General features: G+C 45.2%; 1 protein-coding gene across 2 annotated transcripts; it reads left to right on the plus strand.

Annotated features, from left to right (window-relative positions):
* Positions 1 to 17326: 17326 nt before the first annotated feature.
* TMEM72 (transmembrane protein 72) lies at positions 17327 to 121282 on the plus strand. 2 transcript variants are annotated; one of them, XM_068258015.1, is made up of 5 exons: positions 17327 to 17361; positions 80196 to 80262; positions 84123 to 84194; positions 89314 to 89453; positions 119721 to 121282. In XM_068258015.1, the coding sequence occupies exons 1-5, from the start codon at positions 17331 to 17333 to the stop codon at positions 120191 to 120193; spliced, it is 783 nt and encodes a 260-aa protein (XP_068114116.1). In that variant the 5' UTR covers positions 17327 to 17330; the 3' UTR covers positions 120194 to 121282. The 2 variants fall into 2 exon arrangements, with proteins under 2 accessions (XP_068114116.1, XP_068114115.1); XM_068258014.1 differs by lacking the exon at positions 17327 to 17361 and adding an exon at positions 17400 to 17692.
* The last annotated feature ends 614 nt before the right edge of the window (positions 121283 to 121896 follow it).

Genomic DNA, 121896 nt, shown 5'->3' on the forward strand with positions numbered 1-121896 from the left:
CTTTATTCCTGATTCCCTATCCTGATGATGTTACCAATAAAGAAAGTTATTTTTGTACCAGCGGTATGTTCTTAAAGTCTTTCAAGGATCCGAGGACAGTTACAGTAGAACTATTACCCTCTGAGGAGGCGAGAAGACGCACCTCATCAGAGCTAGAGCAGAAGCCATACCAAGTGTGCCTCAGAGTGTAATTGCAAAGCCCTTAAAGCGACAGCGCACAAAAGGTCAAAAAGCACTTTAAAGCTAACCTGCCTTCCCTGTGGCCACAGAGTTCACAAAACACCACAGTAGAAGCAGAAATAGAGCCAAGTATTGCACCCAAGTAGATGTATGCCTTTCCTGCGGCCTTCAGAGTCACAACATTGCCACAGTGAGAGTGCACATATCGACAGGCGCGCCACCACACAGAGTGAAACAACCACATGCTGCAATTTACCTCGAGCAACCGCACACAATCAGAGCAACAATCCTCACTGCTGCATCTCTGCAAGTAAAGACACAGACACAGCTGCATCTCTGCAAGTGAAGACACAGACACTCACAGCTGCATCTCTGCTAGTAAAGACACAGACAGACTGCATCCTGTAAGCAACTACAAGCAAGTCAAAGTCCCTCACCTTGCATCTACATCTGCAAAGACTGATCCTGAGTGATTCCTAACTTCTGTTTCAAAAGACACTAATATTAAATCAGCAGTCAAATCACTGTATCCTGCTCTTCATAATAAGGTCAGAGTTTCCTGTTTATTCCTTATTGATGATTATGTGCTGAATTTGGCACATCAAGAGACATTTGCATTATAAGGACTTTATGTGTATTTGAACAAAGTTATTATTCCTTTGTGTTTAACTGCTATTTAACTATTTCAGGTCAAAATGTCTGTTTATAGTATTTCAATGCCATTGTTAGAGGGTGAAGAGTTAAATAGTGAGAGATATTCCTTACAGCAGAAGGTATTAGAGTTGAGGGAAACCTTAGAGGCAGAGACAGATCCTGAAGAGATAGAAAGGATAAATTGTGACCTAAAAGAGTACCTGTCTATGATAGAGAATTTAGAAGTTGAGCTTAGGGAGTCTCAGGCAGTCTCAGAACAGATAGGCCAGTTGAGACAGTCATCTCGTGAGATAAGACCCACCCCCAAAATGCTAGAATATATGCAACAAGAGGCTGCACAAAGAGAAAGGAAATTCAACCAAATGTACATAAAATGGAAGACGCACACCAATGAGGTTCGCATGAAGCTAAAACAAGAGTGTGCAGAGGATGAATTATCCAACATGATGGATGCTGTACAGAAGCAGGAGTTAGATATGAAGACAATATATGATGAGCTAAGGTCACACACAGCACCCTCCCAGGACATTAAGAGGAAGATCGACACCTGCATTGCAATAACAGCAGATTTATTAGAGCTTATGAGAATACGATCAATTGAAACCGACTTTGATGCAGAGACAGAGAGGACAAGGCTACTACAGCTTTATAAAAGGGATTATGCCAAGTCTGTATATGGATCAACAGTTTCAAGAGTAACCTCTTCTAGCAAGCATTCTAGCCACTTATCTAAGTGCACAAGTACCTCAGCCAAAAGGGTAGAAGCATCTGCACAACTTGCCGCTAAAAGAGCTGAGATTGAGATGGAAGCTGCAATTGATGCACAACGTCTACAATTAAAAAAGTTGAAAAACCAAAGAGACATCGAGGTCATGGAAGCTAAACTTAGAGTATATGCTGAAGAGGAAATAAAAGAAAATGGTGATGGATCCAGAGCAGCACTACATGAGAGAACAGATCCCTGTCCTTCTGTCCTCACTGAGGAAAATAGAAAGAAATCTAAATCTGTGTGCAGTGAGAGAACAGATTCCTGTCATTCTATCCCCACTAGTCATCATAGTGACCAAGAAAATGTTGCAGCTATTGCCCAAGCAATACATGAGACAATGGTTCTTACAAGACTTCCAACTCCTGAACCTACTGTATTCTCAGGAGACCCACTGAAGTTCATAGAATGGAGTACAAGCTTTGAAGCACTTATTGCACGTCGCTGCCCCAATTCAGCAGACAAGTTGTTCTACCTACAGAAGTATGTTAGTGGAGAAGCAAAGCTTGCTCTGGAAGGATGCTTCTACAGGAAAGATGAAGAAGCCTACAAACAAGCATGGGAAAAACTGAATGCAAGGTATGGTCATCACTTTGTAGTACAGCGAGCCTTCAGAGAAAGACTTAACAGTTGGCCAAAGATAGGCGCTAAAGAGTATGTTAAGCTTAGAGAGTATGGTGACTTCCTGCAAGCATGTAGCAACGCCATTCCACACGTAAAGGGTTTGCAAGTACTGAATGACTGTGAAGAAAATCAGAAAATGTTACTTAAGCTACCTGACTGGGTGACCTCAAGATGGAATCGTCATGTAACTAAACGGTTAGACCAAGGCAAGGAGTATCCCAGCTTTGAAGAGTTCTCTTCGTTTGTCAATACAGAAGCACGCATAGCATGCAATCCAGTGTCATCCCTCCACATTCTGAAACCTTTGGAAGGAAAGCCAACAAGAGAGGTAAAGCGTGCAAAGGCAACTTCATTTGCAGTCAATGCAGTGGATAAAGGCAATGATACCAAGGAGAGTAAGCCTAAGGTCACTGATGTGAAGAACAGAGAGAAAGTACAGACGGATAGTCGCACATCTCTTCAATGCATGTTCTGTGGAGAGAACCACTCCATCTACAAATGTCAACAAATGAAGGAAAGGTCTGTAGAGGAGAAGAAAAGATTCATACTGGATAACCAGCTCTGTTTTGGGTGCCTACGAAAGGGACACAGTGCCAAGGACTGTAAGAGAAGAGCCACCTGTGGCATTTGTAAAGGACGTCACCCAACCCCATTACATGAGGAGCGCCCAAAGAAGGATAAAGCTTCAACACCCAGTACTCTCATTGAGGGAGAAAGCGTATCCACACTATCCTGCTGTATGGTTGAAAGTGAGAGCAAGAATACTTCAATGATCATCCCAGTGTGTATCTCATCTCCGGGTACAGAAAGTAAGGAAGTACTTGCTTATGCACTACTAGACACACAAAGCAGTAACACTTTTATTGACCAAGAGGTCTGTCAGAAATTGCAAGTAGCCATGGAGCCAGTGAAGCTTAAGCTCTCAACAATTATGGGAAAAGACTCATTGGAAGATAGTCAAAGAGTCACAGGACTAAAAGTCAAGGGACTTTGCTCAGATGTCAGAATAGATCTACCTTCGGTCTATACAAGAGACTTCATACCCCTTGATCGTGAACACATACCTACCTGTGAAACAGCTAAAAAGTGGAAGCACCTATCAGTCATCTCTCATAAAATACCCCCTCTGAAGGAGTATGGTGTTGGGCTCCTGATAGGTTATGACTGTTCTAAAGCACTGATGCCACGACAAATAATCGCAGGAGGGGATGATGAACCATATGCCATCAAAACGGATTTAGGATGGAGCATTGTTGGAGGGTCACAACAGGCTGCAAGCTCAACACAAATAACCGGATTATGTCATCGCATCTCTGTCAAGATGTCACTAACTCCAAGTCCTGCTACAGTAATCAAGATTTTTGAGTCTGACTTTGCAGACACCAGCTCAAAGGAAAGGAGCATATCTCAAGAAGATATAAAATTCCTACACATCTTGGAAGGAGGCATTGAGCAAAACCAACAAGGACATTTAGAGATGCCCTTACCTTTCAGAAAACGCCCTTACCTTCCAGAAAATAGGAATCTCGCCTTATTGAGACTAAGACGTTTGGAGAGGAAGCTGGGAAGAGAGCCAAAATTCAAATGTGACTATTTGAAGTTTATGGAAGGCATCATCCAAGACGGAGATGCAGAAAGAGCTGACAATCAACCAGACCTGGGAAAAGTTTGGTACATTCCACATCAAGGTGTCTATCACTCGAAGAAACCAGACAAGATCAGAGTGGTATTTGACTGCTCAGCAAGGTATGATGGTGTTGCATTGAACGATTATCTGCTAACGGGACCAGACCTCACGAATATGCTGTCTGGAGTTCTCTGTAGATTTCGGAAATACCCTATTGCTGTCATGTGTGACATTGAAAAGATGTTCCATAGGTTTCACGTGAAAGAAGAAGATAGAGATTTCCTGAGGTTCCTATGGTGGGAGAATGGAAATACTAATACAGAGCCTGTAGAATATCGCATGAAAGTTCATCTGTTTGGAGCAGCATCATCCCCAGGTTGTGCCAATTATGGTATGAAACACCTTGCCAGTCAAAACAAAAGAAGTTATCCATCTGCAGCAAACTTCATTAAGAAAAACTTTTATGTCGACGATGGACTTATAAGCCTGGAATCTGCTGACTCAGCGATCAAATTAGTGAAAGAAACCCAAGAGTTGTGTGCAAAGGGAAATCTGCACCTTCACAAATTCATCTCAAACAAAAGAGAAGTGTTGGAATCCATTTGCGAATCTGAACATGCATCAGCAATGGAAAATGTAGACCTCAACTATGATGATCTTCCAGTCCAGAATGCACTTGGCCTGAGGTGGGATGTTGAAAAGGATGAGTTCTTCTTTAAGGTCTCTATTAAAGAGAAACCAGCAACAAGACGTAATATTCTCTCCATGGTAGCTTCTGTGTATGATCCATTGGGATTCTTAGCCCCAGTGATCCTCAGAGGAAAAGGAATACTCCAAGAGCTGTGCAGGCAGAAGCTAGGTTGGGATGACTCTATAACAGAAGAACTGAGGCCAAGGTGGGAGAGTTGGATTAAGGATTTGCCAGATCTTGAAGGGGTCAGAATACCAAGGTGCTTCGCACCCTACAACTTTGGAAAGTATGACAGAATTGAACTGCATCACTTCTCAGATGCTAGTACTTACGGTTATGGCCAATGTTCCTACATCAGGGTGATAAGAGATGAAAAGGTACATTGCTCCCTTGTTATGGCCAAGACCAGAGTTGCACCTACCAATGTTCTCACAATACCAAGACTGGAACTAGCAGCTGCTGTAGTTTCTGCTTCAATGAGCAAGTTCCTGAGAGATGAATTAGAGTTCAAGATAGATGAAGAGTACTTTTGGACAGACTCACAGGTGGTTCTAGGCTACATAAATAATGAAGCTCGAAGATTTCATGTCTTTGTGGCGAACAGAGTTCAAAGAATTAGAGAAATTACTAATCCAGACCAGTGGTACTACATTGAGTCAGAAAAGAACCCAGCTGATCATGCTTCAAGAGGTCTTAAAGTATCAGAAATGAAGGACTCAAACTGGTTCACAGGCCCAAAGTTCCTATGGGAAAGGAAAATAGTACCCAAGAAAGGTTTCCTAGAGCTATCAATGTGTGATCCCGAAGTGAAGGCCATTCAAGCCTTAAACACAACAGCCAAGGACCAACAATGGCATACTCCTAGGAGAAATGTTCAAATAAACGACATAGTGATGGTCAAAGAAGAGGACATACCCAGAAATCGATGGAGAATTGCTAAAGTTCTTGAAGTCCAGAAAGACAAAGATGGAATGGTGAGAAGAGTGAAATTACAGATGGGAGATTCAAAATTAAGTAAGAGAGGAGAACGTCTCACCACTCCACTCATACTAGAACGTCCTATCCAAAAATTGGTTGTCCTTATCGAGAATAATAAAGGCCATTCCAAAATGCCTAGCAAGAAGGAAGAAGTAAAATTCCCTTAATTTATGCAACCCAACTCAACAATTAAAGCATAAATTAGAGGTAATTTGGTGGGAGTGTAGCTGCCCGCCCAAGCCAATCAAACATCTGAACAGCATAATTCATAGTCACTGCTAATAAGAGAGGTTTATAGCAATTTAGTGCTAGTTTTCTGTATAGAAGAATACATATATACCTATATAGGTCTGTTGTATGATAAGCAGAAAAGTTAGCCTGCTGTTAAAGTTTATTTGTGTGTAGAGTAACAGCCTGCAGCATCAGCTATAATATAGCTAGCTAAGCACAGGACATTACAGGGTTAATCTGAGTACTCCAGTCACCTGACACTCTAGTCCAATCAGAACCTAGCCTCACTCTGAGATCTTCTAGAATCTTCTATCCAGACATGCCAGCAGCCATCTTACAGACAGAATGTTCAGAGCTTATGAGAGAGACAGAGCAGAGAAACTGCCCTTAAGATCCTATGAGGCCAAAATAGGTGAGCTATCTTGTTTTATGTATACTGATTCATGCTGCTAATGACAATGTTAGTGGTTATATGTTAGAGTCTATACTGAATACTGTTTTTGTATGTTTGCCCCTAGTTCTACCGCTTTCTACGCACTTCCGCTTTCTGTGCTTGAAATCACTTTCTACCACTTGAAACTGCTAAGATCACATTCTACCATGTTCAGCCACCAATAATACTAAAACTGTGATCATCTTTATTCCTGATTCCCTATCCTGATGATGTTACCAATAAAGAAAGTTATTTTTGTACCAGCGGTATGTTCTTAAAGTCTTTCAAGGATCCGAGGACAGTTACAGGTAACTTAAGGAATGAAGAGAGAAGATACAGTGGTTTGCAAAAGTATTCGGCCCCCTTGAAGTTTTCCACATTTTGTCATATTAATGCCACAAACATGAATCAATTTTATTAGAATTCCATGTGAAAGACCAATACAAAGTGGTGTACACGTGAGAAGTGGAATGAAAATCATACACGATTCCAAACATTTTTTACAAATAAATAATTGCAAAATAGGGTGTGCGTAATGATTCAGCCCCCTTTGGTCTGAGTGCAGTCAGTTGCCCATAGACATTGCCTGAAGAGTGCTAATGACTAAATAGAGTGCACCTGTGTGTAATCTAATGTCAGTACCAATACAGCTGCACTGTGACGGTCTCAGAGGTTGTCTAAGAGAATATTGGGAGCAACAACACCATGAAGTCCAAAGAACACTCCAGACAGGTCAGGGATAAAGTTATTGAGACATTTAAAGCAGGCTTAGGCTACAAAAAGATTTCCAAAGCCTTGAACATCCTATGGAGCACTGTTCAAGCGATCATTCAGAAATAAAAGGAGTATGGCACAATTGTAAACCTACCAAGACAAGGCCGTCCACCTAAACTCACAGGCCGAACAAGGAGAGCTCTGATCAGAAATGCAGTCAAGAGGCCCATGATAAACCTGGATGAGCTGGAGAGATCTACAGCTCAGGTGGGGGAATCTGTCCATAGGACAACTATTAGTCGTGCACTGCACAAAGTTGGCCTTTATGGAAGAGTGGCAAGAAGAAAGCCATTGTTAACAGAAAAGCATAAGAAGTCCCGTTTGCAGTTTGCCACAAGCCATGTGGGGACACAGCAAACATGTGGAAGAAGGTGCTCTAGTCAGATGAGACCAAAATGAAACTTTTGGGCCAAAATGCAAAATGCTATGTGTGGCGGAAAACTAGCACTGCAAATCACTCTGAACACACCATGCCAACTGTCAAATATGGTGGTGGCAGCAACATGCTCTGGGGGTGTGTCTCTTCAGCAGGGACAGGGAAGCTAGTCAGAGTTGATGGGAAGATGGATGGAGCCAAATACAGGGCAATCTTGGAAGAAAACCTCTTGGAGTCTGCAAAAAAAGAGACTGGGGGCGGAGGACAACAGGCCCTAAACATAAAGCCAGTGCAACAATGGAATGGTTTAAAACAAAACATATCCATGTGTTAGAATGGCCCAGTCAAAGTCCAGATCTAAATCCAATCAAGAATCTGTGGCAAGATCTGAAAACTGCTGTTCACAAACGCTTTCCTAATCTGACTGCGCTGGAGCTGTTTTACAAAGAAGAATGGGCAAGGATTTCAGTCTCTAGATGTGCAAAGCTGGTAGAGACATTCCCTAAAAGACTGGCAGCTGTAATTGCAGCAAGGTGGTTCTACAAAGTATTGACTCAGGGGGGCTGAATAATTACGCACAACCCACTTTGCAGTTATTTATTTGTAAAAAATGTTTGGAATCATGTATGATTTTCATTCCACTTCTTACGTATACACCACTTTGTATTGGTTTTTCACATGGAATTCCAATAAAATTAATTCATGTTTGTGGCAGTAATATGACAAAATGTGGAAAACTTCAAGGGGGCCGAACACTTTTGCAAACCACTGTAACTCTCTTACTGCGTGGTGGCAAGTTTTCTCTTGCCTTATTATCTCCAGCATGATCTTAGTGAATTGAGGCCTATCTCCTGTACTCTGCTTCTATCCTACCCCACTACTCACTTGACTTTACTAACACTTCGATGGTCATATCTATTTGGATTTTAGCACAGTTTTAGGTCTTTTGGATATTGGATACCACTATCTATGTATTTATATATACTGTATATCCTTTTGTTCACGTTCTTGCATTGTTTACACTTTTGTATATTGAGGTTGTATTTATAGCACCAGCACTTTATATAATTCAATAGCTGCAGATTGCAGGAGTTTGACAATACCAATGTATGCACTTATTTGTGTGTTTCTCTCTTGAATTGTTTGTGGTACAGTGCCAGTTTATCAAAGGCATTAATAACATATATCTGACACTGTAGTACTTTTAGACCACAATCTCTCTCGAGAGAAATACATAATTCTATCAATATATATCTTGTGTACCATTATTTTATGCAGGGCTCAGGCATTTCATTGATGATATTAGGGGGCCTTTGGCCTAGTTACGACGTGTCTTGGTTTTAATTGTTTTTAATTTTTGTAGTTGGCTTGAATAAATACATTTGCATTTACTCTTGGTTTTCTGACCAGTCATTTGCTCCTAGATGGTACTTTATACAAGGGGGTTGTCTTGTTCTTTTTTGCTTTAGTTCAGACCTTTCAGCAAGAAGAAATGTAGAATCTCCCTTATTCTAAATGTGCTAGTTAGCCCAAAACCACTAATATAGTGATCACAATTGTGATTAAAAAAACAGAGCTTTGGTTTATGTAAAAAAAAAAGTCTAGAGCTGGCGTGGATTCAAAGGAGGAGAGGGAGGTCATGCAAGGATTTGGTTAGGCATTGGTGACCAGATCAGCACTACTAACTTATTAATCAGAATTATAACAGATACGTTTTAGTGAGAGGAATTGCAAAGGCTGCAATGAAGTTAGCAGTAGAACCCCCTACCAAATGGAATACAAAAGGAAAGTATACACTCCCATGTTTTGACATTTTACCCCATGGATATGATCTTCTTTTCAGTTGTGTACACACCTGTGATCGATGTTGCCCATCGGGCATCAGGACCCAATCCCCTTGAGTGACATCGCTGGCCCGGAGTGCAGAGATGCATGTCAGCTGTGTGGCTGATGACGTGCTGTGTTGCTATGCGGGGGAAAGGTGGAGGGACAACGGAGTGGTGTATGCGCGATGTCACGTGGTGGGTGGGGTTGCGGCATGCTCAATAGGATAGCTCGTTGCTGGGAGTGAGTAGGTCCACCGGGCGGATTTTTATATTGTACCAGATATTGGGCTGGGTTTGTAAGCCTCAGTACACACGCCTGATTCAGGTGTGTGTATGTATGAGGCTTAGGCTCATGGGCAGACCAAATTCTTATCAGGGACTGGGAATCTTGTTGAAGTTGAGGGACGCATGGATTCCACTCAGTATCAGCAGATTCTGGAGACCAATGTCCAGGAATCAGTAAGAGCAGTGAAGCTGCGCTGGGGCTGGATCTTTCAACAAGACAATGACCCTAAACACTGCTCAACATCCACTAAAACATTCATGCAGAGGAACAAGTACAGCATTCTGGAATGGCCATCTCGGTCCCCAGACCTGAATATAATTGAAAATTGTGGTGTGAGAGAGCTGTCCATGCTCAGAAGCCATCAAACCTGAATGAACTAGAGATGTTTTGTAAAGAGGAATGGTCCAAAATACCTTTAACCAGAATCCAGACACTCATTGGAACCTAAAGGAAGAGTTTAGAGCAGGGCTTTTCAACCGTTTCAGAAATGTTACCACTTTTATCGCATGAAAAAAGTACCACCAGTAATTTCACAAGATGTCAACAGCTCAATAAGTGAAAAAAATGAAACGTGTTCACACGTATTATTTATTACGCACCAACATATTACGCAGTGCTGCCCCCATTATAGGTACAAAATTGCCCCCAGTATAGGTAGTATGCTGCCCCAGTATAGGTAGTATGCTGCCCAAGTATAGGCAGTATACTGTCCCCAGTATAGGTAATATGCTGCCTCAGTATAGGTAGTATGCTGCCCCCAGTATTGGTAGTATGATACCCCCAGTATAGATAATATGCTGCCCCAGTATAGGTAGTATGGTGCCCCCAATATAGGTAATATGCTGCCCCAGTATATTTAGTATGCTGCCCCCAGTATACATAATATGCTGCCCCAGTATAGGTAGTATGCTGCCCCCAGTATAGATAATATGCTGCTACAGTATAGGTAGTATGCTGCCCCCAGTATAGTTAGTATGCTGCCCCCAGTATAGGTAATATGCTGCCCCAGTATAGGTAGTATGCTGCCCCAAGTATAGGTAATATGCTGCCCCAGTATAGGATGTATCACCTGGCTCTTCAGACCTACAGATCAGCGCGGCGACAATCAGACCTGCAGATCAGCACGGGACCCAAGTGGCACCCAGCAGCCACGCAAATCGCTTCAAATACAGGAAGTGATGCCACGTCCGCATCTGCCCTGGGTCCTGTGCTGATTTCTAGGTCTGACGGAGAAGGGTGGCGGACAGGCTGTGGAGAGTGGCGCCGGTGCTATGGCAATGGGCGCCGGTGCCGCGTTTAATTAGAGAAGGGAGATGATCCGGCGTGTACCACCTGGCAAGCTTTGACGCACCACCGGTGGTACGCATACCACGAGTTGAAAAGCCCTGGTTTAGAGGCTGTAATTTCTGCAAAAGGAGGATCTACTAAATATTGATTTCAAGAACAGAGGCGCCAACAGGATAAAATCAATTCTTAAAACTTTTAAAATTGCTTAGGAGGCAGTGGTGGACTTACCCCCTGCAAGCCGACACAAAAACTGTATTCAAGACAATCAAATTTATTGGTACACTCTAGGGTTTTTTTACAACGCGTTTCGCAGGTATATTCCCGCTTCCTCAGGCAATAAAAAATAGGAGTACACACAGTACAGTCTCAAGGTCAGAGGCGCTTATCGTGACCTTGAGACTGTACAGTGTGTACTCCTATTTTTATTGCCTGAGGAAGCGGGAATATACCTGCGAAACGGGTTGCAAAAACCCCCTGGAGTATACCAATAAATTTGATTGTTTTGAATACACAGTTTTTGTGTTGGCTTGTGGGGGGTAAGTCCACCACTGCCTCCTAAGCAATTTAAAAAGTTTTAAGAATTGATTTTATCCTGTTGGCACCTCTGTTCTTCATTACGTTATAATTGATATTCACCCCTGGTGGAGGGGGATACCCCTTTCTTTCTCCTGTCTACAGAGAACGACTTCTTAATCCTGAGTGAGGAAAGGCTAATCTCCTCACCTGCCTGTACAGTGGTTACTTGGAGGTAATCCTGGTTTGTGAGTATATATAATATACTCGTTTCATTTACCCAATTGTCAATACTTACTACACTATATTATGCTCTCGGTTCTCTTTTTACAAATATTGATTTCAGTTCTTTTTTTGTGGTGCCCAAATGTATGCACCTGCCTTATTTTTTTTAAAACAATTATTGCACACTTTCTGTTAATCCAATAAACTTCATTTCACTTCTCAAATATCACTGTATGTCTCCTATTTGGTATATTTAACTGACAGTTTTTATCGTAACAACTAACAAATTATACAGGAAAATCATGACAATTAACAAGGTTGCCCAAACTTTCACATCCCACTGTAGTACATGATATGGGAGGCTCTTTAAGACGTCCATATCATATCATCTGGTGCCCCAAAACATGTGGGAGTGGATAGGTCCCGGGGGCTTATCTAGTAGCCCCCTTTCATAAAGGGACCCCCAGATGTGTGTCCCCTTGCAGGTGGATATGTATAGAGGGTCACTTTTGACCCTATACCTATTTAGTAAAAAAAAAAAAAAGTACTCTTAAATTTTACTAAAATCTTTTTTTATTTCTTTCTTCCATCTTCTCCCTTAAAATTTTATTGAAGAATCTTGTTTGGAATTTTGGAGCTCTGACAAAGCATCTTAATGACTACCAGTGGCGCTTCCCATTGGTCCACTAGGTAGACCAATGAGAATCCTCCTAGGTAGAATCCTCCTGTTGTGAATCCTCCTAGGGACGTCAGCAACAAAGGATAAGGGCCTGTTTCCACTACACGCAGATTGGATGCAGAATGGTTGCAGAAAAACTGACTCCAATTAATGTCTATGGGCCTGTTTACATTAAACGCAATTTTTCTGATGCCGATTTTCCCATAGGCATTCATTGAAGTCAGTTTTTCTGCAACCATTCTGCATCCAATCTGCGTGTAGTGGAAACAGGCCCTTATCCTTTGTTGCTGATGTCCCTAGGAGGATTCACAACAGGAAGATTCTACCTAGGAGGATTCTCATTGGTCTACCTAGTGGACCAATGGGAAGCCCCACCGGTAGTCATGAAGATGCTTTGTCAGAGCTCCAGAATTCTCTATTACCAGTCAGAAGTGAAGAGGAGCAGAAACAGTAAAGGTGGCCATACACTGGCCCGATTTGCGGCAGTTTCGACAGCAGATTCGATCACTGGGATCGAATCTGCTGCCAATCGTTCGCGCAACACGCACCCGCCGATCCGATTTCCTCCCGAAATCGGATCGGTCCGTCGATCGCGCCGTGCGGGAAATTACCCTCGATCGCCCGCGGGTAGGGAGCGCGTCGCTAGCGGCGGCCGATCCGATCAGGTATACATTACCTGAGGCTGGCTCCCGGGCATCCCGTCCGTCACTGCTCCCGTCATGGCGCCTCCGGCATCCTCGTATAACTTCCGCTGTCATGCCAGTGACAGCGGAAGTACAACTAGAGGGCGCTCTATTTGAACTTCCGCTGTCACTGGTGTGATAGCGTAAGTTCTATGCGGATGCCGGAGCCGGAGGTGCCACATGACGGGGACATCACGCCCGGGAGCCAGCCTCAGGTAATGTATACCGGCGGGGGGAGCGGCGGCAGCACCACCACAACAGATTGTGATCGGTTTCAGGCTGAAATCGATTCACAATCTGTTTGCAGGAAAGGCAGCCATACGATCCCTCTCTGATCAGATTCGATCAGATAGGGATCTGTCAGCTGGTCGATCTGATGGCACATCGACCAGTGTATGGCTGCCTTTATGCTCTTTACGCTCAGACATTGCTCAGGTGAAGCTGGCAATTGAATTTGCAGGTAAATCGTAAGCAATGTCAGGTGATAAGAAGCTTGCATGCCGCAAGCTTTCAGTCACCTTGAATTGCATATGTCCCTGTATCTCTAACATACCAAAGTAAAAAATGAGTAAAGCAAGATAAATCTTTGTATTTATGTACTAGAGGGAGTTTTTTTTACTTTTGTTTAAATGGTCTAAGTGCTCACTCAGGCTGTGCTGTTCTATTGCAGGTTTTTTATATGCGTGTAGACATTAACTGTATTCTAACAGCTCTTAGGTAAGAGCCATTTAAACATCTAAGGAACTATGAAGTTACGTGATGCAAACCATGCTACTTTGATAAAAAAAGAAACCCAGCCACTCTCTTTCCCATTTTTCCTGTGACAGAGGCAATGTATTTGTGAAATGCAGGAGTTGGTTTACGTAAATGGTGGTGACCCTTGAGTAAGGAATATACTATACTGTCCGTATGTTTACTTTAAAACTAGAACAAAGGCAGAAAGGAAAGATGGAAAACAGAATTTAGGGACCACTTACTTTGCAGGCAGCTTTCCTGTTAAAATAACTAAGGAGAGCTATAGGGAAACATTCAGCAATTACTTATTTAACTGTTGAATGTATGACAATGTGGAACAAAGTCACTACATTTCTTTTTTTGGACAGAGATAACAATCTCACCAATATTAACATAATAACATGTTATGCTGCACTGATCTGTCAATTCCCACTGTAGTTTTCCATCAATTGTCAATGTTTGTGCAGCATTTCTAACGTGAAGCTTATTTAAATGCACTAATTTGAATGAAGCAAAACGACACATCCTGGCCTCAAAAATACTTTTCACGATCATGTTTTAACACTTGAACTTACCGAAACATTGGGTTCACAGGTATAGTTCATAGATTTTGCCCCTTCATGCAGAGTTTCAGAATCATCTTTATTTGCCAAGTACTGTATGTCCCAGAGATGCACCCAGTTTTGCTTTTGGTATACACAGGCATTGGAATTTAGTGCAAAAATTAGCAAACGTAGTGAACATAAACAAACAAGGTGATCACCAAACACATTTTTTCAGTTGGAGACACATAGGGGAAGGAAGAAGGAGTTCCTGTGCCTGGTGGTTCTGGTGGGAATGGTTCTGTAGCGGCGAACTGCTGGGGTGGGATGGGAGGGTCAGAGAAAAATGGCGCACAGTGGCGATGTTTAAAAATGGCGCCGCATTGAAAACATAGCCTTAACGTTATTTAGCAATATTAATGTTTAATTATGGCGCACAGACGAAAAACAAATTGAAAGGTTCAATTGTTAAGTGGCATATCGCTAATTATCATTTTATTGTCTTTAACGTTAATTAGCACACCGTGAGGAGGGTTGCTCTGGCTGCTGGCTCATTCACTGACACAATTTCTTCATATGTGGCAGCTTATCAAGTTTCAACACAAGCAGCAGGAGGGAAGAGAGAGGAGTGGACGGGTGGACACGTTAACCCTGCCACCTCTGCTGTCTAAGAAAAGCAGATCCCGGGTGGAGGATGGTTGGCACATTGTGGGGATGATGCTGGCAGGAGAAGAGTGCAGCAGTAGGAGCCGGAATGCCATGCAGACAGCAGTGAGCTGGGTCACTCACACGGGATCAGCTGCTTGACCACTTCCAGCACAATTAGACTGCGGGCACTGCCTGCCAGCCACCAGCCACCTGCCAGGAGCATCATGCACAGGGTAAGAAAGTACTTTCGCAGCCGTGGCAGAGCCCTGGCATTTATATTTGTAGCCTCTGTCATCGGGCTGATATTTGACATGGCAGCATTGAGGTTCTCTTTTAATGAGATCAACAGCAGGCAACACAGAGAAGAGCTTACAACGTTTTATAGCTAAACGTTAAATAATGTTTAATAACGTTTATAGCTTACTGTTAAACAACGATATGTGGCACAGTATAGGTTAGATAGGTAGGTGCCCCGAGTATAGGTTAGATAGGTAGGTGCCCCAGGTATAGGTTAGATATGTAGGTGCCCCAAGTATAGGTTAGATAGGTAGGTGCCTCCAGTGTAGGTTAGATAGATAGGTGCCCCCAATATAGGTTAGATAGGTAGGTGCCCACAGTATAGGTTAGATAGGTAGATGCCTCCAGTATAGTTTAGATAGGTAGGTGCCCCGAGTATAGGTTATATAGGTAGGTGCCCACAGTATAGGTTAGATAGGTAGGTGCCCACAATATAGGTTAGATAGGTAGGTGCTTCCAGTATAGGTTAGATAGGTAGGTTCCCCCAGTATAGTTTAGACAGGTAGGTGCCCCGAGTATAGGCACAGCGGCGGGGGGGAGCAGGCATAGCATAGTTACAAACTTACCTTCCACATTCCCCGCATGCAGCCTCCAGCTCCTTCCTACTTCCTCCCCGGGCATCTGTTGCATTGGTAACAGTGCCTCCTGTGATGGCATGTGGTCACGTCATCACAGGGGTCGCTATTACCAATGCAATGGACGCCGGAGGAGAGAGTAGGAAGAATCTGGAGGCTGCATGTGGGGATTGTAGAAGGTGAGTTTATATTTACCCTATACCCCCCCCCCCCCGCCGCTCAATCTGGCGCCCCTGGCGATTGCACTATTCACCCGGGGCTAGAAATGGCCCTGGAGGCGGGTCGCCTACTGACCACAGGCCCACAGTCCATGCCTGAGTGCCTGAATGATCAGTGCGCCTATAATGGGTACTGTATGTAAGAAGTGTACAATCAAGCTAATACCCTTCTAAAGGCTTTATTCCTGTATAGCGACAATATGTTAAAACACACAGCTTACAGTATATACATTTGAACTTCAGAGAGATGTACATGCATTTGAACATCAAAGTAATCAGAGTAATGTACAGATTTTTTTTTTTTTGCAAATATTTGTGTGTGTGTGTGTGTGCGTGCGTGCGTGCGTGCGTGTGTCTGTGTGGTGATTGTGTGCATATTTTGGAGCGAAAAAGGAACAGTTGCTCGGTGATCAATCAGCGTGCCTGATCTGGGTTTCAGCTCCAGTTTTGCGCTAATTTTGATGTGAAAGGTGGGAGTTAGCAAATGTGGCACATAGAAAAGGCCCATGCACAGCTTCCAACTCTATGCAAATTAGAGTTGAGCCAATAAAAAATGAAAGACTTGCCCAGTTTCAAGCTTCATACAATTAGCATGAAGTTTCCATACAAGCTGGATTTTTTTACATCTCATAGACCATCTCTGTTGGCAAATTGAAAGTGGTGGGAACACTCTCTGAAGCTAAGTACACACGTGATAGCGGTCACCCATCGGGGGTAGAGGGACAACAATCAGTGAACAAAGGAGCAGATTCCTGCAGGTGAGGGAACCAAAAATAACATTGCAATCAGTCCTGCTTGGGTGTCGGGGGTTGTTAAGGATCCAACACGACGGATGCTTAATGATTCCTGGTGCTCAAGCAGGATTAATCGGTGCACGCTGTACACAGAGAATGATTTCGTCTGCAACAGTCATTAGCCAACAGTTATTGCATTTGTGTACGAAGCTTAACACCTGCAATACAAGGTTGGATGCCCTTGACCTGGCCTTGTTCATGATACAACAAGTTGAGCTTTTACAGACCATCAATTTTTGATGTATGTTATTATTTACTGTGCTCTGTGAACTGTTCACGGGCAGCTTTTTAGCTTGATTGAATGAACCAACATTTTTCTTTTTAGCAGCCGTATTCCCAGACTTTGAGTAAAGAAAGTAAATAGTTTATCAGCAGTGCACATTAGCATTTAGATTGGTGCTAAGAAGATGACCATGTAAATTAAAAATTCTTATGAGAACAAGTATGTGTTTGTGTTTAGGTAGGATAGAGATCTTCCCTAAATAAAAATACACAGTACACAATGGGGCCACTTGTCATTGTTGTATGTCAAGTGTTTAACAAGACCCCTACAGTCTATTCCACTCATTTGACTTGTAGCTAAAAGGTTAAACAGAAAGTAAAAATCATAAAGGAGTTAAATACACAGAGATTAGTCTTCCAGCAGAAAGGGTTTAGATGCCTTAATCAGATTTCTAGCCTGCATTCAATGAGGGCACCCTCCCTGCAGTCCAACGCAGGTAATTATTAAACAGAACAATGCCACCAGCCAGTACATACAGGGGGGCTGGAGTCATGGAATGTACTGAGGAGGTGAGAATAGCAGCAGTGACTGGATGTTTGTGGACAGAGCCTGTTGCTTCATGGTTGCATACCCTCTGGGAGTATTGTTTTCAAAACATCCAGAGAAGCCCAACTTTCACAGCCTGAAAGTGTGGTGCTTGTGATGTCTATAGATGCTGAAGTCAGTGACAGCACTGTGACCTTTGTCAGTGGATACAATGCAGAGCAACGCAGGTTGGGTGCTATTAGAAGGCGTCTGTCGGTTTCTCGGACTGTCTACAGCTGCAGGTGAGTGTTGCCTTTTTGTCACAATTACAATCCCCCCCCCCCCCCCCCAAAAAAAAGATGCGTTTACTAATTACTAGTTAAGGAGTTAATCTACAACACAGACCCCAAGGATCATACAATGTCCAAATCATATTAATTCACTTAGCAGGATAGTTTGGTGGTCACTTGCAATGTGTTGTTTATTGATTGCAAACCATAGGAAATGTATACATTCGCAGGGAGAAGTACTAATAATAGCTATAGCTCCCAGATGTCCCTGTTTTACAGTGAGAGTCCCTACTTTGGATCAAAACTCTCCTATCCATTCTTTGCTGTCCCTTTTTTAGGTCTGATATACAAATCTGTTTTTTTTTTCTATTTTATTTACTTTAAAATAGTTGGATTGTGCAAAACTTTGAAAGTAAGGACCAATGTGATCTAAAAATGATTTTATTTGTGGCAGGTGTGAGTGGAGGTGGGGTGTGACTTTCACTGTCTTCATTGTCACTTAACGTCCACGTTTTGTGGTAGCGCACTGCCTGCAGTGTTTCGGGATGACACATTAGACACGTTGTAAACATCACATAGGATGTGCATTGCAGTGTGATGTTCCGTGTTACAGTGCATGCATTACCAGCCCAATTTTAAATGGGACCTAAAGCTTCAGGATAAAAACAATTCTTTCTCGTACAGATAGGTGACTTAATTTCGGCATGCAAAAATTAAACCTTCCTTTAGAAGAACGCAGTATGAAGCCACCACTCCACTCTGCCCAGCAGATTTTTCATTTGTTAAAGGCTCGTATACATGCTTGACTTAAGTTGGCTGAGACGGCCAATAACGACAGGCCGAATATGAAGTGTGTGTACGGCGGCCCCGACCACCGACCCCCAAGCAATCTGCCCGTCAGATCTACTTGCCTGATCGGCGGTCAACTTGTTTAAAGGGAAGGTTCAGGGACTATGAAAAAAAAAATCCTTATCCACTTACCTGGGGCTTCCTCCAGCCCGTGGCAGGCAGGAGGTGCCCTCGGTGCTGCTCCGCAGGCTCCCGGTGTTCTCCGGTGGCTGACCCGACCTGGCCAGGCCGGCGGCCAGGTTGGGCTCTTCTGCGCTCCATTCTGCGTTTCACGCCGGCGCGCTGACGTCATCGAACGTCTTCCGGGCTGTACTGCGCAGGCTCAGTAGTTCTGAGCCGGCGCAGTACAGCCCGGAGGACGTCCGATGACGTCAGCGCGCCGGCGTGAAACGCAGAATGGAGCGCAGAAGAAGCCCGACCTGGCCGCCGGCCTGGCCAGGTCAGGTCGGCCATCGGAGACCACCGGAAGCCTGCGGAGCGGCGCCTAGGGCACCTCCTGCCTGCCACGGGCTGGAGGAAGCCCCAGGTAAGTGGATAAAGATTTTTTTTCATAATCCCTGAGCCTTCCCTTTAAAGAAGCTGCTCCACAGCCCACTGGGTGACGTCACATGTGTGCGGCTCCGTCGTTCCTCCGCCCCCTTGCATAGCTACAGTATGTGTCATTGGCTATACAGCTAACAAGCATCTTTCTCTACTGGCCAGCCCAGCAATGTCGCTCAAGGGGACTGATGCCCAATGAGCGACATCATTCACAGGTATTTGCGCACATTTAGGCATTAACACACATACTAAAATTGCAGTGCACCAGCAAGTAGCATAATTTGCATTCCTGTAGCAATATTCAAATTACCTATGTACTGTGGGTCGCAGTAATTGCTCAGTACGCAATACTGCTGACAGAAGTATAGGTAATATTGCTGCATGCTGTCTGTGTGTGGCTATTTGACCAGAGCTACGTGATTCAAGCCCTATGTATGTTCTGTGACTGTAGGCTCTATTATTATTATTATTATTTAGTATTTATATAGCGCCAACATCTTATACTGGGGATACACGGTACGTTTCTGTACCGTGTATCGACCAGCTGATCCGGCCAGCTGATAATATTCAGCTGGCCCGATCATGCCGCTCGACCCGCGCCCGCTCGATTCCCGTCGGCGGACAATGGCAGGGAATCGAGCGGTGATAAGGAAGCGCCAGCGGGGACGAGCGGCAATCGATCCGCGCGGACGAGCGGGGATGCGCCGGCATCGAGCCGTGTATGCACGGCATTACACAGCACTGTACAGAGTATATATTGTCTTGTCACTTAAATGCCCCTCAGAGGAGCTCACAATCTAATCCCTACCAGAGTCTTATGTCTATGTATGTATCGTGTAGTGTATGTATTGTAGTCTAGGGCCAATTTAGGGGAAGCCAATTAATTTATCTGTATGTTTTTTGGGGATGTGGGAGGAAACCAGAGTGCCCAGAGGAAACCCACGCAGATAGGACAAGAACATACAAACTCCTTGCAGATGTTGACCTGGCTGGGATTCAAAATAGAGACCCAGCATTGCAAGGCGAGAGCGCTAACCACTACGCCACCATGCTCTATAAAATAAATATGATATTTGCCTTGATTTTTGTAGTAATGCAGTACAGTTTACGTAATGTTCAGAGCCAAGACTGGAAGAGTTGAGAGAACAAAATAAAAAAATTTACATGGACCTCAACTTTTTCACTGGACAGACGGAAAGCATGTAGAAATGCACCGTGTATGTACTTAGAGAGTTTAGCCTGTCTAATTCGGAATCAGTTGAAAAGGGCTCCTCCATAGACTTCAATGTTATTCCTGTGATGAAAAGGGTTTTTGACTACAAGGCTTTTGATTCTGCTACAAAAGGGCCCTTTCATAGCCAAGATTTTTGATTTGGTGGTAAGGGGGGGAGGATTAGGAATCACAAGCAGGGGGGGGGGTCTTAGGGTTAGGCATCACGGGGGGGATCTTAGGGTAAGGCACCACCGGGGAGGGTTCCGCGTGAGAGAAGGGAGAAGTAGGGTCATAGTAATTACCAGGGGGGGGGGGTCTCAGGGCTAGGCACCACTGGGGGGGGGGGGGGGTTAGGGTTAGGCACCACCAGGGGAGGGTTCTGTGTGAGAGTAGGGAGAAGTTAGGTCATAGTAATCACCAGGGGGGTCATAGGGTCAGGCACCACCAGGGGGGTCTTTGGGTTAGGCACCACCAGGGAGGGATTAAGCACCACCAAGGGGGGTTAGCATTAGGCCACCAGGGGGGGTCTTAGATTTAGGCACCACCAGGGAAGTTTTAGGGCTAGGAACATCCAGGGGGGTGTTAGTGTTAGGCACCACCAGTGGGGGTTAGAGGAGGATTCTGTGTGAGAGTAGGGAGAAGTTAGGTCATAGTAATCACCAGGGTCTGTCTTAGGGTTCGGCACCACCAGGTAGGGGTTAGGGTTAGGCACCACCAGGGGTGGTTATGGTTAGGTACCACCAGGGGGGGTCTTAAAGGGGAACTGAAGATAGAGGTATATGGAGGCTGTCATGTTTATTTCCTTTTAATCAATACCAGTTGCCTGGCAGCCCTGCTGGTCTATTTCTCTGCAGTAGTATCTGATTAAAACCAGAAACAAGCATGCAGCTAGTCTTGTCAGATCAGACTTATAAGTCTGAACCACTGAAACACCTGATCTGCTGCATGCTTGTTCAGGGGCTATGGCTAATAGTATTAGAGGCAGAGGATCAGCAGGGCTGCCAGGCAACTGGTATTGTCTAAAAGGAAATAAACATGACAGCCTCCATATACCTCTCTCTTCAGTTCCCCTTTAAGGTTAGGCACCACCTTGGAGTGGTTAGGGTTAGGCACCACCAGGGGGAGGGTTCTGTCTGAGAGTAGGGAGAAGTTAGGTCAGAGTAATCGATTTTCTTGATTATATCCAGAGCCTTTTTATAGCCCAACAAATTTTGCCTATAACAGCATCCTTTTTATAAACTAAAACTAGCTTTGTAGCCGAATTTGGCATATGGGCTACATCAGGCACCCTTTGTAGCCGAATTTGGCATATGGGCTACACCAGGCACCCTTTGTAGCCGAATTTGGCATAAAGGCTACACCAGGCGCCCTTTGTAGATGAATCTGGCTTTTTTCGTCTATATCAGGAGCCCTTTTTTCCAGGAGCCCTTTTCAAATGTACACGTCTAATTCCCCCTCATCTGTGACTTAGCACAAGTTGTAATTTGATCCCTTAGCTGTGTCAGCTGACTGCCACAGCAGAGAACTCATTTGTAAGCACAGGATGTAAACAATGTGTCTACTTCCATGATAACAGGAAGTAGACAAACTGCAGATTTATTGCAGGTTTGTATCAACTGTAACAAAGAAATGTTTTTCTTTAGCTGTTGCTTATTTTTTTACAGCTAAGATGAAGTACTGAGTTCAGGTCTGCTTTAACTTTCTAAAGCAAACATGATAGCAAACAGATTTTTGCATGGCACTGTGCTGAGAAGTGAGATATGCATGCAGTGGCAATAGGGGATGCAGAGGTTGCGGTCCCACAGAGCCCCTGCACCAAAGGGACCAGCTATGGGCCCTCCTTCATCCATCTTATTAGCTTTTCATTGGTGCTGTGCTGTCAATGATCACCTCTATATGAGCATTGAATAGTAGTATTGCTTAAAGGGAAGGTCCAAGCAAAAAAAAAAAATGAGATTCACTTACCTGGGGCTTCTACCAGCCCCATGCAGCCATCCTGTGCCCTCGTAGTCACTCACTGCTGCTCCAGTCCCCCGCTGGGAGCTTTCTGACCTCGGAGGTCAGGGCCACATTGCATACATTTTTACGCATTCCAGCTAGTGCAGGAACATTAACACATACATTTTTACGCGTTAGTGGTGAAACGCGTAAATTTTTGTTCCTGCACTAGCTGGAATGCGTAAAAATGTATGCAATGTGGCCCTGACCTCTGAGGTCAGAAAGCTGCCAGCGGGGGACTGGAGCAGCAGTAAGTGACTACGAGGGCACAGGATGGCTACATGGGGCTGGTAGAAGCCCCAGGTAAGTGAATCTCATTTTTTTTTTTTGCTTGAACCTTCCCTTTAACAAACTGTTTCCTTACTCCGATTACACCTCTCTGACACTGCAGCTTTCCTTGGTCGGGTTTGGGACTCCATATCAAAAGTGCTTGGGGCCCCAAGTAAAACTCTCAGTGGGGCCCCAAGCTCCTTAGTTACTCCAATGTATCCATGTAAGAATGTGTGGCAAGTAGGTGGATTCCGCTACACCTCGGACACCAAGATGGTGCTGGAACCAGGCGACTTGACCCAAATATGTAGAAAAAACGGAGGAAGTTCCGCACAAATTCTTGTGTTCAATCGAGTCCCAACTTTATTAATACAGGTAAAAAGCCATACAGTCATGGAGCTGACATGTTTCGGACTCACAGGTCCTTAATCATAGCACTGCTATCATTAAGGACCTGTAAGTCCGAAACATGTCAGCTCCATGACTGTATGGCTTTTTACCTGTATTAATAAAGTTGGGACTCGATTGAAAACAAGATTCTGTGCGGAACTTCCTCTGTTTTTTCTAAGAATGTGTGGAATATACTGTAGTATGCTAGCATTTTTCACTTCATGCATTGACAAATAAGAACTGACCCTTTTAAAACAATGTGTATTCTACACTACGTGCTGAGGGTTGTATTACAATGCAAAGCATAGCACAACACCAGATAATGGGCTTGATTAACAAACCTGTGATAACTCAAATCACTGTCGCGCTAGCGTTTTGCACATGCTAGAGCGTGCGTAATGTTTTCTGAGCGCAATCGTGAACTTGTGGGCACAATCGCGCATTTTCAAGAGAAAATTTGCAATTGCGTGTGAAAATCGTTACGTGCGTTATAGCGCGCGCGTGTGTGTGTGTGTGTGTGTGTGTGTGTGTATTTATGTGTATATGTGGAATACCAAGGGAAAATATATGAAGTGGAGGGGGAACAATAGAGTGGCAGGGAATGTGATAAGTAAGAGGGGGCTATTACTATAAAAATAATGTTTAGCCACCTCCTATAACCCCACCCACTTTTAAGAATACACCCCTAGCATAATTACGTAAATAAAGGCTCATACACACGTCAAACTTAATGCACAACCAACTGCACAACAATACCACCCACAAAACCAGTTGTTTACCTGACAAGTACATTCACACACTCCAACCAACTAAACAACCAACTCACTTAAATATTATGCGTGCAAGCTAAATGACAAACTGCACAACATGTCTTCATTCAAAAACAACAAAGTTGTTAAAAAGACACATGTTCCAATCTGCATGATAGTTGGGCAGGTTGAGGGCGCATTAAAAAAAAATGATTCACGTGTACTTGTATAAGCATTTTTATGCGAATTTGCATTTTTTCCCTTTCTTTACTTGATTATCAAGAAGGAAGCTGTAATATGTTAATTGAGCTAAATTTTACAGAAATTAACATACTGTGACTTCCTTCCTGTCTCTCTTTGTGAGTTTTGAGAAGGCGATTGAGTAAGAGTTTTGTTTAGTGTGTCTGCAGTGAAAAAGTTCTTTCCCCTGAGTTTAAGGAGATGCTGTTGCTGTCTATTCTGGGCAACTGATGCACAGGCGAGGATGAGGAGAAGGACTTGTGCCTGAATAATAAACAGGAAACAGGCACAGGAAACAGGCACAGGAATTTAAAGGGAAAAAAAACCTTTATTGTCAGCGAAAACGCTTGGGGAATCACATCACAAAATGCACAATCAAGCCGCAAGCGAAATTTCCTATTAAATACATTGTGTGTGATTCGCACTTCCCGAATGCAAAAATTGTGACACAGTCATCCGATCTTTTGGGGATGTGATTTTCACATCCAATGGAAACAGCCACCTTAAAATACATTGCTATGCGAATTTGCGTGCTGCTAATGCTTGTGAATTCACCATGATGGAAACGGGCCCTAATCCAGTGGTTGGATCTGACAAACAACCTGTTTTCAGTTGGTCAAGTTTGAAAGATAGGTGGGCATCTTGTTGGGACATGGGTATGAGCCTTAATTCTGCTTTCTATAAACCTTTAAGTGCTTTATTTCAACATCAAATATCATCACCAAACCTTGTAGCACTACAACAATTTAAGTTTTATTATAAATGGAGAGAAGGGTGTGATTACATGAACACTGAAGCTTTTCCACCTGGATCCAGGTCTCTATGACTGGGCACAGCACAAACTTTAGCTTTGTATCAGACTTTGAAGTACTGTTGAAATTTCAGAGATGAGGTATTTGGGTTTCTCACGTGTTTTAGAAAAATACATGCCCCTGTACATGTGGGCATGAAATGGCTGTACATTGTTTTTATAAAAAAAGAGAGACACGCATATACACACACCACACACCTCCTATCTAATGTGTATACCCATCTTATCCAGAGGGGATTTACCAGCTCAGGTGTCTGGTAATCATTTCTTTACAGTGAGAAGACCAGCACACATAAAGAGCAAATATTTTACAGTTTATTTTAGAGAAGGGAAAACCTCAAATAATCATACATTGTTCATTTATCTGTGAGATTAGGCCAGTGTATGATCGCATGTCTCCAACATATCAATGGAATGGTTGATTACAAAAGTTAAACATCTTAGGTTCCATGGTTTTTATCCCTTAAAGAAAACCAGAGAGAATTAATATTAAAAGATTTATACATACCTCGGGCTTCCTCCAGCCCCATCTGCACAGATCGCTCTTACGCTGCCGTCCTCCTCAGTCTTCTCCGTCTTCTGTTCCGGGTCGCATAACTTCGGCCAGTCTGCACAAATGCAGTGCGCTCTCTCTGTCTCTCTCCGGCAGAGAATAGTACTGCACCTGCGCAGACTGGAGAGAGCACACTGTGCTTGCGCAGACTGGCTGTGACTGGCTGAAGTTATGGCACCAGGTACAGAAGGATGGGGCTGGAGGAAGCCCAAGGTATGTATAAATCTTTTAATATTAATTCTCTCTGGTACACTTTAAGGTTCATGTCCTGACAATTTTGGCACTTCAGCTGTGTCACTATTGATACAACAATAACTTTTATAATACTTTATATATACTAGCTGATGGCCCGGCATTTCCCGGGTATGTATTTGGCTGGTGTTGGCTCTGCCCACTTTTTCTAACCCTAACACACAATTACTCAATTATTAAATGACCAAGTTTGTGAGTTTTGCAGTCTTTGGCATCAATAATTTGCATTGAAATGAAACAAATCTGAACTGTACCAGGTTTGAGGCTTGTGCCATTAAAGTGGATCCGAGATAAACTTTTACTTATTGCATAATTGTGTCCCTTTCCTATAGTTTATAGGGCATTCCTTAAGCCAAATACTTTTTTGTTTTTGTTTTAATATTTTAATTCCCTATAAATTAAACAAGCCTTGCCCACAGTTTTCAGAGTGCCAAGGCAATTTCAGACAATAGCAAGGGCTTACAGGAGCTCAGTCTGGGCAGGAGGAGGGGGAGGTGTTACTAGCCATTGATTTCAAAAGCAGTGGGGAGGAGGGAGAAGGAGAGGGGACTTAAGAAAGCTGATAGTATCTCCAACCCTTAAGGTGCCCATACACTCGTCAGATTGGCAGCAGATAGATAAGAAATGCATCTGATGATCTATCTGATGCGTTTTTAGAACATTTTTTACCAGGATAGAATTCCAATAGATTTCAGTTTGAAATCTATTGAAATTCGATCTGATGGCATTTTTTTGCCATCAGATTTCCATTAAGGCCAATGCAAACTGATAAGCAATCTCATCAGATCGACCTAAATTTTCCACCCTGCAAGTTCGATGGAAATCCATCGAAATCGATCGAAATCGGCCGTCGATCGGTCGATTGGCCAACCGATTTGCAATCGATCGATCGATGGATCGATCGGGATCGATCGGTCGGCCAGAAAATCGGCTGAGTGTATGGGCTGCTTTAGCCTGTGACAATATGACAAAAAGAACATGGCTGCCCTTATTGTATCACAGGTATACACTTTTTAAAGTTTTGCAGCTAGATATGCTGTGTAAACTATCTAAACTTTAGATAAGATATATGGACAAGTTACTTGTTATAGTTAGTTTTTCATCTTGGATCCGCTTTAACTGTGCAAGAATGGCAGCAATTAAATATTCCCCTGATAATCAATAGGTGAATTTTGATTGGCTTTTCTAGATATTAATCTCAGTCACCCAGTGGCCAACTGTGCAAAGTATGAGAACCCTACCATTAACAGTGTAAGAATGGTTGCAATTTACATTTTCCCAGTGAAATTTGTATTTGTCTCTGCCCACTTTTTGGTTATGGGGATAAAAACTATCCTATATGTTATTCCAGGTAATGTACTGTGTGTGTGCCAAATTTCCTTCAAATCCGTTCAGCCAATGTTGCGTGATTGAGTAACAAACATCCAAACTTTTGCAATTATAATATTAATGATATTCCAGATTCCAAGAATTATTTAATCTAACAATAATTCTAAGGGAAAATACACATTTTTCTTTTTTCACCTTTCCTATTTTTCACATGACAAGTGCCACAGTTATAAAACACCTCAAAATATATTCTTTGGCTTGTCCTGGATAAATGATACCATACATATTTCAATACCAGTTGCGCATGTAGCGGACCTTTATCTTTAGCGAGTGGATGCGATCACTAGCACACACAGTTTGGAGACCCCAGTGCTGTACAGATGCATCACTAGACAACAACACAGTGATGTATCTGTACAGCATTGGGTCCCCGAACTATAACTCTAGGGATCGCATCGCTATAGGCGGCAGCCATTACAGGCGCCGACAGATCTTAAGACCACATACAAGTGACACATGGGTTAATTTGCTTGGGTTAAAACTTCAATACAAATTTTTTTTTTATGTGTCCTTGCATGTTCTTGACTGTGCGGAAATGGCAATTAGTGCAGTACGTGATTCTCACTGCAAGTATTTTCAGATAACTGTAGTTCTACAATAATAGCTAATTCGCTATCCTGTCAACAACATAACTATATTTTGACCCAGGCAAGGGTTGCAAATGTTACAGTACCACCAAATAGCAAAATATTTTTAAAAACTTGGTCCAGTTGTACTGTTCTTCAGTGTTCGCACTGTTCCGCACCCTTAGTAGATCAATCTCATTTTTTTTTCATTTCTGTATTGTACCTTAGCATGTGAGCTTACATACAGTATGCTATTTTTGAGCTATGCATGTTTAATTTCTTTCCCATATCTTATAAACCAGAAGATAAATGGTTAATTCTACAATTCTCTTTCATCTCCAACCTGTGGACAGAGCAGTGTTTCTAATGTGATTGAGGCTAGCTGAAGTAATCTTTCTAATTGGTAAAGACTAGCTGTAGAAAGCAATGCACAAGCTGGATTATACAATGCCCAGATATCATGTGAGCATGGATTTACTTTGTTTTGTGACTATTTTGTTGATTCTTCTGCATCTATCTAGTCTTTAAATTGTAATGAGAACATCTGGCTGGCATGAACACTGCTAGTTTGAGGATGACGATTTAATTCATTTTTAATCATGCTTCCACTACCAGATGATGTTTTATTGTCATTACTAAACAGTATATGTAGCTGACTCCCTCCAAGCAGTTCATAGAGCCCTTTCTAGTGTGACTGAAAAGGTAAAGTTTAGCTATATTGGCACTGATTCACAAAATCAGTAAAACTGACAGCGTACAAGGCGTGGTTGCATCTGTAATGTGAATTGCGCTACTTGCACAACACGTTACATTATGTAAATGCAAACAAGACAAATGCGTACTGTTTGCACCTAAAATTGACATATGCTTCATGAATGATGTCTGTATGTCTGAGGTTCCTTTGACACTTTGGCATTACGTCATGGTACTTTTCCCTCCCGCTTTACTGTTGCAATAGCAATTAATCTCAGTGAGATAGGCCCCAGTACCCACAGTACAATGCGATGCAACGGAAGTGCGTCTAGTGATGGGTGCAGGGTTACAATGCTGATTCCCAAGAGATTTTATGCTGAACTTGACTGGGAATTGGCCTGCTGTGTATGGGCAGGCAACAGATCTCTCTTTGTTAAGAACTGATGAGAGAGAGAGATCTGTCTCATTGTCTGATGTATAAAACTGCATGGGACAGTGGGGTGCACATTCAAGACTAGGGGGACAGCTCCGAGGGTTCAGTTGCATTCATTGCTCATCCCAATATCGCACACCATTACTGCGGCGCACTCGATCGAGCATGTCAGCCCTACATCTAGCACCACATTCGATCGATACATGTGACCAATTTCGGCCTGATTTTAACTCGATCCGATTATAATAATCGAATCAAAATGGTTATTTTCACGGCAGAGAGCAGTACACAGGCTTACTTATCTCTGGCTAATCGGCTAATCGGCAAATGTAAGGATTCCAGGCAAGTATTATTATTAGTATTGACTTAGAGCTAGTTCACACTAGGTCCGGAAACGTATCTGTGGCTTCGTTTTAAAACCTAATTAAAACTGTAGCCACGGATAGCAATGTAAAAAATAGCAGCTGTCTTCACCCAACCAAAAAACGGAGCCATCTGCATTTGCCCCGAGGGTCCGAATCTGCTGCATTTTCACGCAATGGATCTGGAACCTGATACACACAGGGGTAGTGGCAGGCAATGGGAAAATGGATCCCCCTCTATACAGGCAAATTTGAATACAGAAACGGATCTGTTTCTGTGTAACAGCCTGGGGGGAAGAGGGGGCCGCCATGCTGGAGGGTGATAGCAGCCAGGACGGGGGTGACAGAGGTCAGCGGGGAGGGAGGACACCCCCCTCCCTCACCTGGGCCCCCTTTCCCAGCTACCACTCCAGCTACTTTGTAAAGTAATTAAAATGTTGCTATGTGGCGAGCAGGGAGCTTACCTTCTTTACTTCCTCCGCTCACCGCGCCACTTCCTGCAATGCCACCCTCCAAAGTATAGAGGGCGGCATTGCAAGAGGTGACGCGAGGAGCGGAGGAAGTGGAGGTAAGCTCCCGCTTGTCGCATAGTAACTTTTCATTACTTTGTGCAAACTAGCTGGAGGGGTAGCAAGGACGGGGGACCCAGGTCCCCGCCGACCGCTGTCACCCCCGCCCTGACTGCTATCACCCTCCAGCATGGCGGCCTCCTCCTGGGCATATGTTTCCACAAAAAGAAAAAAACTATGGGGGGAAAAACAAACAAAAAAAAAAACCTAGTCACAGACCTAGTGTGAGCCTAGCCTTATAAAGCGCCAACACATTCCGTGACATTGTACAAAGTAAGAAAAAAAATGGGGTACAGTGACATAGCAATAGTGGATGCAGAGGCTGTGACCACACCGGGGCCCCTGGACTAGAGGGGCCCACTAGGGGCCCTCCATCCTACTTGTTCACTTTTCATTGGTCCTATTCTTGAAATGAACAGCTGTATAGTGGTAATCCTTAACAAACTGTTTTCTTACTCTAAATACACTTCTCTCACACAATACAGCTGTCCTTGGTAGGTTTGGGGGCTCCATAGAGTGCTCTGGGCTTTATGAGGGCTCCAAAACACGCAAACCCAAGCTCCTTAATTATGCTACTGATGGGGTACATAATAATACAGACAATGATGTACACCAAATATAGACACTGGGGTAACTACATGTGTCTCTCTGCCTGTGTCTTTACTCTGCCCCCCCATCTTTTCTGCTGAAGTAACTCAGCTGTTGTTACTCAATTTCAGCCAAGTGGTTTGCGCTTTTACAGCATGTTACCCTATGGGATTGCTCAAACTATGGCAATTGTGGTGTGATTGTGTTTTCCACTGACAGTAAATGTGCTGCATGCAGCTTTTTCCAGGCGATTACATTGTGATTCTCATTCACTGGAATGGGAATTATAAAATACAATTGCAGCAAAATCACAGAAAATCTCAATGCAAAATAGTGATTCTGACTAGGACACAGGCAGAGAGTGTCTCCTGACTGGCTATCACAGGAGCCCTAGTGGTCGGAACGCAATTTGCCTTCCAATCGGTTTCAGCACACAAACCATGCAAACTGTGGTCGCAATCGGTGCACGGAAATCGACGGAATTTGGGCAGCAGCCCGACTAGAAGGGAGCCTGTGAGGTACGGTAATTACAACTTACACACTATTTCAGGGTATGTCTGCCACCACCACTGGTATAGGCCAGTGGTCCCTACCGACTGACTGACTGATCCTGCAAATAAAACGGTTAAAACACGCTGTATTCTGTCTAGATATCAACAATAGTAGTGACTCCTCAGAGACCTGAGTTCAGTTTCTGTGTATGGCTGTATAGCAGGTGTAGCGGAACAGTAAACGACTTTGACAAAGTCTTTATTTACGTGCAATATAAATAATTAATATATACAGAAAATTATTAAAATTAACAATTATTGAAACATTAATAGCCAGTATGAAATAAAAAGGGAGAAAATACTTAGGATTTGTGGAAAGATGTCCTGTTGTGGGAAAAACTTGTAGAGTTCCTTTTGTTTCAGTTCAAAGTTCAGAGTTCAGACAAGGTGGATGCCAGCATATCCTCAAGCTGGCACAGATGTGATCAAGATGGTGTTTCAAGGTGGAGGACACTGAGTTTGGCTCCTCTGCCATTCTTATGCCCCTGATCCAGTAGGAGGGAGTGAGGGCAGGAGCCACACACCCCCTTAGAAAATGAGATAAGTCCTCCCCTTGTCCTGGGGACCAGAAATCATATCTAACCAGATCTGGACTCTATCTCACAGAACCGTACAGGTCAGGGCAGATTTACTAACATTTTCAGGTCTGTCTCGATTTACCCAGCAGCCTGATACCGAACATTAGGGGTGGGACCCCTGTGGTATCATCAGGGCAATTTTAAAACTGCCTAACTGGCAGTCTTTACCTCAGAATGTTCTGAAACTTTTCAGAACCAGCGCCAGACAGGGCCCATCATGCTCTGTTAGTTTGGAGGGTCTACCAGCCTGGCAATACAGAAAATATGACACATATAGCAGTTTATGGAATATGATATACATTTGGGATTTACAGCAGGTCATTCCTAAGTGAAGGCTCTTTTGAAGCTTGGGGCAGCAAGCTACGTGTCAGCTCCCCTGCTGGGATTGTAGCCAGAGTGTCTGACTTTTCCCAACTAAATTGGATCTCTCATGCTGCTTATCAGCTCTATCTGATGGATGGGCCATCAACACAGCTTGATGCCGGGGACAGCTGCAGCAGGCTCCTGCCTTTTGGGGGGATGGAGGGAAAGAACTGTCTTATTAAAAAAAAGAAAAACCAGGAATGTCGGTTTCTGAGTACTGCAATGGCAGCACAAATTTAGCCAGAGAGCGATTAGAAATTGGACTGCGCGGATCCTTCCAATTCGCCCGCGTTTCTCACGGCTGTTTCGTGACACTGGCAATAATTACATTTACTGATTAGCCAGAGATAAGTCACAGCTAACACCAGGGGAGTACAAAAAATATTTCAGTGCTGTGCCTAAGGCGGTGTGCTGAGAGGAACACTTTTTAATGCAAACCTATATGGGCAAAAAACACACCCACACATTATTTAATGCCTTCAGCTCACCCCCAGTTACCCCTTGTCACTCCTATGGTCACACGTCCTATGCAAGTAGTACTTGGATATGTCTCAGATTGCTAGATTTCAAACTTCCCTAAAGTTGGCTATAATCTTATACAACACAAAGTGTCTGTTAAGGTGGCCATATATCAGGCGACTTGGCGGTCGATCGACCATCAAATTTGATTATAATCATCAAATCGGATGAAAATCGGTGCTGCCAAGTGCGTGCTCGATCAGCAAAGTGACCAATTTTGGGAAAAAAATTGGTCACATTGTCGATCGCGCATGCTGCAAGATGTTGGGCTGAAGTTGGTTGGTCGGGTGTGTGGCGGTACAGCAGCCAATTTCGGAACGAGCGACGAAACGCCGTCCCTACCACCGCAATGTATAAATGTGCCCCCTCCCATGTGTGCTTTTATACATTACCTGTCCTGTAGCAGCCTCCACGCGGTGTCGGTCCATCTCACCGCCGCCGGTTCTAACAGCCACATACACTTATACATGCTAGTGTGTATTTCATAATAAAATGATGGCAATCGGCCTCTAGTATATGGGCAACTTCGACAAAGAGACAAATTATTTACTGTATCTCTAATCAGATCCGATTAGAGTTAAATATGTCTCTTTGTCGATCTTCCCAAAGTCGTCCTCCAAGTTCCTGTGCTGCATTGTGAGTTCATCTTCTCTTCAGTACTGTTCTCCATGGCAGCAGCCAGGGTCTCTCATCATGTGTGCAACCATGGAGACCGGACTCTCAGCGACACTGTGGAGAGGAAGCTAAATATGCGGCACAGGAACCTGGAGAGATGAGACACTGGCTCTGTGAACGTGGCTCTGGTTATCAATACTAGGGTGGGAGTCTAGTTAACTATGATGGGGGACATCTGGTTACCTATAGTGGGTGGAGGGGGTGTTATTTGGCTACCCACAATGAGGAGGTAACCTGGCTTCCAATCCTGGGGTGGGGTCATCTGTCCACCTATACTGGAGGGACATCTGGCTACCTATACTGGGAGACATCAGGTTACCTATACTGAAGGGGGGGCAACTGGCTACCTATCCTGTGGGGGGGGGGGTCTGGCTGCCCTGTACTGGAGGTTGGACCCATCAGGTTGGATTTGGACATCATGTTACCTATGCTGAAGGGGGATGGGTCGTCAACTGGCTACCTATTATTTTTTTGGAGGGGGGGGGGGGAGTCATCTGGCTACCATGTACTGGGAGGACATCTGGTTAACTATACCTGTGGAGGGGTCATCTGGCTACTTATACTGGGGGGAGTCACCTGGCCACCTATACGGGGGGGCATCTGGTTACCTATACTGAGGGGGTCATCTGGCCACCTTTACTAAGGGGACATCTTGTTACCTATAGTGGGGGGACATCAGGCTACTTACACAAGGGGGGGGGGGGGTCATCTCGCTACCTATCCTGGGGGATGTCATCTGGCTACCCTATACTGGGAGGACATCTGGTTGACTATACTTGGGAAGGAGGTATCACCTGGCTATCTATACTGGGGGGGGGGGGGGGGTCATCTGGTTACCTATTCAACGGGGACATCTGGTTACCTATACTGGGGGGCCATCTGGCTTCCTATACTGAGGGGGTCATCTGGCTACCTATACTGGGGGGATATCTGGCTACCTATAGCGGGGAGACATCCTTTCAACAGCGTGACTGGGTGAGGGAAAGGGGCTAAATGTATTGCTGTTCTTGGGGCCCTGTATGATATTACATAGAAGATCATTGAGTGAAGATCTATGGCTGCATGGCTTTGTACTGCGTCCACTTCCGGTGGCCGAAAAGAAGAATTGCACAGAAGTGAATTGACAAAATATGCTTCCACGCATGCGCAACGCGGAAAACTTGCAGCAGTTGTTTTAAAACATGCGCTTCGCCATAGACTTACATGACTTTGCCGCAGGAGTCATATAAAACGTAGGTATGTGCTCGCATTAGATTAGAAATCACGTACCATATTGCAGTTATTTCACAAGGAGAATTTGCATATGTGGTGGAAATTATTGGTGTGGCACCGATTTACTAATTTTCATTTTCATTCCCTTAATGGATAGCGTTAAAATGGTTAAAATGGTACTAGTTACACATGTAAGTAGAATGCAGCACACTGATCCCATAATCCTGTAGTTTGAGCTGTGCAGACTCTTCCCCCAAATCAGGACAAAAGCTAGAAACATAGCTTATTCATGGCTTATTCACTTCACCCTGGTGTGTGTTGCTTTAGCAGGAGGCAGTTCCCGGCTGCATTCGGAAATGCACAGTCGGCATAACTGAGAATTTGATGGATAGGATAGTGTCACTTATTTGAAAGTTTCTGTGCAGTTTTTATGGTCCACTGAGTAGCGCTCACATTTACTCGTAGATACAAAAGCCTAGGATAGATTTTTTTTAAAAACTGTTTCTACATTCTAAAGTTTTGTTTGTTTTTTTTATAAATATAAATGGCATTTTGATGTTTTTTCCGTAAGTGCCAAGAGTACAAAATCATTTAATTTGGCCATTCAAAGTGCCAATGTGTGTCTATAAGGATGAAGATGAGACATATGTAACATGGATATATTTTCATAGGTTATTGACCAGGGGCATAGGGGCCATGGTCGCAACAGTCGCCTGTGTAACTGGGCCCGTCCTCCCCACGTGCTGCGTGGGGTAGCGCAGTGGCACGGGCATCAGCAGCAGCCGCTAAAGGATCATCAATTACTCACTTCGCCATGATCCAAGCGCTGCATCTACTTACTTCTTCCTGTCTTGCGTTCCAGCTCACAGTTACAGCGCCCCCTAGGGTGCGCAGTTACTGTGAGCTGGAACGCAACGAACAGGAAGAAGTAAGTAGATGCAGTGCTGGGATCAAGGCGAAGTGAGTAATTGATGACCTCTCAGTGGCTACTGGTACACATGCTGCTGCATCCCCTCCTCCTGGCTACCTATACTGCGGCACCTATCACTGGCTATCTATCTATACTGAGGCACCCATCACTGGCTATCTATGCTGGAGCACCTATCACTGGCTATCTATACTGAGGCACCTATCCCTGGCTATCTATATTGAGGCACCTACTCCTGGCTACCTATACTGAGGCACCTACTCCTGGCTATCTATACTGAGGCACCTATTCCTGGCTACCTATACTGAGGCACCTATTCCTGACTACCTATACTGGGGCACCTATTCCTGGCTGTCTATACTGAGGCACCTATGCCTGGCTTACCTATACTAAGGCACCTATGCCTGACTACCTATACTGAGGCACCTATTCCTGGCTACCTATACTGGGAGCACCTATTCCTGAGTTACCTATACTGGAGCACCTATACCTGGCTACCAAAACTGGAGCCCCTATACCTGGCTAGCTATACTGGGGCCCCTTTTCCTGGTTATCTATACTGGGGCATCTATTCCTGGTGTCTATATCTGGCTATTTAAAGTAGGGTTGAGTGGCCTGGGTCCAAATTCCGCATTGGAGCCCCGAGGTCTGTAGCTATGCCACTATTATGGATTATGCATCCATGACCTTTGGATAATTATAAGCATTTGCTAAGAAAATTTCCATGCAGGAGGTGCCTACCTGTTTTAGGGTTCTCACTTCCCCTTTAATAGGTGGTTTGGACCAATCCTGGCTTTGTTAAGCAGGGGTACTGTTGCATGATTGGTTCTGTGAGCTGGGAGATTGTGAGATGATCCCAGTCCCCAGTCAGTGTTGCAGTCTTGGGCCATTGGGTGAAACTTCCATGCCTAGGTCCTCCATGTAGTCCATGGGCTCTTCAGATGACTGGCACTGCTGAGTAGATGTCAGTTCGTAGCCTCCTTCACTCGAGACCTGACCCTGGAATGCTTCCACCCCATCTCAGTCTGGCTGTCTGGGCCAACATCCCATTAGTGTGCTCCATATACACAACTTACTCTTATGTCTTCCTTGATTTTTTTCGTGCTAGCTATAGGGATCTTATCATATTTTATTTTGCAATCTTTTTTTTAAATTGAAATAATCTTCACACCCATAAATCGGGACCCCCTGTCACCTGTGTTGAGGCCTGGCTCACTGTCTGAGAGAGCTATCCCAGCTTTGTCATCCTAATTAGGTAGGAGTTGGTGTTTGTTCACAATGTGTATGGTACAGTATGTTTCAGAGCATGGCACATACTGCGTGATCTGCAAGGACTGGAAAAGGGTCATAAGACTGCAATTTTAACATCCACACTAATGTATTGCAGTGCTGGTTGATTTGTTATCACAGAACAGATATAGTATGGAGTGCAGCATATGTAGAAAGCAGGTCGGCACTTGCAATAATTTCAGCATAAAATAGCTTTATTTTATCCAATGCCTAGGAGCTGTGGGGTAAGGTGGGAGTGCTGGGAGCCGCCTTACGACTGTTTCGCTCTCCTGAGCGTCTGCAGAGGCGAGGCACAATGCCTATGAAGACGCTCAGGAGAGCGAAACGGTCGTTAGGCGGCCCCCAGCGCTCCCACCTCACACCACAGCTCTTAGGCATCGGGTAGGACATTTGTATCGAATCGAATCCCGATCTGACATGTCGGATTTAACCACTTCCCGACCGCCGTATGTACAATTGGCGGCCGGGAAGTGCACCCCGCAAGGACCGCCGTATTGACAATTGGCGGCGGTCCTTGTAGGGGCATGGGAGGAGCGATCGCGTCATCAGTGACGCGATCCTCCGCCTCCGCCTGGCGCCGCTCACCCGCCGCAACATCCCGCCGGCTATACGGAAGCGCCGGCGGGATGTTAACCCCGCGATCGCCGCATACAAAGTGTATAATACACTTTGTAATGTTTACAAGGTGTATTATACAGGCTGTCTCCTGCCCTGGTGGTCCCAGTGTCCGAGGGACCACCAGGGCAGGCTGCAGCCACCCTAGTCTGCACCAAGCACACTGATTTCCCCCCCCCCCTGCCCCAGATTGCCCACAGCACCCATCAGACCCCCCCCTGCCCACCCCCCAGACCCCTGTTTGCACCCAATCACCCCCCTAATCACCCATCAATCACTCCCTGTCACTATCTGTCAACGCTATTTTTTTTTATCCCCCACCCTGCTCCCTGCCCCCTCCTGATCACCCCCCACCCCTCAGATTCTCCCCAGACCCCCCCCCCCCCCCAGACCACCCCCCCTGTTTACTGTATGCATCTATCCCCCTGATCACCTGTCAATCACCTGTCAATCACCCATCAATCACCCGTCAATCACCCCCTGTCACTGCCACCCATCAGCCAGCCCCTAACCTGCCCCTTGCGGGCAATCTGATCACCCCCCCACACCAATAGATCGCCCGCAGATCCGACATCAGATCACCTCCCAAATCCATTGTTTACATCTATTCTCTCCTCTAAACACCCACTAATTACCCATCAATCACCCCCTGTCACCCCCTGTCACTGCCACCCATCAATCAGCCCCTAATCTGCCCCTTGCGGGCAATCTGATCACCCACCCACACCATTAGATCGCCCGCAAACCCGCCGTCAGATTACCTCCCAAATGTATTGTTTACATCTGTTATCTTCTCTAAACACCCACTAATTACCCATCAATCACCCATCAATCACCCCCTATCACCACCTGTCACTGTTACCTATCAGATCAGACCCTAATCTGCCCCTTGCGGGCACCCAATCACCCGCCCACACGCTCAGATTGCCCTCAGACCCCCTCCCCCTTATCAATTCGCCAGTGCATTAATTACATCTGTCCTTCCCTGTAATAACCCACTGATCACCTGTCAATCACCTGCCAATCACCTATCACCCATCAATCACCCCCTGTCACTGCCACCCAACAATCAGCCCCTAACCTGCCCCTTGCGGGCAATCTGATCACCAACCCACACCAATAGATCGCCCGCAGATCCGACATCAGATCACCACCCAAGCGCAGCGTTTACATCTATTCTCTCCTCTAAACACCCACTAATTACCCATCAATCACCCCCTATCACCACCTATCACCACCTGTCACTGTTACCCATCAGATCAGACCCTAATCTGCCCCTTGCGGGCACCCAATCGCCCGCCTACACGCTCAGATTGCCCTCAGACCCCCCCTTATCAATTCGCCAGTGCAATATTTACATCTGTTCTCCCCTGTAATAACCCACTGATTACCTGTCAATCACCTATCAATCACCCATCAATCACCCCCTGTCACTGCCACCCATCAATCACCCCCTGTCACTGCCACCCATCAATCAGCCCCTAACCTGCCCCTTGCGGGCAAACTGATCACCCACCCACACCAATAGATCGCCCGCAGATCCGACATCAGATCACCACCCAAGCGCAGTGTTTCCATCTATTCTCTACCCTAAACACCCACTAATTACCCATCAATCACCCCCTGTCACTGCTACCTATCAGATTAGACCCCTATCTGCCCCTAGGGCACTCAATCACCCGCCCACACCCTCAGAATGCCCTCAGACCCCAGCCCTGATCACCTCGCCAGTGCATTGCTTGCATCTATTCCCCCCTCTAATCACACCTTGAGACACCCATCAATCACCTCCTGTCACCCCCTAGCACACCTACCCATCAGATCAGGCCCCAATTTGCCCCGTGTGGGCTCCTGATCACTCGGCCAATCCCTCAGATCCCCCTCAGACCCCCTTCCGATCACCTCCCCAGTGCATTGATTGCATCTATTTTCCCCTCTAACCACCCCCTGAGACACCCATCAATCACCTTCTGTCACCCCCCTAGCACTCCTATCCATCAGATCAGGCCCAATACAACCTGTCATCTAAAAGGCCCCCCTGCTTATGACCGGTTCCACAAAATTCGCCCCCTCATAGAACACCTGTCATCAAAATTTGCAGATGCTTATACCCCTGAACAGTCATTTTGAGACATTTGGTTTCCAGACTACTCACGGTTTTGGGCCTGTAAAATGCCAGGGCGGTATAGGAACCCCACAAGTGACCCCATTTTAGAAAAAAAGACACCCGAAGGTATTCTGTTAGGTGTATGACGAGTTCATAGAAGATTTTATTTTTTGTCAAAAGTTAGCGGAAATTAATTTTTATTGGTTTTTTTTCACAAAGTGTCATTTTTCACTAACTTGTGACAAAAAATAAAATCTTCTATGAACTCGCCATACACCTAACGGAATACCTTGGGGTGTCTTCTTTCTAAAATGGGGTCACTTGTGGGGTTCCTATACTGCCCTGGCATTTTAGGGGCCCTAAACCGCGAGGAGTAGTCTAGAAAACAAATGCTTCAAAATGACCTGTGAATAGGACGTTGGGCCCCTTAGCGCACCTAGGCTGCAAAAAATTGTCACACATGTGGTACCGCCGTACTCAGGAAAAGTAGTATAATGTGTTTTGGGGTGTATTTTTACACATACCCATGCTGGATGGGAGAAATTTCTATGTAAATGGACAATTGTGTGTAAAAAAATCAAACAATTGTCATTTACAGAGATATTTCTCCCACTTAGCATGGGTATGTGTAAAAATACACCCCAAAACGCATTATACTACTTCTCCTGAGTACGGCGGTACCACATGTGTGGCACTTTTTTACACCCTAAGTACGCTAAGGGGCCCAAAGTCCAATGAGTACCTTTAGGAATTCACAGGTCATTTTGCGACATTTGGTTTCAAGACTACTCCTCACGGTTTAGGGCCCCTAAAATGCCAGGGCAGTATAGGAACCCCACAAATGACCCCATTCTAGAAAGAAGACACCCAAAGGTATTCTGTACGGAGTATGGTGAGTTCATAGAAGATTTTATTTTTTGTCACAAGTTAGCGGAAAATGACACTTTGTGAAAAAAAACTATTAAAATCAATTTCCGCTAACTTGTGACAAAAAAATAAAAACTTCTATGAACTCACCATACTCCTAACGGAATACCTTGGGGTGTCTTCTTTCTAAAATGGGGTCATTAGTGGGGTTCCTATACTGCCCTGGCATTTTAGGGGCCCTAAACCATGAGGAGTAGTCTTGAAACAAAAATGACCTGTGAAATCCTAAAGGTACTCATTGGACTTTGGGCCCCTTAGTGCAGTTAGGGTGCAAAAAAGTGCCACACATGTGGTATCGCCGTACTCGGGAGAAGTAGTATAATGTGTTTTGGGGTGTATTTTTACACATACCCATGCTGGGTGGGAGAAATACCTCTGTAAATGACAATCTTTTGATTTTTTTACACACAATTGTCCATTTACAGAGGTATTTCTCCCACGCAGCATGGGTATGTGTAAAAATACACCCCAAAACACATTGTACTACTTCTCCCGAGTATGGCGATACCACATGTGTGGCACTTTTTTGCACCCTAACTGCGCTAAAGGGCCCAAAGTCCAATGAGTACCTTTAGAATTTCACAGGTCATTTTGAGAAATTTCGTTTTAAGACTACTCCTCACGGTTTAGGGCCCCTAAAATGCCAGGGCAGTATAGGAACCCCACAAATGACCCCATTTTAGAAAGAAGACACCCCAAGGTATTCCGTTAGGAGTATGGTGAGTTCATAGAAGATTTTATTTTTTGTCAAAAGTTAGCGGAAATTGATTTTAATTGTGTTTTTTCACAAAGTGTCATTTTCCGCTAACTTTTGACAAAAAATAAAATCTTCTATGAACTCACCATACTCCTAACGGAATACCTTGGGGTGTCTTCTTTCTAAAATGGGGTCATTTGTGGGGTTCCTATACTGCCCTGGCATTTTAGGGGCCCTAAACCGTGAGGAGTAGTCTTGAAACAAAATTTCTCAAAATGACCTGTGAAATTCTAAAGGTACTCATTGGACTTTGGGCCCTTTAGCGCAGTTAGGGTGCAAAAAAGTGCCACACATGTGGTATCGCCGTACTCAGGAGAAGTAGTATAATGTGTTTTGTGGTGTATTTTTACACATACCCATGCTGAGTGGGAGAAAGATCTCTGTAAATGGACAATTGTGTGTAAAAAAAATTAACAAATTGTCATTTACAGAGATATTTCTCCCACCCAGCATGGGTATGTGTAAAAATACACCCCAAAACACATACTACTTCTCCTGAGTACGGCAATACCACATGTGTGGCACTTTTTTGCAGCCTAACTGCGCTAAGGGGTCCAAAGTCCAATGAGCACCTTTAGGCTTTACAGGGGTGCTTACAATTTAGCACCCCCCAAAATGTCAGGACAGTAAACACACCCCACAAATGACCCCATTTTGGAAAGTAGACACTTCAAGGTATTCAGAGAGGGGCATGGTGAGTCCGTGGCAGATTTCATTTTTTTTTGTCGCAAGTTAGAAGAAATGGAAACTTTTTTTTTTTTTTTTTTCACAAAGTGTCATTTTCCGCTTACTTGTGACAAAAAATATCTTCTATGAACTCACTATGCCTCTCAGTGAATACTTTGGGATGTCTTCTTTCCAAAATGGGGTCATTTGGGGGGTATTTATACTATCCTGGAATTCTAGCCCCTCATGAAACATGACAGAGGGTCAGAAAAGTCAGAGATGCTTGAAAATGGGAAAATTCACTTTTTGCACCATAGTTTGTAAACGCTATAACTTTTACCCAAACCAATAAATATACACTGAATGGGTTTTTTTTTTATCCAAAACATGTTTGTCCACATTTTTCGCGCTGCATGTATACAGAAATTTTACTTTATTTGAAAACTGTCAGCACAGAAAGTTAAAAAAATCATTTTTTTGCCAAAATTCATGTCTTTTTTGCTGAATATAATAAAAAGTAAAAATCGCAGGAGCAATCAAATAGCACCAAAAGAAAGCTTTATTAGTGACAAGAAAAGGAGCCAAAATTCATTTAGGTGGTAGGTTGTATGAGCGAGCAATAAACCGTGAAAGCTGCAGTGGTCTGAATGGAAAAAAAGTGGCCGGTCCTTAAGGGGTAAAAAGCCCTAGGTCCTCAAGTGGTTAATCAGATCGTAAATAGAATCGTAATCGAATCGCACAAAGAATCGTATTGTGTAGATTGGGCTTTAAGCATTATATACCCGATGCTCTCTTCAAACCATCCCAGCATCTATCAACCATATATACACTGAGAACTGTAGTGCCTGTTCTGCTATCTCCTTCTTTGACCATAGTATGGAGTGCAGCGGCAGCCCTATTCAGTGTAATTGAATAGGGTTAGTGCTGTATAAATAATCAGTGCCCCTGTGCCAGTGTATCAGTATTTCCCACCTTGCAAGTGTGAAGGAGACCTTAAATTGCATATAATGTACTGACATACAAGTTACACTATGATTATATGGAATGTTAGATTTCACTAAACCTTAAACGGTAACTGAAGTGTGTGGGATACAGAAACCGCCAAATGTATTTCATTTTAAACAATGCAAAATTGCCTGGCTGTTCTACTGATCCTCTGCCTCTGATACTTTTAATCAGAGACCCTGAACAAGCATACAGATCAGATGTTTGATTTAAAGTGAACCCGAGTCAAAACTCAGGTCAAAAAGTAAATACTCCCTTAAGAAAAGGGAAGCCTCTGGCTCCTATTACAGGTAATTTGTCAACTGGAACCATACTGGTTATATAGTAGTGTGCCTATTTGCTGTTTTTACTATTGTGATTCTTGAATAAAATGTTGTGAGCCTTTTTGGAACATTTTTGACTACCAGTCCCTTTAGTTTGTTTTGGTGATGGCCCCCCTGGTAATGTGGAACACTTTTGGGTGACTGCAGGCCAGCATTTAAGTCTAAGTGCTGAGGGTTTGTACTACACAGCCAACTGGTATGGTTTAAAGTGGAACTGAAAAAAAAAACAGTTTCACTTACCTAGGGCTTCCCCAAGCCCCCAGCAGCCGTCCTGTCCCGTGCCGGTCCTGCCCGAGCCTCCGTTCTCCCACGCCACTGCGACTGTGCGCCCCAGGCTACGCAAAGCTTTCTTAGCTTTCCAGCCGTAATAGCATCCTGCGCTAATAGCATAGGACGCTATAGCGGGCGGGAACGTGAAGAAAGTTTCGCGTAGCCCGGGGCGCGCAGGCGCAGTTGCCGCCGATGGCGGTAACAAAAGTACATGGTGCGGGAGAACGGAGGCTCGGGCAGGACCGGCGTGGGACAGGACGGCTGCTGGGGGCTTGGGAAAGCCCCAGGTAAGTGAAACTGTTTTATTTAAGGAATATACAGTTCTGCTTTAAAAGGAAATAAATATTGCAGAATCCCTATCCCTTTTAATTCAGTTGTCTTTCAAATGTATAAAATGTATATATTATATGTAATATTATATACAAATAAAGTCCTACATTTCACACATAGCTACATATAACATAAGTGAGATGTTGGATGTTTTTTTAAATATATTTTATGCCTATATAATATTTTCACATTTCATGCTTTACCATGACATTGATCTCCCTTTAGTATATTTTATATACTGTATCACTGATGATATTAAAATATAAGCTTTTTGTTCTGCCTTCAGGTGTGTATTCAGTTACAACACCTAGGTAATTTAAGAAAAAAAATTAGATTAAATATAATTTGAAACATATGTAAAATCAAAATGTCTTTCAAACATCTAGTGCTTTGGGGTAAAATTAGTGTGAGTGCACCAGTGCCAGCATCTGACAATGAAGGTGTTGAGTGCTGAGGCCGCACAACTTTGTTTGGCCTGAGGTTAAACTGAGATCACGGCCTTCTCTGAGAAGCATAGAAGTAAATGTGTTCCACATTCTGAAGTCTTATTCAGTACCTAGCTAGCTTTGATTATGCTAAATCTTTTACACTGTTGGTTTCTACTGTCTATTTTCTAACTCCGATTTAGCCCTGTTGGTGCATTTATAATAATCATTATAGTAACAAGTATTAGAATGTACAGAGAGCAAAGGTGAAATCCTGGGGGAACACAGTTAAGGAGACTATAAGATAGTAATTTCAAGAAATGCTGAAAATTGTTTGGGTCTGGTACACAAAGTCACACATTTCAGTGGTTTATGCCTCCCGTCTTCCTTCATTTAATTTTCCATGGAAGAAATTGAGATGTTAAGTGGCAGTATTATTATTTTCATATTACATTGCAATTATGATTTCAAAATCTGGAATTCTGGCCTGCACTGACTTCTTCAATAAAAGTTCCTCTTACACTGGGAACATCTCAAGCCAATGCAATTAAAATTTGTAACAGCTTTTCTTGGCCTCACTGTGCCCTTTTTAAAGTGGACCTGAACTATAGAGATGGCCCGAACGGTTCGCCGGGCGGGTAGTTCGTGCAAATTTCCACTGTTCGCATTCGAGGCGGGATGCGAACACATAGCACTTTCGAACCGCCCCTATACCTCATCATTGGGCTAAACTTTAATACTCTACATTACAGTCAGCAGACACATGGCAGCCAATCAGGCTGCACTCCTCCACGGACCCCTGCCTCCCCTATAAAAATGCAGCAGCGTTGGCCATGTTCTCAGTCTCTGGCTGCTGCTAGTGAGAGGAAGGGAGAGACATTGCTGGAGATAGGGAAAACGTTAGTTAGGCTCTTTTTAGCTTGCTCCTTACTAAAATTTATTGCTGAAAGCACCCCAAAAAAAGCTCATTTGAGGGCTAATATTCTTCTGAAGTGTTGTGTGTGTGTGTGTGTGTGTGTGTGTGTGTGTGTGTGTGTGTGTGACACTGCACAGCCCTGTCACAGCTGGCCCTTGCTGTACTGTGCCAGCACACTGTATTACCAGTGCATATCTTTCCACTGTATTTGTGATTGAACTTACTATACCACAGGTCTCTGTGTAGGTGACACACTGCATAGGTACAGCCCACAGTCCCAGCTGGCATTTCTAGCCTGCCAGCACACTGTATTATACCAGTGCATATCTTTCCACTGTGTTTGTGATTGTACTTACAATACCATAGCTCTCTTTTGGCTTGATTCACAAAACGGTGCTAACTGTTAGCACGGCTTTTCAGGCGTTTAGCCGGTTACCGCGTGCAAAAAAATCTTTTTTGCGTGCTAACGTTTGCGTTTGTGCGATAATGCGAATTTCTCACGCGAACACGGGCATTAACGCGCAAATCTGCGTTAATGCGGGAACGCTATTTTTTTGCGTGCGATAACCGTTATACAGTGAGTTTGGTCTGTCAGTGTGAAACAATACACTACTTAAACTACCTGATCCATGTACACACACACATGATGTTTTAAAGAACTTTATGCCTCCAATTTAGGAATGCAATGTGATTTCTGCCCTTTAGGGATTATAACCCTACTCTGCGTCAAATACGTAATTTTTCCAGGGACTTTTGGCATATATCCCACTGCGGCATGCCCCCCTCCAGGTTGAAACAACTTTTCCATCACTTTTGTTGCCAGAAACAGTCTTTGTAGGTTTTAAAATTTGTCTGCCCATTGAAGTCTATTGCGGTTCATTTGCGGAAGTTCGCGTTCACGGTTCACGAATCCATAATCTGATATTCGGGCCATCTCTACTGAACTATTGTACAGGACAGGAGGAAAACATAGAGAAATGCATCCTGTATGCATTTAGAGAGTTTACCCTGTCTAATTCTCCCTCATCTGTGACAAATCGCCACTGTAATTTGATCTCTCAGCTGTGTCAGCTAAGGAATTGTAACCTCTAATGCCTGGTACACACCATACCACACATATTTCTCATCAGATCGAAAAGGTTGAATCGATAATTTTTAATAGGTCCTATTTTCTGATCGGAAACCTGCTGTTAGAATTTATGTATTCGACCGGTCAATCTGACAGGAAATTGCATGGTGTTTAGCATGCATTACTGTAAATAATTAATCCATACACAGATCATGTCCCCTTGTGGTTTGTACAAGCCTAAAGCCTCATCTACACGCGTAGATGAGGCTCCGATGTGCCTTATCAATCGAGCCGCTGATGCGGCTCAATTGATAAGATCCGACAGGTTGGATCTCGCCACCGCCGATTCCCTGCTCGTTCCCCACGAGGGGACAATGGCAGGGAATCGAGCGGAAGATAAGCGGCGCCGGGCGGGGACAAGGGCAGATCGAATGCGACGCACGTGCGGGCGAGCGGTGACGCGGCGGGTACGCGCGGGGATGCGGAAGAGGTGATCCGGCGGCTAATGGAGCCGCCAGATCGCTCCGATGTAGCTCCGTGTAGATGGGGCTTTAGGGCAAAAGCTCATCTGCCAAGCTTTTGTATTGCCCTCTGATGTATCTATGCATGTTAATCAAGTCGCTTCTAAGATTCTTTTTTTTTTTTTCAGGCAAAAAAAAATTCAGTTTGTCCATCCTTTCTTGGTTTTTGAGACTTTGCATCCCTCTGATTAATTAACTTTCCCGTCTTTGTACCTGGTCTAGAACATCAATGTTCTTTCTATAGCGTGGTGCTCAAACTGCATCCCATAATCCAGATGTGACCTGAGACGTGATTTATACAGATGGGGTAGTATATTAGAGTCCGTTAATTTTGTTTCACACGTTATGTACAGTATTTTTATGTGTTTTATTTGCTTTAGCTTGTCAACCAGTATTTCCAAGTCTTTCTCCAAGTTTGATGTTCCCAGCTGCATGCAAACATCATACTTTCTCTCAGTGCAACAAAACCGTGACAGGTTGAATTCATGCATAGGTGTAAAAAAGGTGCGGGTAATTTGGGCACGGAGATAAGCAGAGTGACGGCACCCCCTGCACCAATTGTTCCCCTACAGCTAATGGTAGACTGCCTTGTTACAAGGTGTATACTATATGTTAGCTCTGCCTAAAGTTGTCAACAAAATCAAAGAAGCATGAATGAGAAATGAGAAGTGACCAAATGGAACAGCGCCGCCACACATCCGAGTCCAAAACACTAATCACAAGACCGCCTGCAGTGCAGGAGTAGTAGTCAAGGAGCCAGGACCATAATATGTGACTATTAAATACCGTCAGTTGTGATAGCCTGAAGGATGCTCTCCAATACATCTAATGGTTCAACAGCCAGTATCTAGAGCTAGCGATAGGCCAGATTCCAGTCCACTCTGCACCAGTAGGTTTATCGCTGACAAGGAGTCCGATCAATAAGAACTCCAAAAGACAAAAATCGTCCAATACCTGCATCAAAAAATGGCTCATCACAGAGAGGCTACATTGTAAAAATGTGTTACTAGCCTGCAGTCCAGGGCCTTGTTTTATTGCTGTGCAGGCATAAAGAGGGCTAATGAAATAGCTTGGGAGTGATGTCACATGGAGGGTGGGGTGAGAGGGGAGAACAATGATATGCTCTCACTTGGCTGAATCAATCCCTTAGGTTGATGGCTGGCCGAGGTGTCGGGGGCATTAGGGCCCCTGTACACACTATAGATTCTTGGCAGAGGAGGTTGTTATTGGCTGTCTCGGCTGAGTTTCATCTAACGTGTTTACACAGCCTAAGTCTTTCCTTAAGTTTGATATTCCCTGCTGTATTCCATTTACCGTAGTTTATATGGTGCTGGAGCGGTGTGTGCTGCCGTATGGACAGGGAAAAAAGTGTGAACAGAAACCATTGTAAAACTTGCAGCACACAGGGGTTGAGCATGAACTATCAGCACAGCAGGTAAAATCATAGACTCAAATGAACTGCCTGGCTTCTGTAAGGCTACGCACACTAAAATCTGTGGAGCAGGATGTGCCAGCTGTGTTTACAATTCACACTATCTCTGTAATTAAGCCACACATTTAAACAGTTAAAGGGTTCACTTTAAATTCTGACTAAAAACCCAGTAGTTGCTTTAAGGTGCGTACACCAGTGGCGTACCTAGGGTATTTGACACCTGGTGCTAGGTATTAAAAGACCCCCCCCCCCCCCCCCCCGCCATAATGAAAAAAAAAAAAAAAAAAAAAAGAAGAGAAGCGACTGTAGCATGCTAAACGCGTCACGGCGGGTAATGCCAGGTGTAGGTCCCCCCCCCCCAAAGTTGGCCTCAGTATAGGTAGCTACTATAGTTGCCCCCAGTATAGCTAGTATAGTTGCCCCCAGTATAGCTAGTATAGTTGCCCCCAGTGTAGGTAATATAGTTGCCCCCAGTGTAGGTAATATAGTTGCCCCCAGTGTAGGTAATATAGTTGCCCCCAGTGTAGCTAGTATAGTTGCCCCCAGTGTAGCTGCTATAGTTTCCCCCAGTATAGCTAGTATAGTTGCCCCCAGTATAGCTAGTATAGTTGCCCCCAGTATAGCTAGTATAGTTGCCCCCAATATAGCTAGTATAGTTGCCCCCAGTGTAGCTAGTTTAGTTGCCCCAGTATAGCTAGTATAGTTGCCCCCAGTATAGCTAGTATAGTTGCCCCCAGAATAGCTAGTATAGTTGCCCCCAGAATAGCTAGTATAGTTGCCCCCAGTGTAACTAGTATAGTTGCCCCCACTGTAACTAGTATAGTTGCCCCCAGTGTAGCTAGTATAGTTGCCCCCAGTATAGCTAGTATAGTTTCCCCCAGTATAGCTAGTATAGTTGCCCCCAGCGTAGGTAATATAGTTGCCTCCAGTATAGCTAGTATAGTTGCCCCCAGAATAGCTAGTATAGTTGCCCCCAGAATAGCTAGTATAGTTGCCCCCAGAATAGCTAATATAGTATCAGGGGCGTAACTAGAAATCACTAGGCCCCCCTGCAAATATTTGGATGGGGCCCCCCCCCATAGGTGCCAAATAATCGTAATGGGGCAGCGTTTCACTGTAAATTAATTGTAAAGTGGGCAGCATTTTACCAGACAATCGTAATGTGGGCCAGAAAATCGTAATGTGGGCAGAGTTCACCAGAAAATCGTAATGTGGGCTTTTAGAAAATCATAATGTGGGCAGAGTTCACCAGAAAATCGTAATGTGGGCACCAGTCACCAGAAAATAGTAACGTGAGCAGCAGTCACCAGAAAATTGTAACGTGGGCAGCATTCACCAGACAATCGTAATGTGGGCAGCGTTCACCAGAATATCGTAATGTGGGACAGAAAATCGTAATGTGGGCAGAGTTCACCAGAAAATTGTAACATGGACAGCATTCACCAGACAATCGTAACTTGGGCAGTGTTCACCAGAAAATCGTAATGTGGGCCAGAAAATCGTAATGTGGGCAGCGTTCACCAGAAAATCGTAACGTGGACAGCATTCACCAGACAATCGTAACGTGGGCAGTGTTCACCAGAAAATCGTAATGTGGGCCAGAAAATCGTAATGTGGGCAGAGTTCACCAGAAAATCGCAATGTGGGCAGCAGTCACCAGAAAATCGCCATGTGGGCAGCAGTCACCAGAAAATTGCAATGTGGGCATCAGTCACCAGAAAATCCTAATGTGGGCAGCAGTCAGTCACCAGGATGTCGTAATGTGGGCAGCAGACACCAGAAAATCCTAATGTGGGCAGCAGTCACCAGAAAATCCTTATGTGGGCAGCAGTCACCAGAAAAATCGCAATGTGGGCAGCAGTCACCAGAAAATCCTAATGTGGGCAGCATACACCAGAAAATCGTAATGTGGGCAGCAGACACCAAAAAATCGCAATGTGGGCAGCAGACACCTGAAAATCGCAATGTGGGCAGCAGACACCTGAAAATCGTAATGTGGGCAGCAGACACCTGAAAATCGTAATGTGGGCAGCAGACACCTGAAAATCGTAATGAGGGCAGCAGACACCTGAAAATCGCAATGTGGGCAGCAGTGACCAGAAAATCGCAATGTGGGCAGCAGTGACCAGAAAATCGTAATGTGGGCAGCAGACACCTGAAAATCACAATGTGGGCAGCAGACACCTGAAAATCGTAATGTGGGCAGCAGACACCAGAAAATCGCAATGTGGGCAGCAGACACCAGAAAATCCTAATGTGGGCAGCAGACACCTGAAAATCGTAATGTGGGCAGCAGACACCTGAAAATCATAATGTGGGCAGCAGACACCTGAAAATCGTAATGTGGGCAGCAGACACCTGAAAATCATAATGTGGGCAGCAGACACCTGAAAATCGTAATGTGGGCAGCAGACACCAGAAAATCATAATGTGGGCAGCAGACACCAGAAAATCGCAATGTGGGCAGCAGTGACCAGAAAATCGCAATGTGGGCAGCAGTGACCAGAAAATCGCAATGTGGGCAGCAGTGACCAGAAAATCGCAATGTGGGCAGCAGACACCAGAAAATCGCAATGTGGGCAGCAGTGACCAGAAAATCGCAATGTGGGCAGCAGTGACCAGAAAATCGTAATGTGGGCAGCAGACACCAGAAAATCGCAATGTGGGAAGCAGACACCAGAAAATCGCAATGTGGGCAGCAGTGACCAGAAAATCGTAATGTGGGCAGCAGACACCAGAAAATCATACTGTGGGCAGCAGACACCAGAAAATCGCAATGTGGGCAGCAGACACCTGAAAATCACAATGTGGGCAGCAGTGACCAGAAAATCATAATGTGGGCAGCAGACACCAGAAAATCATAATGTGGGCAGCAGACACCAGAAAATCGCAATGTGGGCAGCAGACACCTGAAAATCACAATGTGGGCAGCAGTGACCAGAAAATCATAATGTGGGCAGCAGACACCAGAAAATCATAATGTGGGCAGCAGACACCAGAAAATCGCAATGTGGGCAGCAGACACCTGAAAATCACAATGTGGGCAGCAGTGACCAGAAAATCATAATGTGGGCAGCAGACACCTAAAAATCACAATGTGGGCAGCAGTGACCAGAAAATCACAATGTAGGCAGCAGACACTAGAAAAAAAAATGCACCTGTGAAAAAAAACCAATTCACTTACCTGACAGAAGTCTTCTCCTCTCCCGACATCTGGCTCGCAGCTCCCCGAGTCCTCCTGCAGCACATCTCCCGCGCTGACAGGCAGAGTGCAGGGCTACGGCAAGATGGCTGCCGAAGCCCTGTACTAGAGACACAAATAGTCTCCAGTGTAGGGCTTCTTCGGCGGCCATCTTGCCGTAGCCCTGCTCTGCCTGCCGGAGACTATGCAGGTTGCCGGAGCGGGGCTGCGGGGAATGAACTGGCGCAGCGTCTATTAGACGCTGCGGCCAGTTGAGCACCTTGCTGGGGGGTCCAAAGCAGCGCTCCCCCCACGCACAGTGAGCGAGCCCCAGAGCAGCCCCGGGCGGCCGGGCCCCCCTGCGGCTGAGAGAGTCGCATCCCCGGTAGGTACGCCGGTGGTGACAGCCTTTCCTCCTCCGGGCCCCTGACTTGCTAGGGGCCCCCCTGCAACTGCAGGGGCTGCAGGGTCTATTCCTACGCCCCTGTATAGTATAGCTAGTATAGTTGCCCCCAGTATAGCTAGGATAGTTGCCCACAGTGTAGGTAATATAGTTGCCCCTAGTATACATAATATAGTTGCCCCAGCATTAGTATAGTTGCCCCCAGTATAGCTAGTATAGTTGCCCCAGTATTAGTATACTGGCCCCTAGTATAGTTGCCCCAGTAGTATAGTATAGTTGCCCCCGGTAGGGGGAAGTTTGGAAGGAGGGGTGGTGGGGAGGGGAGCCAGACCCCCCACCTCCCTCACCTGGGTCCCCTCCTTCTGGCGCTTCCCCCCTCCTAATTAGCAGCAGCTTAGAGAAGTGGGCAGGAGCGGGTCGGAGAGGACTTACTCACCTGCTTCCTGGCGATGGCGCACATCATCCTCACGTGACACTGGTCTCCGACTTCTCTGCTGCTCACTGTGCTGCCGCTAATCAGGAAGCACAGTGAGTGGTGGAGAAGGCAGATACCAGTGTCACATGACCATGACGCTGTGCGCCATTGCCTGGAACACAGGAAGCAGGTGAGTAAGTCCTCTCCACCCGCTCCTGCCCACTTCTCTAAGCTGCTGCTAATTAGGAGGGGGGAAGCGCCAGAAGGAAGGGACCAAGGTGAGGGAGGTGGGGGGTCTGGCCCCCCTCCCCGCCGCTGTCCCCGCTACCCCTCCTTTCTGTGTTGCTTCCCCCTCCTGCACAGACCTCTGTGGGAGGCCTTGGTGACACCCCCTGGGACGTCCGACACCTGGAGCGCCCCTTGCCGCCCTATGGTAGGAACGCCACTGGCATACACACATTTGATGGATGTCGCCCATCAGGGATCGGAACCCAATCCCTCGGGCAACATGCTGCAAAGGTGTGAAGTCAGCTGTGTAGCTGACAATGCTTTATGTTGCTATGCGGGGGAGGCAGAGGCATGACGGAGCGGCACATGCATGACATCACACAGTGGACGGGGAAGTGGTACAATGGGATCGGCGATTGCAGGGGTGAGTTGATCTGCTGGATGGATAGCTTGCAGGGCAGCGGTCAAGGGCCTCTGTACACACGCCTATCGGCTGAGGCAGTCATTATAAGCTGCCTCAAATGACTTTAATCAAGCCTGTGTATGAGGCTTTAGAAGGACCACAGGGTGTACAGATGGCAATAAGTAAAGGCTACACAAGCACAGAATTATGTGATACACAGCTGCAAGCCCATCTAGCAGCTCTTTCTGAAGCCTCATTTAAAGTCGTTTGAAGACGTTTTAATTTTGTGCTGAAAGGTCACTGCGCGTTTGGTCTGGCCCACCTAACCTATATACTACATGGGCATTTGATATAATAAACAACCGCGATGGTGTCACATGTGTAATAGCTCCAGACAGGGATATTGTATCCAGGGGTCTAGTCCTGGAAAAAGAAGTGAGTGGACTCACCCTAAAAACCTGTGCCCAAAATGGGTGTGGTTAAGCATAGCATGGGCGTGGTCATGGGTGGGGCCAAATATACATGGCCTTAGCAGTGGTATAAAAGGTCTGCCAGGGGAAGTTTGAGCTCTGTCGTAGAGTATCCCCAAAAAGTAGATGTAATCTGACAGCATTTCACCAAAAATACACAATCTGGCAGAGGTTCTGTAACGATTGTGGAACTTTCCCCGTGATCAGCGCACAACACGTGCGCTGACACAGCGGAAATCCTCCACAAGCGTATAATTTGCAGGAACCCAGCAAAAGGTGCTACGCACCCGTAGAGGGAAAATTCCTGTCGGCAGATGGCGCTGGGGAGTGCAGAGGAACCAATCCTCTGTACCTCCACAAATGCCAGACAGGAATTGTACGAAACGCAGAACGCAATCGCAACAGAGGCGATTGCGAATGAGAATGAGCAAAGGGACAGGTTGTATGTGTGTGCGCCAATCCAGTCGCCACCCCGCAACCGCACACACACAACAGCAGATATGAAATAGGAACGCGATCGCGAGAGGTGCGATCGCCAGACGAGACACAAGGCAGATCAGAACAGAATACGAGGTTAGCAAAGGCACAGCAAATAATACAATGAGGAGATACGGAAAATAACAAATGCTAGCTAACCGTGAACACCGCACTCATTCGCAACAGTGCACGCGGTTATGCGCGGTCTCCACGTGATAAGCACAATAGAGACAAGCACGCCTAACTAACCATTAACAGACAAACATGAAACAGAGGACACGAGCGCTTGCTTAACGGTTACCTCACCGAGCCTCCAGCAAGCGTAGCAGACAGACACACGAAAACAGGGACAAGCGAGAGATAGGATCCACAGCACTAGCGAAAAGTGGCTAGCGCGATCCAGGTACAGAGTAGCAGAACAGAAGGATCCCCAGCACCAGCGAAAAGTGGCCAGCGCGATCCCAGAAGACAGAACAGAAGGATCCCCAGCGCTAGCGAAAAGTAGCTAGCGCGATCCCAGGAGACAGAACAGAAGGATCCCCAGCGCTAGCAAAAAGTAGCTAGTGCGATCCCAGGAGACAGAACAGAAGAGATAGCTGGTAGCAACCGCTGCACCAGCTATACTCCAAGAACAGAGATCAGAACCATTTCCTGTCAACCACCATAGGGACAGGACAATGGCAAACAGGCAAGACAAGACAGAACAGGCAATACAGATAATACAATCCTAACAGCACTAGGGAAATCTGCCTAGCGCAGATTTAGGAATTACTCTAAGCTGATGTTCAAACAGAGAGCAAGGCTGACACCCCACCAGGAGTGTTACATAGGACGAAATCCTTATGAACAGCCCAGCATTGTAGAAAAGACATAGTACTTATAGTACACGCCTCCAATGAATGTGGCCAGGCAATTTGCATGACAACGTATGCAAATTCCTCTGCAAGCACAAGCTGCAAAACTGACAGAAGCTGTTCTTTCCAGAGTCCTGCAGCATGCAAACCTACACAATGGTTAAAAGGCTGGCTGCCTGCACAGGCAGCTGAGCAAATCATCACAGGTTCCTCCAAAATACAGATAATATGGCAGTGGTTCCCCCAAAATAGACAATCTGGCAGCAGCAGTTCCCCCAACATACACATAATCTGGAAGCAGTTCCCCCAAATACGTGAAACCTGGTAGTGGATCACCCAAAATACATGTAACACCCAAAATACATGTAATCTGGCAGTAGTGGTCCCCAACATACACAATCTGGCAGCGGTTCACCAAAATACAAGTAATCTGGCATCAGCGGTTCCCCAAAAATACAGATCTGACAGCAGTTCTCCCAAAATAGGTACCCCCAGTATAGCTAGCCAGGTCTATATGTGGCCCCAGTATAAGTAGCCATGTGTATAGTTGTCCCCAGAATAGGTGGCCAGATGTAGAGATGTCACCAGAATAGGTAGCCAGGTGTATAGATGTCCTTAGAATAGGTGGTCAGGTGTAAAGATATTCCCAGAATAGATGGCCAGGTCTATAGGTGTCCCCAGTATAGCCAGGTGTTCCCAGTATATCTAACCAGGTGTTCAGGTGTCTCCAGTATAGCCAGGTGTATAGGTGCCCCCAGTATAGCCAGGTGTATAGGTGTCCGCAGTGTATGTAGCCAGGTATATAGGTGTCCCAAGTATATGTAGCCAGGTGTATATGTGCCCAGTATATGTAGCCAGGGGTATATGTGCCCACTATATGTAGCCAGGTGTATAGTGGCCCCCAGTATATGTAGCCAGGTGTTTAGTGGCCACCAGTATTTGTAGCCAGGCGTATAGTGGCCCCCAGGATATGTAGCCAGGTGTATAGTGGCCACCAGTATATGTAGCCAGGTGTATAGTGGCCCCCAGTATATGTAGCCAAGTGTATAGTGGCCCCCAGTATATGTAGCCAGGTGTTTAGTGGCCCCCAGTATATGTAGCCAGGTGTTTAGTGGCCCCCAGTATATGTAGCCAGGTGTATAGTGGCCCCCAGTATATGTAGCCAGGTGTATAGTGGCCCCCAGTATATGTAGCCAGGTGTTAAGTGGCCCCCAGTATATGTAGCCAGGTGTATAGTGGCCCCCAGTATATGTAGCCAGGTGTTTAGTGGCCCCCAGTATATGTAGCCAGGTGTTTAGTGGCCCCCAGTATATGTAGTCAGGTGTTTAGTGGCCCCCAGTATATGTAGTCAGGTGTATAGTGGCCCCCAGTATATGTAGCCAGGTGTATAGTGGCCCCCAGTATATGTAGCCAGGTGTATAGTGGCCCCCAGTATATGTAGCCAGGTATATAGTGGCCCCCAGTATATGTAGCCAGGTATATAGTGGCCCCCAGTATATGTAGCCAGGTATATAGTGGTCCCCAGTATATGTAGCCAGGTATATAGTGGCCCCCAGTATATGTAGCCAGGTATATAGTGGCCCCCAGTATATGTAGCCAGGTATATCGTGGCCCCCAGTATATGTAGCCAGTTGTCCCCCCCCCCCCGGCTGGAGGGGAGCAGCGCAGCAGAGAGGAGCATTGTGCGCAGCGTAGGGAAGGGCGGACGTTTCCCCCCCCCCTCCCTCACCTTGGGGCTCCTCTCCCTGGCTCTCCCCTCCATAAAGATGCGGTGGCTGGCGGCAGTGACTGGCAGCGGCATCGGTGGGCGGGACTTACCTCCTCCAGTGTTCCGGGTGGCCTCTGTGCGTGCAGCTACTCTGGTCTAGTGAAGACCAGAGCAGCGGCACGCACAGCGTCCACCCGGAACTAGAGATGGGAAGTTCGGATCTTTTCAATGATCCGGATGATTCGAATCGGATCATTGAAGAGATCCGGATCTTTGATCCGAATCTCGGATCATTTTACTACCGGAAGCATTGGGGGTGAAATGAACAGCAGGACAGGTCTGTGGACACACAGGGAGGGAGTGGACACACAGAGAAGGGGAGAAGATGGACAGAGGGCAGGGAGTGGACAGAGATGGGAGGAGGGACGAGCAGAGAGCAGAAATGTTTGCACGTAATACCCACATGCTGAAGTCATATGCTTTACATAGATTTCACCTATATGTTCATCTGTACACTTTGAAAGAAAAGGTCGCACAGTGAAAGAAAGCATTCCCAGAAGATAAGTGCAGCTGTTTAGTGCCGAGTGCAGGAGGATTATATTGCCTTTCAATCACACTGTCTGCAAAGTTACTGAGCTGTGCTGAGCCAAAAGCTTCCCATGTGTTCACTGTGCAGCACTACGGAACAGCCAGCCTGTAATGGGCAGCCCATTGCAGCCAGTATGTGTGCTCTACACATATCTGGCAGTGGCACCCATGTCCCCTCTCTCATCTACCTGTCTCCCTGCAAGGCTGCCTCCCCCCTCCAACAGAGCGATCCATCTCTGCTCTGCTTCCAGGACCCCGCTGAGAGGGGGTGTGTCGCTCCTGGCCCCGCCCCTTTTGCGATCCGAATCACTCATTTTGATGATTCGGATGATCGACTCATAAAATAGATTCGGATCAAAGATCCGAATCGTTCATGATCCGGACAACACTACCCGAAACACTGGAGGAGGTAAGTCCCGCCCACCGATGCCGCTGCCAGTCGCCGCCGCCAGCCACCGCTAGAGATGGGAAGTTCGGATCTTTTCAATGATCCGGATGATTCGAATCGGATCATTGAAGAGATCCGGATCTTTGATCCGAATCTCGGATCATTTTACTACCGGAAGCATTCGGGGGTGAAATGAACAGCAGGACAGGTCTGTGGACAGGAGAAGGGGAGGGGGTGGACACACAGAGAAGGGGAGAAGATGGACAGAGGGCAGGGAGTGGACAGAGAAGGGAGGAGGGACGAGCAGAGAGCAGAAATGTTTGCACGTAATACCCACATGCTGAAGTCATATGCTTTACATATATTTCACCTATATGTTCATCTGTACACTTTGAAAGAAAAGGTCGCACAGTGAAATAAAGCATTCCCAGAAGATAAGTGCAGCTGTTTAGTGCCGAGTGCAGGAGGATTATATTGCCTTTCAATCACACTGTCTGCAAAGTTACTGAGCTGTGCTGAGCCAAAAGCTTCCAATGTGTTCACTGTGCACAACTACGGAACAGACAGCCTATAATGAGCAGCACATTTCAGCCAGTATGTGGGCTCTACACATATCTGGCAGTGGCACCCATGTCCCCTCTCTCTCATCTACCTGTCTCCCTGCAAGGCTGCCTCCCATCCAACAGAGCGATCCCTGCTTCCAGGACCCCGCTGCCCGCTGAGAGGGGGCGTGTCGCTCCTGGCCCCGCCCCTTTTGCGATCCGAATCGTTCATTTTGATGATTCGGATGATCGACTCATAAAATAGATTTGGATCAAAGATCCGAATCGTTCATGATCCGGACAACACTAGCCACCGCCGCATCTTTATGGAGGGGAGAGCCAGGGAGAGGAGCCCCAAGGTGAGGGGGGGAACGTCCGCCCTTCCCCACGCTGCGCACAATGCTCCTCTCTGCTGCGCTGCTCCCCTCCAGGGTGCTAGGGGGGACGGCGTCCACTGTCCAAAAAAAGTAAGTGGACGCCGTCCCCCCGCGTTCACGCAGGACTCGACCCCTGATTGTATCCTTGACTTGGGTACCTCACACTATTGCCTGGAATGATGGCACTACAATTCTTGCAATTTCTATTTTCTACATGGAAATGTGCCAAAATGGGATGGGCCTAAAAATCTTTGAACAAGGCCTTTTGACCTACCTTTATTCAAACTTACGAAAATGTATTTTATGTTCTTGGCACGTTTGTAGGCAAATTAGCTAAATTGCATTAATGCAGTAAGTCGGCAACTGCAATCAGAAAAAAATAAATCTCACCATGGAAAAACAGCACCACAATTAACATGTATATTGCGGTGCTGTTTTTCCACTAGTGTGATTCTATTTTTTTTTTCTGAATCGTGATCTCTGGCCTGCAACACTTTTTCTCCTATACAAATTATGGCAAGTCCAAACTAGGTTTGAACAGGCACACCTTCAACACAGGTTGGGTGCTTGATATGATGGTGTCTGTATAGAAATTATGGGAGTGCAGGAAAATTGTATAGCAATTGCAGGGCTGTGCGATGTTCCCTGGGATTTTGCAAGTCAAACTAATTTTCCTGCCGAGTGTATTTCCTGCTGTCGGAAAACGTAAACGCACCGCATACCTAACGATTCATGAACAGATCACAGCAAAATCACAGCGATGGAAACAGAAAGAAACAATTGTGATTGCATATTTTACTGGAAATAGGCCTTCAAACAGATCCCCTTCCCCCACCCCCCAAGTATAGCAAGGTGTTCCTCCGGTTTTAGGCGAATCCCTTCACATATGCAGAGTAGCACAAGTAGAGTATTCTGTAGATATCTGTCCCTGTTCCGCCGGGATACCTGTCGCACACTCCCTCCGTGGTGCACGTGATGGAGGCGCCACTAGAGGACATCATGGAGAGGTGATGGAGGGATTTTGCAACAGGGTGAAGATGATCCTGGTGGTTCCAAGACAGGTAATTATTACATAACGCTCCACTCTGCATATTGTCAGGTGAGGGGGTACAGGTGGGCCCTCAGGGGTCAGCGCCCAAAGGCTACTGCCTCATGAGCCTCAGCCCCACCCTGGTTGCATTGTTCGATACAGTGCAACGCTATGAAAACAAAATATAGGTAGAAGGCTGCGCATCCCTGACCCAATACTGGTTAAGTTAAAAGCATATGTCTTTACCCTGGCAGCAGCTATGCTAAAATGTGTAACTTACATTCAATACAGACAGCAGAAAACAGAGCAAGCGCTCACCAACATGGGCTACAACTGAATGACTCATCACCTCATATGCACCGCTTAAATAGCTCAAATGCACACTCAGCAATCAGACAGATGCAAAACATATGCAAAACTAAATACTTACCATGCAAAACAGGATAGCACAATGGGTGCTGCTAGCCTGGAAGTTACAGAACTGTGAAAACAAAATATAGGTAGAAGGCTGCGCATCCCTGACCCAATACTGTACAATTGAATGGTTAATCGCTGTGGCGCACACCGCCCCCCCTGGACTAAAATGTACGCCCGCATCCAAACAATGCAATACTGGTCTATGGAGAAATTTTAGCTTCCATCATAGTTTTGCATGCAAAAATATAATATACTGGACATCTGCACCAACGTTGAGGTAAATTTCCAGAGCAGATGTCCTAACACTAAACTGACCTAAGTTAAAAGCATATGTCTTTACCCTGGCAGCAGCTATGCTAAAATGTGTAACTTACATTCAATACAGACAGCAGAAAACAGAGCAAGCGCTCACCAACATGGGCTACAACTGAATGACTCATCACCTCATATGCACCGCTTAAATAGCTCAAATGCACACTCAGCAATCAGACAGACGCAAAACATATGCAAAACTAAATACTTACCATGCAAAACAGGATAGCACAATGGGTGCTGCTAGCCTGGTAGTTACAGAACTGTGGAAACAAAATATAGGTAGAAGGCTGCGCATCCCTGACCCAATACTGTACAATTGAATGGTTAATCGCTGTGGCGCACACCGCCCCCCCCCCTGGACTAAAATGTACGCCCGCATCCAAACAATGCAATACTGGTCTATGGAAAAATTTTAGCTTCCATCATAGTTTTGCATGCAAAAATATAATATACTGGACATCTGCACCAACGTTGAGGTAAATCTCCAGAGCAGATGTCCTAACACTAAACTGACCTAAGTTAAAAGCATATGTCTTTACCCTGGCAGCAGCTATGCTAAAATGTGGGGTAACCTGAATCAAAAGTTAAGACAACTGGAATCCTAGTGCTGGCCCTAGTGAAGGGAGTGACCTTAAGGAGTGTCAGGGGGAGGTGGCTTTTAACCACAACCCCTTGGAGGGGATATAAGCTGAAGTCAGCCGCCATGTTCGTTTGGCTGCTAAAATGACATAAGCCTATAGGCTATAATTTATACTTGTTTTACAATGTACTCTTGCACCTTATCACTATTTGCACGTTCTTAGCACTTGTTCCCTTGAAAAAGCTTCAGTTAGAAGTGAAACATGTCGGGTTGTTTGGTGGGGGTTGTGTGATTTTACATTTTAACCAGTAAATGCCACTAAGCCTGGGATAATTTAGGTTGTCCCCTCATATGCTGACAGAGCAGGCTTGGCAACTACTTGCAAGTGTAATTTAGTAATGTATTTTCAGCCAGTATTTTGCTTTTAGTTGTCAGACTTCAATAAAAGTTAAGTTTTAGATTCAGCATAGAGAGATATTTTGTTGATAATAGCAGCTGCCATAGTGCAGGCTCCTTGCAGAATATTTAAAACTACTGTAACACCTAAACCTGGCTTTTGGAGGCATCCAGAAACGATAAGGCCTCTTTTCCAAAAGCATCTGATAGGTGGCAGACAGGTGCCCCCACACCCATGCAGTTGCATTGGTTGGTACGCTCAGACACAACATGAGACAGTTTTTTGCTGCATGTTAACGTAACAGATAAAAATGGCGCATAGCGCCGGGGCAATACAAATGGTGCTGCATTGCCTCCAATTATATAATGCTATTTAGCGTTATAAGTGTTAAAAATGGTGCATGCAGTGCGCCTTACACTTATAACGCTAAATAGCGTTATATAAATAAATAGCGTTATAAGTCTTAAAAAATGCAGGGGGCTACTGTTAGGCAGCGGGGGGGGGGGGGGGGGGGGGTCGGGGAGAGGCAGTGGGACGCTGGAGGGAGTAGATTAGGGAGGATGATATATGCATACATTACCTTGTCCTGGGCGGCGATCACTCCTTCACTTCCTCAGTTTCTTATACTCCTGCATCCGGCTAATCACCATGTGGCTTCAGTCCCCGCATGGTGATTGGCTGGATGCATGACTACAGCAAACTGAGGAAATGAAGGTTCGATCGCGGGCTGGGACAAGGTAATGTATGCATATGTCATCCTCCCTAATCTCTTCCCTCCAGTGTCCCGCTGTCTCCCCCCCAACCCCCGCTGCCTAACAGTAGCCCCTGCATTTTTTAATGGCGCACCATTCCGCCGATAAATGTAATAAAACGCTATTTACCGTTTTAATGTATTAAACAATGTATTTACATTAAAACGGTAAATAGCGTTTTATGATACATTTATCGGCGGAACGGTATGCCATTTTCCATCCTGCTCCATTTTAAACTGTACCCACATGGTAATGCCGCCGCGTGCCGGTGCTTGACACATGTGGTGTTACAACCACTGCCATTCTGCTGCATTTAAATTGCACCCCAATGGCTGTAGTGGGCAGCAGACAGGATGCTGAACTGATCAACAAATGAGCAGTTCATACATCCGTGGAAAAGCGGTCTTAGATTCTGGCTGCAACGCTTTTTTGGCTGCCCAGACAAAAGTTACTAACACCAGCCACATGCACTGTACCTAACTGTCCCATAGAAGCAGGGGTCCCCAACCACCGGGCCGCGGCCCACTGCCGGTCCGTGGGCAGTTTCCTGCTGGGCCGCGGCGGGTCTGCCTCTCGCCCCCCTCCCTTGCGGCCGCCGCTCCTGTCACCTTATGAACTGGCGGCTGCTTCCTGTCACAGATTCCCCGTAGCCGCTCTCCTCTGTGCAGCATCTCCTATTACAGCAGCGCTTCCTGCGCGGCTGCTGTAAGGAGGGAAGAAAGCGGGCAGCGGCTTCCTGTAGCGGCGATCGCTGTTACCATGGGAACCGGCGCCGCTGTCTCGCTTCCTTCCCTCCTTACAGCAGCCGTGCGACACGCTGCTGTAAATAGAAGATGCTGCACAGAGGAGAGCGGCTACGGGTAATCCGTGACAGGAAGCGGCCGCCAGCTCATAAGGTAACAGGAGCGGCGGCCGCCAGCTCATAAGGTAACAGGAGCGGCGGCCGCGGGGGGAGTGGCGGGCTACACTGGGGCACTATACTAGCTATACTGGGGCACTATACTAGCTATACTGGGCACTATACTAGCTATACTGGGGCACATGGGGAACTATACTAGCTATACTGAGGCACACTGAGCACTATACTAGCTATCCTGGGGCACACTGCGCACTATACTAGCTATCCTGGGGCACATGGGGCACTATACTAGCTATACTTGGGCACACTGGGCACTATACTAGCCATACTGGGGCACACTGGGCACTATACTACCTATCCTGGGGCACTATACCAGCTATCCTGGGGCACTATACTAGATATCCCGGGGCACATGGGGCACTATACTAGCTATACAAGGGCACACTGGGCACTATACTAGCTATCCTGGGGCACTATACTAGCTATCCTGGGGCAAATGGGGCACTATACTAGCCATACTGGGGCACACTGGGCACTATACTAGCTATAATGGGGCACACTGGGCACTATACTAGCTATACTGGGGCACACTGGGCACTATACTAGCTATCCTGGGGCACTATACTAGCTATCCTTGGGCACTATACTAGCTATACTGGGTCACTATACTAGCTATACTGGGGCAACTATAATTGGTAACTTCAGGGGCGTACCTAGAAAGCCCCCCCCCCCGGCAGCAGCGGCGGCGGCAGGCAAGCTGAGCACATACCTCTTTTTGGCCGGAGGTCTCCGATCACTAAGTGCTTCATAGAACTTCCTGTTTACACAGGAAGTTCCATAAAGCACTTAGTGATCGGAGACCGGCCAGAAGGAGGTATGTGCTCAGCTTGCCTTCCGCCGCCGCGGCTGCCACAAGCACCACCAATGATTGCTTGCAGGAGGGGAGCGCTGAGAGGAGAGCCTGAGGTGAGGGAGGGGGGGGGATTTCCCCCCTCCCCACTGATCTGCGGCCACAGCTCTCCTCTTATGCTGCGACCCCTCCTGCCCCCAAAAAGTCCCCGAGCGGGCCCTAGGGGGGCCCCGCCCCCCCCCCCCCCGCGACGGCAGGGGTCGCATCCCCTATCGTTACGCCAGTGGGTCACTTTTATACTGGGGCACTATACTAGCTGTACTGGGGTAACTAGACTCCCTATACTGGGGCAACTGTGCTTGCTCATATTTTGAGCGAAATCAGTTTAACCAGTTTTTCCCGTTCCAGAAATATTGATGAACTTTTCATATAGAGTTTTGCATTTATGATGCTCCAATGTAATAATAATAACAGTGTTAAACCTCTATACATGTTAAATCTAATAGTCTCTCAAATGAGAAGAAATCATTTATTCTAATTTGGCTGTCATCCACAATGTGGTTACATTGAGCCACAGAATATGCAATAAATTGCAGCCTGTACTAATTAACAGCCAATTTGGGCTTGCCATGCTTCACTTCATTTTATTGTACACTTTATAAATTATATCATAAAACTGAAAATGTAAAGGGTGAATGACAAAGAACACATTATAGGCATCAGATATTGTATAACATAATTAGTGCACACAGGGAAGGCTCATCTCTGCAGGATTCTAACCCACTTAAGTTGCTGAGAGGAAAAACAATATAATGTCATCAGCACTTCATTGTCTTTAGAGCTGCAGCTGTTAATTTGAGAGTGATGAGAGAAATCTGATTAGGCAAGTGTGAATTGTTCAGTGGGACCTTTGCCCTTTCGCCTTGCTGCAGAAAACATATGAAGACATCTGATCAATTTCACATTTTTTTTTATTTCATCCTTGTAGATGGCCTTCATCTTTCTTTCTGCAAAGTTTAATTTTAGTAATCTGTACAAGTGTTTCAGTTACTGTATATAACAAATTAAGCCCTGGCCCGTATTTCCAGAAAGCAAATTAGGTACCGGCCCCTAGCGGCAATTCAAGGGGTGAGGGGGCACCTAACTGCCTGCTGGTATTTTTTTTTATTTCTTTAAAGCCCATCCTGGGTGGGCATGGGGGATTTGATGCCCTGGGGGGAGGGGGTTGCGGGCTGCAGCGGCACAGTTGTGGGCCATGGACTTGGTGCATGTAATAGAGTGGTAATGAGGATACTTATGCTGGTTAATGAGGATACTTATGCTGCTGGGTTTTATGAGCTGCATACTTCCTGTTCCTGCATTCCATCTCGTAGTACTCGCTACTCGCTACTGCTCTGCTCCGCCCCATTCACTCCTACAAGCTGCAAGAGGAGGACTACATCTCCCAGCATGCCTCAGCGCCCCTTTATTACACAGCAAATCAGAGCTGTGTCGGGCGGCTGAGGCATCGGCTCTTTCAAAACTGAGAACCGGCTCTAGTCGTTTGCAGCAAAGAGCCGGCTCTTAGAGCCGGCTCGTTCGCGAACGACCCATCACTACCACTCATACACTACATTCACGCAGGGAGTAGATGGTGTTGTGGTGATCACCATGATATAAATGCCTATAAATATCCAACTGCACTATGTCCATAGTCCACCTCAGACGCTCCAGATAATATTGCACTATGTCCATGGTTCACCCCAGACGCTCCAGAGCTGAACAATTAATTATGAACGATTACAAATGCAGTGGAATGATAACTGGACGAATCTTCTGTGTTTAACTATTGCGCATACTGAGTGCTGGGACTTACTCATATCACTTCTGCAGTTCCCATCAAACTGTGCCAATACCAAACTGTCTGTTAATATTGTAATTATATAGCACTGACATGTTCTGCATTGTTTTACAGAGTACTTAGTTATGTCACTGACTGTCCTCAGAGGAGCTCACAATGTAATCCTACCATAATCATAGATTAATCATATTCTAATGTCCTACCCTATTATTATTATTATTATTATTATTATTATTATTATTATTATTATTATGTATTTATATAGCATTGCCATCTCTTTCTCAACCTTTTTACCTTGGAGGAACCCTGTAAATAACTTTTGGATCTCAAGGAACCCCTGCAAACAATTTTTTGGTCTCGAGGAACCCCTACATTTATTTTTCAGGTGGTATGGTCTTTAAAAGTAGGTTAGGCTGCTAATTTCACTATCTCCTATTACACTGCCACTCATTATACTGTCTCCTGACCCCCTTATTTAGTGCTTCTTGTTACAGTACCACCTATTATAGTGTGCTCTATTATACTTCCCCCACGATGGGGTAAAATGCCAAGGAACCCCTGCAGAGTCCTCAAGGAACCCTGGGGTTCCAGGGAACCCTGGTTGAGAAAGCCTGAGTATATAATCATGGCACTTGTCCTCAGAGGAGCGCACAATCTAATCCTGCCATAGTCTAATGTCCTACCAGAGGCGGGACAAGGTCCTCCAGCACCCAAGGCTGAGACACCAAAGTGCGCCCCTCGATCCCTACCACCCCAGCCATCACTCACTGATTGCTATTAGACTAAGAGGCGACACAGGGCCCACAACCTCCCCAACTCCTTAATATCTAGTTATCTGGCTTGCAGTCACTGCTATGTATCCCCTTTTCTTATTTCTTTCTGTTTCAAACACAATTAGGAATGACAGCTGAATGAATTGTGCTCCCCCTCCTACACTGCGCCCTGAGGCTGGAGCCTCTCCAGCCTATGCCTCGGCCCGGCCCTGTGTCCTACCATATTATTATGTATTTGTAAAGCACTGACATCTTCTTCAGCACTTTACAGAGAACATAATCATGTCACTGACTGTCCCCAGAGGAACTCACAATCTAATCCCTACCATAGTCATGGTTTCCAGTAGCGCAGGTGTGAGTTCCTAACCGCGCTTGCACAGTGAAAGTAGGCATTAATCCATGAGCACTTTCTTTCACTGCACATTTGCAGTTGAAACTCATGCATGCACAGTTCAGAATCACTCAGCACCGCCCATATGAACTTCAAGGAGGCTGGGGAGATAAGTGGACCAAGCAGGGGGAACAGGAGGTACCCCAAAGACAACAAGCAGCATCTGGAGGGTCACGGGGAGGCCACCATAGGCTTCATTTAGTAATTTTTTCCCCAATTCAGGTGTCCTTTAAAGCAAGAGGTAGAGCATCAGCACATTAGTCAGGCAACAGTCATTTTTATTATAGAATGAAGATGGCAGCCTCCATAGTTCTCTTATTTTAGGTTTATTAACTAAGCCTGTGTATGAGGCTTTAAGCCCCATCTACACGATACGATTTTTTGTGCGATTCGATTACGATTCTATTTACGATCCAATTAAATCCGACATGTCCGATCAGACATGTCGGATTTAATCGGATCGTAAATAGAATCGTAATCGAATCGCACAAAGAATCGTATCATGTAGATGGGAAGGAGGGGGATGACATGCATACCTAAACACTGCTAGAGGAAACAATTGCAGTTTGGCCAGATTTTCCAGTCCAGCTACTGCTTTAGTCTGGCTGCACTGTCGAAGAGGCAACAAATATGAGATGAATCCATCATCTGACCAAAACACAGCAGAGACTTTCCTCTCATGCCTGTGGCCCTTTGGGTATTTACACAGTGATAAGGATTCACACAGCTGCCACCAGTTTAAATGCATTACAAGCAAATGTACCACTTTAATCAAAATAATTTTTTTCCCAAAGAAATATTTGTAAAGAGAGCCTATAGTAAACCCTAGCAATAGAAACTGAACATATAATGAAAGAAAACTCTGCATTGCCATCAGTGAAAGCCTAGTTATCAAAATAATTATCATCTCCACAGATATGGATTCATTTCCAAATAAGTTTCCTGTAATGATCAGGTTTGTGCAGTGTCCATGCATCTTCCATCCCCCAGCCTTCTCTATCGGTCATTCAGACTACTTTCGCACCAGGGTGTTGAATTGCACATCCTGCAAATGCAGGTTCACAATGGAGGGGAAAAGTCGCATTGCACACTATACATGTGGTGCAACACATAAATAAAATAATAATTAAATAAAAATAACATTTATATTGCGCTTTTCTCCTTGCGGACTCAAAGCGCCAGAGCAGCAGCCACTAGGGCGCGCTCTATTGGCAGTAGCAGTGTAAGGGAGACTTGCCAAAGGTCTCCTACTGAATTAGTGCTGGCTTACTGAACAGGCAGAGCCGAGATTCGAACCCTGGTCTCCTGCAATTGCTAACTCACACGTTATGCTGCACCAGACTGCATGCATCACATTAGGCAAACAGATTTCGTAGCACCGCTCAACTAATGCGGCAAAGGTGGTCCCCTACTTAGTAAATTAAGCAAAGGGATACACAGGCTCAGTGAAGTACTAAAAGCTGGGATTTTCATTGAAACGGTCAGACACAAAAACACAATACTTCCAACAGGAACAACTAATGTGTGTCGGCCTGTCGGGCTTATAATCTGCTCTTTCAAAATATACTGTGACCTACATTATATTGTCCTTACTGTGAAACTGTAAACTTCATTTTCAGATCTGAGCTAGTATCTGAGACTTACTGTGAACATGTATACTTGGGGTGTAACTACAAATCAAACTTCAGTGGGGCCCCCCAATGTTCACAGCCTTTCTCTTGCCTACACAGCCTAGGGGCCCAAATTGCAAGGGTCCTTGGCAAAGCAAACCTGCAGGAAACATAGCACCCTACTTGTCCAATTATCATTGCTGCATAGCCGCTTGCTCAAACATTGTAGACTGTACTTACTGGCAGTATTGGTATGGTAAGCCTGCCAAAAGTTCTTGCCAGCCTACTGTCTGCAGATAAAACTTTGATGCCTACAAGTACCTTTATACATTAAACTACTTAATGCTGGATACACATAATAGATGAAAAGTGACCAAGGCAGCTGTGTGTGTGTGTGTGTGTGTGTGTGTGTGCGTGCGTGCGTGCGTGCGTGCGTGCGTGCGTACGTACAGTTGTCCCCGATGTAACTACAGAACTAGCACACTGGATCTTTAACAACCGCAATGCCCCACTGCATTGTTACCATTCTAAACCTGCCCACATAAGCCACTCCATCATTCAGTGCACTACCTCCTCCATTCTTCACCTTTATAGACCCTGGGTGCAAAGCTACATAAACACACTCAAGCAGTGTTGCCCATCAGTATCAAGCTATGGTGCATGAGGAGGAGGTGTATCTCAGTATCAGATGCACTGCAGTGCACGAGGAGTGTACAGATGCAACCAAGACTACATTCCAGGGAACACATCTGTTTCTATTAAAAGACCACTATCACGAAAAAGTAGGCAGTTAAAATCTGACCGAACTCATGGAGGTTCTCAGGCTTTTCTTTGTTTTCAACAGCATGTCCTGAACAGCAGTTTAACTGCCAAAATAGTAAGATACCAGCCAGCCTACCTAATCTCTTGCACACTATTTTGTCAGTTAGACTTTGCAACTGCTGTTCAGGAAATGCTGTTGAAAACAAAGAAAACTTTGAGAATCCCCCATGAGGAAATTGACTGGCCCAAAGCCTGTCGGTTCTGTCAGATTTTAACTGCCTACTTTTCCCTGGAATGTAGTCTTGGTTGCGTCTGTACACTCTCTTCATGCACTGCAGTGCATCTGATACTGATGAACCTCATCCTCATACACCATAGCTTGATACTAATGGGCAACACTGCTTGAGTGTGTGTATGTAGCTTTGCACCCAGGGTCTATAAAGGTATAGACAGTGGGTGTCCGCTCAGAGCTAAAGCTCTGTGCAGTTTTGGCTCTGCAGCAGAGTTCTGTTAGAGATACTATTAGAGGCCAGCCCTGTTTTTGCTCATGAACTCACCCAACCAGCTGGGCACACATTTATTGATATTTCTGAGCAACTTGATTAATTAATGAAATCTGCAACACATGCAGACAATTATGAACAGTTCATCAATCAAAAGTGTGATCAGACATCTACTACTGCTACACTTTAAAAATAGAAGTCTGCTGCTCCTTTACAAAATGATGCTAAATTGGGTTTCTTAGGGCAGGAACGATCCACTGCTTCAAAAGGTCTTTGGTGTATTTATTTGACTGCATTAGCTGCTTCTTAATTCCCCATTAATCCCTTTGTTAGCCATTCCCTGAACTTCAAAAGCATTTTAGTGGTCACTTGCCCCAGTCTCTAACAGCCTTTCACCTCCATGGATTCCAAGTGTACTTAACCCTGACTAAAATCATGTGTGAATTAATGGTCTAAAAAAGGTTAGATTATAATGGTATCTGGGGTGATAGATGACTTTCATGTTCCAAGTTTATGGCTCAAATTTATGCAGTCTCATGCTGCCATCTGCTGGGTATAATTTAAAACTGCAAACACAAAGTCCAAAGGAAACTCCTAAGCCAGTATTACTGTACTGTATACTGTATTATAATTACTGTATACAGTATATCTTTATGTATATACAAAAACATTTTTTTGATGCTTAACACATGGCATTTGTGTAGCTACTACAAATTTGGCTGCAAATTTGAGAGCTCCTGTACAGCCTGGTTAAAGTGGACACAAACTAAATTACTGACCATACCTTGCAAAATAATTATCACTAAATTTTAAGATGAAATCTTGATTTTATTTTGTTAAGATTTAACTCTTCATTTAACTAACCATTCATAACGTCAGACAGAGCTATCTGTGTACACCTGATGCCCTTGCATATCGTTCACTACGCACAATGCTGAAATGCGTACATCAATTTGTATTGTGGTGCACTCCCAAGGCGCAGTTAACAAAGTCGCAGCCAAAAATGGGCGCAATTGTTATCTATCCTAATATTGATAGCCGTTACGCTATTCAGCGGGCGGCTGCAATTACATTGTTATTTATCGTTTTATTGTTAGCGGGGATTGGGGGGACTTAGGGTTAGGCACCATCAGGGGGCTCTTAGAGTTAGGCACCATGGGTGGGTCTTAGGGCTAGTCACCACCAGAAAAGTCGTAGGGTCAGGCACCACAAAGAGGGGTCTTGGGGTTAGGTTCCACCAGGGGAGGGTTCTGTGTGAGAATAGGGAGAGGTTAGGTTGTAGTCAGGTTGTAGACTGTAAATTTACCTATAATGTATTTCCACAATTCAATAGTTATTTACCGTTTTTGTTATGGTTATTGTTATTTAACGTTGCGCCTAAATTGTCATTTACCGGTATTGTTATTAATATTGTTATTTAACGTTGCACCTTAATTAGCTCACAACTTTTTTAATTGTATGCGTATTCCCACTATGGGCCATATACTATTCAACTTTCTCCTGAGTTTTCCCCAAGAAGATTATTTTTGATCTTAGCTAAAATAGAAATATTTTTTAGTAATTGAAAAAGTACTAAAAACTAACTAAAAAGGTAATATCAAACTCATTTTAAGTAATTTTGTGCTTGGCGGGAGCTTTAAAAGTATTCTATTGATGAGATGTGAAAATATCTAGTTGGAGAAAACTCAGGAGGAAAGTTACTAGGATATGACGAAACAAGGTGGTTTTGGCACTTCGTGCTCAGCGCCGAGTGCCAAAACTACGCACCGCCATAGCAGTAATGTTATACTGTGTGGGGCATGTAGGGGTAATTTGGGGTTCCAGAGATCGTCGGACCCCGAACTACATCTCCCTCTGAGCTGCGATGACTCAGAGGGGGAATAGTATTTTATACAGCCGGGGATTTGAGCAGCAACATGGTGATGCAAGCTGAGCAGTGAGCACATTACATCCATGTTACAAATAACTGCCAGTGAGATACTGTTAATTGCAATGGGCAGTTCACCGGAAGACAGTCAGTTTAAATCCATTGTGCCACATGCCTATTGTAATGGATACATTGTGAACCTACCCTTCAAGGTGTAGTTTAATGTTACATAATACATTTTCGTGTGGGCAGTGATATCTGCTTTTACACCTACGTGCAAGCGGTTTTGTTTTGAATTGGATCATTTAATGACTTTTAAGCTCATAGACTTAGAATTTTAAGATCACTTGTGAGTGTATGGAATACAGTTTTGGGCACCACACTATAGGAAGGACATGGACATACTAGAACAGGTACAAAGACGGGCAGCTAAATTAATCAGGGGGATGAAAGGTCTCACTTCACTTACCAGGAAAGGTTGGACAAACTGGGATTATCTAGCTTGGAAAAAAAGATGGCTAAAGGTATGTACACACGTCCTGATTTTCTGCCCAACTTGTTGTCCGACTTGTCACTTGAACCACAAGTTGGACGTGTGTACGTGCAGTCGACCAACTGATAACAGCCGGTTTGCCCGATCCGCATAGCGGATCAGTTGGACTAACTGTCGTTCAAACGACTGTTAGGTCCATACATGTGTACAAACGACACAGTCGTGTAATCAGTCGTTTGATCTAGTCCATTGTTCTATCCAGTCCATTGTCCATTATCAGGTTGGTTAAATGACATGTAAATTAGGATATCAGCCGCTTTGTTGGTCAGTGTGTACAGAACGTTTGAACGACTTGTTGTTTGCACTTCAAGTCGTTCAAACGACCAGTTTAAACTACAATCAGACATAAAGTTTACAATAGTAAAACGACATCTACATACATTTTTTTATAAAATAAACGCACATTATTACATTTAAAATTAACTGTTTACCTCCCACACCAAAAATTACCCAAATGAAATGTTTAAAGAAAAAAAAAATTACGATTAAAAAAAAAAACATACATAGTTACCTAAGGGTCTGAACTTTTTTAATATGCATGTGAAAAGGGTATATTGCAAACATTTTTTAAATTATAAGCTTGTAAATAGTGATGGACGCAAAACTGGAAAAATGCACCTTTATTTCCAAATAAAATATTGGCACCATAAATTGTGATAGGGACATAATTTAAATGGTGTAATAACCCGGGACAAATGGGCAAATAAATTACATAGGTTTTAATTACAAAAACTGAGAAATAATGAATTTTTTCCATTTTTTTTTCTTAATATTCCTGTTGAAATGCATTAAAGCAGATCCGAGATGAAAAACTAACTATAACAAGTAACTTGTCTATATATCTTATCTAAAGTTTAGCAAATCTAACTGCAAACAGCTTCAATAGAATATGATTATTTCTTCCTATGATACAATGACAACAGCCATGTTGTTTGTAAACATTACACATAGGTAAGCTTATCTGCATCTTCAACACTCAGCCTAATCCCCCCTCCTCCTCCCCTCTGCCTCTGAAATCTCTGGCTAGTAATACCCCCCCCCCCCCTTCTCCTACCCAAACTGAGCTCCCATGAGCCCTTGCTACTGTCTGAAAATGCCAAGGCTCTCTGAAAGGCTGTGGGCGAGGCTTGTTTACTTTATAGGGAATTAGAGTATTAAAACAAAAACAAAAAAGTATTTGGCTTGAGAAATGCCCTATAAACAATAGGAAAGGAACACAATTATGCAATGAGTAAAAGTTCATCTTGGATCTACTTTAACCACTTCCCGACCGCCGTATGTACAATTGGCGGCCGGGAAGTGCACCCCGCAAGGACCGCCGTATTGACAATTGGCGGCGGTCCTTGTAGGGGCATGGGCGGAGCGATCGCGTCATCAGTGACGCGATCCTCCGCCTCCGCCTGGCGCCGCTCACCCGCCGCAACATCCCGCCGGCCATACGGAAGCGCCGGCGGGATGTTAACCCGACGATCGCCGCATACAAAGTGTATAATACACTTTGTAATGTTTACAAAGTGTATTATACAAGCTGCCTCCTGCCCTGGTGGTCCCAATGTCCGAGGGACCACCAGGGCAGGCTGCAGCCACCCTAGTCTGCACCAAGCACACTGATTTCCCCCCCCCCCTGCCCCAGATCGCCCACAGCACCCATCAGACCCCCCACTGCCCACCCCCCAGACCCCTGTTTGCACCCTATCACCCCCCTAATCACCCATCAATCACTCCCTGTCACTATCTGTCAACGCTATTTTTTTTTTGTATCCCCCCCTGCCCCCCGCTCCCTCCTGATCACCCCCCACCCCTCAGATTCTCCCCAGACCCCCCCCCAGACCCCCCCCCCCCATGTACTGTATGCATCTATCCCCCCTGATCACCTGTCAATCACCCGTCAATCACCCGTCAATCACCCCCTGTCACTGCCACCCATCAATCAGCCCCTAACCTGCCCCTTGCGGGCAATCTGATCACCCCCCCACACCAATAGATCGCCCGCAGATCCGACATCAGATCACCTCCAAAATCCATTGTTTACATCTATTCTCTCCTCTAAACACCCACTAATTACCCATCAATCACCCATCAATCACCCCCTATCACCACCTGTCACTTTTACCTATCAGATCAGACCCTAATCTGCCCCTTGCGGGCACCCAATCACCCGCCCACACGCTCAGATTGCCCTCTGACCCCCCCTTATCAATTCACCAGTGCATTAATTACATCTGTTCTTCCCTGTAATAACCCACTGATCACCTGTCAATCACCTGCCAATCACCTATCACCCATCAATCACCACCTGTCACCCCCTGTCACTGCCACCCATCAATCAGCCCCTAACCTGCCCCTTGCGGGCAATCTGATCACCCCCCCACACCAATAGATCGCCCGCAGATCCGACATCAGATCACCTCCAAAATCCATTGTTTACATCTATTCTCTCCTCTAAACACCCACTAATTACCCATCAATCACCCCCTATCACCACCTGTCACTTTTACCTATCAGATCAGACCCTAATCTGCCCCTTGCGGGCACCCAATCACCCGCCCACACGCTCAGATTGCCCTCTGACCCCCCCTTATCAATTCACCAGTGCATTAATTACATCTGTTCTTCCCTGTAATAACCCACTGATCACCTGTCAATCACCTGCCAATCACCTATCACCCATCAATCACCACCTGTCACCCCCTGTCACTGCCACCCATCAATCAGCCCCTAACCTGCCCCTTGCGGGCAATCTGATCACCCACCCACACCATTAGATCGCCCGCAAACCCGCCGTCAGATTACCTCCCAAATGTATTGTTTACATCTGTTATCTTCTCTAAACACCCACTAATTACCCATCAATCACCCCCTATCACCAACCGTCACTGTTACCTATCAGATCAGACCCTAATCTGCCCCTTGCGGGCACCCAATCACCCGCCCACACGCTCAGATTGCCCTCAGACCCCCCCCCCCTTTATAAATTCGCCAGTGCATTAATTACATCTGGCCTTCCCTGTAATAACCCACTGATCACCTGTCAATCACCTGCCAATCACCTATCACCCATCAATCACCCCCTGTCACTGCCACCCAACAATCAGCCCCTAACCTGCCCCTTGCGGGCAAACTGATCACCCACCCACACCAATAGATCGCCCGCAGATCCGACATCAGATCACCACCCAAGCGCAGTGTTTCCATCTATTCTCTCCTCTAAACACCCACTAATTACCCATCAATCACCCATCAATCACCCCCTATCACCACCTGTCACTGTTACCCATCAGATCAGACCCTAATCTGCCCCTTGCGGGCACCCAATCGCCCGCCTACACGCTCAGATTGCCCTCAGACCCCCCCTTATCAATTCGCCAGTGCAATATTTACATCTGTTCTCCCCTGTAATAACCCACTGATTACCTGTCAATCACCTATCAATCACCCATCAATCACCCCCTGTCACTGCCACCCATCAATCACCCCCTGTCACTGCCGCCCATCAATCACCCGCTGTCACTGCCACCCATCAATAAGCCCCTAACCTGCCCCTTGCGGGCAATCTGATCACCCACCCACACCAATAGATCGCCCGCAGATCCGACGTCCGATCACCTCCCAAGTGCAGTGTTTACATCTGTTCTCTACCCTAAACACCCACTAATTACCCATCAATCACCCCCTGTCACTGCTACCTATCAGATTAGACCCCTATCTGCCCCTAGGGCACTCAATCACCCGCCCACACCCTCAGAATGCCCTCAGACCCCAGCCCTGATCACCTCGCCAGTGCATTGCTTGCATCTATTCCCCCCTCTAATCACACCTTGAGACACCCATCAATCACCTCCTGTCACCCCCTAGCACACCTACCCATCAGATCAGGCCCCAATTTGCCCCGTGTGGGCTCCTGATCACTCGGCCAAACCCTCAGATCCCCCTCAGACCCCCTTCCGATCACCTCCCCAGTGCATTGATTGCATCTATTTTCCCCTCTAACCACCCCCTGAGACACCCATCAATCACCTCCTGTCACCCCCCTAGCACTCCTATCCATCAGATCAGGCCCAATACAACCTGTCATCTAAAAGGCCACCCTGCTTATGACCGGTTCCACAAAATTCGCCCCCTCATAGACCACCTGTCATCAAAATTTGCAGATGCTTATACCCCTGAACAGTCATTTTGAGACATTTGGTTTCCAGACTACTCACGGTTTTGGGCCTGTAAAATGCCAGGGCGGTATAGGAACCCCACAAGTGACCCCATTTTAGAAAAAAAGACACCCCAAGGTATTCTGTTAGGTGTATGACGAGTTCATAGAAGATTTTATTTTTTGTCAAAAGTTAGCGGAAATTGATTTTTATTGGTTTTTTTTCACAAAGTGTCATTTTTCACTAACTTGTGACAAAAAATAAAATCTTCTATGAACTCGCCATACACCTAACGGAATACCTTGGGGTGTCTTCTTTCTAAAATGGGGTCACTTGTGGGGTTCCTATACTGCCCTTGCATTTTAGGGGCCCTAAACCGCGAGGAGTAGTCTAGAAAACAAATGCCTCAAAATGACCTGTGAATAGGACGTTGGGCCCCTTAGCGCACCTAGGCTGCAAAAAAGTGTCACACATGTGGTACCGCCGTACTCAGGAAAAGTAGTATAATGTGTTTTGGGGTGTATTTTTACACATACCCATGCTGGGTAGGAGAAATTTCTATGTAAATGGACAATTGTGTGTAAAAAAATCAAACAATTGTCATTTACAGAGATATTTCTCCCACTTAGCATGGGTATGTGTAAAAATACACCCCAAAACGCATTATACTACTTCTCCTGAGTACGGCGGTACCACATGTGTGGCACTTTTTTTTACACCCTAAGTACGCTAAGGGGCCCAAAGTCCAATGAGTACCTTTAGGATTTCGCAGGTCATTTTGCGACATTTGGTTTCAAGACTACTCCTCACGGTTTAGGGCCCCTAAAATGCCAGGGCAGTATAGGAACCCCACAAATGACCCCATTCTAGAAAGAAGACACCCAAAGGTATTCCGTACGGAGTATGGTGAGTTCATAGAAGATTTTATTTTTTGTCACAAGTTAGCGGAAAATGACACTTTGTGAAAAAAAACAATTAAAATCAATTTCCGCTAACTTGTGACAAAAAAATAAAAACTTCTATGAACTCACCATACTCCTAACGGAATACCTTGGGGTGTCTTCTTTCTAAAATGGGGTCATTTGTGGGGTTCCTATACTGCCCTGGCATTTTAGGGGCCCTAAACCGTGAGGAGTAGTCTTGAAACAAAAATGACCTGTGAAATCCTAAAGGTACTCATTGGACTTTGGGCCCCTTAGTGCAGTTAGGGTGCAAAAAAGTGCCACACATGTGGTATCGCCGTACTCGGGAGAAGTAGTATAATGTGTTTTGGGGTGTATTTTTACACATACCCATGCTGGGTAGGAGAAATACTTCTGTAAATGACAATCTTTTGATTTTTTTACACACAATTGTCCATTTACAGAGGTATTTCTCCCCCCCAGCATGGGTATGTGTAAAAATACACCCCAAAACACATTGTACTACTTCTCCCGAGTATGGCGATACCACATGTGTGGCACTTTTTTGCACCCTAACTGCGCTAAAGGGCCCAAAGTCCAATGAGTACCTTTAGGATTTCACAGGTCATTTTGAGAAATTTCGTTTCAAGACTACTCCTCACGGTTTAGGGCCCCTAAAATGCCAGGGCAGTATAGGAACCCCACAAATGACCCCATTTTAGAAAGAAGACACCCCAAGGTATTTCGTTAGTAGTATGGCGAGTTCATAGAAGATTTTATTTTTTGTCACAAGTTAGCGGAAATTGATTTTAATTGTGTTTTTTCACAAAGTGTCATTTTCCGCTAACTTTTGACAAAAAATAAAATCTTCTATGAACTCACCATACTCCTAACGGAATACCTTGGGGTGTCTTCTTTCTAAAATGGGGTCATTTGTGGGGTTCCTATACTGCCCTGGCATTTTAGGGGCCCTAAACCGTGAGGAGTAGTCTTGAAACGAAATTTCTCAAAATGACCTGTGAAATCCTAAAGGTACTCATTGGACTTTGGGCCCTTTAGCGCAGTTAGGGTGCAAAAAAGTGCCACACATGTGGTATTGCCGTACTCAGGAGAAGTAGTATAATGTGTTTTGTGGTGTATTTTTACACATACTCATGCTGAGTGGGAGAAAGATCTCTGTAAATGGACAATTGTGTGTAAAAAAAATTAACAAATTGTCATTTACAGAGATATTTCTCCCACCCAGCATGGGTATGTGTAAAAATACACCCCAAAACACATTATACTACTTCTCCTGAGTACGGCAATACCACATGTGTGGCACTTTTTTGCAGCCTAACTGTGCTAAGGGGTCCAAAGTCCAATGAGCCCCTTTAGGCTTTACAGGGGTGCTTACAATTTAGCACCCCCCAAAATGTCAGAACAGTAAACACACCCCACAAATGACCCCATTTTGGAAAGTAGACCCTTCAAGGTATTCAGAGAGGGGCATGGTGAGTCCGTGGCAGATTTCATTTTTTTTTTGTCGCAAGTTAGAAGAAATGGAAACTTTTTTTCTTTTTTTTTTTTTTCTCACAAAGTGTCATTTTCCGCTTACTTGTGACAAAAAATAATATCTTCTATGAACTCACTATGCCTCTCAGTGAATACTTTGGGATGTCTTCTTTCCAAAATGGGGTCATTTGGGGGGTATTTATACTATCCTGGAATTCTAGCCCCTCATGAAACATGACAGGGGGTCAGAAAAGTCATAGATGCTTGAAAATGAGAAAATTCACTTTTTGCACCATAGTTTGTAAACGCTATAACTTTTACCCAAACCAATAAATATACACTGAATGGGTTTTTTTTTTATCAAAAACATGTTTGTCCACATTTTTCGCGCTGCATGTATACAGAAATTTTACTTTATTTGAAAAATGTCAGCACAGAAAGTTAAAAAAATCATTTTTTTGCCAAAATTCATGTCTTTTTTGATGAATATAATAAAAAGTAAAAATTGCAGGAGCAATCAAATAGCACCAAAAGAAAGCTTTATTAGTGACAAGAAAAGGAGCCAAAATTCATTTAGGTGGTAGGTTGTATGAGCGAGCAATAAACCGTGAAAGCTGCAGTGGTCTGAATGGAAAAAAAGTGGCCGGTCCTTAAGGGGTAGAAAGCCCTAGGTCCTCAAGTGGTTAAGAAAAAAATAATTCTTAGCAAAATGTACCACCCAAAGAAAGCCTAATTGGTGGCGGAAAAAAACAAGATATAGATCAACTCATTGTGATAATTAGTGATAAAGTTATTGGCGAATGAATGGGAGGTGAAAATTGCTCGGATGCATAAGGTGAAAAATACCCAGGGGCTGAAATGGTTAAAGGACACCTGTGAGTTGAATTTTTTTTTCAAATCAGATACTTAACTTGGGAGGTATATTGGCAGGTGAACAGAGGCGCCAGAAGGATAAAAGTACATAAAATTTTTAAAAAATTGCTGGGAGGAAGTGGTGGACTCGCCTCCGTTAAAGCAGACACCAAGGACTGTAAATGTATGTGTTAACACAGAGGTGCTCTGCTTGCTATAACTGAATTGCTGTTGTTTATCCCCTGCTTATTGCCTGAAGAAGTGGGCTGTGCCCGCGAAACGCGTTGCATCTTTGGGGTATTTTCAATAAATGTGTATATCTATACATTTACAGTCCTTGGTGTCTGCTTTAACGGAGGCGAGTCCACCACTTCCTCCCAGCAATTTTTTAAAAATGTTATGTACTTTTATCCTTCTGGCGCCTCTGTTCACCTACCAATATATTTGAGTCCACCCTAGGTGGAGGGGTGATCTACCCCCTTTCTTCCTATCTACAGAGAGCGACTTCTTAATCCTGAGTGAGGACAGGTCTAATCTCCTCACCTGCCTAATGAGTGGTTACCTAGGTGGTAACCCGTGTTTGTGAGTATTACCATCTCACTGTTTCATTTATCCAATCAATTTTGACATACTACACCATATTGGGCTCTCGATTTCTCTTCAACTTTAACTTGGGAGGTGGAAGCCTCTGGATCCTAATGAGGATTCCCACGTCCTCCTCTGCAGCCCCGATCCACCAATAGCCATTCCCAATCGGGTCCGCTCTACTGCGTAGGTGCAGACTAGTGTCTGTGCAATGGGGCAGACCAGTGGGGCTTGGCTATTTTTGCCAGAGCCACAGGGGAAGCAGATACTGAGCCTACGCGAGGCTTTCGGCAAGTGGATACTCTGGGGTCCCAGCACTGGATTCCCTTTGGTAAGGAGGACAGGGAAAGTCTTTTTAGGATCCAAAGGCTTTCCTCTCCTGAGGTAAGTTTCTTCTCGCGGCACTTTATTTCCCTTCAGGTACACTTTAAAGGAGAATCCATGGCTATAATCACTATATTATTCCCAGCAGAGACCGCCCCTTTAGGGGTTAATAGACCTTCTGAGGTTCTTTTTTTTTTTTTTTTTTTTTTTTTTTTTGCCTTCTCCTGGATCTACTGGAGTATGTGAGTTTGCAGCACAGAAATGTACCTAGTGTTTACTTTTTTTTTTCCTGGATGAACTTGATGGAAGGATGTACATGCACATTTATAGTTGTGTTGAATACATTTATGTACTGTATGCTTTACTGGAAGTGTCACATCACACATATTAGGCACAATGCAACTTTCCCCTTCATTGCATTGCGATTTTTACAGAATGTGCAGCACAATGCCGCAGCATGAAACTAGCCTAAATGTAAACTTGCTCAATGGAACATTATGAGCTTATGCTATGTTTAACAGTCATTTTACCAGATCTGACATTAACAAATAATTGTGATTGATATTTATTATTAATCAGACAATTACCATTGCACTTTATTGGTAAATATCACTGTCTTATTTGATAGAAATATACAAAAAGAAAGCATATTAAAGTAAGGATGAAAGCAATTTAACTGCTGCACCACTTTATAATACTTTTATTTTTAATAATCTATTTGTCTTTTGTTATACAGTGCTAATTGGTGTTGGCATTGAAACGCTGCAAAAGGGACAATTTCCAAGTCTGGCCTATTATTTACTGTGAGTACATCTGTATTATGACTTATCGCTATTACACCGTTCATTTAAATAAATACACGGGTTAATTGTGTTTGCTATAGTAGCTTACCTAATTTTATACATGACTTTATATCAAATCTATGTACAAAGGCATTTAAAGGTATTTGATACACACCGATTATCTTTAACCACTTGAGGACCCACCCTTTACCCCCCCTTAAGGACCAGCGCTGTTTTAGCTGATCTGTGCTGGGTGGGCTCTGCAGCCCCCAGCACAGATCAGGGTGCAGGCAGAGCGACCAGATCGCCCCCCTTTTTTCCCCACTAGGGGGATGATGTGCGGGGGGGTCTGATCGCTCCTGCCTGCCGGGTGTTGCGGGGGGGGGGAGGGAACCTCAAAGCCCCCCTCCGCGGCGAAATCCCCCCCTCCCTCTCCTACCTGGCCCCCCCTGGTGAACCGGGCTGCACAGGACGCTATCCGTCCTGTGCAGCCAGTGACGGGCTGTCACATGGCGGCGATCCCCGGCCGCTGATTGGCCGGGGATCGCCGATCTGCCTTACGGCGCTGCTGCGCAGCAGCGCCGTACAATGTAAACAAAGCGGATTATTTCTGCTTGTGTTTACATTTAGCCTGCGAGCCGCCATCGGCGGCCCGCAGGCTATTCACGGAGCCCCCCACCGTGAATTGACAGGAAGCAGCCGCTCGCGCGAGCGGCTGCTTCCTGATTAATCAGCCTGCAACTGGCGACGCAATACTGCGTCGCTGGTCCTGCAGCTGCCACTTTGCCGACGCACTGTATAAGCGTGCAGTCGGCAAGTGGTTAATATTGCACATATTATACTTGTTAAATGTTAAACAGATTGCAGTATGAGATCAAAAGGATCAGAGTAAATCTATTATAGGTTTTAAATCACTTTATTTATTAAAGGAATAAAGGGGGCTTTTACAAGGGAACAGAGAGGGACAGAGGTAAATAGGGAGAGGGGTGGGAATGAGGACTCCTGCACTTACATGCCTGCTCCCTCCATTTGTACAAAGCAAGTCACCTCGAGTATACTTTAAGGTAGATAAGAGGAGCAATCATTTCTACTACATGCATATATGTGGATTACCACTGAGACAAACCTTTAAAGTACATACATCAGGCGACTTGGAAGCCGATCGACCACCTGATTCAATCATTATAATCGAATCGGATGAAAATCGGTGCTGCCAAGTGCATGCCCAACCAACAGTGTGACTAATTTCAGGCCGAAGTTGGTGGCATTACTCGATTGCACATTCTGCAAGATATAGGGCCGACTTGCTCGATCGTGTGCGTGGCGGTAATGGCATGTGATTTCAGGACGATTAAACTCCCAGCGCTGCCCCCCTAATGTTAAATGTCCCCCCTGGGAGAAAGCTGAGAGCCAAGTGGTGGACAGGTAATGTACATTGCACGGGGGAAACATTAATGGGGCAGCGAGGTGGCGGATGCGGCATCACTAGGCCAATTCCTGATCAATTGATTGAAACTGATTGGGAATCGGCCTGCAGTGTATGGACAGCCAGAGATTTGTCGCTTGGTTGAATCTGCTCATCATCGCTAGATGTATAGCTACCTTTAACTATATATTAATTGGTTGGTAGCTGGACAATTAACCAGCAGCTTCAAGGTTGGTTCACACTTGGTGGGCAAAACGCAAATCGCAATCACTATTTTGTGGCAAGAAATGTCATGATTTTGCAGTTCCCATTCAAGAGAATGAGAATTAAATCACGATCAGTGCAAAAATTTTAAAATTCTTCACACGTCAGCTAAAAAAAAAAATGGCATCCCACGGGAGCTACTCTCCAGCTTTTACTCAGCTAAAATTGAATCCACCCTTTGCTCCTCCATCATTTCCTGGTATGCGGGGGCAACCGCTAGTGACAAGTACAAACCTCCCTTTACCTCCCTCCACACCGCCAGAATGAAGAAAAGAGCCACCAGGATTTCACAAGATCCCTCCTACCCAGGTAGCCGCTTCTTTGTCTACCACAACCAATTCCGGGTACGATAACAGCATACTCGGGGAATAAAATTGATTCTGATTATAAAAATGCTGCTTGCAGCACATTTGAGTATGATCCTATAGAGATACATTTGTCACAATGCTTTGTCACATCACCACTATGCAGCTCTACCTTTCTCTGAAGCTGACCTTACTTTAGAGATTAGTGGTTTACCAGGGTAGATTTTCCTGACTGATTGTTATTTTATTCTCCTCACAGTGTGGGGATCCACTGCCTTACTTCCTTCTCCCCTTTCCATCTACTAGTAGTGAAAAATCATGTTTGCCTGGCAAGCCTTCAGCTTTATCATTATTAAACTTGGAGACAAGCAAGTATCACATATGTCAATAGGATTGTTGAGAACTCCCAGGTTAAACAATTTCAAAAACTACAAGAAGAATTCTCCCTACCTCACCATTGCTATCACACCTATCTACAGATCAAACATTTCTGATCTGTAGGTAGAATATAACGTAATTGACAGCTCTGTGCATGGAGGAGGGGTGGGGTACAGGGACAGACTTATTTGGAGCCTGGAAATTACCTTTCAGGGCTCGTTCAGACTATATGCGCTTCCGTGCGCATTTTGGCAGCGCGTATAGTGTGCGACACACAAGAACGGTAGAGGGGCATAGACAGCTCTTCTGCCGTTCCCACTATATGGGCTGCGCAGCAGCGTGATTGCACTATCACGTGCTGCATGCATTTTTGGGAATCGCAGCACAGATCCCATTTATTGTAATGAATGGGATCTGCAGCGCAGCGCATAGTAGCGCAGATGGCATGCGATTGGACACGTTGCGTTCCGATCGCACAGCCATCTGCGCTAAATGATGTGACCGAGGCCTAAAGAGTGTATTTCTAGATAGCTTCCCCCTCCCAGGTAAATAGGTAAGGAGGTAAAGGAGGAAAAACACCCATATTGTGAAAAAAAAATTTAAATAAAATATTGAAACGACTTTATTGTATTAGTTGAAAAACATATAATAAAGATGGCATCTGCCACATTCCTTTCCCTATAGATTTCCTTAAAGCGATGGTAGAGTAGATTGCTGTAATCTAAATATGCAGTACGACTGCATACCTCTCAGCCTTACTAACTTAGCAACACAATCAGTTTTCACTCCCCAGGATTTTCTTGGATGCTACCTAAGCCCTCAAATGTGTTTGAAGTTCTTGGTATACATGTCCAGTTGTGCCCTCTTGCCTCCTAGCTGACTTATACAATGGCATATGCACAAGCATAGATGCTAATCAAGGATTGCGAAAGGAAGAGGCAAGCCTGCACATGTGAACTCCTAAGGCCCATACACACGGCATACAAATGTCTGTACAGACACATGTTGAGCGACGGTTCGCGCAACGGTTTGAGCGATTCAACTGGTAAATCGCTTGTGACTTTTGTCTCACAAACCATCGCTTAGTCTGTTGGTGTCCTGTCGTGTGTACAAATGTCTTCTACAGAGTCGCTACCATAGTACTACTACTATACGTAGTCTGAGACAGACAGCTTCCGTCGTGTCTTCACTCGTTCTGTTGTCACGTATATACAACTGTCACGAACTCGAATTGTCGCTGCCATAAATATGCTGTTGTCTCTGTCTGTTTGTCGTTGCCTCACAACGACAGACAAATGTATGCCGTCTGTATGGGCCTCTATTTTTATCTGCTTTCTGGGTCCTGGCAGAGCTCAGAACAGAATAAGGCATTCAATAAAAATGACTGTGTTACTAAGGCGATAATAACCACCTGTTTAAAAACTAGCTCCATGCAGTAGCCTACAGTACTTACTGGTAGTCTCATTACAATTCTAAAGCTAATTATAACATCTGTATCTCTGCTACAGGTTTTCAGCAACAGTAGTGACTGCCTGTGAAATGGCTTTCTTCATACACATGTTACTCTCTAACTGCATCAGGTAAACAGTTTTGTTATTTTGAATTTTCTTCAATGACAGTGACATGTCATAGTAATAAAGATGTATTAAGGTTCTCCCTGTTTGAGAATATACTAGATTCAATTATGCATTTGTTTAAAAAATATCTACTCTTTCTTGACTAAAGCTTGCATGTATCCAAATGATGAAGAACAAGTACTCCTTCACTCTTTAAGTTTAAAGCTCATAGCAAGATCCTTTAATTAAGCATTTATCAAATCTTTATACAGTACAAGGTTTTCAATCCCTCTGTTGTAGCAGCATTGCATTCCTCATCTTTGAGTCTAACATACTGGGGATGTGGTGGAGGTTTATGTTAATGCTGCTCAGCAAACAGTTACTAGTGGTCTGCAGTCATGTGACAGGGAGAGAAGAGATTAACCCAACAGCTGCAAATTAAATTAAACAGAAGGAATATGACAAAGGATCAAAGGATCTTTGGGAGAAAGACTGGTTGACTGGGTGCAGGGGCGTAACAATAGACCCTGCAAGGGATGCCTCCGCAGGGGGGCTCAGAAGCCACAGGAAGCCCAGTGGGGGGAAAAGTTTGAGAGACTGACAACTAAGGGCATGGAGAAAAAACGTATTCTGCTCTTGTACCATTGTTATATTGACTGCATGTGTCCACCACACAGATAAGGAATCATACACACTTTGGAATTTGTACACTGTCCCTGCTAGAGATGGCCCGAACGGTTCGACTGCGAACTAATTCGCGCGAACATCGGTGGTTCGCATTCGCAGTGAACCGTGAACTTTGTGCGAGGTCGACCCGCCTCCTATACTACATCATTAGACTCAACTTTGACCCTCTACGTCACAGTCAGCAGACACAGAGCAGCCAATCAGGCTACACTCCCTCCTGGAAACCCCCCCCCCCCCTTCTATAAGGCAGCTGTGTCGGCCATTATCTCACTCATTGAGTGGCTGCAGTAATTAGAGAAGGGAGAGGAACCTACTGTAGACATAGGGAAAGCTTAGTTAGGCTCTAGTTAGGCTTGTTAGCTTGCTCCTTGCTGATACTTATTGCTAAAAAGCACCCCACAACAGCTCTTTTGAGAGCTAATGTTGTTCTTGTGATCTGTTTTTTTGTGTGTGTGTGTGGCCCACTGACACGTGCATATACAGCCCTGTCAGTCAGTCGCAGCTGGCCCTTGCTAATTCCTACTGTGCCACTGCCAGGCCCAGCACATTCAGTGCCTACCTTTTCACTGCATGTGTGTGACAACTGCACATTTGTAACACTAGTCGCTGCATACCTGTTCACGGTACCTGTGTGTGTGACAGATGCACATTTGTAATACCAGTCACTGCATACCTGTTCATGTTCACTGCACCTGCGTAACAGCAAGCAGTGTTATATACCTGTCTCTGCAAACCTGTTCACTGTACCTGTGTGTGTGACAGCTGCACATTGTATTGATACCAGCCCGTGCATACCTGTTCACTGCACCTGTGTGACAGCACACAGTTTTATATACCAGTCACTGCATACCTGTTCACTTTACCTGTGTGACTGCACATTGTATTAGTCAAGTCAGTGCATACCTTTCACTTCATCCCCCCAATATGGACAAAACAGGCAGAGGCAGAGCCAGAGGAAGGCCACCTGGCAGGTCTGTTCGAGGTCGTGCTGTCGTGATTTCATGCGGCCCTGGATCAAAGTACAGTGTTCAAAGTACAAAGTACAGAAGGCACGTGCCATCGACCCCCAAGATTGTCAGGACGTAGTTAACTATTTAACACAGAACACCTCATCTTCCTCCGCTTCCGCACGGAGCCATGACATATCTTCCTCCTCCTGCTCTGATTCTGGCAGCCCACTTAACACTCAGTCGGCCACCACCACCAAAGTGCCATCATCCCAGGGCTCAGCGGTGTGGAATTTTTTTTGTGTGTCTGCCTAAGATGAGAGCAATGCCATCTGCACTCTCTGCCACCAAAAATTTAGCTGCGGAAAGACCAAGACATGTGTAGGGACAACTTCCTTACGAAGGCACATGATGACAAAGCACAAACTGCAATGGGATGACCACCTAAGGAAAATCAGCACACAAAAGCAAAGCCAAAACCGCAGTGGAAGATACCAGGCTGCAATTATTTCTCAAAAAAGGCGATACCCAAACTGTACCGTGATGTTGAAAGGCAAGTGGTGTCATTTCTGGCACACAGCGTTGGGTCAAGGGTCCATCTGACCACGTGGTCTGCAAAGCACGGTCACTCAGGCCTGCCAAAAGACTAAGTCAGTCCCCACACACAGCATCTCTGCCTGCACGCCATGTGACTGCCTGCCCCAAGACTAAGTCGGTCACCAGTCCCCACACAGCATCTCTGCCTGCAGGCTGCTTGACTGCCTTCTCCGCCACCACCAACAGGGTCCAGGACTCCAGGTGGATTCCTGAATTGTTAAGGCCACTGCTAGCAGCGGCCGCTAACAAAAACAATAACAATTTTTTCTGGTGTGTGTACATGCCTGCCTAATTTTTTCTGGCTGCACTGCGGCTGCAACAACAAAACAAAAGGCATGTACATGTGTCAATTCCCCTTCGTGATCGTTACCTTGCCGCGGTGAAGGGGCTTGCGTATCACAATGAAGCAATGACCGCCGGCTATATGAGGGTGTCGGGGGGGGGGCACACCCAAGATAATAAGGTTGTTACTTCATTGTGTACAAACCAAATTCGATCAGCCGGACAGTCACTGTTGTTCTATCATTGAGCTACCACAGCCCGGCAACCATATGGGCTTGAAAACCGCCATGGCCTGCACTTTCGCCATGGTGCGCACCAATCCAGCAAGGCCATCACTACACAAACCACTGTTTGCGGTGCATTACACAGTGAGTTTGGTGTGTCAGTATGAAGCAGTACACTAATTACACTACCTGATTGATGTATACATGCAAGATGTTTTAAAGCACTTTATGCCTCCAATTTAGCATTGCAATGTGATTTCTGCCCTTAAAACGCTGCTGTGCATCAAATCCAGATTGTTCCCCGGGACTTTTGGGGTGTATCCTACTCCGCCATGCAAAACTCCAGGAGTTAGACCCCTTGAAACATCTTTTCCATCACTTTTGTTGCCAGCATAAATGTTTGTATCTTTCAAAGTTTGCCTCCCCATTGAAGTCTATTGCGGTTCGCGAAGTTCACGCAAACCCGAACTTTTGCGGAAGTTCGCATTCGAGGTTCGCGAACCTAAAATCGGAGGTTCGAGCCATCTCTAGTCCCTGCTCCCTAGGGTTCGTAAAAAACATCTGTCTCACACTGCAGCAAAGGTCTGATGACTTCATGTACAACTTTACAAACAAAGGAGTCACAGGTTGAAAAAGTTGTAGACTGGTCCTTAATCCCTCTGAAGAGATTCCTAGATTCTTATCACACACAGGCTAATGACCTTATGGTGTCTGATTACCACAGTGGAGTGGGTAAGATTGATGTCTGACTGTTGCTGCCTCATTGAGAGCTTGTTGTCTCATACTGAGTCCAAGATCCTGTATTAACAGTATCAATCAGTGACATTCTGAATGTTTTGCCAAAGTTTCAGTGAATACCATATCTTATGTTCAGCATGTCATTGTTGTTCCTCCATATAGCATGTGCTCTCATGTAGTAAAATAACACGGCTCTGTGTGTATGTATGTACTGGGAGCAGAGCTGCGACGAGGCACATGTCGGCTGCAAGGGGCTGGAGGAAGCCCCGGGTAAGTAGATCTGGGGGTGGCATAGATTGCCTGACATTTCCTTTAAGTCTAAGTGTTTTTATCTGCATGGGGAAATCACATTGGTCCTCAGTTTTCCTGTGCAGAAAGTGAGAGGGTTGGGGGGGGGGGGGGGGGCATCCAAAGTTTCACAGGGGGGCCCAGTGATGTCTAGTTACGCCCCTGACTGGGTGGACTCACAACTTAAACCCTTGGTACGTTGTCTTCCTAGTTTTATTCGTGACACAAAGCATGTTCTATCCAGTTTTGAGAATGTTTCATGCTCAAGCAAATTTGTGTGGGTAACGCTCGATGTGAGAACATTATACTCGTCAATTCCTCATGGATTTGCCCATAAGGTTATTTAATACCATCTTCAGAGGTACTCTTGTTATCCCAACACAGATTTTTGTTTGGCTGTGTGTGGAGTTTCCTCTAACATAATTTCAATCATGTTCCATGGTATGGCAGATATATTGATGGCCTGCTTTTTGTATGGCCAGGTCTAGTTGACCTAATTCAGGATTTTCATACATACTGAACAATAATGATCTTAATTTAAATTTCACTATCTCTTGTAACAGAGATTATTCATTTCTTGGATATCACTTTAATGGGGCATAGTGCAGAGTGTGAGAGTCCTCTCTAAGACTCATTGTAAGCCATGTTTGTGGAATTCTGTACTGCAAGCTAGAAGTTGCTATCCGCAACATACTGTTAGACCTCTCCTGGTAGTCGAGTTCATTCGCGCAAGAAGGAATTGTTCCACGGTGGAATCCCTAAGGGATAACTTTAAGGGACTTCTTGAGGCCAGACCAGAAAGAGAGGGCTTGATTCACTAAACCGTGATAAAACATATCACAGTCGTGTTAGCGTTTTCACATACAATCGCTTATTCTTGCGATTGCGTGCAAAAACATGCGTGAAACCGGTAGTGCAGCCGTGATATCACGGTTTCGTGAATCAAGCCCTATATGATAATGTCAAAATACGCCAGGTTTTGCTTCTACAGAGCACCTGACTTGGGAGCTGTCCTGTACCCAAGCTTTTACACCTCCTCTGACTCTGCCCCACAAAAGTGTCTCTCTATCACAGGTTCATCTCCATGATATTGTGCTGCACATGACAGGGCAGGGTAGACAAGTTGTCTCCTTTTCTAGTGGTGGTGCACATCTGATCCGGCAATACATTAATCTGAACTCTTATACAGGACAGAAGGAAAACATAGCGGAATGCACCCTGTATTTATTTGGAGAGTTATTAGATGGATTGATGGATTATGGATAGATTTAAGTACTTTAGGTACTAGACTAAAGCTAAAAAAAATACAGAATGTAAAATTATTATTATATGCTTATTTGGCAGCTTTTGGGAAATAACTGTTTGCTTGTTTATTTTTAGGTGTCAGACAGAGCCCCGTTTATACATTTGCTTAAGGAAAACTGCCCACATGGGAGGATTTCAGAAATTCCTTGGATATGGCATACTATCAGTGGCTTGCTTCCTTCACCCAGTGCTGGTCTGGCATGTCACAATTCCAGGTATTACCACTGCTCGCTGTATTCTTCACTGAATTAAGCACTGGTCCCTAATTCTTAGGTCTGGTCAAGCATTTGTACAGCAGCCCCTGATCCACACTCCCTTTCCAATGCATCAGTGGGGGAACCGGACTACTGGGTCATTTTGTGTAATAGCCAGCTGCATCCATTGTCCTCCCTCCAGCTCTATAAACCTCTCTTGTTGTCTCCTCATCCATAGCAACAGAACACTTCACTAGCCCACTATGCCAGTGACACGTGTGTAGAACAATGAGCCCCAAACGGGTGCATGAAATAGAGGTGCTATGAAAAAAGGGCACGGGATATAGCCGAATTTCTAATTTTACAATAATAACTACAAAAATATCGGTATAGAAATACATTTCTTTTTAAATTATCACTTTGTGTAAAATTCATTGTTAACGATTTCCATTATTCCAGAGACACATACTTTATGTCTAATCATGTTTCCGTGTAACATTTAGCAGAAACTATCAATACATGTTACCGGAAAAATACACATACAGTATAAATTTAACGGTAAAAAAACATTAGTTGTAACCTTAATCATATATTTTGGTTTTTGAAAAATTTTAGTAGTATAAATTTAGCAGTAAAAAACATTAGTTGTAATCTTAATAATATATTTTCATTTCTGATAAATTGTTGTGGCTAATTTTGAAGTCTAATATAACACGTTTCCATAAATAAAACAGTATTTGAGTGTTAGTGATTAACGTGATTAAAAAAATAGAGTCAAAGTTTGTTTTATTACAAAAACGAACCCTACTCTCACACAGAACCCTCCCTCTACCTATCCCCAACCCTTAGACCCCCCTGGTTAGTGGTGTAGCTAAGAAGCTGTGGGCCCTAACCCTAACCGCCCCCCTGTTGGTGCCTAACCCTAACTACCCCCCCTGTTGGTGGTTCCTAACCCTAAGACTCCGCTGGTGGTGCCTAACCCTAAGACCCCCCTAACCCAAAGAAAGTTTGCTTTATTACTAAACATGACCCTACTCTCACACAGAACCCTCCCTCTACCTATCTCTAACCATTAGACCCCCCTGGTGATGCCTATTGCCTAACCCTAAGACCCCCCCTGGTGGTACCTAACCCTAAGACCCCCCTGTTGGTGCCTAACCCTAACCACCCCCCTCTTGATGCCTAACCCTAAGACACCCCTATTGGTGCCTAACCCTAAGACCCCCTGGTGGTGCCTAACCCTAAGACACCCCTGGTGTTGCCTAACCACCCCCCTGGTGGTGCCTAACCCTAACCCCCCCCCCCCGGTGGTGCTTAACCCTAAGAAAGTTTGTTTTATTACTACTGAACCTAACCCTACTCTCACACAGAACCCTCCCTCTACCTATCTTTAACTCTAAAACCCCCCTGGTGGTGCCTAACCCTAAGACCCCCCTGGTGGTGCCTAACCCTAAGACCCCCCTGGTGGTGCCTAACCCTAAGAAAGTTTGTTTTATTACTACTAAACCTAACCCTAATATCACACAAAACCCTCCCTCTACCTATCCCTAACTCTTAGACCCCCCGGTGGTGCCTAACCCTAAGAGCCCCCTGGATATGCCTAACCCTAAGACCCCCCTGTTGGTGCCTAACCCTAACCACCCCCCTGGTGGTGCCTAAACCTATGACTCCCCTGGTGGTGCCTAACCCTAAGACCCCCCTGGTGGTGCCTAATCCTAACCCCCCCCCCCCTTGTGGTGCTTAACCCTAAGACCCCTCTGGTAGTGCCTAACCCTAAAATATTCCTGGTGGTGCCTAACTCTAAGACCCCCCCCCCCCCCGGTGGTGCCTAACCCTAAGAATGAAAAAACGGTATGTGAAAATTATTTTTAAAAAAAGTAAAATGACATGTCAAAATGAGAATTAACATAATTATAGTTCTCAATAGGACTTCGGAAATTAAAAATGTCAAAAAGAATGTAAAAGTGATATAAAAAAAAGGAAAATTACATGTCAAAACAATACTTCACAAAAACAAAAAAAAAAGACCCCCGGAACTCGCTAGCCTCTATTAAATGGTGAACCCTAAATAGAGAGCATAGGTCTGGAAATATGCATGCACATCAAAAAATTGGTATCCAGACTTTGTTTTAAGTCACCGTTTAACTTTATTTAGAAAAAACACACAACATATAGTTACATAGTTATTTGGGTTGAAAAAAGACATACGTCCATCGAGTTCAACCAGAGAACAAAGTACAACACCAGCCTGCTCCCTCACATATCCCTGTTAATCCAGAGGAAGGCGAAAAACCCTTACAAGGCATGGTCCAATTAGCCCCAAAAGGGAATAAATTCCTTCCCGACTCCAGATGGCAATCAGATAAAATCCCTGGGTCAACATCACTGGGCATTACCTAGTAATTGTAGCCATGGATGTCTTTCAACACAAGGAAAGCATCTAAGCCCCCTTTAAATGCAGGTATAGAATTTGCCATAACCATGGCCGGCCTTTGACTTGAGCGACTGGAGCGGTCGCTCAGGGCGCCGGCTTCCAGGGGGGCGCAAGTGCATTCATCTACCTTGTCTGGACTGGCCATGGCCGCATTTTACCTGGCTGCGGGCTCCGGGTCTGTCTGTGGCTGCTGCGAGTGGTAGCGCCGCCTCCACCCCCTGGTACCAATGAGGGTGAAGACTCTCCAGGAACCTGCTGCTGCCTCTTGCGGAGTGTATGTGAGCCGTGCGTGCCAGCAGTGCAGCCCCTCGCTCACAGCGATGTCTAAATGGATGGCTGCTTCTATGGAGGATGCAGGCAGCTCCAGAGCTGCACACTTCAAATCAGAGACTTGTCACTCCTGACTTCAGGCCATCTTCTGGCCCCAGCTACACTATGCACTAAAGGGGGATCTGCCTATACATACTAAACAAGAAAGACTGTTTTTTGCTGTTACTTTTTATTTTTGCTAAAATAAAAGTGAGTGGCCCATATGCAATTAACTTTTTCTCCTGAGTTTTCTCCTAGGTGATATTTTCACAACTTGTCATAAAATGCACTTTAAACCACCAACAAGCAAGAAAAAACAATAATTTTGTTAGCACCTTTTCACCAACTTTTAGGTAATTTTTCAATTGTAAAATGCTGAAAAGTTTCCTTATTTTAAAGCGAAGATGAAAATTATCTCCTAGGAGATATCTCAGGAGAAAAGGTGAATTGCATATGGATCTGTGTGTGTGTGTGTGTTTGCGCAGAATTCCACATCTTAATCACTCTTACTGTAAAGAACCCTTTCCTAAATAAATGGCTAAAACATTTTCCCTACATGCACAGATCATGTCCTCTAGTCCTTTAAGAAGGTCTAGGGACAAAAAGCTCATCCACAAAGCTTTTATATTGCCCTCTGATGTATTTATACATGTTACTTAGATTCCCTCTAAGGCGTCTTTTCTCTAGATTAAATAAACCCAGTTTATCTAACCTTTCTTGGTAAGTGAGACCTTCCATCCCTTGTATCAATGTTGTTGCTCGTCTCTGCACCTGCTCTAATACTGCAATATCTTTCCTGTAATGTGGTGCCCAGAGCTGAATTCCATATTCCAGATGTGGCCTTACTAGAGAGTTAAACAGGGGCAATATTATGCTAGCATCTCGGGTTTTTATTTCCCTTTTAATGCATCCCAAAATTTTATCAGCTTTAGCTACAGCGGCTTGGCATTGAATACGATTATTTAACTTGTTGTCGATGAGAACTCCTAAGTCCTTCTCCAAGTTTGATGTCCCCAACTGTATCCCATTTATTTTGTATTGTGCTAGACCATTGGTGCGACGAAAATGCATGACTTTACATTTTTCAACATTGAATTTCATCTGCCATTTATGTGCCCATATAGCCATCCTATCCAGATCCTGTTGCAATATGTCACTATCTTCCTGAGAGTTGATGATTCTGCACAATTTTGTATCATCTGCAAAAATAGCAACATTGCTTTCTACTGCATCTACTAGGTCATTAATAAATAAATTGAAGAGCACTGGACCCAGTACAGACCCCTGTGGGACCCCACTGCTAACAGTCACCCATTTTAAAGCGGAATATAACCCTGCATTTCAACTTTGCTCTAAAACATTATTTACAGTATATTATATGCAACCAGCATTTTTTTTTTTTTTTACTAGACCAGCATTGGAAGGGTTACACAGGGCTTTAAAGTTCCTGGAGATTTCTGCAGACGCATCCGAAGCTGACATAGATACCTTTTGTTTACATAAATGTATCTAAGTGTTGAATGTGACTCACTGTCTCTGACTGAGAAGGAGCTGGAGGACAGCCAAAGAGTGTGTAACATTTCTCAATAGATACATTTAACTAAATAGAATGTAACAATCTGAACTTCTGCATATCTCTCCACGGAACTTTAAACCTCTGTGTTTAACCCTTCCAATGCTGGTCTAGTAAAAAAAAAAATGCTTTTTGCATATAATATGCTGTAAATAATGTTTTAGAGCAAAGTTGAAATGCAGGGTTATATTCCGCTTTAAGTATGATCCATTGACCACAACTCTTTGTTTTCTTTCCATTAGCCAGTTCCCTATCCATGCACACAGACTCTTCCCCAGTCCTTGCATCCTCAACTTTTACACCAGACTTTTGTGGGGAACAGTGTCGAAGGCCTAAGCAAAGTCCAAGTATATCACATCTACAGCATTCCCAACATCCACATTAGCGTTCACTACCTCATAAAAGCTGAGCATGTTAGTCAAACAGGACCTGTCTTTAGTAAACCCATGCTGATGCTGAGAAAGCTTATTTTCTACTATGAAGTCATGTATAGTATCTCTTAGTAGCCCCTCAAATAGTTTGCACACAACTGATGCTAAAGGGAACCTAAACTGAGAAGGGTATAGATTTTTCCTTTTAAAATAATACCAGTTGCCTGACTCTCCTGCTCATCCTGTGTCTCTAATACTTTTAGCCACAGCCCCTCAACAAGCATGCAGATCAGGTGCTCTGACTGAAGTCAGACTGGATTACCTGCATGCTTGTTTCAGGTATGTTATGCAGCCACTACTGCAGCCAAAGACATCAGCAGGACTGCCAGGCAACTGGTATTGTTTCACAGGAAACACCCATATCCCTCTCAGTAAAGGTAGCCATACACTGGTCGATTTGCCATCAGATTCAACCAACAGATAGATCCCTCTCTGATCGAATCTGATCAGAGAGGGATCGTATGGCTACCTTTTACTGCGAACAGATTGTGAACCGATTTCAGACTGAAACCGTTCACAATCTGTTGTGGTGGTGGTGCTGCTGCCGCCGCTCCCGCCCGCATGCCCGCATACATTACCTGCTCCACCAGCATGACTGCCCCCGGTCACGGCTGCTCCGTCTCCGCTCTGGTCTCCAGGTCCGGCATGCTTTACTTCTTTCTGCCCGGCAGGAAGTTTAAACAGTAGAGCGCACTCTACTGTTTAAACTTCCTGCCGGGCAGGAGTAACTGAAGCATACCGGAGACCAGAGCGGATACGGAGCAGCGGTGACCGGGGGCAGTCGCGCCGGCGGAGCAGGTAATGTATTGCCGCTCTATTGCGTCGGTCGTCGGGCACTTGAACGCCACTAGCGATGCGCTCCCTACCCACGAGCGATCGACGGTAATTTTCCGCACGGAGCGATCGACGGGATCGGACGAAATGGATCGAAATTCGGCGTGTGGCGCGAACGATTGGCAGCAGATTCGATCCCAGTGATCGAATCTGCTGTCGAAACGGCAGCAAATCGGGCCAGTGTATGGCCAGCTTTAAGGTTCCCTTTAAGCTTACAGGTCTATAATTTCCTGGATCTGATTTTTTGCCCTTCTTAAGTAATGGGAAAACGTGGGCTATACGCTGATCCACTGGGACTCTGCCAGTTGAAAGAGAGTCACAAAAGATAAGATAAAGGGGTTTATCTATAACAGAACTTAATTCCCTTAGGACCCGAGGATGCATGCCATCCGGGACAGGTGCCTTATCTATTTTTAATTTGTTTAGTCTTGCCTTCACTTCTTCCTGCATTACATGTTTAATATTACAATTGGAAGATTGAGACTCTTCCGCATCTGTCATTTGCAACAGTGATGTTTCCCTTGTGAAGACAAGCAAAGTAAGCATTTAATAACTGCCTTACCTTGGTCGTCCACCATTGAGTTCCCACCCTCATCCTTTAGGAGTCCAATACAGTCAACCTTTATTTTTTTAGAGTTGATGTACTTGTGCAACTTCTTTGGGTTAGATTTGATATCCCTAGCGATTTGATTTTCAGCTTCAATCTTTGCCAGCCTAATTTCTTTTTTACAACTTTTATTGCACTCCTTATAATTGCTTAATGCAGCCTCAGTCCCCTCCTGTTTTAAGACCTTATAGGCATTCTTTTCCCCCTTATTCTATCTCTAACCTTTCTATTCATCCATAGACGCCTTTTATTATTCCTAGACGTTTTGTTCCCATATGGGATATACAGTGGCTTGCTAAAGTATTCGGCCCCCTTGAAGTATTCCACATTTTGTCAATTTACTGCCACAAACATGAATCAATTGTATTGAAATTCCACGTGAAAGACCAATACAAAGTGGTGTACACGTGAGAAGTGGAACGAACATCATACAGGATTCCAAACATTTTTTACAAATAAATAACTGCAAAGTGGGGGGTGCGTAATTATTCAGCCCCCTGAGTCAATACTTTGTAGAACCACCTCTTGCTGCAATTACAGCTGCCAGTCTTTTAGGGTATGTCTCTACCAGCTTTGCACATCTAGAGACTGAAATCCTTGCCCATTCTTCTTTGCAAACAGCTCCAGCTCAGTCAGATTAGATGGACAGCGTTTGTGAACAGCCGTATTCAGATCTTGCCACAGATTCTCGATTGGATTTAGATCTGGACTTTGACTGGGCCATTGTAACACAGGGATATGTTTTGTTTTAAACCATTCCATTGTTGACCTGGCTTTATGTTTAGGGTCATTGTCCTGCTGGAAGGTGAACCTCCGCCCCAGTCTCAAGTCTTTTGCAGACTCCAATAGGTTTTCTTCCAAGATTGCCCTGTATTTGGCTCCATCCATCTTCCTATCAACTCTGACCAGCTTCCCTGTCCCTGCTGAAGAGAAGCACCCCCAGAGCATGATGCTGCCACCACCATATATGACAGTGAGGATGGTGTGTTCAGAGTGATGTGGAGTGTTAGTTTTCCGCCACATATAGCATTTTGCATTTTGGCCAAAAAGTTCCGTTTTGGTCTCATCTGACCAGAGCACCTTCTTCCACATGTTTGCTGTGTCCCCCACATGGCTTGTGGCAAACTGCAAATTGGGCTTTTTATGCTTTTCTGTTAACAATGGATTTCTTCTTGCCATTCTTCCATAAAGGCTAACTTTGTGCAGTGCGCAACTAATAGTTGTCCTATGGACAGATTCCCCCACCTGAGCTGTAGATCTCTGCAGCTCGTCCAGAGTCACCATGGGCCTCTTGACTGCATTTCTGATCAGCGCTCTCCGTGTTCGGCCTGTGAATTTAGGTAGACGGCCATATCTTGGTAGGTTTACAGTTGTGCCATACTCCTTCCATTTCTGAATGATCACTTGAACAGTGCTCCGTGGGATGTTCAAGGCTTTGGAAATCTTTTTGTAGCCTAAGCCTGCTTTAAATTTCTCAATAACTTTATCCCTGACCTGTCTGGTGTGTTCTTTGGACTTCATGGTGTTGTTGCTCCCAATATTCTCTTAGACAACCTCTGAGGCCGTCACAGAGCAGCTGTATTTGTACTGACATTAGATTACACACAGGTGCACTCTATTTAGTCATTAGCACTCATCAGGCAATGTCTATGGGCAACTGACTGCACTCAGACCAAAGGGGGCTAAATAATTACGCACACGCCACTTTGCAGTTATTTATTTGTAAAAAATGTTTGGAATCATGTATGATTTTCGTTCCACTTCTCACGTGTACACCACTTTGTATTGGTCTTTCACAAGGAATTCCAATAAAATTGATTCATGGTTGTGACAGTAATGTGACAAAATGTGGAAAACTTCAAGGGGGCCGAATACTTTTGCAAGCCACTGTACCTACTACAATATTGATTGAGAATAAGTTTTAAAGTTTAAAAGCTTGCCATTTCCCTTCAGTGTCCTCCCCTTGTAGTACATTATCCCAGTTCACCAAACTTAGTGCCTGCTTGAGTTGATTGAACTTTGCTTTTCTAAAATTCATAGTTTTAGTGGTCCCACTGCCCCATGGCCTATCAGTCACCAGATCACATGTTATCATGTTGTGATCACTATTTCCCAAATGTTCTTGAACTTGCACATTTGATACATTATCTGGTCTATTTGAAATGATCAAATCCAGTAACGCATTCCCCCTAGTTGGTTCCATTACCATTTGAGTCAGGTAACTGTCCTGTAGTGATGTCAGAAATCTGCTGCTTTTACCAGAATGGGTAGCCTCAATACTAACTCCAGTCAATGTCTGGAAAGTTGAAGTCACCCATAACTATGACCTCATTTTTACTTGCAGCTTTTTCAATCTGCTGTAGTAATTGCAGTTCTGCAGCTTCATGAATATGTGGTGGCATGTAGCATACCCCAACAAGCAATTGGCAACCTTTATTTCCACCATGGATATTTACCCAAACGGACTCCACATCTTCGCAATCTTCATCCATCTCATCATTTAGGACAGCAATAAAAGTTCTTAACAAAGAGACAAACCCCTCCACCTTTTTCCCTGTTCTATTCTTCCTAAACACATTGTATCCCTCTAAATTCGCTATCCAGTCATGGCTTTCATCCATCCATGTCTGGGTTATTCCCACAATGTCATAGCCTTTGCCAAGCAGAATGAACTCTAGTTCGTCCATTTTATTTGCAAGGCTCCTAGCATTGGTTACCATGCACTTTATATTTTTACCACCACATTTTCCAATTTTGGTTACCTGAAATGGGCTACTTGAAGTTTTACCAGCCTCCTTACTCTTCTACCCCGTCTCCCAGTGCCCCAGCGTCAGGTCCCATGCAGCTCTGAATCATGAGATCTGATTGTGGAGAGGAGGAGGCTTTCTGCGAAGGGGTCGGCTTAGGAGGAGGCATGTGCGTTCCGGACAGGGGCTGCTGAAGTCACGCGATACTTGCGTGAGCTGCATCCCCTGTCAGAGAGCAGCTTTGTAACGTCCGTCGGCACTTCTTTCCTCCAGTCCAGCCTCTCCAGCGTAAAGTGCCCCTCCCATCCTCTCTGACATTGAGGGGAGGAGTTAAGCAGAGAAGACTTTGGCGGGGAGATTTGAAGAGGACGGCGTGGACATCAGACAAGTTACTACACACGAGGAGGTACAGTGGCATAAGGGAATCTGGAAAGAAGCAGCAGTACAGCTGAAATCAATGGAGCAAGTGCAGGTAAATAGAGGCTCTCATTCATGCTTTCTGGAAGCACCATGCTCTCCCTCAACTTTGTTAGTTGCCAGTCCAGCTTTAGCTGTATAACTGCTGTTTCCTCCATCCCCCCCCCCCCCCCCCCCCGTTTCTTATCCCGAGTCCATCCCGCGGCTCTAGCACACAGAAGCATTCCTTTGGCTAGCCTGCCTCCTGTCATTTCTGTCTCCCCACCCCCGGATTCTTCATCTTGAGTCCCCTACCTAGATTGATCGTCAGCCCAGCAGCTGCTAGAGGTAATAACATCCCCTTTCCTCCATGGTCTCCTGCACACAGCCCACCTCCTATTGTCACAATGACCAAGGGTCAGCACATAAAATATATTGTGCAAACATAAATGCTGCTGTTATCCCTAACTATAATGTACAACCTGCAGAGAAAAACACGCGCCACTGAACGAAAATGGAGGATAACTAGACTTAAAGTGGACCCAAATTAAAAATACAAGATTTCAGAAATAAAATCTATTTTCTAAATTATAAAAATAAATAGCAGCCTTTTTTCAGTTGCATGATGACAAATATAAAATATTTTACATTTATTGGAGGAACCCCTCCCTTCCTTTCAAATTGCCGGCATTTTTCCGGCAAACTGGTGGAGTAGATGGTGTCCGGCAATGGAGGAATTGCTAATGGCTGCCCCCAGTATAACCCTAGCTATGAAAAGAGAAGGGTGAAAAGCATGCACTGAAATGCTCATAGGTTTAAAGGAGTGTTTATTTATCTTTGTATGAGTCAGACTGGTGCAACTAAATATTTTGAATAAAAAAAATGTTTGGTTTGGGTCCGCTTTAAAGGAATACTATCGATACACAAGTGTTCTAAAATGACAATGTACAAATAATGTCTAAGTAGCTGTGTAAACATTTTCCTACTTTTCATGTTAAATATCAGAGGCAAAAGCTGTAATTTATTGAGGGTAGGATTTAGCTATATTGGGACAAATCAATTGCAGAAGGGGTGTCTGCTTCAATGCACAGCCAGAGTTGCATATCAGACTACAGAAAGCAAATATAAAACATATCAAACTCCGAAAGCAAAAACAATATGAAAAAGCTGTGAGAATTAGTTACATTTCCTCTGCTCTCTTCAGACAGGTCAGTCAGAAACACAGGACACAGGAGCTGCAGCTCTTGGGAGCTTTCTCTCTCTGTCACACACAGAGCTACACATAGAGTTAACTGAACAAGTGAGAGGGGAATTTCCCCTCTCCTCATGGCTCAGTCTGCCGTCAGTTTTGGCGTCAGTAAACTTTGAATGTATTTTGCTAACAGTAAACAAAGAAGTTGCTACTAAAATGTATACACCAGTACTTAGCAGCACTTCCCAAACAATTCCTGTGTCAATTGAAAAAAATATGTGAATCGATAGTATTCCTTTAACTAGGATTTCCAACAGTACAAGACTAACCTGCTGCAGTTCCACACTGCCCTTGCTCATGCGAAGCAGGAATACTATACCAAGCTCATCAGAGCACAAGCTTCCAACCCCCAGCGTCTTTTTGCCACTTTCAACTCCCTGCTTAAACCCACACCCACCCTCCGTTTCCTCCCTCTCTGCCACAGATTTAGACACCCACTTCACCAACAAAATTGTCTCCATTCGTCAGGAAATATCCAATCTCCAATCTCCACCTCCCACCCCCTCCCAACCAGCTCCTCCTCCACTCTATCCTCCCCTCACCTCCTTCACTCCTACTACCACTGAGGAAGTCAACCACCTACTGCAGACTTCCCATACCACTACTTCCCCCTTTGACCCCATCCCTTCTGATTTACTCCAGCCTCACTTCACGGAATTGGCCCCAGTCCTCACTACCCTGTTCAACCTCTCCCTATCCACAGGCACCTTCCCCTCAGATTTCAAGCAGGCCACTGTACTACCCCTGCTCAAGAAACCCTCCCTCGACCCCTCGCTACCCACCAACTACCGTCCTATCTCCCTCCTCCCCTTTGCCTCAAAACTCCTTGAGCGTCTGGCTCACAAACGCCTGACCCAGTACCTCAATGCCAACTGACTGCTAGACCCACTGCAATCTGGATTTCGGCCTGCCCAGTCAACCAAAACTGCTCTCACCAAAGTGGTCAATGACCTTGCTTTAGCTAAAGCTGAAGGTAAATATTCCATTCTCCTCCTCCTTGACCTTTCAGCAGCATTTGACACAGTAGATCATCCCCTACTCCTCCAGCCCCTCCAGTCCATGGGCATTCATGATCTTACCCTGACCTGGCTTTCATCCTACCTCTCCAACCGCTCCTCCACGACTGCCTTCAATGAGTCCTCATCCACCTCCAACCACCTCTCAGTGGGAGTCCCCCAAGACTCGGTCCTTGGCCCCCAACTGTTCACCCTATACACATCCTCCATTGGCAAGGTTATCTCCTCCATGGGTTTTAACTATCATCTGTATGCAGATGACACCCAGATCTACCTCCACACCCCTGACATATCCACCACTACCATGGACAAGGTCTCCTCCAGCCTATCAGCCATCTCCTCCTGGATGTCCGCTAGGTTCCTGAAACTAAATCTAGACAAAACAGAATTTATGATCTTCTCACCCCGGCCATCCATGAACCTCCCAGATGTGCATGTCAGTGTTAACCACACCACCATTCGCCCTACCTCTCAAGCCCGCTGTCTGGGTGTCACCCTGCTCTCCGCACTCTCCTTCACTCCCCAAATCCAAAACCTCACAAAGTCCTGCAACTTCATCCTTTGTAACATCTGTAAGATTCACCCTTTCCTGACCTCTGCCACCACCAAACTCCTCATCCATGCCCTCATTATTTCCCGCCTTGACTACTGCAATGCCCTGCAGACAGCAGGGCATTGCAGTAGTCAAGGTGGGAAATTATGAGGGCATGGATGAGGAGTCTCCCTATGACCCGAACAGCCCCACTGCAGTCCATCATGAATGTGGCAGCCAGAATTATCCACTGCTCCCATAACTCCACCACGGTGGATCCCCTCCTTGAATCCCTCCACTGGCTTCCTATCCAGTCCAGAATCAGATTCAAGATACTGTATCTGACCTACAAATCTGTCCACAAAACCTGTCCAACCTACATTTCCGATCTTACTCAGAGGTACACACCTAGCCGCTCACTCCGCTCTTCCAATGAACTTCGACTAACTGCCCTCCGCATCACCCAGTCCCATGCACGCCTTCAGGACTTCTCAAGAGTTGCTCCAACACTATGGAACTCCCTACCTCCACCCATTAGGGCAGCCCACTTCAAGAAGGCCCTCAAAACTCACCTTTTCACTCTGGCCTACTACCCCTCACAAGTGCTCACAAGTGTCCCTCCACAGCTGAACTCTGGTCCCCTACCTTTTGTGCCCTTACCTCTCCCTCTAGATTGTAAGCCTTTGGACAGGGTCCTCCTCCTTTTGTGTCCTACCTGATCATGCACCTCCATTACTGTGCACCCATGCTATGCATCTGAGTGAACCTAACTTGCCTAATCTCCATGCTCCCATCCAGTGACTGACTAAGCATTACCTTGTACTCATACTGTGCTGCATGATCTGGTCTTTCTTGTATTCATGTATTGTCATTTGCTGTATGTCACCCCTAAATATTGTCTGTAACTTAAACTAAAGTCCAGCGCTGCGTAATATGTTGGCGCTTTATAAATACAATAATTAAATAATAAATAAATAAATAGAGGCTAGTGTTTTGAGCTGTGAACAGAGAGGAATATACTGTAGAGGCTCCTATATTTAAATTCTGTTAAACAATGCAGATTGCCTGGCTGTTCTGCTGATCTTCTGCTTCTAATACTTTTAGCTATTCAGACGTTACTGCAGCCAAAGGGCTTACCAGGACAGCCAGGCAACTGGTATTGTTTAAAAGGAAATACATATGGCAGTCTTCATGTCCCTGTTAGGGCAGTTGTAATTTAAAGGAAACCTAAAGTGAGGGAATGAAGGGGCTTCTTCCAGTCTCCCCGCCGTTGATTAGAGCCCTCCGTGCTGCCTCGGCCCACTCTGTTGTGCTGCTGTCACTCCTGCCTGTGTGCACCTGCTGGATCATGCTCTTGTGGCTAACAGCCCTGAGAGGAGCTCACAATCTAATCCCTCCCATAGTCATAGCCTAATGTCCTGCCATATTATGTATTATCTTGTGCAGCACATTAAAGAGTACATAGTCATGTCATTGACTGTCCTCAGAGGAGCGCACAATCTAATCCTACCATAGTCATAGTCTAATGTCCTACCATATTATTATGATGTATTTATATAGCACTGACATCTTATGCAGCACTTTACAGAGTACACAGTCATATCACTGACCGTCTTCAGAGCTCACACTCTAATCAATGCCATATGTATGGTAACTAGGACATCACTTTATATTGAAGGAGGAGGACTCTATGCGAAGTTTTGCTGGGCAGCAGTGTCTCTGAATTACAATGCTGCTGCATACATTTGGCCTTATCCATGATACATCATGACCAAGGCCACCTTCCGGGACAAGGTCACGCTCTTTTTTTTCACCGCAGTCATAGGATGTGTGGGCCCCAGGTTAACATTTTTCTGGTGGGCCTCCAGGGTCCCAGTCTGACCCTGCCTGTCATCTTCAAGCGGCGAGTTTGAGCTGCAGAGGAGGAGACGACGAGTCAGGGACCCGGACAGAGCGGTTGCAGCCAGCGGTATCCAGGACGGATCGGGAACCCGGACGCAGCGGGCGGAGATTCAGGACGGTGAGAGCCGGAGGAGGATAGCGGAAGAGAGGAAGATCGTGTGACGGAGATACAGAGGACCTTGGCCAGCTGGAGAGAGGATCGTGTTGTCAGGCACTCAGCTCATCACTCAGCTCCTCGAATGAACTTCGCCTGACCGCATCACCCAGTCCCATGCACGCCTCCAGGACTTCTCAAGAGCTGTCCCAACACTAGGGAACACCCTACCTCCACCCATGAGGGCAGCCCCTCCTTCAACATCTTGAAAAAGGCCCTCAAAAACCACCTTTTCACTCTGGCCTATCACCCCTCACAAGTGCTCTAAACCCGCAGCTGAACTCTGGTCCCCTACCTTTCATGTCCCTACCTCTCTCTCTAGATTGTATACCTTTGGGCCGGGTCCTCCTCCTTTTGTGTCCTACCTGATCATGCACCTCCATTACTGTACACCCCAGGGGCAAACCCAGGATTTTCAAGGGGGGATTCCTGAAAGGTCTCTTTTGGCAAGCTGCACACTACTGCGCATGTGTTTTCCCACAAAATACAAATGACGCACAGCATTTCCCCACAAAATACACACAATGCGCAGTGTTTCCCTACAAAATACACATGATCCAGTAGTGTTTCGCCAAAATATATATAATGTGGCAGTGATTAAGTAGCCAGATAACCCCCCTTTATTATGGATAACGAAATTACCCTTTAGTACAGGTGACCAGATGATCCCCATTTATCGCACAGGTAGCCAGAGGAGGCCTCCCTCCCTGCATTACACTCTGGCGGCTGGTGCCGCTATAGAGCATGCGGGGAGAGCAGCAGGGGGGGATTCGGGGCAGTGGTACCCTCCCCCCTCCCCGCATGCGCCACTACACCCATGCTATGCATTTGAGTGAACTCGACTTGCCTAATCTCCATGCTCCCATCCAGTGACTGACTAAGCATTACCTTGTACTCATACTGTGCTGCGTGATCTGGTTTTTCTTGTATTCCTGTATTGTCATTTTGCTGTATGTCACCCCTAAATATTGTATGTAACCTAAACTAATGTCAAGCGCTGCGTAATATGTTGGTGCTTTATAAATACAATAAATAAATATATATATCTGATCTGAGGTCTGCTACACTTTGGTGCCACACACACAAATATATATTTCACACAGGAGAGCCCCCAGCACACACTGAGCATGCACGGGATTTCGGAGGCAAGGGGAGGGAGAGGGGAGTGTAGGGGAGTGGAGTTTGCACAGTCTGAGGTGTGGAGATAAAGATAAGATTACCTGTGTAATGATTACAAGCAAAAAATGGCAGCTCTCATTGTATAACTGGAAAAAAAAATGTATACTGTATACTGATGAGACTGTTTAAACCGCGTCTAGTTAAAAATGGCGCCGGCAAAAAAATGGCGCCCCTTCTGCCCGATATATGTTTAAAACGATATTTATCGTTTTAAAGGTTAAAATAGTGCAGACCTTTTGAACAAAATTTATCGTTTTAAAACTTTTTTTTTTGTCGTGCCTGAACGATATTTATCGTTTTAACCCTTGCTTTGCTGCCGTTTGGAAAATATCTGCCCGCCGGCTTTAATGTTTAATAGCAAAGCCCCCTTAAAAGCTACAAACACCAAATTTGCAGGGAATGTTAAGAAGAGAATTGTGAACAAGAGGAAAAATTTTTTTTCAAAAAGACCTTATAGTTTTTGAGAAAATCGATTTTGAATATTCTTCTTCTGACCGTGGGAAGATTAAACGCCCGCCGACTTTAGCGGTTAATAGCAAAGCCCCTTTAAATGCCAGAAACACCAAATGTGTAGGGAATGTTAAGAAGAATAGTGGGAACACGAAGAAAAAAAATTGTTCAAAAAGACCTTATAGTTTTTGAGAAAATCGAGTTTAAATCTTCAAAGAGGAAATGTATCTATTTAAATCGCGTACTGACATTTCCGTGGAAACTTTTTCCACCGACTTTAGCAGTTAATAGCAAAGTCCCCTTAAATCCTAGCAACACCAAATTTGCAGGATATGTTAAAAAGATACTGGGAAACAATATTTAAAAAAATAATTGAAAAATGTTATTTATTTATTTTTTTTAAATTCAAATTTGTGGGTTATGTTCAGAGTGTGGGAAATGTTTTGAAAAAAAAGACGTGGGGTCCCCCCTCCCGAGCCTCTGTAACCCCTTGTCTCCCATGCAGGCTGGGATAGCCAGAATGCGGAGCCCCGGCCGACTGGGGCTTCGCACCCTGAACAATACCAGCCCGCATGGTCCATGGTATGGGGGGGCTTCGGGGGGCAGGGGCAGCCAAGCCTTCCCCTCCCCCCCGGAGCCCTTGTCCAATCCATGGACAAGGGGCTCTTCCCCACCTCCGGTGCCCCAGGAGGAGGTGGGGGCAACGACTCCCTGGGGGGGGGGGGTTCATGGTGGCATCTGGGAGTCCCCTTTAAGAAGGGGACCCCCAGATGCCCACCCCCCTCCCAGGAGAAATGAGTATAGGGCTACTTTGTACCCCTTACCCATTTCCACAAAGGGTTAAATGAAATAAAAACACAACAACGAAAAAAGTCCTTTAATGTTCTAAATTAACCAGAAATACTTACCTGTACCTTTAAGAAAAAAATCCCACGTCAATTAGGTCCCACGACAGTATCCTCTGTCTTGCGACCTTCTGTTACATCTTGATTGAAGATCTCCGCCGCCCCGACGCCACACACGCCGCCTCCGCCGCACTGCTCTTAGCTATACTTAGTATAGCTAAGAGCAAAAAGCATCTTTAAATTTTAGCTCCAATGGTCCCCATTGGTTCCTTAACAGACCAATGGGGATCAGGAGGATCCCCATTGGTCGATAAGGAACCAATGGGGAGCCTTGGAGCCAAAATTTAAAGATGCTTTTTGTTCTCAGCTATACTAAGTATAGCTGAGAGTTGCGTCTATGCATCTATATAGACGCATTAGCGCTAGCTGCCGCTGCCCTCCCGGCCTCCCCCCACCTGTCACCCTCACCCATGCTGGCACCCATGGGTGCATTGGGTGTCAGCATGGGTGAGGGTGACAGATGGGGGGAGGCAGGGAGGGCAGCGGCAGCTAGCGCTAATGCATCTATATAGACGCATAGATGCAACTCTCAGCTATACTTAGTATAGCTGAGAGCAGTGCGGCGGAGACGGCGTGTGTGGCGTCGGGGCGGCGGAGATCTTCAATCAAGATGTATCAGAAGATCGCAAGATGGAGGATACTGTCGTGGGACCTGATTGGCGTGGGATTTTTTTTCCTAAAGGTACAGGTAAGTATTTGTGGTTAATTTAGAACATTAAAGGACTTTTCTCGTGGTTGTGTTTTTATTTCATTTAACCCTTTGTGGAAATGGGTAAGGGGCACTTTGTACCTCTATACTCATTTCTCCTGGGAGTGGGGTGGGCATCTGGGGGTCCCCTTCTTAAAGGGGACTCCCAGATGCCACCATGAACCCCCCCCCCAGGGAGTCGTCGCCCCCCGCCTCCACCTGGGGCAAGGGAGGCGGGGAAGAGCCCCTTGTCCATGGATTGGACAAGGGGCTCCAGGGGGGAGGGGGAGGCTTGGCCGCCCCTCCCCCCCAGAGCCCCCCCACACCATGGACCATGCGGGCTGGTATAGCTCAGGGTGCGAAGCCCCAGTCGGCCGGGGCTCCGCATTCTGGCTATCCCAGCCTGCATGGGGGACAAGGGGTTACAGAGGCTCGGGAGGGGGGACCCCACGTTGTTGTTTTTTTTAAATTTGGTATCAATTTTTATTTTTTTTAATGTTCTGAGTGTGGGAAATAAATTTTAAAAAAAAAACAACGTGGGGTCCCCCCTCCCGAGCCTCTGTAACCCCTTGTCCCCATGCAGGCTGGGATAGCCAGAATGCAGAGCCCCGGCTAACTGGGGCTTCGCACCCTGAGCTATACCATCCAGCATGGTCCATGGTATGGGGGGGCTTCGGGGGGAGGGGCGGTCAAGCCTTCCCCTCCCCCCCGGAGCCCTTGTCCAATCCATGGACAAGGGGCTCTTACCCACCTCCGGTGCCCCAGGAGGAGGTGGGGGCGACGACTCCCTGGGGGGGGTTCATGGTGGCATCTGGGAGTCCCCTTTAAGAAGGGGACCCCAAGATGCCCACCCCCCTCCCAGGAGAAATGAGTATAGGGCTACTTTGTACCCCTTCCCCATTTCAACAAAGGGTTAAATGAAATAAAAACACAACCACGAGAAAAGTATTTTAATAATCTTAATTAACCACAAATACTTACCTGTACCTTTAAAAAAAATGTTCCCACGCCGATATATCCTCGGAAATGATCCAACGAATAACAATATCCTCTTATCTTGCGATCTTCAAATAACTTGATTGAAGATCTCCCACGCCAATTAGAATACTATACCTTACAATGCGTCCTGCGTAGGGACGCATAGCACGGCTCCCGCTGTCCTCCCCGCCTCCTCACCTGTCACCCTCACCTAGCCTGGCACCTGGTGCACCCATGGGTGCCACCCTAGGTGAGGGTGACAGGTGCAGGCAGACGGGGAGAGACAGCGGAGCTGGCAGCTATACGTCCGCACAGGACGCATCCTAAGGTATAGTAACCGGCTCATAAATGAGCCGGTTCTTTTTGTATTAAATCAAATGAATCGATTCATTTGATTCAATACAAAAAGAACCGGCTCATTTATGAGCCGGTTACTATACCTTAGGATGCGTCCTGTGCAGACGTATAGCTGCCAGCTCCACTGTCTCTCCCCGTCTGCCTGCACCTGTCACCCTCACCTAGGGTGGCACCCATGGGTGCACCAGGTGCCAGGCTAGGTGAGGGTGACAGGTGAGGAGGCGGGGAGGACAGCGGGAGCCGTGCTATGCGTCCCCATGCAGGACACATTGTAAGGTATAGTATTCTAATTGGCGTGGGAGATCTTCAATCAAGTTATTTGAAGATCGCAAGATAAGAGGATATTGTTATTCGTTGGATCATTTCCGAGGATATATTGGCGTGGGAACATTTTTTTTTAAAGTACAGGTAAATATTTGTGGTTAATTAAGATTATTAAAATACTTTTCTCGTGGTGGGGTTTTTATTTCATTTAACCCTTTGTTGAAATGGGGAATGGGTACAAAGTAGCCCTATACTCATTTCTCCTGGTAGGGGGGTGGGCATCTTGGGGTCCCCTTCTTAAAGGGGACTCCCAGATGCCACCATGAACCCCCCCCCCCCCCAGGGAGTCGTCGCCCCCACCTCCTCCTGGGGCACCGGAGGTGGGGAAGAGCCCCTTGTCCATGGATTGGACAAGGGCTCCGGGGGGGAGGGGAAGGCTTGGCCGCCCCTCCCCCCCGAAGCCCCCCCATACCATGGACCATGCGGGCTGGTATAGCTCAGGGTGCGAAGCCCCAGTCGGCCGGGGCTCCGCATTCTGGCTATCCCAGCCTGCATGGGGGACAAGGGGTTACAGAGGCTCGGGAGGGGGGACCCCACGTCGTTTTTTTTAAAATTTATTTCCCACACTCAGAACATTAAAAAAATAAAAATTGATAACAAATTTAAAAAAAAAATGACGTGGGGTCCCCCTCCCGAGCCTCTGTAACCCCATGTCCCCCATGCAGGCTGGGATAGCCAGAATGCGCAGCCCCGGCAGCTGGGGCTTCGCACCCTGAGCTATACCAGCCCGCATGGTCCATGGTGTGGGGCGGCTCCGGGGGGGAGGGGCGGCCAAGCCTCCCTCTCCCCTCCGGAGCCCCTTGTCCAATCCATGGACAAGGGGCTCTTCCCCCGCCTCCCTTGCCCCAGGTGGAGGCGGGGGGCGATGACTCCCTGGGGGGGGGGTTCATGGTGGCATCTGGAAGTCCCCCTTTAAGAAGGGGACCCCCAGATGCCCACCCCCCTCCCAGGAGAAATGAGTATAGAGGTACAAAGTGCCCCTTACCCATTTCCACAAAGGGTTAAATGAAATAAAAACACAACCACGAGAAAAGTCCTTTAATGTTCTAAATTAACCACAAATACTTACCTGTACCTTTAAGAAAAAAATCCCACGCCAATCAGGTCCCACGACAGTATCCTCCATCTTGCGATCTTCTGATACATCTTGATTGAAGATCTCCGCCGCCCCGACGCCACACACGCCGCCTCCGCCACACTGCTCTCAGCTATACTAAGTATAGCTGAGAGTTGCGTCTATGCGTCTATATAGACGCATTAGCGCTAGCTGCCGCTGCCCTCCCTGCCTCCCCCCACCTGTCACCCTCACCCATGCTGACACCCAATGCACCCATGGGTGCCAGCATGGGTGAGGGTGACAGGTGGGGGGAGGCCGGGAGGGCAGCGGCAGCTAGCGCTAATGCGTCTATATAGATGCATAGACGCAACTCTCAGCTATACTTAGTATAGCTGAGAACAAAAAGCATCTTTAAATTTTGGCTCCAAGGCTCCCCATTGGTTCCTTATCGACCAATGGGGATCCTCCTGATCCCCATTGGTCTGTTAAGGAACCAATTGGGACCATTGGAGCTAAAATTTAAAGATGCTTTTTGCTCTTAGCTATACTAAGTATAGCTGAGAGCAGTGCGGCGGAGGCGGCGTGTGTGGCGTCGGGGCGGCGGAGATCTTCAATCAAGATGTAACAGAAGGTCGCAAGACAGAGGATACTGTCGTGGGACCTAATTGACGTGGGATTTTTTTCTTAAAGGTACAGGTAAGTATTTCTGGTTAATTTAGAACATTAAAGGACTTTTTTCGTTGTTGTGTTTATATTTCATTTAACCCTTTGTGGAAATGGGTAAGGGGTACAAAGTAGCCCTATACTCATTTCTCCTGGGAGGGGGGTGGGCATCTGGGGGTCCCCTTCTTAAAGGGGACTCCCAGATGCCACCATGACCCCCCCCCCCAGGGAGTCGTCGTCCCCACCTCCTCCTGGGGCACCGGAGGTGGGGAAGAGCCCCTTGTCCATGGATTGGACAAGGGCTCCGGGGGGGAGGGGAAGGCTTGGCCGCCCCTCCCCCCCGAAGCCCCCCCATACCATGGACCATGCGGGCTGGTATAGCTCAGGGTGCGAAGCCCCAGTCGGCCGGGGCTCCGCATTCTGGCTATCCCAGCCTGCATGGGAGATAAGGGGTTACAGAGGCTCGGGAGGGGGGGACCCCACGTCATTTTTTTCAAAACATTTCCCACACTCTGAACATAACCCACAAATTTTAATTTAAAAAAATAAATAACATTTTTCAATTATTTTTTTTAAATATTGTTTCCCAGTATCTTTTTAACATATCCTGCAAATTTAGTGTTGCTAGGATTTAAGGGGACTTTGCTATTAACTGCTAAAGTCGGCGGAAAAAGTTTCCACGGAAATGTCAGTACGCGATTTAAATAGATACATTTCCTCTTTGAAGATTTAAACTCGATTTTCTCAAAAACTATAAGGTCTTTTTGAACAATTTTTTTTCTTCGTGTTCCCACTATTCTTCTTAACATTCCCTACACATTTGGTTTTTCTGGCATTTAAAGGGGCTTTGCTATTAACCGCTAAAGTCGGCGGGCGTTTAATTTTCCCACGGTCAGAAGAAGAATATTCAAAATCGATTTTCTCAAAAACTATAAGGTCTTTTTGAATTTTTTTTTTCCTCTTGTTCACAATTTTCTTCTTAACATTCCCTGCAAATTTGGTGTTTGTAGCTTTTAAGGGGGCTTTGCTATTAAACATTAAAGCCGGCGGGCAGATATTTTCCAAACGACAGCAAAGCAAGGGTTAAAACGATAAATATCGTTTGGGAGCCATACAAATATAAATATAAACGATAAATATCATTTTTAAAGCCGGCGCCATTTTTTAGCTGTCAAAAACGAAAAATACCTAGCGATAGTGGTTCTCTATGGGGCGCCGTTTTTTAACTACGATAACTGGCGCCATTTTTATCGGACCCCGTTTAAACCATCTAAACTTAACTAAACTAAATAAAGACAAGTTACTTTTTTATAGTTAGTTTTTCACCTCGGATCTGCTTTAAGGTTCTATTTTGAGTCACTAGAATGCTAGCCGAATGGCAGATGGATATAGTGTTCATACAGATGTGTTAGTCACCCCTAAAAAATGCATCAACGATATTCTCCATCCAGGCATGTTAGAAAGCCATGGAAAGCTAGGCAGGTTTAGTACATAAGCGTGGTCTCACCTCAAAGTAATCTGCTATATATATCAGAATCAGAATCAGAATAACATTTATTTCGCCAAGTACAACGGTGGTTGTACCCGGAATTATTTTTGGCTCAGACAGGGTCGGAGATGGTACAAACACATGCATGCAATCCAACATGTACAGTCAGGTACAGTAGTACAAGTAGCATATACCTATATATACAGCACACTAGCTATAATGACGGACGCGTGGAAGAGTCTGGAGAGCTGTGTGAGGGGAGCAGCCGGTGGCCATCTGCCGGTGGCGCTCGCTCAGCTCCGCAGCAGCTCCAGGCGCCCCTCCGTGTGTCCTGGAGAGAGTGGACAGCGAAAGAGAGAGAGAAACAGCAGGAATAGCTAAGAGACTTAGGAAGGAAAGAGAAAAGAGAAAGAACCAGGGCAAGAGGAGAGAGACAGAGGCAGAGTCCCCCCCCCCCCCCCCCCTAGGGCTGCAGGATAAAAAAAAGCACCCTAGGGTCCGACAAAACAGTCCAAACAGAGTCTATCCCCGTGGAGAAGTTGCCAGGTGTATAAGAGACACAAGTCCTGTTCATAAACAATGCAGAGAACACTTCGCCTCACAGAGGCTCTCACCCTCCTTATAGACAGCTTAGCAGAGTGGAGATATGGCTTAGTTCCAGTATGTTACTCCGGAATTCCAGGCTTTCCAAACTTATCCAGATCATGTGTGCACATGTAAAGATGAGCATTGAATGCAGGCCGCTCCATCCTCCTCATTTAAGCCATCTCATACTTGCAAACAGCCATGGCACCTGTATAGGCTGGAAAGGACGGCGGTTCCGTATCTGCACTTGGAGCGCGGTGATGTACGTCTCACCACACGTATCGACCGCTTCCAGCCTTAATCATGTGATCACAGCCTATACAGGTGGAGATCTCAGGTGTGCGTGCTATGTATGTGTGATATGAGTATTTGTTAGGAAACGATAATTCATGTAATTATAATTATAAGAATTAATTTAAAATTGATAAAAAAAAAGTACAATATCAAAATATTGAAAACTTAAAATGATAATTTAAAAAAAATTATAATTGTGAAAACGAATTTTAGCATTGTAAAACGATAAATAATAATAGGCGGTAAAAAGTTTAACGGGCACCCGATTCGTCCAGTTTTGTGCCGAATAGCCAATATTTAACATTGGAGTCAATGGTGATGCCCGATTTGTCCCCGTGTCATATGCACCAGATTTTCCTGCTTCCGCCCCAAACTGCTGCACAGAGGGTCAGGCCCCATTTCTTTATGCAACTGTGTTTGTGTGAGTGTATGCACCTTTATTCATCCTCCATCAATAAAAAACTAAAAAAAACAAATTATCTAAGTAAAAAGCTTGCTCCATTTTGATATAAAATACCACATACAAATATTAAGCTTCCTAATATAGGCATAGCTTATATCCTCAATGTAGTTATTCAAGATAAAACTATTCGTAGTATTTGTAAAGTTAGAGATCATAATATGCTGAATGTACAAGAATAATGCATTTGAACTCTATTTTAATCCTTCAAGATTACAGTACTGAGGACAGGCTGCTGTTTTTCTTTTTTTGTTCTTTCCTCCTACCCTCTTTCTCATTTCTTATTTACTACTTAAGAATACGTCTTCTTATGTTTCATATTTATAGTTGTGTGGCTAAAGCAGGAATTCTTAGTATTCTTCCATTTTTTCTCTGACAGTTATGACAGTCTGACAGTTATTTAATATCATAATATATAAAATGTAAAAACTTCTGGCTTATCTCTTCACTTTGATATTAAAAGCTCAGTCTTCTAAAAGATGTTAACAGGCAAATAAGGTTAATACTTCTACTGTCATAGTGTAATGTTCAAACATATAACTTAAAAAAACGCCATGCTGTTCTTGACATTCCTTTTTACATTTAAACCTTATAAGCCAAGGCCATGGCTCACCTCAATTTGCATTACTGTCTTTGAGGTAGTCATTCTATCTGGAGGCTAAAGTGCTTAAAGGATGCATGAGGCTAAACACATTACTGTAGATTTACTTTCCTGGGGCTTCCTCCAGCCCCTAGAAGTCTATGTGTCCCATGCTACAGTTCTGTTGTCAGCCACCCTTTTGGGATCCCCTCCATAGCGGCTTTTTGCCTTGAACTGAAAAAATATTTAAAGTATTTTTAAAGGTAAAAATAAGAGAGAAGAGGAGAAGTTCACGGAGACCGTTAATTAACAATTTTATTATGTAGAGGTCTTAAAATTGGGTCGGGTAAAAATGTATATTTTAATTAATAGTTTTTACTGCGTCCTATTGATTTTCTTCTACCCCATTACATTTCCCCACTTGACCTGTGGTCCTCCTTCCGAAGGAAGTGGTCCCCTTAGGGGTCTAGTGACCTCCAAAATGCATCCTTGGAAGTCTACTGCCCCCTTTATGCTTCCCTGATGGTTCCCCCTAACTTTGGCGGTTAGTGGCCACCTTTAGCTTCCCCGGTGGTCAGTGATCCCCTGACATAGCCCTGTGACATAATGTATCCCCCTCCCTGCTGGTCCAGTAGGTCTCCTTAATTCCCTGGTGGTCCAGTGGGTCCCTAGTGGTCTACTGTCCTGGGTAAGATAACGATATAAAAGCATTAATAGTTAGCTTGGTCTTCCTTTAGCCTGTCGGCTCCCATGCCATCCTCCCGAGATGCTCCGATCCTCTGCTGGCCAACGTGGCATCCCCATTCGTGCTGTTTTGTGAATGCACGGCAAAGCCGCACACCCCTATTACTCTCCCATCACCAGGAGCCCAATAGGGGCACGTGCAGCCATGCCATGGATGTGCAGTACAACATGCCTTGGGACGACTAGAGAGAGAGACTGGGCCAGCCAGAGGAGGATACAATCATCTTGGGAGGACAGCGAGGGAATCCACAGGGCTTGAGTAAGTCACAGGTAAGTACAAATGCTTTTATATAGTTGGACTGGGGTACACTTTATTCCCTGGTGGTCCAGTATTGTGGTCCAGTGGAGGCCCTTTAGTCCCTGGTGGTCTAGTGAAGGCATGGTGGGTATGTATTAATTACCTCCCCTAGGTCTAGCGATGAGCAGCTCTCCTGCCTCCTCTCTGGTCGGCATCCAGCCTCGCACTGTCGCTAAGTAACGGCTCCTACTTGATGACGTCATCCAGCTGGGACCCAACACTAGGGGCAGTGTGATGCTGGATATCGTGCAGTTCGGAGGGGGAAAGATGATCACTGTGGGAACCGAGTTGAGAGCCATTCTTCTCCCACAGCTGTGATCATAGTGGTCACGTGATCAGGAGCCAATCTCCATGGCTTCTGATCAGTGAGGGGAGATGTCAGCTGTCAAATGATGCGTACAATAACGGCGCAAAAAGTAGGTAGCATAAACCCTATGCTGCTTCAGACTTATCCAGCTACAAGTTGGTCGTAGGATTAAGGGCCCGTTTCCACTAGTGTGGTGCGATTTCTTTGAGGAAAACGCATAAACGAATTTGCATGCAGATGCAAATTTGAATCCGTTTGTATGCAAATTTTCATGCGAATTCACATGCGTTTTCGTGTATTTTTGTAAGTATGTGATTTTAACCAGGTCAGTGTCTGTGTGTTTTTTTACATTGATTTTACACGAAAACGTATGCAAATTCACATGGAAAATTTGCCTAGCGAAAATGCATGTGAATTTCATATTAAATACATGACATGCGAATCGCACACTAGCCTTGCGGTGTGCGAATTCTGATGGCTCTGCTGTGCAGATTTTTTCTGCACAGTCCACTGCACAGATTTCCTGGCAAGTGGAAACAGGCCTATTGACTATTATTGGCTATGCGAATCTGCATGCAGAAAACGCATGCAGATTCGCTCTAGTGGAAACGGGCCCTAATGCTTGGCGACCCTGGGGTGGTAGGGATGGCTTGTTACTTTAATAGTTTATGTGCAAAAATCACTTGTAGAATTTTGACAGTTATGCTGATTTTAAACTAGCAAACTGACTAAAGAGATCCAGTTTGGATCATTTACGGTATGTAATTTAACATCCATGAAATTATAGACAGATGTATTCTGTGGGCTTGTGCACATCTCCCTTGGTGTTTTAGGCATTTTAACCCTTAGACTGCCAACTATTCTTTTTTTTTTTTTTTTTTTAGAGATCCATGCCAGTGCCATCTATTAGTCAGTAGGGATGTCATTGAGATGCAAATAAATTTGAGATGATTGAGAATTATGTTAATTATTATGATACAGAATTATGCTAATTATTATGAAAATCTATTGTAAAATGGACTATTCAAATCTTGATGTAAAAGCATATTTGCAGTAACATTTCCACAATTCTGCATAATCTTAGAAGAGTTTGCATAATTCATGTAAAGTAGAGAGTTGGCACTGAGCCAAAACTGTGTACCAAATTCTTTGTAGACATCTGTGGCATAGGAATATGAGGAAACAAAAATGCGTATAGCTACCGATGCAAGCGGAAGTAGTGTTGTACTAAAATGCAGGACCAGATTTAAGCCAAGGCCACATAGGCCATGGCCTAGGGCACCACAGGATCAAGGGTGGATGGGCAGCAGGCTATATTGGGGGGGGGGGGGGCGAAGGGTCATCTGGCTTCTTATACTAAAGGAGGGGATGGGTCATCAGATCTAAACTGGAGGAGGGGGGGTTATCTGGCTACCTACCAGGGCCGGACCAAGGCAGAGGCGAGAGAGGTTCCAGCCTCAGGGCGCAAAGTAGGAGGGGGCGCACAACTCAGCTATCTAACTAACCAGGGGGAAATAAGAGTGTGTGATGGCTGGGATGGGAGGGATGGAGGAGCGCACTTTGGTGTCTCAGCCTTGGGTGCTGGAGGACCTTGTCCTGGCTTTGCTACCTACACTGGAGGTGGTGGGGTGAAGGGTCATCTGGCTGCCTATACTAGAGGGAAGGGTCATCTGGCTACCTATACTGAAGGAGGCAGCCGCTGACAGTGGCCTTGGCCGGTAACGAGTACAAATCCAGTACTGCTAAAATGCCTTCAATGGCATGTGGATGTGAAAACACAGAACACCAGTAGATGTCTGTGGCAGTCTAAGGGTTAATACCCTATACTGCTTATGTGCGCATTCTTTTACAAGAAAAAAAAAGCTTAATATTAAGACACAGCTATAGGTATTTATCCCTCGCATACCAAATGGATTACTAAAGGAGAAAGAAGTTTGCATGCAGTAAAGTGAATGTGTATTCACTACAAATATTAGTTTATAGTGAGGAAAGTGTAAATTAACAAGAGCATACCTGTGCACACTTTCCATTTTGTTTTTGCTTCAAGAGTTCATAGACCAGTTCTTCTATATGTAAATGAGGCAGTCAAACAACAATTAAATACAGCCTGGTTCTCCTGCAAAATAAATACAACACAAATACTATTATCTTGCAAAGATAGGTAAAACAGAGGGACCAAGAAGGATAATATACACTAAAACCTGTTTTAAAAGGGGTTAATGGTAGACTTACCTCGGATGACTCGATATTGTCAGATTAAAAAAATGAATGAAGAATAGTCTACCTCACACTGTTGTGGCTGCTCTTTACACTCACACTTGAATTATAGCACTTTAGGTAAGAACATGAGACTGCAGAAAATTTCAGTTACCTTTACTACTATGCATACAATGAATTATCTCATATATTTATTTTCAGTTCCGGTTTGGGTTAAAGGTCTACTCCAGAAAACAAATATTGGATATTAGAGCAAAGGTGGCCATACATCAGGTGACTTGGCGCTGGATCATCCATCCAATTCGATTATTATCGGAATTGGATGAAAATTGGTGCCTCCAAGTACATGCCTTATTGACAATGTGACCAATTTTGGTCCAAAATTGGTCGCCGGTAATCGATTGGACATGATGCAAGATTTAGGGCCTATTTGCTTAATCGTGTGCACAGCAGTAACGAGGAGCAATATTGGGGTGAGCGACGAACGCAACAAGACACCCGACATTATGCAGGAGAACAGAGGCGCCAAAAGAATAAAAGGAAGCTAGATGAGCTTAAAAACCAAATTCTTGGTAAATAGAGGAGGTAGTGGTGGACTTACCTCCTCCAAGTAGACACACAACGACTGTAGTAGAGACAATCAATATATTTTATTTATAAACTCCAAATATGCAACGCGTTTCGCAGGTTTGATCCCGCTTCATCAGGCAATAACAACGGAGCAATAGCATATGTGGTTAGTAGAAGAGCCAGGCACCTCTGTTAACCCCCGACATTGTTCTCCCTAATGTGTAGTGTGCCCCTCCATGGTGCCCAGTGCACTATACATTACCTATCCGTGGCTGCTGCTTGTCCTCCACTGGCTCCGGAGCCCTTGCTCCATACATACACATCACATGGTTGCCGAGTAATGGGGGGGCGCTTATGTGATGTCACACATGCTCCCACACATATGCCAGCAGCCACATGGGGTGCATGTATGGAGCAAGGGCTCCTGGAGCCAGCAGGGGACAAGCGGAGGACAGGTAATGGCTAGAGCAGAGGGTGGTGAAGGGGAGAGCACATTACACATTAGGGATGACAGTGGCGGTGCACAAGCGGTGCCAATTCCCAAGACATTTCATGCTGAAATTGTTTGGGAATAGGCAGCTAACAGATCTCTCTTTCTAATTGATTAGAGAGAGATATGTGTCTCTTGGTCGAGTTTGTCCATCATCGCTAGGCTACCTTTAAGGGTTAGAACCTCTTTTTATCTTTTACATTTTTCTGTGCCCATTTCAGAGCTGGATTATCCACAAGCAGGGATGTACCAATGGAGGCTGCAGCATCTGCATTCACAGGGGCCCCCTGGCGCCCACTCAGGGCCATTTTGGGGGACAGGAGGGGTAGCAGCATGAGGAGAGAGCATGGCCGCACATCAGCGGGCAGGGGGGACAGTCTCCCCCTCCCTTACCTCAGGCTCTCCCCTCAGCGCGCTCCCTTCCTGCAATTATCAGTGGCTGCAGGCGGTTGCAGGAACACATACCTCCATGCGTTCCACGTGCCGGAGGTTCCTCTCTCTAAGTGTCTGACGCTACTCCCTGTTTAAACAGGAAGTAGCGTGAGGCACTTAGAGATCGGACCTCGGCGGAGAATGGAGATATGTGTTCCTGCCAACGCCCGCTGCCACTGATAATTGCAGGAGGGGAGCGCACTGAGGGGAAAGCCCGTGGTAAGGGAGGGGGGGACAGTCCCCCCTTCCCGCCGATCTAGGTGGCCACACTCTCTCCTCATGTGCGACCCCTCCTGCTCCCCAAAACTGCCCTGAGCAGGCCCTGGGGGGGATATAATATGGGTGGCCCCGGTGATTGTTTTTGTAGAGGGTCCTGGTGATTTCTAGTTACGCCCCTGTCCACAAGGCAAAACTAGGCAGTTGCCTAGGGCCTGTAGAGAGTCGGGGGGCCTGGTGCTAGCCCCCACCAAATCTTACTAAAAAAGCCAGGTCAGCAGCAGCAGTGGGCAAAAACTGTTATCTTGCCTAGAGCCTCATGTAATTTTAATTCATTTCTGGGCTTTTTGGAAAATTTTACCTCACTTCCTGCACTTGGGAGTCTCTATTACTGAAAGATAAGATCCAGTGCTGTTGGGGACAGGAAATTGGATATTACCACACAAAGTCAACAGGAGTACTAGCACAAAAAGCAATACAATTTCTAACCCCTTCTCACATTATATAAAACTACTTTTTTCCATAGAGGAGGGCTTTAAAAATTTGATTTTTTTTCTGCACATGAATGGAATCTAAAGTAGGCACCAGTCCAAGTCAATTTAGTAAATCTTTAACACTTCTTTGCAGTTCATACATATTGCGGTTGTGGAGAATTTACAAGAAAAACATACTGTATAATGTGTAGTGTAATATGATAGTCATAAAGACTTCACAGCTGTTTTACTCCATCAAAGTGGAAAAACTGTAGCAAATAGTTGACTGAATGCAAAACATTTAGCTCATGAATGGTAATCCAGCTTTCTCATGCTTTCTTGTAGGAACCATGTTAGTTGTTACTGGTCTGGCCTATCTTCTCTTGAGCAAGCGGAAGAAGACCAAAGACAAAGAAGGCATCTCACAGGCTGAGTATTATACAGATCCCTCTACTACAGCCATTGCTATGACCAGAGCTGGGGATACAGAACAAACATACACATTTAATGGTACCTTACGTGAAAAGAGAGAGTCTCTGCTCACTCAGATGAGGAGTATTCTCAAAGTAAAAAAAGAGAGTAAACCATTAAAGACAGCAGGGTTGGAACAAATTCATGTTGATGCCTCTACAGACACATCTTCCAAAAAGAAGCAGGTTCACTTTGAAGAGAAAGTTATCAAAATCATACCTGTGGAAGCTGGCATCCTTGAAGACCAGGACAGTGAGCTTGAAGAAACGTCAGACACTATTCCTATTATACCCAATGAACCCAGACTACTACCCAATGTCTTACCTGTGACACCTGGAATGTTTTAAGGTTTCATATTTTGATAACCAGACATTCTAAAGTATAAACTATTTTATTTTACGGTCAAAAAATGAGTGCAAGAATCAAACTCTTGAAAGACCATCTTTGTCTGAATGAAAAGATAAACATCCTGGAAGATGTACTGAACATGTCGTTGATCAAAGACATACTTGTTCATTCACCTGTGCTACATGATGATTACAGCACCAATCCTCTAGTAAACTATGATGGATGTAAAGATCACTGAAGTATGAACAGTGTTTTTTTGTGTGAGAAATAACTTTGTTACATGGTGTAGATGTTGAATTTCCTGTACATTTTTAATACGTATAAAGCTCTTCAAAACCAATGCCTATCTAATATGACTAAACAGTAAAAACTAGAAATGTTACTGAAATGTGTACAAATCAAATATACTGTATTTTTTGGACTGTAAGGGCTTGTTCACATTATGAGCGATTTTGATTATTTTAAAAGCACTTGTGCAATGTTAGCTAACAAAATTGCTTAGCACTTGTGATTGCGCTGGTGATTTATTATGCGCACAAGGTTTTAAGGTGTCCATACACTCGTCAGATTAGCAGCAGATAGATCATCAGATAGATTTCTTATCTATCTGATGTGTTTAGGAACATTTTTTACTAGGATTAGAATTCCAATAGATTTCAGTTTGAAATCTATTGAAAATCGATCTGATGGCTTTTTTTTTGCCATCAGATTTCCATTAGGGACAATGCAAAATGAAAAGCAATCTCAACAGATCGACCTGGATTTTCCACCATGCCAGATCGATTGAAATCAATCGAAATCGGCCGCCAATCGGTCGATCAGTCAACCGATTTGCAATCGATCAATCGACCAGATTTTGATCGATCGATCGGCCAGAAAATCGGCTGAGTGTATGGCCCCCTTTAGACTCACTTTTTCTTCCCCAAAATTGGGGGGGGGGGGGAATGTCACTGTGAATATAGTCCAAATGCAGGGAGTTCCTGACTTGTGAATGCCTGCCAATACGAACCTCCAACCCGCCGCAATGTCAGGGCCTCCCTGTACTGTGCCCATGCAGAGGAGGACAAAGGGGGAATAAACGGAGGATACAGGGGGACACGAAGGGGCATAGAGGAAGACACAAGGGGGGCACAACGGGGCATAGAGGAGGGGACAAAGGAGCATGGATGAGGGGACAAAGGGGCATAGAGGAGGGGGAAAATGGAGGACACAGGGGGCATAGAGGAGGACAGAGGCGGACACATGGGGGACACAGGAGGACACAAGTGGGGTAGAGGAGGACACAGGGAGACACAAGGGGCATGAGCTACAAAGGGGGCATAAGCCACATGATGCCCCTTCACCATAGATGCACCAGGTTTAGCATATATATATATATATATATATATATATATATATATATATGTGTGTGTGTGTGTGTGTGTGTGTATATATATACAGGGTGGGCCATTTATATGGATACACCTTAATAAAATGGGAATGGTTGGTGACATTAACTTCCTGTTTGTGGCACAAATGCAAACTTGGGGGCTGCAGCATTTTTTAGATTTCTAAGGCGTTTCTGCTTTAATGTTAAGGTATAGGAAAGTGGAAAACCGCTATGGAAAATGCTAAACGCTAGATCAGAGCGGTTTTGCAGGCGTTTTTGTTACAGTAGCTGTTATGTAACAGCTTTACTGTAACAATATTTGTAATCTGCTAC

The sequence above is a fragment of the Hyperolius riggenbachi genome, chromosome 10, assembly GCF_040937935.1.
Source record: "Hyperolius riggenbachi isolate aHypRig1 chromosome 10, aHypRig1.pri, whole genome shotgun sequence".
Lineage (NCBI taxonomy): Eukaryota > Metazoa > Chordata > Amphibia > Anura > Hyperoliidae > Hyperolius > Hyperolius riggenbachi.

Bases quoted from the DNA above. Each gene is read 5' to 3' on its own strand.
- TMEM72 (XM_068258014.1), top strand. From the start codon at position 17,623: ATGCAGAGCAACGCAGGTTGGGTGCTATTAGAAGGCGTCTGTCGGTTT. The intron at 17,693-80,195 runs GTGAGTGTTGCC...TTTGTTATACAG, and splicing joins CGGACTGTCTACAGCTGCAG to TGCTAATTGGTGTTGGCATT. The intron at 89,454-119,720 runs GTATTACCACTG...GCTTTCTTGTAG, and splicing joins CTGGCATGTCACAATTCCAG to GAACCATGTTAGTTGTTACT.